General features: G+C 38.0%; 3 protein-coding genes and 1 pseudogene across 3 annotated transcripts; 2 read left to right on the top strand and 2 right to left on the bottom strand.

The window, feature by feature from the left end:
• Nucleotides 1-42,878: 42,878 nt before the first annotated feature.
• LOC149832503 (eukaryotic translation initiation factor 3 subunit A-like) lies at nucleotides 42,879-59,706 on the bottom strand. Its single transcript, XM_090014539.1, has 14 exons — nucleotides 59,655-59,706; nucleotides 58,207-58,365; nucleotides 57,330-57,811; nucleotides 51,043-51,258; nucleotides 50,587-50,955; nucleotides 50,450-50,479; nucleotides 49,448-49,675; nucleotides 49,195-49,356; nucleotides 48,150-48,371; nucleotides 47,835-48,041; nucleotides 46,341-46,547; nucleotides 46,142-46,222; nucleotides 45,605-45,806; nucleotides 42,879-43,659 (listed from the first exon to the last, which is right to left on the bottom strand). Exons 2-14 carry the CDS (start codon nucleotides 58,250-58,252, stop codon nucleotides 43,259-43,261), a joined length of 2,853 nt encoding a protein of 950 aa, XP_089870665.1. The 5' UTR covers nucleotides 58,253-58,365; nucleotides 59,655-59,706; the 3' UTR covers nucleotides 42,879-43,258.
• Nucleotides 59,707-79,481: 19,775 nt separating this feature from the next.
• On the top strand, nucleotides 79,482-97,449 carry LOC149832502 (NADPH-dependent aldo-keto reductase, chloroplastic-like). Its single transcript, XM_090014538.1, has 3 exons — nucleotides 79,482-81,011; nucleotides 82,441-82,695; nucleotides 96,992-97,449. Exons 1-3 carry the CDS (start codon nucleotides 80,418-80,420, stop codon nucleotides 97,256-97,258), a joined length of 1,116 nt encoding a protein of 371 aa, XP_089870664.1. The 5' UTR covers nucleotides 79,482-80,417; the 3' UTR covers nucleotides 97,259-97,449.
• An 8,031-nt stretch (nucleotides 97,450-105,480) lies between these two features.
• LOC149832501 (phytosulfokine receptor 1-like) lies at nucleotides 105,481-117,389 on the bottom strand (annotated as a pseudogene).
• Nucleotides 117,390-126,814: 9,425 nt separating this feature from the next.
• On the top strand, nucleotides 126,815-140,923 carry LOC149832500 (uncharacterized). Its single transcript, XM_090014537.1, has 6 exons — nucleotides 126,815-128,338; nucleotides 137,608-137,663; nucleotides 139,208-139,438; nucleotides 139,682-139,973; nucleotides 140,079-140,275; nucleotides 140,553-140,923. Exons 1-6 carry the CDS (start codon nucleotides 126,956-126,958, stop codon nucleotides 140,704-140,706), a joined length of 2,313 nt encoding a protein of 770 aa, XP_089870663.1. The 5' UTR covers nucleotides 126,815-126,955; the 3' UTR covers nucleotides 140,707-140,923.
• The last annotated feature ends 3,256 nt before the right edge of the window (nucleotides 140,924-144,179 follow it).

Here is a 144,179-nt window from a genome sequence, read left to right as displayed (position 1 = left end):
TAAGCAAGATAAGTAGTAGTTTAAATATTGTCATACGTTCATCAGTTAATGTAATGAGCAGCATATGATATTCTTTTTGTTTAGTCTTAACGTCAATCATGCACCAAGTGATTGACCTTAATTAAGGTCTGTAGGTATAGCTTAAGTAGTTTAAATATTAGCAGAAGTTAATAGTGTATTTGATTCAGCCATTTACATTTTTTTGTGAATTAGGTTGCTTTGCTGGTTTTAGTTAGTTAATAATATTCACATGCAGCATTGTGATTTAATGAGTTAGTGGGCATAATTACTTTTTAACATCCTTGTGTTCAATGCATGTTTAGTTAGATTGTGAGTTAGTATTATTCAGTTAGTTCTTGTTACATAGTTGTTTCACAAGTAGTTAGTGTGTTTCACTATTTTGTCTTCTAATGTCTTAGTTAGTTGTTTAGTTCTTGTTTAAATTCTGTTTTGCTGAATTTTTATTCCACTAGATTTTTGTCTAGATTTGTTTTGTTTTTGTTTTGTTTAGCATTTGTGTTTTTGCAGGGAGCGATCGAACGTGTGGTAGAGCCCTTTTCGTACCTCGAAAGAGCCCTCTAAGGTCCCCTCAAGCCCTCAGAAGTGTCTCTTAAGGAGCCCTAAGTCAAAACTCTCCCTCTGATTTATCAAACCAAACATAAAGGGAAGGGTAAAGAGAATCAAATCAATCAAGAAGGGACAAAAAGACTCGAGCACTGAAGACCTTTTCCTTTACTTTTAGATTAGGCTTTTATTTTATTTTTACTTCAATTATTTGGGTTTGTAATAAGGCCATTAATTATTGTTTAAAGTCCTTCGCAGAGGGCTGCACTCTCTTCCCTTATTAATTCAATTAATTGTTTTTTATTTTTTAGCAATAAAGAGTAGTTAGATTGTGTGTTGAATACAAAGTATTTCCCGTTCCCTGAGATCGACCTGAACTCCACCACTCGTGCGAGCCGTTTTTTATTAATTTTGGTGTCTGACTTTTACACTTGTTTTCATAAAAAAAATATATTGTTTTAAAAATCATTTTCCAAAACTCATACCATATTTTGCAATGTTGCCTCCTTTGTTGCCATCACATCTGCAGCATTTTGCCCCTGAGTAGCACCAGTTGTGCCAAAGCTAGGACCGACTGCAAGGTGCAACGGCCCACTCTGGGCCTTAAATGAGGTCTGGGGAGCAAGCATAGTTGTTGGCTTCTCATCAAACATGATAAGCCCATTTTCAGTCAGGCCTGCATCAAGGGTGTGGCCTGACAAGGTGCTACAACTCTGCATGAGAGCCTCTAACATGCTCAAAGCCTCCCAACAGAGAGTGCTTTCAACTAGTTGAGACATAATCACATATACCTGCAGGCTCCGCACAACATCCATGGGTGTGTGCTGCAGAAGTGTCTGTAGTGTGAGCAAGATCACACGCTGATACTCAACCGACCCCTTCTCAAGCAGCCTTAGCAAGTACCCGAACGCCAGTGCAAAGTGCTTTGGAAACCACTTAGCACACAAGAGCGGCGATATACTAGCCAAAAGGTTGTCAATGCTTGTGATTTCACCTCTGGAATAGGCAGTGAAATAGTAGCGAGTGCTTCCAAGATTTTTGCATGGCACCAAATCTAGCCAGAAGGTTGTCAATGCTTGTGTTTGCAGCAACTGTGCATGCCTTCTTATACTGATTTTGGAGTGGTGATACCAAACCCAGCAATGTGTCCTGAGCCATTTGTACATCAAGCCAAGGCAGTAATCCAACTATGTCCATGAGTAACCGCATTTCAGAGTCTCTTAATATAGAGTCACAAGAATGAAGAGTGATCCGAGATAGAACTTGGATAGCAGATCCATGACTGACAGTTGACATGAGCCCCTTGAGCACAAGTGTGACGCCCGAGAATCCCGACTTGGGAAATCCTTTAGATTTTCAGGGTAATTTTTTTTTTAAAATACATTGTGTGAAGCGGAAAAACCGAAAGGGAAAACAAGTGGAAAGCTCTGGGCAGATCACAGGGTGAACAACAAGGATATGAAACATCTTTTATTACTACATTTTACAAAACAATACAATCCTTCCCTTTTTACAAAAACCAACTCCCAAGATCTTTGATGTTCTAGAAGTGTGGGTTCATGTCTTCTGCCGCACATCGAGCTCCATCGCACACCTATAAGCAAACACCTGCACCCTCATAAAACGAGGTCAGTACTCTTGCGAGCTGGTGAGAAATCAACCACGATAATCCACTATGCAGTTCATACCATTTATAACATGATATGCATCACAGAACATAATCAACCAACGTAACAACACAAGAGAATATATCATGTAGAACAAATAAAGTATTGTGAACCGTGCATAGGTACAAGTAGCATATTTGTGCATGTTGTGACAAGTATGAGAACTAGTAATGAACAGTACAAAACAATGTGCATCAGGATGAGACAGTTAGAAATATTTTGCCAAGGTAAAATAACTCAAACAGTGTATGCATACATGTATGTGCATTGTAGTGATACAGTTTAGTTTATTTAAAGAGAGGAACCATGCGTAACTGTGATAGCCTTTAACTACAATAAGGAGCACTTCGTCAACTGATTATCTAAGGCAAGGCCTCTCTAGAACATACATCGCACGAGGTGTACTTAGCAAGAAAAGTGTGAATAACATTACGTTGTTATCTTTAATGAGCTCGTCTCACGAGGTGGGTCTTTCACCCAAGATAACTCGCCAAGGAGTTCTATGACATGGTTACACAAATTATTGACATGTCTAACACAGACTGAATCATAGTCACATGCCTTTTCCCAAAGCTATCTTTCAAATTCGAGAATCATCATAACCCACACAAACAAAGGTTATGTGCATCGAGAAAACGTGTAAGTGTCAAGTGGCATAGACACCTAATGGGAAACATAGTGTCTGAATTGTCGAACCAATGCATTCAATTAATTCTGAATTAAGTGCGAGGGCATTGTGCCAGTGGTTTCCTTGCTATTCTTTGCATCGTTACATTGCATAAAAATCTTTTTCCTGCTTCATGTATGTTGCCAACCACATAATTGCGGGGAATGCCAACTATGTTGCATGCAAGTGGCTTCTTTACCGTTCATTGTAACATAACATATATATTAATATGGCATAAGTATTTTATAAGTCACTCCATAGCGTAAAAATAATAAGTTGACGATAACGCACGTCGGTGACCTAAAGTGCAAGTGGAGAGTTATCATACGTATGAGAAATATTTATTTTTTTCATACGTCCATGGTAACAAGGGGGAAACACGTGCCAAAAGGTGATGCGGCAAAGGTGGTCACGCTTGTCTTGCAAAACCCACCTCAAACGGCCATTGGGGCCACGACATGGGGGAGTCCAAAATATGACAATGACAGAGATCGGTAGCCTGCTGCCTCCAACAGCTGCAACAACCTCATACCCAGGGTTGCACCAAGGCCCCACTACGGCAGCGAAACCGAAAACTTCACCACCATGGCTGCTGACAATTTGCCGCAACCGCACAACCAGGCATATCTCGAGAATGATGCCTCCCAACCCACGTAGGGTGCTGCTGACACACGGGTCATAGCAGCCCACTGGTCTGGACAAAGGTCCAGACCCACGCAGCTGGACCATGGGGTCCCTAGCAATTCGGTAGCAAGTCTGGACATTTGGTCCAGACTTGCTCAAACACGCGTCCGCAAAGCATCACCTGAACCAGGCTTGGTTCAGGCGCTATAACGACTGGTTCAGGTCTGGCACAGACCTGAACCTATGCTCAGGCCCTGAGCACTGGTCTGGACCGAGATGTCCAGACCCGTCATGGGTGCAGGTCGCACCAACGCGAAGGGGCAGGGCGCTACAGTCCAGCGCCTGCCACAAGGGCGCCAACGCCCAAAGCCATCCTTTCGGGTAAAGGGCTGGCCGACAAGATCAAAACGCACCCAGGTCTGCCCCGAGCGGACAGGGACCCCCAGAGGTATGGGGTTCTGAGCAGACCCAAGGGGGGGGGGATGGGCTATACCAGACCAAGCCAAGGCTGCACCCAACTCAACCTAGCCGAGTGGGTGCACCGGACAAGGAATGGCGCCCAAGCAACGCACACCAGTCAACAGAAAAGATGCTAGGTCTGGTCCGAATGGACCAGACCGAAAAGCTAGGTGTACCTAGTTAACAAACCAGGTCTGAAACACGAGTTCAGACCCGAGTCAGGGCTATCACACAACCACACAAGAGAAACCAAAAAGATGAAATATGTGCAGCCAAATGTCTTGAACACATAGAAAATTTTGGAAACATGCATGGGTGTGTGTGTGTGCGCATGATACATGTCACATAATGAAACATGGAATAAAGCATGAGTCTAATCCACCGAATCCATCATGCAACACAAAATATATGTGTGGTGGAATGTCGGTTTCATGGTTGAAAGGAAACACACATCGTCAATACTCAAATCGCCACTCTTTTTTTTTTAAAACAAAAGAAAATAGTAATGGAAAGTGGGAGAATTCTCACCTCCGAAGGCTTTCAACTAGCGTAGAGGAAGCTATGGTTGAGAGGTTTGGACGCTTCAACGCGAATGGTGCTTGGCACCCACACTCACACACCCACAGTTTGGGAGAAGGAGAGGGAGTGAAGGAGAGACAGGGGAGAGCAAGAGAGGAGAGAGAAAGGAAAATCGCCCATTAGGGCTCTGCTTCTTTCTCTAAGGATTAAGTAGGTAGGGTTTTTAATTGAACAACTAAAATTAGCCTAGGAAAGATGGAGGGATGGGGTGCTCCACGCCCCCCCCCCCCATAGCCGCCCACTCCACCTATCAAAAACCTCTTTTCAAAACTTTCAAAAGGACTTTCAAAAATGCCACTCCTTGAGGTTTTAAAATGCCATAAAAGTTTTGGCAAAATTATAGGGGGAGCCCCAAGGTTGCCGCCCCTTACAACCAATGCATGTGCACCCTTTTGGCTGCACTAAAATCCTTTCAAAATTGCCATGGATTGCCGCCCGCTTGTCCAACCCACGGCTAGGATTCAAATGAAAGTTGGGGTTTTTACACCCTGCCATCGCCCAGCTAGTCAACCATTGACCAGCTGGTCCTCATGGCCACAAACATCCACTAGAGGGGCACCATATGGGCTTGGGTCGTCCCATGGTTCTGGGCCATCTCCAGATCCAAAGACGATAATTAAATATTATAAAAGAAAATGCTCATTTAATGCTTTTAAAAAATAAAAATTGTCTTCATCACATAATATTTTCATTTTCAAATTCCCAATCACCATATAATTTTTCAAATCTTTATAGAGAAATTTTCCATCATTTGCGAGAAATGCTGTCGTTACGATTCACGTACTATCGATATGCAATTCCAGTATTTACATGCACTGACAGAGTTTTTTCGTCGTATAGGTCCCAAATTCGAGGACAAACTAAATACATATATTATGAACTTACCCTTAAATTTTTAGAAGTTAATTCATCCAGAATTGGGCTTTTCTAACTCATATATTGTACTTATGCGATTTTGGGTCTCGCTCATTATGAACCAAAATTCAAAGCATAATTCAATTCATATTTAATTATGCATGCTTCAACCTCATAAACATACGAAAGTATACACCTCAACTTTACGCAAACAGAGAATTTCTTAGAAAAAATTGCGGGTCTTACATCCTACCCTCCTTAAAGAGGATTTCGTTCGCGAAATCACAAAACATCAAACAACGACAAAAATGGTCAGACCTCCTCTGATAGTGCCTAATCGGCAACAACTAAGTCTCTAGTAGACTTCCTCGCACAAAACTTGGCAATATGCCCTAGTTGTCCACACTTGAAACACTTGCCATTGTAGCGAGGGCAAGCTCCGAAAAAAAATGATTTTCGTTGCATCGTCGACACTTTCACTGGACATTCGGTCGTTGGGATTGCCTTTGCTGGTGGTTCTGATGTACTTTCTGACGCTTTCGCTTTCTAGTAGGTAGCGAGGACTCCTTTCTACTGGGAATCTTCTCACTCGCAATCGCAAAAACCTTGGTTTGCTGCTCGACTTGGTCTTCTTCCAATAGAGTAGCTACCTCAATAGCCTCATCGAATGACTTTGGCCCACTAGTGAACACTTTGGTTCTCAGAGTAGGCCTCAAACCACGAGCAAACTTCATTGCTCGTTCTTTTTTCGCAACGTAAACATTTGGACAATATCGTTCCAAACAACGAAACTTAGTAATATAGTCAGACAGGGTCGTCATCCTCTGTTGCAGGTCTAGGAATTCTTGCATCTTCTTACTTTGTTCATGCTTAGGAAAATATGTCGAGTTAAAAACTTCAACAAATTCATCCCACGTAACATTTTTGTCATTGAATTTAACCAATGAGATCGTGTCCCACCACTTCTTAGCGTAGTCTTTCAAATTATAGGCACCAAAGTTCACTTTCAGTTCCTCTGGGACATTCAAAACATGAAAAATACGTTCTATCTCAAGTATCCATGATTCTGCAGCTTCAGAGTCTGTCTTATCCTCAAAAGCAGGAGGATCCAACTCCATGAAACGCTTATAGGTAATCGTACTTATGTTCTGCCCACCTTGGGCTAAGCATTGAAGGTCTGCACCCATCTGTTGCACAACCTCTGCAAGGTTGCTCATAGTGCCCATAATATCATTGCATCTGGTCTTCCAAGTCATCTATCATGACAAAAAGACAGTAATTAATTGATAGGTTTGACAACCATGCTCGCTAAACGATAATCGCCACAATCATAAAAAAAATCATCGGGCGCACTACACATAATTCAAGCAAAATACACCACAACTTAATCATGCAGCAACATGTCATATAAACACGTTCCATGAACAACCTCAAGCGACACCATACAAGGCCGCTATCGCTAGAAAGTCACCATTCTAGATGACCAACGTTAGAGAATCACCACTCTAACACAAAAAATCGTTAACCATATGACATCGTTAGGGAATCACTACCGTAGCGGCATCGTTAGAGGACCACCACTCTAACGGCATTGTTGAAGAGTCACCACTTCAACAACATCATTAGAGAATCACCACCCTAATGGCATCATCAGATAATCACCACCCTGACAGCATCGTTAGAGAATCACCACTCTAATGACATTGTTGAAGAGTCATAACTTCAACAGCATTATTAGGGAATCACCACCCCAATGACATCATCAGAGAATCATCACCCTGATGGCATTACTGAAGAATCATCACCCCAGTAGCATTATTAGAGCATCATCACCCTAATGGCATTATCAGAGAATCACTACTCTGACGGCATCGCTGAAGCGTCACCACTCCAACGGTGTCACTGAAGAATCACCACCCCAATGACCTTCATTAGAGAATCACCACTCTAATGGCATCGCTAGAGAATCACCACCCGAGCGGCATTACTGGAGAATCACCACTCTAGTAGCATCATTAGAGAATCATCACCCTAATGGCATCGCTAGAGAATCACCACTCTAGCGGCATTACTAGAGAATCACCACCCCAGCAGCATCATTAGAGCATCATCACCCTAATGGCATCATCAGATAATCACCATCCTGATGGCATCGTTAGAGAATCACCACTCTAACGGCATCGCTGAAGCGTTATCACTCCAATGGCAAAATTGGCACTACCAGGAATCACCACCTGAGCCAACTCACCATAATAATCCTGACAGTGGTTGGAAAACAAAAGTTCCTGCAACGCTCTCTTAAGAGCAACAACACCCCGAAGATCGGTGTTATGCTATCCCCAAATACGACCCTCTCAGGAGTCAAATGCCATCATCGGCAACACAAAATCAACATGCTAAGGGCAAAACATCGTGTGTGTTCTCATCACTAAGAACAACGGGGATCTACAGCATCCTCTGACAATATACACAAGGGCTCAACTGGCACAGACAAGGCTTTAGCCTTCTGTCCAAAAAGGTCATATCTGAAAAGATACCCTTCGTCAAAGACATGGTCACGAATCATTCCAACAAGTTGGAAAAGAGGGAAAACACTCACTTGGAGCCTCACACGACGATTCCTATCAAACTTCATCACCTTTGTCACGATTAGGATAAAAGTTTCGATCGTCGCTACGATTCTTTATTCGTCTTTATCAACACAATGTGGAACGAGAAGGGCAAACTACGCAAGTAGTTCCCTATGTCTCGATCAAGAACTTCAACCCTCGCAGGAGTTGACACATACTAACTTGGGAAACTATCTCCACAAGTGTAAATGAACCCCTAGGTTCCGACATTTGATACCTTAAGCCAAAAATACAAGGCTTAAACATGAAATTGTGTCTCGCATCGGACGACACCCGCAAAACACATAAATTTATCTAAACATGCAGAAAAAGCAATAAAGCAACAAAAACACAGTTCTACCAAATTAAGCATACTTACAGTGCGATGGTCGATGCGTGCAGAGACTTGAACCACACTTCTAAAACACTTCTTTGATATCAAGACTTGTGACGCCCCAGAATCTCGACTTGGGAAATCCATTACATTTTCAGGGTAAATTTTTTTTTGAAATACATTATGCGAAGAAGAAAAACTGAAAGCAAAAACAAGTGGAAAGCTCTGGGTGGATCACAGGGTGAACAACAAGGATATGAAACATCTTTTATTACTACATTTTACAAAATGATACAATCCTTCCCTTTTTACAAAAATCAACTCCCAAGATCTTTGATGTTCGAGAAGTGTGGGTTCATGTCTTTCGCCGCACATCAAGCTCCATCGCACACCTATAAGCAAACACCTGCACCCCCATAAAAGGGGGTCAGTACTCTTGCGAGCTGTTGAGAAATCAACCACGATAATCCATTATGCAGTTCATAGCATTTATAACATGATTTGCATCATAGAACATAATCAACCAACGTAACAACACAAGAGAATATATCATGCAGAACAAATAAAGTATTGTGAACCGTGCATAGGTACAAGTAGCATATTTGTGCATGTTGTGACAAGTATGAGAACTAGTAATGAACAGTACAAAACAATGTGCATCAGGATGAGACAGTTAGAAATATTTTGCCAAGGTAAAATAACTCAAACAATGTATGCATACATGTATGTGCATTGTAGTGATACAGTTTAGTTTATTTAAAGAGAGGAACCATGCGTAACTGTGATAGCCTTTAACTACAATAAGGAGCACTTCGTCAACTGATTATCTAAGGCAAGGCCTCTCTAGAACATACATCGCACGAGGTGCACTTAGCAAGAAAAGTGTGAATAACATTACGTTGTTATCTTTAATGAGCTCGTCTCACGAGGTGGGTCTTTCGCCCAAGATAACTCGCCAAGGAGTTCTATGACATGGTTACACAAATTATTGACATGTCTAACACAGACTCAATCATAGTCACATGCCTTTTCCCAAAGCTATCTTTCAAATTCGAGAATCATCATAACCCATACAAACAAAGGTTATGTGCATCGAGAAAACGTGTAAGTGTCAAGTGGCATAGACACCTAATGGGAAACATAGTGTCTGAATTGTCGAACCAATGCATTCAATTAATTCTGAATTAAGTGCGAGGGCATTGTGTCAGTGGTTTCCTTGCTATTCTTTGCATCGTTACATTGCATAAAAATCTTTTTCCTGCTTCATGTATGTTGCCAACCACATAATTGCGGGGAATGCCAACTATGTTGCATGCAAGTGGCTTCTTTACCGTTCATTGTAACATAACATATATATTAATATGGCATAAGTATTTTATAAGTCACTCCATAGCGTAAAAATAATAAGTTGACGATAACGCACGTCGGTGACCTAAAGTGCAAGTGGAGAGTTATCATACATATGAGAAATATTTACTTTTTTCATACGTCCATGGTAACAAGGGGGAAACACGTGCCAAAAGGTGGTCACGCTTGTCTTGCGAAACCCACCTCAAACGGCCATTGGGGCCACGACAAGGGGGAGTCCAAAATATGACAGTGACAGAGGTCGGCAGCCTGCTGCCTCCAACAACTGCAGCAACCTCATACCCAGGGTTGCACCAAGGCCCCACTACAGCAGCGAAACCGAAAACCTCACCGCCATGGCTGCTGACAATTTGCCGCAACCGCACAACCAGGCATAGCTCGAGAACGATGCCTCCCAACCCACGTAGGGTGCTGCTGACACGAGGGTCATAGCAGCCCACTGGTCTGGACAAAGGTCCAGACCCACGTAGTTGGACCATGGGGTCCCCAGCAATTCGGCAGCAAGTCTGGACATTCGGTCCAGACTTGCCCGAACACGCGTCCACAAAGCGTCAACTGAACAGGGCTTGGTTCAGGCGCTATAACGACTGGTTAGATCTTGTACAGACCTGAACCTAAGCTCGGGCCCTGATCACTGGTCTGGACCGGGATGTCCAGACCCGCCATGGGTGCAGGTCGCACCAACGCGAAGGGGCAGAGCGCTATAGTCCAGCGCCTGCCACAAGGGCGCCAACGCCCAAAGCCATCCTTTCGGGTAGCGGGCTGGCCGACAAGATCAAAACACACCCAGGTCTGCCCTGAGCAGACAGGGACCCCCAGAGGTATGGGGTTCTTAGCAGACCCAGGGGGCGCTGGGCTATACCTCACCTAGCCAAGATTGCACCCAACTCAACCTAGCCGAGTGGGTGCGCCGGACCAGGAATGGCGCCCAAGCAACGCACACCTGTCAACAGAAAAGATGCTAGGTCTGGTCTGAATGGACCAGACCGAAAATCTAGGTGTACCTAGTTAACAAACCAAGTCTGAAACACGAGTTCAGACTCGGGTCAAAGCTATCATACAGCCACATAAGAGAAACCAAAAAGACGAAATATGTGCAGCCGAATGTCTTGAACACATAGAAAATTTTGAAAACATGCATGGGTATGTGTGTGTGTGCACATGATACATGTCACATAATGAAACATAGAATAAAGCATGAGTCTAATCCACCGAATCCATCATGCAACGCAAAATATATGCGTGGTGGAATGTCGGTTTCATGGTTGAAAGGAAACACACATCGTCAATACTCAAATCGCCACTCTTTTTTAAAAAAAAAAATAAAAGGAAATACTAATGAAAAGTGGGAGAATTCTCACCTCTGAAGGCTTTCAACTAGTGTAGAGGAAGCTCCAGTTGAGAGGTTGGGGAGCTTCAACGCGAATGGTGCTTGGCACCCACACTCACACACCCACGGTTTGGGAGAGTTAGAGGAGAAGGAGAGGGAGTGAAGGAGAGAGAGGGGAGAGAAAGGAAAATCGCCCACTAGGGCTCTCCTCCTTTCTCTAAGGATTAAGTAGGTAGGGTTTTTAATTGAACGGCTAAAATTAGCCTAGGAAAGATGGAGGGCAAAGGTGCTTCACGCCCCCCTCCCTAGCCGCCCACTCCACCTATCAAAAGCCTCTTTTCAAAACTTTCAAAAGGACTTTCAAAAACGCCACTCCTTGAGGTTTTAAAATGCCATAAAAGTTTTGGCAAAATTATAGGGGGAGCCCCAAGGCTGCCGCCCTTTACAACCAATGCATGTGCACCCTTTTGGCTGCACTAAAATCCTTTCAAAATTGCCATGGGTTGTCGCCCACTTGGCCAACCCACGGTTGGGATTCAAATGAAAGTTGGGGTTTTTACACCCCTGCCATCGCCCAGCTGGTCAACCATTAACTAGCTGGTCCTCATGGCCACAAACATCCACCAGAGGGGCGCCATATGGGTCTGGGTTGTCCCATGGGTCTAGGCCATCTCCAGATTCAAAAATGATAATTAAATATTATAAAAGAAAATGCTCATTGAATGCTTTTAAAAAATAAAAATTGTCTTCGTCACATAATATTTTCATTTTCAAATTCCCAATCACCATATAATTTTTCAAATCTTTATAGAGAAATTTTCCATCGTTTGCGAGAAATGTTGTCGTTACGATTCACGTACTACCAATATGCAATTCCAGTAATTTACATGCACTGACGGAGTTTTTTCGTCGTATAGGTCCCAAATTCGGGGACAAACTAAATACATATATTATGAACTTACCCTTAAATTTTTAGAAGTTAATTCATCCAGAATTGGGCTTTTCTAACTCATATATTGTACTTATGCGATTTTGGGTCTCGCTCATTATGAACCAAAATTCAAAGCATAATTCAATTCATATTTAATTATGCATGCTTCAACCTCATAAACATACGAAAGTATACACCTCAACTTTACGCAAACAGAGAATTTCTTAGAAAAAATCGCGGATCTTATAACAAGTGGATGCACACCAAATGTTGGGACCCTGCCTTGAGGCTCACCATCCCCTCATGTACGACCATCACAATTTGTTGACTCCAGATGCCGTAGTTATGCAGTTTTATTATCTGTATCAAGCTCATCTCTAGGCATGCTTGAGAGCAGCACATTCTCCGTTGTCCGGTCACGAAAAGAGAGTCGGTCGATCACACATGCATACAACTAGAGGACCTGGTAATATACATGTATGAAATCTATGTGCATCATTGCAACACAGCCCCAAAAGAGCTGAGGGTACAAGATAACCTCCTTAGGCTCCATATTCTCCACCATCACCTGTAAGGTTAGAAGAATCTCCATAATAAAGCCAAGCACAGGAGGCACCGGGTTGCCAAGGCAACGATGCAGAGATCTGAGAAGTGACACAAGTATCACTTGTCACACTTAGGCCGTAAAGCACGGTATATCTGGTGAGAACGGCATGCCAGGTGCCGGGATGTGCACTCCATGGCCCACTTGAGGGCCTCTGCAGCCCAACGTTCTCGAAGGTCTCCTTGGAAGATGATGGCATCAGCCATGCTCTGCACAAGTAAAGACAGAAGCGCAGCACTAGGTAGTTCTGTTCTCACCACTGTCACGTCTTCATTCTCCCACATACTCCCACGCTTGGATTGGACATACTTGATCAAACTCACCACCTGCTCCTTATACTCCCTATCACAGTTCTCTACATCATAAAGTTCTAAATGTCGACCAACCAAAGAGTACAGCAGGTTGACAAGCAAGCACTGACAGTGTTTAAGCACAATGTCTTCAGAGCTATCCATTGACATGAAAATGACATGAAACAACATGGGGAGATTTTCCCAAAAATCCTCATCATTCTCATAGGCTATGTCAGCCAACAAAATCAGAGCAATGTCTGCACGTGACAACCAATGTTGGTGGCCTTGCAAGGCAAAATGAAGCTGTCCAGCATTTACTACAGAGCCATAAGGCTGCAGGACATCCTCAACTGAAGTTCGTGTCTTAATGAAGTAGTCGCTGCTGTCTCTAGACACATGATGACTCTGAAGGCTCCCAGTGGTGCTGCGTACACCTATTAATGGTCCTGACATGTTCATCATAGGTCCTAATCCTGTGAAGAGTTGGCCAGAATGACCAGTCACTGCTGCACTCACCTCTGACATGTTAAAAGGATCAGAGACACTTCGGCCAATAACTGTCGTTATCCAACTCAAATTTCCACTAGCATTACGCATTGGCCCCTAGAGTGATCCTCGTACCAGAAGCGGCAAAATATGAGCTTGAGTATCCAAAACTTGAATCTGCGTTGTGTGAGATTTCTTCCTGTACAACACAGACAAGAAAAAGAAGAAACTCACAAGACAGAAAGCTATGAAAGATGGCAGGACGTCTTACCCTAATTGGGTGACACGTCTTTATATATATATATATATATATATATATATATATATATATATATATATATATATATATATATATATATATATATATATATATATATATATATATATATATCTTTACAATAATTATAATAATGCCATATACATATTGGGTCAGGATATGGATCCAAAACCCATGAATATCAATATCATTCTAACACTAGTCTGCCACGCCGCCTCAAACTGGGCGTGGTCGATGACTATGAACATTCCAATGATGGCAAACTGTAAGAAACTTAGTGAAAAGATCAGCCACTTAGTCTTCTTATTGAATAAAGATAGACTGAATTTCTTTGGCTTCAACCTTTTTTCGAACAAAATATTGATCAATCTCGACATGTTTTATCTTACCATGTTGAACTGGATTAGTAGAGATAGCAACTGAGCTCCTATTATCACAATAGAGTAGTGTGCTCGATACATGCTGATGCAAGTTGAATAATACTTGCTTAACCCATGCAACTTCTATAGTAACAACTTTCATAGCCCAATATTCTGCCTTTGTACTAGAGTGGGCAATAGTTTTCTGCTTTCGACTAGCCCAAGAGACGAGGTACCTGTGATCATCGCAAAAATTTTCCTCTCTTGGTATTTCTCTCTCTTCCTTCTCTTTTCCTTTTCTAACCTCTATTTCCTCCTTTTTGAAAGGAGAAAATAAAAGAAAGAAAAGAAGAGAGAAGAGAGAAGAAAAGAAGAGAAAAGAGAAAGAGGAGCTCTTTTTGCGAGGTCTCACTTGACCTTAATTTGAAGATATTTAAGAAACTAACTCGCCTCTGTTTTGAAATATTTGCGGGAAAACTGGGAGACGGGATTCGCTCATCGGTACGAGGTTCGACCGTTCCTGGCGCCTATACCAGAGGTAATCAAACCAAGGGTCGAATTAATGCCTTTTTGCTTTGCTAAAAGATTATCTAAGGATTTATTCTAAGTCTACATGCACAAAGAATCATGCTTGTGCAATGCAAAGATGTATGCTCTTTTTTTTGAAAAAATGATTTGGAAATCTCTCAGTGCTTCTAAGATGGATCTGATAATAGAGTGAAGAAATGGTTTTAGAACTTAAGATTTAAAGTTCTAAGTTTTTGGAATAATCAGAGCTTGGGGAAATGAATCTGAACTTCAAAAAGAATGGTTTTGAAGTTGGGATGAAAGGAGAAGAAAGGAAAATTCAAAGTCATAAATAGACTTTTGAATTAGGATTTTGAATCAGGATAGAGATGGAAATGTTATTTGAATTTCAGTTTTTAAAGTTTGAAATCAGGGTAAGTTTTGAGAAATCCGAGTAGAATTGAGAGATGGCATTGGTTTTGAGGAATTTTTGGGAATCAAAACTTGGATTTTGAAATATGGGGTGAAAATGGAATTGGATTTAAGAATTGGAATTGAGAATGGAAGTTGATTTGAAATCTAAAATTTAAGATGGAATTTAAATCTAAAGTTTGGATTCTAAATAGAGTTGAGATTCAAAATTGAACTCTGGATTTAGAATCCTAAATGGGAATTGGATCTGAGTTTTTGGAATGGAGTTCGGATCTGAAGTCTGAGACCCGTGGTAGAAGTGAATTCTGGATCCTATACTGGATTTTGGATCCGAAGTTTGAGATCCAAGGTGGAATTGGATTATGGATCCTATACTGGGTTTTGGATCTGAAGTCTAAGATCCAAAGTGCAATTGGATTATGGATCCTAAAAATGGATTTTGGATCTGAAGTCTAAGATCCAAGATGAGGTTGAATTTTGGATCTGAAGTCTGAGATTCAAGATGGAATTGGATTCTGGATCTGGAACCCTAAATGGGAATTGGATCTGAAGTCTGAGATCCAAAAGGGGAGATTGTATTTGGAAATCTGGATCCAAATTGGGATTGGGATCTAGCTTTGGATTTGGATTTTGAAAGTCCAAATGGGACTTTTGAAGATGGGTCTGGGTTTTGAAAACCCAGATTGAATTTAAAATTTAGGAAGAGTCAAACGTTGAGGTTTTAGAATCAATTTCAAAATTTGATTCTGAATTTAAAGATGAGAAAGTAGACTTGATTTTGAAGCAAGAGATTACTTCAAAGTTAAATCGAACTTTGAAGTTTGGATTTTGTCTTGAAAATTGAAATTTGAATATAACATGAATTGGAAATTTCAAAGTCAATTTGGACTTTGAATCTTGAAAATGGGAGAGAATTGAATTTGAATCTATGATTTGATCTGAGAAGTGAAAAAAAGAATCACTTGGAATTTTGAAAAGGGAATTTTGAAAATATGATGCAATTCTATCCCAAATGATGAATGAAAAAGAATTTTGAAATTGGATTTGAAAATCATATTTCATTCTTTAAATGAATGTAAATAAGATTGAGGATATAATATATCTCTGACTATGGTCATTGGATATATTATATAATAATCATATTTAAATTCAGGTGAAGAATAAAACATTTTTTTGGTGCTTTCATAGAGTTTAGAACGAAATTAATTCTCAATATATCCTGACTATGGTCATTGATATATGTATTGAATCAATTTTAGACTAAACTCTGATAAAAGAGGAATTTTTTTAAAGAAAACATGATGAATTTTGAAAAGAACCCAACGTGGATCCAGTGTTATTTTATAAAAGATAAAAATACTAAGTTTTGTTTACATCCTCACTATAGCCATTGATGTAAATCATCAACTTAAGATTAATTACCTCTTACGAAATGGTGTACGTGCCATTCGTGTTTCACCATTTTGAGATTTTGAGAAATAAAGGCAAAAAGCATGAAAATAAGCAATTTATGATATTTACAATGCTCATTCATTCTATCTAAAACAGGAAATATAAATTCTCATTTAAGATCTAACTATTACAACGCTTTTGAATTTACAACTCCAAGTAATGATATTTTTCCACATATTCCCTTGCAAAATACTTGATTAGTGTCAGAAGAGAAGAAAAATTGCACATATCATGTAGAGGTCAATGGTAAAATGCTTATATGCCAAGATATACATGATGAAAAAGATGGGAAATGATATATATATATATATATATATATATATATATTTATTTATATCCATATATGCATGCATATATATATAGAGAGAGAGAGAGATATGTGTGATCATATATATATATATATATATATATATATATATATATATTACACATGATGTACAGGCAGCATAGGTGTTGATGAAGTGATGTACTTATGAGTGAGAAAGTATAAACAGTAGATAAACTTGTTGAGAGTGAAATGCAAAATATCACCGGTGGAGTGCCAATGACAGGTAGTATACAGCTATTCCAAGTCTTCAAGTCACAATAGACTAATGCAATATTTTCCAGTCACAAGAAAGTTCATCGATGTTCAGCTGAATAAAGGTAAAAGGCATTTCCTGAACATTATCCTTACACCTGAGCTATTGATTCTGAGGTTGCATCAAGGCAGATAATGCAGCATCATGGTGGCTTCCAAGTAATTTGAGCAACAACTAGTGAGATGGTGTTTATAATAACAAAGAAGTCACTGCACCATACGCATATACTCTATTAATGAAACTGCAGTTCAAACCATGTTCCAAAAATCGCCTGTATTCTCTTTTCCAGTCCAGCTTAATTACATGATTGAATATTTGTGACTAATGAATCCAGCCTATGTCCTTCAGGCCCATCGTCTCCCAACAATTGCTTCTACAGTATATACAACCATTCTTCAGATATACCTTGAGTAGCCTATTCAGTCGTGGAGCTGAAAGCTTCTGTAATACAGGTAACCTAATGTGTAGGAAGATGTGGATGGATGTTATGGGGAGGTGTTGTGAAAAGTAAAGACACAGGTAGTGAAGATAGTGGAATATGCAGTGTAGGGTGACAGTTGTGCATAATAAGGGTTTCAGCAATGCTAAACACTGCTCAAAATGCAAAGATGGAGGCCACAACAGTGGTTGTCACTGCTATGAGTGCTAAAATGAAAGCCACAGCCAGCACTGTTGTAGCCTGTGGAGGTGTGGGTAGTGTTGGAGTATGCGAATGTGAAGGCTACAACAGGAACTAGGATTGACTGAAGTGTTGCAGGTACGGACAACAGGGATGGCGATGCTGGGCACTGGAAGCCAAATTAATAAAAGTGACCTGGTATATGTACATATAGTGAAGATAATGCAATGCAGTATGCTGACACTGCGTGGAGGCCAAGAATGCAACTGTGCTGTGAAGTGATGTACAGGAATGATTGAAGATGGATGCCAAACGCCTATATGTTGTTTAAAGCATAGAGTATATGGATGGGGTAAATGGAATATAAATGCCAATGTATATTTAGACTAACACCCGAATTTTGACATAATAATCAGATGATATACAAGTTTTTGCAGAAGATATACGCAGTAATCTGGCTTTGTGGATTCATTTCCAAACACAGTTTTTTTGCAAATGCCTCACCTTCCATTAATGCCACTCAATTGCATCATTGCCTGTCATTTTCACACCAACTTCCTCCCGGCCCAAGTTATTTGTATTTGGTCTTCTACCAGTGGCAAACATGACATGTGAGAAACCATCGCAAGTGCCCTTGTTTATTTTTTAGTGCTAGTGAACCATCTGTCAATTTCGTAATGGCTTGTGGGGACTCCTTAGTGTGAAACTCAATTCCTCTTACAGACATTTGTTCTACCACAAACTCCCTAATCTCCTTATCAAAACCTCTTAAAACCTTTTTCTGACGAATGAAGATATGAACTTCACTTTTTACTCCATTGAAAAATGCCTGCAAACTCCAAAGCAATATATATCCACAACCTATTATTGCAATTTTTCCTGGTTTTAATGGCAAAACCAGAGCAGCATCTGAATCAACAACGTGTTCCATTCTCAGAATGGAAGGTCGTCCACCAAATGAAATAAGTATATGCTTTGTAGTGTATAATTTTCCATTTCTATCACAGTATGCAGATCTATAACCTTTTCATGACCTTCAAAGAGTGTTTCATTAGCATTTTTTTTTAGAATATTCTGGTACACCTGTAAGGCGTTTCAGCTCAGCATTCTTGTTAGCTATAATCATGCACAGGATCAGATCTAGTGAGTGGTTATGGGCAGGCAAATGGTTTTTTTTTTAGCAAATTCAACCTATTTTCATTCTAGATTGGGAAACATATTCTCAGTAGACTGGATGAGAAGTCCCATTCCTTGAATTAATAAACCCAGATGCTATATGAGAGCTATCAGTGATGCAAATAAATATAATTCAATGCTAAAAAAAAAGGTATATATTAACAGCTGAAAATCAGAAATACATTGAGCTACTGAAGCTAGCAGGTATTCAGAAAAAAAAAGTAGAAGAACCTAAAATCCAAAAATAATAGGAATATGAACAGGAAATTGATAACATAATGAGAGAAAGGAAAACAAATACAATTCAGTCACAGATGGGGAATCCAAACTTCGTAATACAAATCGAGATATAAACAAGGAAATCTAAAGTTAACCAGAAATTTAAAAGGGGAGAGGTTTAATGTTAAACAAGATACCAATGAAATGTGAAGTGTGGGATGACAGAGATGCAACGATACTATGGGAGGGTATTTTTTTTTATGGATATTCAATTTTGTTAAAAGTAACACATGCAGTAAGAAAAAAAAAGTACAACTAATGCTAGTGATAGATCTAAAGAAATGGATTACACAGTAAACAAAATCATGGAGAAGATCAAAATTCAGATAAAAAAATGAACACGTTGCAAGGAGATATCGATGGTGAATGCCAATCAGAGACCAATACAATCTATACGCTGCTATGCAGAATATGAATTGATTTCTTCTAGTCGAGATGACCTCCACTTGGTATCCAACAGATCCAATCTGCTGAATCGTATGTCCAAAAGGGCATAGAATCGTGAAGACTCAATGAAACAAAGGACAATTATAACAATCTTAACACACAATTAGAGGATGCTTGTTAAGAGTTAGGTAGAAAGCAGGAAAAAATACGAAATCTAAAAGAAAATCAGGACTAAGGAAGAGGGAATAGGGTTTAGATATAAGGAAAATATAACATACGCAAGAGGAACCAAGAAAATGCAGAATTAAGTAATATAAAGAAAATGTGGGAGTCGGATTGCTCCCTCGATGCAGCAACAAATAGGTTGATCCTGCTATATGCAGGATCGACCCTACCCTTGATGCGAAAAGTAAAAAAAAATGAATCGGAACATTGTTAAGAAATGCAGTAAAACAGAAAGTTGAAAAAGAAAAGGAGCGAAATGCTTACTATGGATTGATGATGGCTGAGAAAAGAGAGATTTTCCTTCCCCCTTTTTTTTTGCTATTGCTGCAAGATCGGGTTTCTTGTTTGCTATTATGACCCTTCCAAGCTTGAAGCAGGAGAAAGCAGACGGGGATTTGATCGTGCCTTCGTTACAGAAGAATGCTAAAGGGGAATTTGCTGTATGAGGATAGAAAGTTGAGAAGCAAAGAATGGATGGAAGTCGATAGAAATGGGTCGAAAGGGGAAGGTTGAAGATGGATTAGCAGAAAAACTCCTCGATCAAATGGGAAATGGATGTCGGCAATGGATTCTTCAGAGAAAACCTTGGTCAGAAGAAATATCAATGGAAAATTCGGATGAAGTTGATGGATGCCTTCGAGAAGCGGTGGAAGCTCCTTCTTAAAGGGAAGTGGAGAGTTCGAGAGGAAAATTTGTTGAGGATCAATGGAGGGGAACAAAGGGGGTTGTTTGAGATCAACGATAGAGAGAGGAGAGGGAAATGCGCGGGAGGAGTCTGTTACCTTTTTTGTGATATTTCCCAAAAGAGGCTCCCTTTTAAAGAAGCTTTTTGTAAAAATGCTTTTTCAAGTGAGGTTTTCAGTAAAAATAGTTTAAAAAAACTTGAAATCATTTGTTTTTCTCATAGTTTTTCCAATTTTTTTGTTTTTTGTGTTATTTTTCAAAAAAAAAATTGTATTTTTTTGGAATAAAATCCTAAAGTTTCACGAGAAGACAAAGATTAAAACTAATTTTTTTGGTATTTTTGCAAAATATTTACAAAAGGGATTTTTTCTAAGAACTCAAGGCGTTTTTGGGAAAATTTCTTCAAAAAATGGGTTTATATTCGGTTTTTTAGGAAATATTCAAGGTTTACAACCTCGAACTGAGAAATATAGGGTTGGGGATCCAAGAGGATGCCGGATAAACTGCCTGAGCCATTCAAAACCATTTTTTGGTATTTTTGTAATCTTAATTTAAAAATTGGACAACGAGGCTTAGATTTGGATTTAAAACACTGGGTTTGGACCCATAATTGAATTTGAATATATCAATATGGAATTTAATCCAGAAAATCTGAAGAATAACTAAATTTTAGTTTTGATTTTCTCAGAAGATGGAGCCAGGGGCAAAAAGGTCCTTTTTACAAACCTTTAAAAATTTTGGGGTGTTCACAATGCTTCCCAAATAAACACCATAACCAGTCACCAAACGCCTTGTGAGAGGATCATGGGCCCAATCTGCATCAGAATAGGCAACAACCTTGATGGAGACATGAGGAGTCACCGAAAAGGTCAAAGATATATAAGACCATCTAAAAGAGTGCATTTAATATATCTAAGAATCCTCTTTACCGCTTTCATATGACGCATCTGAGGTTTATACATAAATTGAGATACTTGATTCATTGAGAAAGATAAATTTGGATGTGTTAAGGTAAGGCAACAATGCTTCAATATTTATCAGGTTCAGGAAAATCAATATTATCCGAAGAACTATAACCCAATTGAGTTGGAATAGCCATAGGAGTGAAAACAGGTTTGCATGCCAGCATTTCACTGTGATGTATTATGTCTCTAGCATACTTTTGTTGTAAAAGAATAAGACGATCTAATTATTGATCCACTTGCACACTCAAGAAGAATCGAAGAGGGCCCAAATCCTTCATGTGAAATTGATTATAAAGAATAGACTTCAAGTGACTAATCTTAGCATGACCGCTACCTGTGATGACTTTATCATCCACATAAACCAAGATGATTGTGATCGCAGATTTGTCATGATGCACAAATAGGGAGTAATCACAATGACTGCGCTCAAAATCAAATGAATAAACATTATTGAATGTATCAAACCATGCTCGTGAAGCCTATTTTTTACCATATATAGCCTTTTTTATTATGAGAACAGTGATGTGAGCATCTCCCTCACGATACTCAGGAGGATGCTTCATATATACTTCTTCACACAAATCACCATGAAAGAATGCATTATTAACATCTAACTGGAATAAATCTCATTCATTAGATACGGCTAGAGACAAAACAATATGAATCCTTCCCATGTGAACAATTGGACTGAAGGTTTCATCAAAATTGAGTTCATGTCTCTGAGTAGAACCTTTAGCTACTAAACTAGATTTAAAGCATTTAATGTTATCATCATATTTGCGTTTAATTTTATACACCCAACAACAACCTACCACGTTTCTATTTGTTGGTCAAAAAACTATTTCCCATATATTGCACTCATGAAGGGTTGCGATTTTTTTATTCATAGCATCAGTTCATCGTGAATGACAATTGGCTTCAACAAAAGATCGGAGCTCTGTCAACCAATGAGGGAGGTTCTATAATCTGATCAGCAGTGGGAGTAGTGGGCTGAAATGGTTCGGCAGTTGATTTGCTATATTTTTTATATTGTTGTCTACTTTGTCTGCTATAGACCTTTTTAAAAAAATGAAAATAAGGTTGTTGTACTTGTGCTAACTGAGTATTATTAGCAGCAACTTTATCAGAAAAAATATGTTGGATTTGTGGTGTAGATGATGGCCAAAATGAATACAATGAACTATTAATGATTTCACATGAGACAGACCCACAAACGTCTTCATTAAAAACAACATGACGAGAGATAAGAACCTTATTGGCAGCATGATCAAAGCATCTATATCCCATGTATTCTTTGTCATACCCTGTGAATTCACACATGATGGCTTTGGGAGATAATTTGTTTCGCATCGTGCCATCAATATGGATAAAGCGTCGACATCCATATGCATGTAACCAAGAATAATTAGGGTATGATCCATGCAACAAAGAATAGGATGACTAACCTCCAAGGTTTGATAGAGGCATTCTGTTTATCAAATAAACGGTTGTGTGAAAGGCCTTCGACCAAAGGTAAGACTTAAGATCAGCATCGTGCATCATAGTCAAGGCGGTCTCCACAATATGGCGATGTTTTCGTTTAGCCACACCATTTTGTTGGGAGGTCATTGGACAACTCAACTCACGTTCAATGTCATTATCAAGTAAAAATTGTGTGAATTGAGTGAACATGTACTCACCACCACCATCACTCCGTAAGGTTAAGATTTTTCGAAAAAATTGAGTTTCAACATACCATTTGAATCTACAAAAAACATTTAGGACTTGGCCAAGTGAAACGAGTAAAATCATCTACTAAAATTGCATAATACTTGGATTTGGATAAAGACATGATCGAGGAAGGTCCTTAAATATCAAAGTGAATCAATTTAAAAGGGAAAGAAGCTCCTTTATTAGATCTTGAGAATTGAAGTTATGACTTTTATAAATATGACAACTAACACAAGAAGAAGAATTTCTTCTTCAAGCATCAATCAAACCTTTATTACATAAAATATCAAGAAAACTTGAATTGCAATGACCTAATCTATGATGCCAAACATTAACTTGTAGATGGACTCCTGGACTTGGCGATATATAGAATGAATGACTAGCTAACGACGAAACTCTTCAGTGAGTGTCTAATTTGTATGAATTCTCTTTACAAAAATAGAATACGCAGAAAAAAAATATAAGAATTAGTATCATGACAAAGTTGAGACACAGATATAAGATTTTTTTGAGTGTTAGGCACAAGAAAATTATTGGACAAGAGAAGAGACCCTTTACTAGTAGGGACGACAATGATACCTATGTGAGTAATATGGTGATACTTTTCATCTGATGTAATCACACTCTCATTACCATGATTTGGCTCAACATGAGAGAGTTTACCTGAATCTTTTGTTGCGTTGTGTGCAGCCCCTGAGTCCATAATCCAGCCTTATAAGGGAGTGCCTGAAGAAAGTTCAGCTGGAGGTTGAAAGTGCATGTTGGCAACCCATGGATTCCCAACAGAATTATGGTTATGTTGAAAGTTCAACTAACCAAAACTAGCAGTAAGTGCATCTAAATCATGAGAACTTGCGACTAAAGAAGGATAAGTACTGAGAAGAAAGGAGCTTGAACAAAATTCATTGGAGCACGTGAACCTGATCACGATGGTGGAAATGTTGGGGCAGCAGCTGCGAGAGTCCTAAAGCGAGCAAGAATTGGCATCGTGGGTGGCCAATAAGTAGGAACATATCACCAATAACAGTTAAAACACGTATGACCCCTTCTTTCATACATCTGACATACCAAATTCGCTTGATTAGTAGAGAAAGGCGGTATAAGAAGTATACCACGATCACCAAAATTGTGTCAATGGCCACATCCTCTTCCTCGAAAGGTATTGAAAGAATGTGTTGTAATCATTACATCATGACTCACTTCATCCTTTGAAGATCCAGATGATATGTTAAACATCGCTTCGTGTTCGAGCAATATAGTGCACACTCGATCAAAAGAAGGTTGAGGAACTGTACTAGTATAAATTGTAATAAACATATTATATTCCTGCCCAATGCCTCTAACAGTTTTTGAACATATATCCTCATCTGACAATGCATAGTCTATCCGATGACTGCAAGCTGATCCACCAAAACCTTGATCTTGTTGAGACATTCAACAATATGTGAATCTCTCCTTTTTAGATCTGCGAATTATGCCTTCAACTAGTAAATCCTAGGAGTAGAAATGTCTTCATACCATTTATGCAAAGTAGTATCCCATAACTTCTTTGCTGGAACTCCAGATGGAATGTAAAAAAGAACTTCACGAGAAAGAGTGCTTGTGATGAAAGCTACGACTGACTTATCATTTCTGTGCCACATGATAAAATCTAGATTTTTTACCATGTCTTTGGAGGTTTTCCCTGCACTTTTATCTTATTTTGATATTGTTTTGAAAACAAACTCAAAGGGTACCGAGATTGACCCATCAAGGTGCTCCATCAGATCATGATTGCTGAGGAAAGGAATGATTTGTTTCTTTTAGGTAATGAAATTGAAAGAATCAAGTTTCTTAGTGACTAGGCGACTAAGAAAAGAAGCATTGATTGCGGCCATTGGAAGAATGAAAGAAAAAAAAGAAATGAGTAACAAATAGAATAAACGATTGACTATTAAAACAGATAGTTTGCACTTTGCATGACAAAAATTTTGATCTCCCTTTTTCCTTTCTTTTTTTCTTTTTTTTTTTTGAGATGATAAATTAGAAAGAAATTAGAGAATGGTCTCTGGTAATATTAATGTGCAGAAGAGTCCAATAACTGATGACATATACATATAAGAATAAAGACTATATGTATATTTTAAGTATATCAACCCTTTTTTTTAGGAAGGATACACGTAAGAGTTGATCTGACATTATGGTGAAAACTAGAATCACATTAGAACTGATCTGACATGAGATATAGAGGTCGACCATCAGATCTGACGTGAGATATAGAGGGCGACAACCAGATCTGACATGATGATGAAAACCAGAATCACATCAGATCTGGTTTGGTCAGAAAAATGAGAAAAGATGCAAAGAAAAGAAAAAATGATTTTAGAATCAAGAAACAAAAAAAGAAGAAGGAGAAAATAAGTCTAATTAGTTAGAAAAGAAGTAGAACTTTGTAAGGGGATGAAATTAGATCTGCCATGATCTGACAGAAAATCAGATCTAACAGAAAAACATATCTAAAGTGATCTGACAAAAATCTTTCTTCCTTTTTTTTTTGGGGGGGGGGGGGGGGGGAGGGGGGATTTGACAAAGAAGAATATGAAAGAAGATTTCAAATTGATTTTTTTAGATCAATTTGATTGATGTCAAATCTAGCAAAAAAAATTTAATTTGAAATATTGAATCTGATTGATAGCAAATCTGATAAAAAGAAAGGAAAAAGATTTGCAGATCTGATAAAAAAAATAAGACATCAGAAAAAGATGAGAGATCTGCAGTTCGGATCAATGAGGGTTACCTCTTATGGCTACTTTGATACCATGTGAGATTTCTTGGCGATCTGTTCCTGCACAACACAGACAAGAAAGAAAAGAAAAGCACATGAGAGAAAGCAATAAAACATGGCATGACGTCTCACCCTAACTCGGTGACGTCTTTATATATATATATATATATATATATATATATATATATATATATATATATATATATATATATATATATATATATATATATATATATATTGCTCTTTACAATAATTAAAATAATGCCATATATATATAGTGTACATAGGTATGCATACATGCATGCATGTATGTGCATATGAATGTGTGCTTACAAAGAGACTACAAATCGATAGGATCACCTAGTCCCAATTTTAATTTTGATTCGTTGTCAACTATGTTTCAAGCTTGTGTTGCTAAAAGAGGGCCTTATAATGGCATCCATCCACTGGAATGGTTCTTTGAGACTGATTGGTGTTCTCTTCACTAAAATATGTGATTATAACTTCTCTTTTTCTCCATCCATCATAACATCTTCTTTGCAATCTTCTATTTTCAATTCCCTTTTTCAAATAATATGTCAACAAGTGAGCATGGTACCAAAGCATCAAGAGTCTAAGATGACTCCTCAAGTACTGAATTAGATATGAACACACAATTCTACATAATATATTTTGTGGTGCAGAGTCTACAAATGAACACCACTCAACATTTATTTGAGGGAAAATATGTGGTAAATATAGATGCAACTATGCAGAAGCTCTTCACACTATAAGATGAGCAACTAGTTAGTTCCTATCCTTGGATAAAAAGGACTAACATAGATTGCTCAAAGCATACGATTGCAAAACATCATGAGAAAGTAAAAGAAATCGCAACAAATTTTTAAGATATTTCTCACCATAAACTTAGTAGGAAAAGGAGAGAGGCAAAGCACAATATTACTAATGTAAATCCATGTCCTTAAAATCATCATGAGAGGTACAGATTCTCACATGCGCTTGAGTTGTATCAATGCATCGCCTCGCAAGAGGCAAAAACCTTTAGAGAAGTGCATCTACAATCAACTTCGCAGCAGTTCCTAGCCTCATGTCTCTGACAAGCTCTCACACAAAATCAAATTTTACTGCCTTGATTGTTTCAACCTGTGAATTTTCACAAACGTTATACAATTGACATTCAAAACTTCCTCGTGATTATGTTGATGGAGAAGAAGCTCGGATTTTGCACTTAAGTATTCCAAAATTTAGCTGAGTTTGTAATTCATTCAAGAATCAATATGCACAAACTTGCCATAGTTGACATTTTGGTTGACAAATGAAAAAATGTGATTAAGTCCAGGAAACCCAATGGCAATTCAGTAAAGTTCTTCCAAATTTGTGAATAAACAAAAAAATTATGGACTTTTCTAAATATGCATATGCATTGCCTGTGGCGCCCCAAACCCCGACTTTGGAAAAACTTAGAATTTTCTGTGAATTTTTTTTTTTTGAAAACGTTTAACCAGAGAACAACGGAAAACACAGTGTACGTAAAACCACAAAGCTGCAAGTCTAGGCGGCCACCACAGGTGAGTGCATCAAGAAACAACAGTAAGGAAACAACTTTTATTAAATACATCATTTTCAATTAATACAACCCAAATCTCTTTTTACAAAACCAACAACTGCCAAGATCCAACAAGTATCAGAAGTGTGGGTTCAGAGTCCGCTGCAGCACATCGAGCTCCATCGCACGCTTGCAAACACTTGTTTTCTCATAAAACGGGGTATATACTCTTTCGAGCTGGTGAGACAAACCAAACACAATATACCAATGTGTGGAAATCGAAAGCAAGCTATCCAAGACATACATAGCATGCACATTTACAATAGTTAAGCAGTTACAGCATGAGCAAGAGTACAGAACTACTCATGGAGCAATAAGTAGGAATAAATAACATGAATTTCTGAGCAATAACTATGCTAATTCATTTCACAATCTATATCAATTAGTAAAGTATGCATCAAGGAGCATAATAAACAAGGTGTTGTGAACTCTGTCAGGTAAGTGCGAAAGGGATAAGTACAAGTCAACTGAAAGGTAACAAGCTGTAGTAACTGTAACAAGTGCTGGAAACGAGCAAGTAACTAAGGTAACCGTACAACAAGTAACTAAACAGCAAACTGAACTGTAACAAGTACTAAGCAGCAAGCAGCTATGGTAACAACTGAAGTAACTGTCGAACAGGCATACAAAGTAGTAACCGACTATATCAAGTACTGAACAACAGAATAACCAAAGTAACAACTGAGCAAGAAAGGTAACTGAGGTAACGGTTGAACAAGTACAGTAACTGAAACACAGACTACAGAACAAGTAAAGTAGCAACTACAGTAACTCAGTTGATTGGTTAGTCTTTAAGTTCTTCTGATTACTCCTTCTGGTACGCGAAGGAACCTCTCATTCTATGAGACATGCACCCGACGTCTGTTATTTAATTCTAGTGTGATAACCGGGGAAGCTACATATCGAGTCAACCTCATGCGAGCAGCACACAACTGGGAGAAAATACTTGCATAGCCAAGGATTGTAATCCATACTACTGCAGTAGTGAGGTCCTAAAAAGGAAACCTCGACCTCCCTGACTCTGAGTGACTGGAGGCCAAAGGACGCTACAGCTCTTGTCAAAACACGTGTCGTAGTAACGACAAATCACTCAGGGTTGTACCATCCACCCTCTCCCAAGGTGAACCGTTTTGTGAATGGGGCGAAGCAGGTTTATCTTTCTTAGGCTCATGTTCATTCATACCTCACAACGAGGAATTTGCCTCATGGTCCCCGCGAGGTACGCAAAATGAGGACTTGGCCTGCTCATTCACGTGCTCAGCCTCACACGGCCAACAGAGCACACTGCTCGTGAAAGCAGTCATAACACCATATTATTTATTTCTGTTTCAGGGTATATCACAAAAGAGTCCATTCACAACACAAGGGTCACTGCCCGAGGACCCCAACGGAGCCCACAACAAGCCATTTACATTCATATTCTATGGTCTTATATTTTTAGTTTTTTCATTCTTGAAGTAAGTGCACCTAGTGCGCTTACAAATGCCTCAAGCAATGTACCTTCTCAGGGTACGCACTACTCAGTAACCGTGTCAGGATGTGCCAAGTGCAAAGTATAGAAGTATCACATGATTACTAACATTTGCACAAATATAAGTACATAGGCATTAAATATATTATTTCTGAGAGACAATTAAGTGTACAAGCAAATACACACGCATATCATATTTCATCAGAATTTCACTATATAAAGCATTATCTCTAAAACATTATATTGGTACTATGCATAATCTTGCAATAATTTTCACAGTCAAGTTGTACCATTTTGCATACTTCAATGTTAAGATTGCTTTTAGCAATATTCTCATACGTGGTTCAACACACTTACGTGTCTATGGTAAAATCTGGGATATTCCCATCTTATGGGAATAACATTAGCTATTTTCACGGTATGGGTACCGCGCCTGCAGTCCCGAAACAACACTTGTAATTCGACGTGTCTCACGATGAGATAGTTAGAAACATTCTGGTACGATAGGGCAACTCTAACATGTATCTTTAACATAAGCGAGCTCGTCTCTCAAAGTGGGTCTACAGCCCGAAACTCGCCAAGGAATTCTACGACATGGATACACAAGGTATTGTCGTACATACACTTAAATTGTGTGAATCCCATAATTATACAATGAGGGACATGCACATCGAAAAGTGTGCAAATGCCAAGTGTCATGAACACTTTGGTGGAGACAAAGTGTTCGAATCATCGAACCAAAGCTTTCGAATAAATTAATCTCGTGCAACCCAATAGGCACACGGTTTCAGTGAACCGTACCATTTCAAGCTTTACGTCGCCTTACATATTTGTGAATCCTCAATGTGCATAGAGTGCTAAACTCCAATGCATTTAACATGCCATTGAACGTGTGATCAAAACATATTTCTCTAACATATTTAATTATATACTTTCACTATCATGACAGCGACAAGGACATTTGTTTGCGAAAAGTTGCAACCATGTTGTGCAATTGGAATGTGAGGCTTAGTCAACTAGTTATTTAGATATATTGATCTCGTGCAATTGGGGTGTGCGGCTAGCCAACTAGCTAACGACGCGAAGAGGTTTCGAAACCACAAAGGCGGGGCCTGCACGCTTGCTGCCCCAAAACCGCAGCAGCAACAACCCAATCGGGTTATAACTAAGGTCAAGCTTTGGCCCAAAACCCGCAGCACCACCCAACTAGAATGCAGCTAAAGTGCTGCAGCCACACAACTCGAGAATGAAGCTTCCAAAACACCATAAAGGTGCTACTGTCTTGCGAGTTCACGTGGCCTTCTAGTCTGGACAACGGTACAGACCTAGGTAGCTGGTCCATTGGGACGTGTATCGTAGGCACTAATGTAGTCCCATAGGCTGCAGTCTGGAGCTCTCTATCGAAGTGAAGAGCAAGACCAAAGGGAGGAATATCCAACAGTTGTGTTGGAATAGTTTCCAAAAAGGCTGACAACCTTACCAACCACACTGGTGAAAAAAAACACCAAGCGCACACAAGCAAGCCCGGTTTGGGCTGTGCTACCGAACTGCGGCAGCACCCACGACGAGGTGATGGCAAACCATAAGGATCCAACTAAAGAAAAAGATGAAGATGGATAGCAATGTGTACTGTCCTGCAACCCGCATATTGCTGGGATTGAATCCCTTGGACCAAGTGGGTTTGGCTCAGGAAGAACCACCAATGATGGTCACGGCAACAAGAAGAGGTATACAACCCGGAACATAAAATTATTGATGTAACATCATGAACTGTGTACAGATACGAGTGGACATGTATGTGCATCGTGTCATAAGTGCAAGAACTAGTCAAGTGACAATACAAACATTGCACGTTATGATGAGACAGTTAAAAGCATTTTGCCACGGTAAAGCATGACTCACAAGCTGTGCCAATGTTCTTAAACCATGTATCACAACCATAAGCGAGCTCATCTCGCTAAGTGGGTCCATCGCCCACAAACAACTCGCCAAGGAGTTCTAATTGTTGTATAAGTCTCACAAGACTGCGATATCCAACATGAATCTCGAGAATTACTACGTACTTAGGGAAATACATATAATTTGCCAACGTAATTATACATTCAAGTTTCATGAGCAACAACATGTAATTATATTCATTGTACAATTGCTTTTGTGCTAAAGCGTTTGTGGTCGTGTTCACACCGTTCAAACACCAACAAAATGTCACGCCACAAAATATATTGACGCTCTTTAATATAACTTATGCATTGCCTTGTAAGACGAGGGAAAAGCCATATGCATTCATTACAAATGACCTACGCCATAGATGCCTCGATTATGCCAAAACCTCATTTTACTTAAAAGCACTCTATAGGGTGTAACACCTTATTTTTATAAAAAGACATTTAACGAGGTATCTTATGAGAGCATTTCGAACATTTTGCGTTCTTACTAAGGTGGCCATACCCATAATGAGGAAAAATCCATATTATTCTAATTGGCGGTCTTTGCCAAATCTTTGTGCATACGTAACCATTTTTTTTCGTAGCTCGCATTGTATATAGCACACTCGCAGTACGACTCGTAACTAGTCAAACATTTTAATGAGTTCATTGGGACATTGGGACATTGGATCCTGCGGAATATGTTTACTCGCAGCCCCAAAGGCTGCAGTCCAGAGACTTGCTAAACAGCCCACAACGCGCGGTAAAGCGGAGGGAAAACCAGTTGTTGAGCTGGTAATGTCCAAAAACGGGCTCACCGACTTAACAGCCACCTCGGTGCCATGGGGCACCACGCGCATGCAGCAGACCCGATTTGGGCAGTGCTGCAACCCGAAAAGAGGACAGCAACTATGTTGTCATACGGCGCCAATGGCCCTGCTGCAAGGGCCGAAACACTCGGGCTGGGTGTGCTGGGTTCGGGGAAAGAACCCGCACACCCACACACAGACGGTTGCAGCCAAAGAAAGGAACCCAGGTCTGGACCGACTGGTCCAGACCTCACTTGAGGCTTGGCTACCACCAAAACGCAAAGGGTGCAGGCTTTGCAGCTTGCACCCGAAGGTGACCCACCTGCTGCAACTTGGTTGCATCAGGCTCACCAACACGGTCCAGGTTTGGACCGACTGGTCCAGACCCAAGTTGGCTTCAGCCAACAGCCAAAGAAGGGGTGCAGGCCCTGCAGCCTGCACCCGGTTGCAACCCAAATGTTGGAACCACCACAGCAGGTCCAAGCCCAAGCTAGAGGGCGCGAAAAGGGCTGACGCCCAGACACAGCAGAGCTGCAGCAAAACCGAACCCAAACCGAAAGTGTGAATGGGATGTCGCCCAAAGAACAAACATGGGATGGCCTTTGACAGGTCTGGGCCATTTCGGTCCAGACTATGTCAGGCCTAAAAGGGGTGACCGAACCCCACGAACCCACAGTGGGTTCGGCTCAAGGGTGTCACCAACAACCGGGAGGGGAAAAGGGCGCCCAGGCTGACCCGTTGGTGGTCGGCCTGGGGTCTCCCAAAGGCAAACGTGCGTCCAGAAATTTCTGGACGCCCAAACAGAAAGCAAAGGATGGAAGAAGCGAATGGGGTTCAGCCCGACCTACCCCGGGCTGACCCAGCTGCCATCGACCTGAGTCACACATGCTGGAACGTCCAGCCAACTGAAACAAAGCAAAGGGGTCATGGCGTCAATCAGAAACGTAATACTGAAAATGGGGAAAACCAAATGTGCATTCTATCATGGCTCGACCTGTTTGGCCAAAGCCAGCAACACCCACAAGGGGGCTCACCCGAATGAGCAGGGTTGCTGGACTCGTGCCAACTGTGGCCTTCTTGCCAACTGAATCGACACTTGGAAAAATCTTTGGCGGACACGAATAAACCAAAATCAACAATATGCGTTGCAGCCACTTAGTTAACAAATGAAAAACGGGTTTGTGATGGCATGCTCAACCTAAAACCTTATTTATAATGCATGCAAGCTTGCTCAAAACAAACGACAATATGAAGCCAAGACGAAAGCCAGATTACAATGCAAGCAAACACACTTGTTAGATCCACAAAACTGAAAATAAAACTTGTGATAGTAGCTCATGAAACCCGCAAGAATCATATAGGGACTTAATCAATCGAAACCACACATGGTAGGTGAAAAGGTGTCTCACCTTCGAGGCTTTGGAATGAAGGAAGAGGTACCACGGCTGGAGCTGGAACAAGGTGCTCACGGTGGAGAGAAAGGGTGTAGAAAGAGGTGAGAGGGGAGAGCAAGAGAGAGAAGAGAGAGAAGGCTCCAAGAAAAATTGCCCCTTTCTCTCTCTTAGGTCTTTAAATAGGTAGGGTTTTCAAGTTAGACGGCTGAGATTAACCCAGCTAAGATGGAGGGATGGGGTGCTCCACCCCCCCTTCCTAGATGTCCACTCCCAATGCATGTTGATCTTTTGAAAATTTTCAAAAATCTTTCAAAAACGCCATTGAAAAGTGCCTTTAAAACTTAAAGAAATTACAAAGGGGCGCCCTTGGCTGCCACCCAACTCACCCAATCGACCTTAGTCATTTGAAAACTTTCAAATTTTTTTCAAAAATTCCATGGGGCGCCAGCCCCATGCCTCTCTTTGTTGGAATGTGCCCCTCATGATGCTTCATCATGAGTCTTTTTTAAAAGATCAAGGGCCAATCATGGCCTTCTTTTAGAAACCCATGCAAATCTTTTCAAAATCGCCACCCAGTTGGTCAAACCTTGACCAGCTGGTAAACCCTAGACAAATTCATCCTCTAGAGAGGACACCCAATGGGTTTGGGTCCTCTTCTAGTGATCCGAATCCAAATCCAAAAATTGCCATGCATTATGTTCAAAACAATGCTTAAATAATGCATAAAAATACTAAATTAATTCCAATAAATCATTTAGTGCTTTTTAAAACCTCAGTTAATATGGAATGCTCAATGTCTTTCAATAAAATTACCTTTCGTTTGCAAGAATTAAGCGTATTATGATTCAGGTCCAAACTTGGAGCAAAATTCGTAATTCGCATGCACTGACGAGGTTTTTATGTCGTATAGGTCCCAAATTTGGGGACAAACTATAAAAATACATTATAAATAAACCCTTAAAATTTCAAAGATTAATTCATCCAGAATTAGGCACTTCGTACTTACACAATATATTTTATGTGATTTTTGGGTCGCGCGCACAAGGCCAAAATACAAAGCATCATCAAATTACATCAAAATGCATGCTATAATCTCATATACACACGAAAGCATACATTACAACTCAATTCAAACAGTAAAGCCCTCAAAAAAATTTGTGGGTCTTACATTGCCTACTCTCCCTCCCTCCCTTCCTCCTCTACCCACACCCACTTGTTTTCATCTTATATTCTCAAATAGTATATTGAGACCTATTACAAGAATCATACATTTTATTGAATTAATTGAGAAAATCAAAAATAAATTCATAATGGTAAAGTTGAACATCCAAATTCACCATGTATATCCTCAAAAAACATAAAAAAATACCTTATAGGCAGATGCAAAGTAAACTATAAATTAGACCATAAAGATGAGCGGTAAAGCCTACTGAAAACAAAAGATACAAATTTATAGCGCCCTAAATTCAACAAAGAACACAAAACTTGCTTGTTCACAAAAGTAATCCCCTTAAATGTTCATAACTACATTAAAATAAACCTAAGAAAGTCACTATAAAAAAATTAAATAAACAATGCAAGCCCGAAAATAGGGAATCACAGAAATCATGAGTTAGACTTAAAAGCAAGCTGAAGAAACAAAGTTCAAGCATAGAGTTTGCCAAGAACCTTTAAATAGACAAATAAATTAGAAAATATAATCGTACAATAAAACTGATTGCGCAAATATTCATAAATTATGCATTAAAAATGCAGAAAAAAGCCTCTAAATATCATAACAATTATCTAGACTAAAAGGGAAAGGATTCTAAATCACAGAAGATCACGACAATCGTGAACTAAAATGAAAATCCCTAAATATCAAGTATAAAGTCATTTTGAAACTAAAAACATGAAAACAAAACTAAGAAAAGAATGAATCATAGTCGGATTGTGCATCGCCAAGCCTGGAGCTTATTTAACAAAAAAGAAATGACCAAATTCTAGAAGATTCTTCCGCCATTAATCATCCCCAGCCAAATTTTTCACGTCTAAAACAAAGAAGAAGAAAGATAACGAGAAAAAGAGGAAGAGTGCAGAGAAGAAGAAGAATATTTAGGGTTTCGATTGATTGCTTACTCGTCGAGGAGGATGGATCTCAAGCGCTGGTATTTTGTAATTCCAACAATACTCGAAGGCATCTTTGGAAATGTTGGAGCCACAAAAAGGGGCACCCTCCGGCCAGCAGAGCGAGCGATATAAGCTAAATTGATGCTCCTAAAGGAAGATTACCAAAATAACCCTAATATTGCACCATTGATGTTGTGAAATAACGTATTTTTATGTCCTTTGACTTTAAATTGTGTTGGCATTCAACATTTACCCTTTGTTTCTTATATTTCTTAATCATCTTTGCGCTAAAGGTTGTAAACAAACCTAACGAATTGGACTTGGGCCGGACCCAGGATCCTGGTTACAGAGTTTGGGCCATCTAGGGATGTGAACGGGACAGGTCTTGACTTAACAGTCACGATCCTTACTTGATAGTATTAAGGTATGAACCTACTAAAGTGAGTCAGATTAGATAATCAGGTTGGACCCAAATCATAAAAGATGTGCATGGTTCATGGTCTCATTCAAAGTTTATGAATCTGACCCATTCCAACACAAATCCGATTAAGGTCCAAGAAATTCTGCAAAAAAAATAGTGGGTTTTTTGGATTTGGTTCTTACAATGCAGATCTAGACCTTTGGTCTTGCTTAAGTTAGGAAGATTGGACCTTGAATTGAACTGGTATAGCGCTACAAAGTTGGAATCTGATCCAGATAAGTCCAGTCATGTGTGACTGTTGAAAGCGCTAAATTATACCTTGAGAAACATTTCTATATTCTAGTTATGGCTGGTTCCCAGTTTCATATACACAAGAAGATGGATCCAACAGTAAATAGGGATGTCATTGGTTTGGATTCAAGATGTGCGGATATCTGATAAATCAAAAATCATTTAATAAGATGCCATAACATAAGTATTGTGACACCCAAAAGTTGACTAAATTTGCAAAAAAATAATTCTTTAAAAATGATTTGAAAGAAAACACAACGGAGGGAAACTGGGTTTATGAAAACTAATACATAAGAAGACATTCTAAATACTAGATTGAACTCAATATTCAAATCTAACTAATCATTTTCATTTCATTTAGTACATAATTCAGTTACAGAATATCAAAATCTCATAACATGTAGAAGTCCCAAAAAGTCAAGGTCTCATAAATAGAAGGGGTTCATGATCCAGCTTCAAAGATATTTGATTCACTACATTCATCACCACCAAAGCATGATTTACCTGTGAGTACCTGAAAAATAAAAAGTAAGCAGGGGTAAGACCAATCATTGTCTTAGTAAGTAATTTGATCTTGCATCTTGTGATAGCAAACACGGCTAGGTCTACAAGCAATAAGACCTTCAAAGGGTCCATAACACAACTACGAGTCATACATTGATCTCTCTATGGGATGATTGAATACTTCCTCAACTTTAGAAGAAACACCCACAATAGGTCACATAGACCAAGACATGCACAATACTATAGAAATGCATATATCTTAATTACTTTCTCCATTTAAGTTTTTATCTTTCACTTTCTATATATTACAAATACAAATTACTTGTATCGATATTAATTATTGTTTTCACAAGCGCACCACTCTCTCGGTCCATAATAGGCTCATTGGTCTACGTTAGGGTATATTTTCAAACACTGATATTTCACATCTTTTATTAACCTCAAAAGCACTTGATTACACCCGCACCAAGGTCTAGAACCCTGCGTAAAGTTGTTTCTTTTCCTAAACAAGGACGTAATGCACTATCGCTAGCATAAAGACCTCCAACACAAAGAGTCGTTTTTCCTTAAGCCATCGTTGTTGGGGACTGATCCACCCTAGTGATCAAGATATAGCCCACAACAACACGCCATTGTCGCTGATAAAGAATTTGTCATCAACTCAGCATAATCCTCAGGGTTGGTGTAAACTCGCTCATAAGATGAGTACAAAGTCATTCAAGGTGACAGGTTATCCCATCTTTTAGGGCGTAATCACATATCTTTACGTAACTTGTTTCACTTTTCTTTAGTTTATGTGTATCAATGCAAATTATCTAGATACTCGCGCCAGTACCTTGGGCCCTTGCCCAATAAGCTACACATTGCAAATTAATTAGGAAACACATGTTATTTATACACAATTCTCATTGCACACCTGAGGTCGCACTTGTACCCCAATCGGCATCATGTCATGCATTCAATTATATATTGCACATTCTTGCAATACAAAACAGAATTTTGTATCCACATCAACACTACAACTTCGTATTGTCACACTTGAAAATATGAATAACAATCAAACAAGATCATGCATGCTTAAACTACGCAATGTCACATTTGCATTGACATAACAACAACCTTTCATCTGCAATACTAAATGGAAAGAGCATGAACACATTCATATGCATCATCTCATGCTTGCATACTTGCATGTTTGAACATCTCAACTGAAGCCAATTCCAAGTCCTTCCTAGGACCACCAAGTGCATCACAATCCAAAGATACAGTCAGAAATTCCAACATGTTCCCAGTGTGATTTACTTGAATCTCAGGTTTAATAGCCTTTACTTGAACTCAAAACATCATAATATGAAATAGAAGAGTCAACCCTATTGAACACAGGAGTCAACCCTTAGGACAAACAGAACTTTAACATCTTCCAGGAGTCGACTTTCACACTTCAGATGTCGACTCTTGGGTCAAACTATTCATAATCATCTCACAAGAGTCAACTCTTTTGATTCAAGAGCCGACCCTTCCACAGCAGGGGTCGACTCTCCAGAAAAACCGAGTTAACTCTTTTGAACCTAGTCAACTCTTTTAAAAACAGGGATCAACTCTTGTTGAAAGGAGTCGACTATTCAAAATAAGAGTCAAGCCTTTTTAAAAGTAGGGGTCAACCCTGTCCAAAGAGAAGAGTCGACCCCTATGAAGCATGGGTCGACCCTTGGGTCCTTCCAGCCTCTACAAAGTAGCAGAGGTCCACTCATGTTCAGCAGGGGTCGAATCCAATGCCTTGCAGATTTAGGAAGCTTCATCAAAACACCATTTTGGGATACAATATTCCATCGAATGGTGGTTCTACCCCCATCAAACTCCACTCCAACATGCTAGGGGTTAAAATGAGCAATCACAACATACATGATTCATAAAAATCTCATGCTTAGAATAATTTAAGCAATCATGTCAAGAATATAAACTTGGACTATATAAGCTAGAGCATAATTCATTTATGCAACTCAAAATTCATCTTTTCCAAGTTCTCAACACAGATTTTATTCTTAACTTAACAATTCCAACTTAAATATACCAAAGAGTTAAACACTAACATAGTTGAAAGTATGTAAATTCATGAAACATGTTACATCATATATTTTGCACATGAAATTTGTTATACATACAATTTCTGAAATGCCATATTTTTAAACATGATTTTTTCTAAAAATTAACAATTTAGATTCAAAAGGAACCCTAGTAGAAATACCCACATGCTAAAAAAGAATTTTAGTTTGTATAACAAGTACCGAAATTAGATTTTAAACACACTTTGTAAGGTGAAAGAACTATAGGATTTCAATTCATGTGACATGTACATAATTCAAAATTTTAAACACTTTTGTAATAGGAAAGTACTACAAAAAATTTAATTCATTTAACAAGTACAAAAGATCTGATTTTAAACACCTTTGTAGGGATAAAGAACTATGGAAGTTTGAGTTCATATATCATGTAAAAAAATCAGCTTGTGAATGCTCTTTGTAATAGAAACTAATATTGATTTGCATATGCATGATTTACAAAGGCAACAAAAACACAATTTTGTTTTTGAAACTTATCTTGAGCAAAGATACGAGAAAAAACACACGGTTCAGTTGAAAATTTATGAAAAACATGAGTACATATCAAAAGATACAATAACCATAGATCCAACCGACCTATGCATGATTGTTGCAGGCTAGTTTCACTAAATCCCAAGCTAAACAGTCCACAATTGCATCAAAATCTATTATATACCTCATATAACCTACTAAGAAGTCAACTCTTGAGCTAACTAGACAAAGACAATACACAAGAGTCGACTCTTATACTATAGGAGTCTGCTTCTGAAGTGAAGGAGTCAACTATTGCACTACAAGGGACAACTCTTGGATCCCACGAGTTGACTCTTCTGCTGCACACAACACTAAATAGAAGAAAACAAGGAGTCAAACCCTGTTCTACAAGAGTCGACCCTCGTGCCAACCAGAACTTAAAAATGCATAGTAGTCGACTATGGATGGCAATGGATAGGAGCGGAGGTGGGGGACAAGGTCTCCACCCTCACCCCATCTCAAGATCTTTTCCTCTATCCCCAGTCCATCCCCATCTCAAAATCTTTATCCCTATCCTCATATTCGTCCTCTTCTTGATCTCCCCCACCCCCCTCTCCATCTTTGTCTCAAAATAACTCTATTCATAATTTAAAAGGATTAAGAAGTAAATAAGGAGAGAAAGGGTTTACAATTAATTTTATATATATATATATATATATATATATATATATATATTATAAGAATATATTGATAATTTTATTGATGGGGACGAGACGGGGCAGGATGGGATGGGGGAAAGAGTAAGTCCATCCCCGCCTTTATCCCCGTACGGGTTTTCATTTTCACCTTCATCCCCAGTTTATAACTCATTTTATGTCCATTCTTGGGTTCGAATGAATCATCATTTCTCTATAGTCCACTGCCATCCCTAGAGTCAACCTGAGAATTGCAATAGTTGACCCCTGAGACATTCTAGTTCGATTCCACACTTCTGAAACACCAAAATCTTGGGGTTTGAAGCAACCAACTTGAATAAAACTCAACCCAACACATCTAGGGGTGGTCTAAATCGATTATACATATCAACCATCACAAAGAATAAAATCTTTCAACATATTTAGAGCATTCTAAACATGATATTTTACAAACATCACAATACAACTACATCTAGTCCTAGCATGCTCATTATCTATGAGAAAAAGAAATTGAGCACCTACCTTGCAATGATATTTTTGACAGAACTAGTGCCATAAAGAGCACAACACGAACCACCAATGCTCCATCTGCAGATTCCACACATGTGAGCTCGTGTTGTCCCAACAACAACACTCAAACGAGGAAAAATGTCTACACCAAGCAGTGCCCTCATGCGGGTTGGAATACCTTCAAAGGCCTTTTTCTTAGCTAGACCCACCAAAAACAAGTAAATATAAGTAGAAATCTGTTCGACAAAAGGATCTTACCTTTTTCTTAGTTGGATCAGTATCCTGCTGGGTCCTTTTGGACTTTGGATCCAGACACGATGACACCAAATCTTTGGATAGGACAGACACTTATAAGGGCGCATAGCGGCGAAAACCGGTCAGGCGACCAACTCGGCTCCTGGAGTGGTCTCATGCTCGGGCTGGGTCTGCACCAATTATACCCAGTAAGAACCGGGCCCAAACCCCGTGCTATGTTTTTCAGGTCAGGTCCAGCAGGCCATCCCAATTCCCAAATAAGAAACTTCATCAGTTCGGGCTCCGTTTTGGGCAGCCTGTAGGCCAACAATTTCGTGGACCCTGTCAAGTTTGGATCACTCCAAGAACCAATATGCCATACTTCTCTGGATCTGAGCTTATACGAGCTTGGATGGATGTCCAACTGAACCAAACCCATTTAGTCAGGTCTGGTAATGCATTTCAGAGTACAAATTGTTAAACCAGCAAGTTTTTGTCTCACGTTCAAAATCCCTTCCCTGACCCCAACTAGGGCAAGTAAACCAGCCTAACGAACCAAACATGAGGTGTTCAAGCTTATGATTAGGGATGTAAATGGATCGGATCTAGGCATTATCAAGTCCAACTTAATTGAGTTTTGCCTAACTGAATTCAGGGTCAGATTCGAATTTGGATGAAAAAAAGATAAAACCAAACCTAGATCCAACTAGCTTAAAACCCAGTATTTACACTTATTCGGGTCAGCTTTTTAGTCGGATTTGGGTTTGGATTTGAATGCAAAAATTAATACCAAACCCAGACCCAATTATTAATTGGATACAGATTTGGCTACCAAACCGTCTTAATGGACTCGGATTTGGGTCAGGTACCCGGTTGCACCAGAACCGTTTACATCCCTACTCATGATGAGTTCGAGCTAAACAAGCTAAGCACGAGCTGGACTCGTTTGCAACAAAATATATTGTTTCAAAGATGGAAGTAAATAGCATTTGAACACTCTAAACATATTGAGCCAAAATTTACATGAAAAATGCATTGTTTCAACATTGGAAGCAATAGAAATTGAACTCCAAGGCCTGTTTGGATGGCAAAATTAGGTTTATGAGAAACCTGGTTTTGCCTGAAAACCTGGTTTTTGGCAAACCTGGTTTGCCAAAAAAACCTACATTAGGAAGTGTTTGGTTGACAAAAACTATTTTTTGTCTCAAAAATGATAAAAAAAAAGGTAAATGAAACAAAAAAGAGGTCAGCCAGCTACTGGATGGAAATGGCTGGGCTGGTGTTACTTTCGTTGGCGACACCAGCCTGGCCATTTTGTGGCCGGTGGCTGGCCTAAAAATGGCTGGCTATATAAAAAACGTTAAAAACAAAAAAAAAAATGCTAGCCAGGCATTCCCGGCTGGTGGCTAGCCAAAAAATAACCGTCCAACCCGGAAAAAAATGCTAAAAAAATCGTTGTTTTTAGTAGCTGACTAGAAAATGACCGGCCATTCTTTTATTTTCAAAAAAACGTTAGAAAACAGATGTTTTTCGACTGGACACCAATGGAAAATGGCTGGACTGGTAATGCCCAGCGAGAACAGTACCAGTCCGACTAGTCTATTTCCCAGCCAGAAATGGCCGAACTCATGTGAGGGTAGGCGCGGATGTCCCCTCCAATAAGCCAGGTTGAAAAAACAGGGAGGACCACTTTTGCAAAACCAGGTTGGCCCAAACCTGGTTTGGTGACATCTAAATAGACACTAAATTAGGTTTTGTGGCATAAACCTAGTTTGGCAACCTAGTTCGGTGTTTACCTAAACCTATAACTTGCAAGCCAAATGTTTTTTATTTTTTATTTTATACTACATTGTGTATGACAAAATATATAAAGAATGTAGTTAATACATGTCAACAACCCTGTACAAATTGAGTCGGACCGAATACCTATTTTAATTAAGCTGGACAAGTCTATTTTTATGAGTTCAAGCAAGTTCTTTATCAGCCAAGCATGGCTAAACCATAAGCAACTCCTCTCATTTTCCAGCACTACACATATACATAATACTCAAATAAGTTGTATACACCCAATATATTCGATTCTGACAAGGAAAACATGCAATTGAATTCACGTTTGGTAAAAGTTGTGTTTCATTTGTCTAACTGGAAGCCCACTTGAACTAAATCAAATAATTCAAATTTAATAATTTAGTGATCCTCAATAGCTCATTTAATGAAAAACATTTCCTACACTATAAATATTCTATCTTTTGATCGGTTCTTTTAAAGAATTTGAAGTCAAAAGGTACGTATTGTACCAAATATCTGCAATAAAAGATTGAACACTCAGTGAAATAGCTCAATCCGAAGAATGTTTTCTATTAAAAAGCCAAAACAAAATACATCCACAAGCAGAAATTAAGCAAAAACAAGAACGGCAAAAAAATACAGTTATGACTTGTTGAAATGGCCCATATTGTTTAACTACCAAAAATACGTTGCACAACTAATTTTAAAAAATTAACAATTAAATAAAGGAAAAAAACAGAAGAAATGCACTCCTCAAAGAATTGAGACAAGGTCATTTCTTTTCCAGAGTCATCATGCATTATAGCCCCTTGGATGCCATAGTGCAACACGGCATCAGGAAGAAAATATAGATTCTGTTATTCTAAAACAGTACAAATTTGGATCCAAATGGGAACTATCTGGTCGTTGCTAAATACAAAAAAAAAACTGGATCAACATAAATAGAGTATCCTACAGAAAAACCATGATAAAGGGTTCATCCAAGGAGCTACTAATGAATACAATACTTCTCAACGGTTCCCTCAGCAAGACAAAAACGACCATGCAGCCAAAACCAAAATCCAGGCAGCCAATCAGTACCCACTGTAGAATAGCATCAAATTTTCAAACACCAGTGATTGGTCACAGTAAGCTGGCTGTTCTAGTATCGCCTGGATGAGGACCATGAAGATGAAGACCGCGAGTTGTAGCTGGAGAATGAGGGCTTCCGGTCATCTGTACGGGGTGGCCGGTCATCAGAGCGGCCCCACCTGTCTGGTTCTGGCGGTGGTGTTGCACCAGCACCGTCAGCTTGTTGTCTTCTGAATTTGGGGACATACTTGCCTGAACTTGGAGCAGCAGCTGGTGCAGCAGGTTCTGCTGGTTTTGCTGCAGTTGGCTCTGGTGGCGTCTGCCTAGCCTCATCCGTTGACCTTCCAAGTAGTGCCTCCCTTCGCAACCTTTCTTTCTCCTCGAGTTCCTTCTCTCGTTGCCTTTGTTTCTCAGCAATTTCATCGAGTTTTGCCCGACGTTCAGCTTCTTCATGCCGTTTTCTTTCCACCTCTGAGAAAACAAAATGTCAATTTATCAATAGAATGGGTGCAGAACTCCAGAAAGTGACTACCTAGTACCATAATTGAGGCACACATGCTACCAGTCTAACCAATCGAGCAAGTCAATTTAGACAAAATAGTACACAGATGGTTAAGATATATATGCACAGTTGACTGGAGAAGCACCAAGAAAGCAGTGCACCCAGCCTTTATCACCACAGAAGCCTGACACAGAGACAATCCATGGACCAGCATCAATTCAATGTTTCTGGATTAGTTGTAGATTCAGTCAGCACAAAAACAGGCAACGAAGGCAAGGTTGGTATGGTCATATATAACACAGGAAAATGATAGCCTGAGCAAGGTGGAGAAAAGTTGCAACGTTCTTTGTTGCCACCTGTGAAGTTGTGTAGTTCTTAAAACAGGTGTTTTATGCAGTCATCTGAAAGCTCTTACAAAGGAAAAAGACACCAGACTCGAGTACAATTTGGAAACATGATGGCCTATTATACAAAGAACATGGATCAGACCATGGGCTTCAAAATTCTATCAAGTTCAGTGATACCAACAAATGTGACCCAATATGTTCACAAATGCTAATAAGGATAAAACAATGGAGGGATGGAAGAAAAAAGCTAAACTATCATGGAATAAATGAAAGAAGAAAACAAAACATCAAAAGATTGTAGATTGTAGACAGCTCAGTACAGAGCCTGGGCTTCAAGCCAATTCTTCAAAAACTCATCAGTATAACTTGGGCTCCTGTTAGACAATGTAGATTTACTCATGCAAGATCGTATCACCCGTCAATAAAGCTACACTTGAAAAACTAAGGGCACATCACTCAGCGAACAGGTAGATCATAACTCGTAAGTAAATGAAAAATGAAGACGCTTCAAGTAAAAACAAATAAATGGATGCTCTGATTCCAGACAAGAAAAAAGGATCAGAATGTAGCCACACAAATAGATGGGAAACCTCTGTCATGTTATTGGACGTTTGAGATAACTAATGTAGGTGTAGCTTTTGGAACCACCATCATTTGAAGATGACATAAACTGATTCTTCTTGAATTAGTAAATGGCAAGCACAAAGAGAAGCCAGCATGATCCATCCAGACAGCCAGATCAAACAAAGTCATGTATTAAGGTTTGGTACAATGTTAACGGATTGCCTATAATAAACCAAAGGTCACGCAATGAATATGGCATGACCATAAAATTAGGTCAAAACCAAGGTTGCCAGACTAGGAAGCGATACGAGAAGCGGAAGCGAGAAGCGATGCATTTTAAAATATACAGGAAGCGGGAAGCAAAAAAATAAAAAAAAGAAATATAAGAATTGAATGAGAATCAAAATAAAACACAAATAAAAACTAAAATAAAAGTGACCAATATTAAATTTCATGATTTTTTAGTGTAAGAATTAAATTTTTAAACAAAATCTAAAAATGATGACTACCAAGTAGCAATTTAGTGAAAGCACATGGAAGTGAATGAGAAGAGTCAGATAAAACACATAAAAAGCATAAAAAGTTAACAGAACGTATAATAAGAATAAATGAAGCATGTGAAAAGCATAGGAGAAGCATGGGGGAATCAAGGTTCTCATCAAGTTTTGGAAGTGAGTATCGCGCTTCCGAAGCAAGTTTCCGGGAAGCGGGCTTCCCACCTATCTAAGAAGCTTCCGGTAACTCTGGTCAAAACTCCATTCTTAACCTAAGGATGATGGGCTTTCCTGTTGCACATGGTTTAGATTTTCACTAACTTACCTACTCGCACCACATTGAAGAAATTAATGCTTAAAACAATAAAATGACTAAATCCAGATCCAAAAAGAACTCAGAATCCACAAAGAGCATAAATAACCATGCAGGCAGAGTAGCACAAAGAAACAACCACTTGTTTACAGCAACACAAAAAGCACCCTTTCAAGATAGGAGGCTCAAAAGTTACCTTCATGCTTCCGGGCTTCCTCCTCTTCCCTCAACCTGGTGAGTCTTGCTGCTTCTTCTCGCCTATAAAATGCAATCTTCCTTTGTCTCAACCTTTCCTGTCTCCGTTCAGCTAAGATCATAGCAATACGCTCATTTCTCTCTCTCTTCAACCTCTCAAATTCATCTCTTCTGTGCGCAATGAGTTCTTGCTCAAAAAATTTCTGCAATAATGTCACAAACTGTCATATGAAGACAGACCAACTGGCAAACTAAATGGTCAGATCAACAGTTAAAAATCACAAAGATGCACACTATTCATCCAGAGTCCAGACACTGGATTAAGAAAATAAAAATGTAGAGATTCCTATTTTTCCTAAAGATATCATAGGAGATTTTATTCTTCTCATCATGAAGTGGACAAAAACTGTTTAGGGTCCTTTTAAGTTTTTAACAACGGCTCAAAGATGCTAATGAGTAATGACAGAAAGTAGCTTCAAAATAATGATGTCATTTTCGCCTGCTAAAAAGTATCACATACAAGATTCAAAGTAAGTACCTTGTTTTCCGTCATTCTGGATAATCTACTTTTTTCTTGAAGGTCTCCTGAATGCTGCTGCCTGCTCTGCTCTATAGCTTGCTGTCAAGGAGCAAAATTCCAAGAGTTAGAAATGATGTTAAGCAGTAAACTACATGAGCACGGGCATTACATATTGGACTAAATGAATCCAAATTGTAGTCATGGATTATAAAGCAACCCTTTGTTGGCGTTCAAAGAAGATCTCGTCATCTTTTAGACGCTGTTTATATGCTTCCTCAATCAAAGTTGCCTCCTCTTCCCTTTTTGCTCTCTCCAAATAGTCCATTGTTTTGGCTAGTTTTTGCAGCTTTCTTTCCATCTCATGTCGCTCTTTGAGCTGCTCACTCAAAGCCAACTCAAGAAGCGCTTGTTTGGTCAGTTTTTCCTGCAAATACAAGAAAATGATTGTGTTTAAAACTATAGGCTTAACTTTGTTGTTCTTATGTTTGCACTAGAACAAAAACTCAGAATAATGACATCTCAAGCAATGGGTCGTCAGTGTGGCCAGCGGGGTGGTTGTGAGGGTGCTGAGATGAAGTCATCGGATCAAACCCCACTGGCGCACGGGTGTGCCCATAGTTTTCCTGGCTTCAGTGAGGGTTCCTCATCATAAAAAAAAGATAACTAAATTGGCCGACTCATCATGGTTAGAAACTGAGACTCAAGTGAAATCACATGGTCTAGAAGATTTGACATCAGTTTTTCAATGCAGTAGCTTCTAGAACAACAAAAAGTCGAAAGCTCGCACCGAGGACATCACAAGCAAGCCAATAACTAAATTGGGCCGTTCATCATGGTTAGCAACTAAGATTCAAGCAAGCCAATAAACAAATTGGGTCATTCATCATGGTTAACAACTGTGATCCACACAAGTGAATAACTAAACTGGGCCACTCATCATGGTTAGTTAGCAACTGGCAAGCCAATGACTAACTTGGGGTGAAATCACCTTGTCTAGGAGATTCTACATCAGTTTTTCAAACCAGTAGCCAAGTTTTAAGTTTTAACAACTGTAGATCAACTTACTGCAATTTATCATGGCCAGATCAGCACTCAACTTTACATGGTCATAAAGTTATTCAAAAGTAATCAAATTACATGTCTTCAAATATCAAGGACAAAGAACTACATGTTCAACCAGAAAAGACCACACATCATATTCCATAGTTTGGCAATGACCACACTGTGACTAGGATAATTAAGGGAACTGAACTTCCAACAACAATGATGGCAGACTAAAAACAACAGCAGCACTTATGTCTGCATCCAAAATTCATAACAATTTGTCCAGGAACATTCCTTCATCAATGATGAATATAAACAAAATAAGTACGATGAAGGATAAGCAAGCATGCGAACCGTCCAATTTTGATGGTTCTCGACAGTGAAGACGTATAGCAACATCAGAAATATACCAGCAAAACCAAAGGAAAGAGTTTACTCAATTAGAGATTACAAGTTTTATGGAAACTTCTATACAATAGTTGAAAAGAATACTCTTCCCAAAGTTAAAATTAACTCAAACTGTTCTCACAGCAAGCACATGACAACAAAACCAGGTTGGATAACTTTCTCAACCAAATCACAAGAACAAAAAGATCAAGATCACTATACATGACATGATGTGAGCGAATGAAACAATTTATCAACAAAGTAGAATCACATAACATACCCCTTCAATGGCAGGCTTCTTCCCCTTCTTTCCCTTTCGCCTTTCAGCATCCTGAAGCAAAGCCTGAGCTTCTTCAAGTTCTCTCTCCTCTATTTCTCTACGAATCCGCTGCTCCTCCCTTCTTGAATACTCAGAAGCAAGCCTCTTCTGCTCAGCTTCCTCACTTATTTTCTGAAGTTTTAATCTCTTTGATTCTTCTTCTCGTTCCTTCAAGAAAAATCATAAATATGAGAAAAGATTAACAAATATAAACTTCTCTGTCATAAGCAGCACATGCAACTGGAGTATATTATGCAAGAGGATAAAATTCGATACCATCTCTAACATGTGGCGTTCCTGCTCTTCCTTACGCTTTTCAATAATAGACTTCCTGGCCAGAAGCCTCTTGTGTTCCTTGTCTATAACTTCAATCAAAGCAGGCAAGGAGTCACTCAATCTGGACGGCTTCTTTGCTGAAGGATAAATCAGGCTCATAGCTTTATTTAAACGTTTTGCTAGGGCAGTTAGATGATTCCGAAGCCTATCTGATTCAAGATCCTGAAAACGATAATTTTCAATTAGCACAAAGACATTATAGTTAATTTGAAAAAGAAACAGACTAATTCACCAGTGCACAGTATATACATTTGGTTTGTAAAAACATAGTTGATCACTGACATCTGGAACATTCAAGGAAAGCTTACCCGCCACACATAAACCAGCTAACTGAGATGAAGACACTGCAGGTTCACAAGTATTGGAATCACCAATGATCGAATGGAACATAAAGGGGGGAAGACCTCTAGACGTGTGCGAGGTACAAATGCATGTTTAATGTTTTGCATTTGAGGATTTAAAGAACTGCTATAAAACCAAGTATCACTATAACCACTACCAAGGAAAAACAGAAGCAATATAAGGCTCAAGAAGCAATTTTGGAGACGGGTAAACATCAGATGATTCTGGGGTGACATAGGAATAAATTCGCATTTACCCTAAGGAAAATTGATTCCCTTGAACATGGAAGATCAGAATTGGTATCCCAAGTAACAACTCGAGCCATCTTCATGCCCCATTAGCCACAAAAACACCTAAAATACTAATTGATGTATGTGCTTTTCTCTGAATTATGCATATAACATTCCTTTTTATGTCATATTTTGCAAAGAATGTGTATTAGCAACATTTTCACTAAGCACACGCATGTCAGACATATAACCTCATAACACAAACAGATGCTTATCAACCAACTCCTTAGCAGAAAGCATGAATATTTGTACAGGAAACTGCAGGGGACCAACCCAGTGCACTTATATATCAAATGATTAACTGCATATTCTACACACATGGACATTCAAGTTTATACACTCCATGCTCTTACCATGCTACCAAACAGGATGAAACCCTTCAGATGGTCAACCTTCATTGCCACAAAATTGTATTTCATGGCATCAACCGCAATTTTTTCCACAACTGAGAAACCAAAAAAGGGGATCATCTTTGACAGAACCCCAATTTTCACCGTTTGATACACCTGAGAAACCTGAAAGATTCCAAGGAAACCTAGTTATCATATGGAAAAAAATTGACTGACACTGAAAGAATATAAACAGATAAAGATTTTATGAGAAAACCTGCTGCAGCACTCTTAATGTAGCAAGCTTCTCCAATGAGGGAATATACTGTGATAGCTGCACCTCAGGAATTGGAGAAGCTGAAGAAAGCTTATCGCCAAGCTTGGAAAGCTTGGCTAACAGTGGTTCAACTTTCGATGCAAGGTCTAGGGGAAGAAATTCATTTTCTAAAAGATGGTAGAGTTCTTTGAGTTCCTGCGGGACATACGTCATCACACCTTTGGATGCCTGAACACAAAAAGAAAATCTGAGTTATTAATCAAGGTGACAACCCTTAAATCTAACTCTAACATGAAAGATTCATAAGAGGCTCAAAACAACGTAATAACAAGAAAAATCAGACAAACCCTCAATACCTCTAATTAGGAAAACAAAGAAATGAAAAATAAGAAAATAAAAAGAATATCCAGGTAGCCACATATAAAAAAGTTTATTTAGACAGGCTGAAAATCTGCCATTCTCCAGTTTTTACAAGGCTTAAAGCAAAGCAAGCATTCTGATAAGAAGGTTGAGTATGCGCTCACCAGCACTTATTTTTTCCCACTTTTCTTCCTAACTTCCTAATTTCCTCCCCAGCACTTAATTTTTTCCCATTTACTTCATAACTTCCTATTTTTCTTTACATATGTTTCTGGATACAAACAAAATATTGCTCAATCACTATCTCCATTTATTGGCTGCTTTTTTTATTTCACAGTTTTCCCTGCCAGGCATGTCATGTCTTCCTTTCACAATTAAGTGTCAGCACAAGTGAATAAGCAAATTCTGCACTAAAATATCACACCTGCCAGGCATGTCATGTCTTCCTTTCACAATTAAGTGTCAGCACAAGTGAATAAGCAAATTCTGCACTAAAATATCACAAAATATGCAGTCATGTATGTTTTCAACAGCTTTTGTACTTTATAAATGTGCGCAAAATAAGAGCCATCAGTTCACTAAATTCCGGATAATCAAACAGGAAATGTGATGCCCAAAAAACAAGTCAAGAAGCCCACTTACCAACTCAGCCAAAAGTGTTGACCTTGAAAGCTGTAAAAGAAAAGGCCAAATGTTAGAACTGGAAAACAAGGTAAAGGAAACCAAGTGAATATTAACAAATAAACATGATCCCACAAGGAAAAAAGAAAAGTGATTACCACTTCTCGGGTATCACGTTTCGGATCAAGACTAAAGCTCAGGAGGCTAGAAATCCTCAAAGTGCGTTCTTTCTCATTTTCAAGTTCAAAATGAGCTGCACCATGCTTGTGATCATAGGGGGTAACTGAAAGTGCAGCCAGCAATACTGATGATGCCATTAGTTGCAAATCCTTCTGGGTTAGGTTCTTATTAAAGCTTTTTTGAAGGGAATAAAGCTTGTACCAAGCATAGGCATGATAAAGATGGCTCTCTGAGACCCAGAAGATTTCAGTCAACTTGGCATAATAAACAGCCATCAATGATGACTTTGGCGTTTTCTTGACCATGCACATCAAGCCATGAATGTCTTCGACAGAACGAAAAGCTTCCTGTAAGCATCAATAAATGCATCAATTAACTAATGCAAAACTCAGGTTCCAGCAAATGCATGCCTACACAACGGCAACTTCACTAACCTGCCAGAGTTCAAGTTCAGTTGCAACTTTTAACTGCTCAAACCTGGTGTCTTGATAAAGATGTAAGCTCTCCGGAGCTGACAAATCAGGTCTATCCCTTTGATCTCTGTACTTGTTTAGGTTTGCCAAATGATTTCTTATAATTTCACATAGCCGACGAAACTCAGTGGTTCGCTTGTATTGCTTACAGAATTGGAAAGCCCGGTGTGCTGTCATCTGTAAAACAAGAGAAAAAGTACGTGAATTTGTAAGTTCTGAACCCCTAAGCCATCATCACCTCAAAATGATAACTAAATACAGCACATGAGAAAGCATGATGAAATACAAATTCATAACTGAAAAAAAGTGCACAAACAAATCTAGACTTCAATAACTCGTTAATAACACATCAAAAATATTCTACTAATGCACCATAGGGTGACAAGTTCTGAAGGGCCCAGTTATCAAGACATGAGATCCAGAGAATAGAAAATGTGCTAATCTTACTGTATCATACATAACAGATTATATAATAGAAATATCAAAACTTTTAACAAAACCAACCAAACTATCACAATCAGTGTTATTAAAAACGCGCCTCAAGGCGCAAAAAGCGCACCTCGCCTCAAGGCGAGGGGCTTTATGCCTTGAGGTGCATGTACAAAGTGCAACAGCCCCGAGGCGTGCGCCTCATACGCCTTGAGGCGCATGCCTCGAGGCGAGGCACACCTCAAGCCGAGGTGTACACGCCTTGAATTTTTTAGTCAAATGAGGATCAAAGCCCTTATTTGACCAAAAAATTAGGGTTTTTTATGCAGTTTTAACTAAGCTGCTAGTAAAAAAGGCATTTACTACAAGGCAAGGGCAGATAATTTGAGAATCTTAACTGAAACTCCGATCAGACCAGGTTTGGTATAAAATTTTATAAACCATACCCAACCCATATAATAATCGGACCTCATGGGTCCAACCTGAATAATTAATTAGAATCCCTTCTTTACAACCAAACCCTGGCCCTATAAGATCCAATATGTGTCAGGATCGGGTCATACCCAATCCAATGACACCCTTAGTAGCAGGTTCACCAATTTGCAGTCTAATAGACACTCAAAGCAACCACGTTAATGAAGTCATTGAGATTAGTTGCTTCGTTTCACAGAAAATTAATATCATCATGTCAACTTGTTCAATGTATTCAATTTCGTAGGAGCAATAATCTCTTCTAGAATGTGACGTTAAACCCTTTTAGTGGCAAAATCAAGTAATGCAATTACATGCAGTCACAATGTAAATATGTATATATATATATATATTAACATTTGGTTGTTAATGCTATTATGCATTTTCTAATTATGACATGATATTGTTAATGCTAATATGCATTTCGTTGTTAATGTTATTTTTTTATTTAATGAATGCTCATGTTTTATTTCTTAGATACTTACATAGATCAAGTTGTTGCATTAATGTTATTTTTACATGTTAATCTCATATTTTTTCAGTATTTATTTGAGATTTTTTTTCTTGTTGGTTGTTGCTTCATCAATAAAGATTTTTTATTTATTTATAATTTTAAATATTTTTTATAGTTTTCTTAAGTTTTAAAAAAAAACTTTGAGGCTTACGCTTTACACCTCGCCTCAGATTTGGTGGAGCACCTCGCTACGCCTCGACGTTTTTCACAACACTGATCACAATTAAGGGTCTTTCCAACTAGAGAACCTACCTCTTTGTAAATCTGATCATCGGCAGGCCTTTGCTATTATATTTAGTTTGCAATCATCATTTGCACTTCCCAAGTGTTGAAAGTTGAAACAAATCACTAATCAGTTCCATACATAGTCAACTGTATCCTATGTCACATGGGTGCGGGTGCGACACGGGTGCAGTGTGATTTTAAAATTTTTGGACACGGGAATATATATATATATATATATATATATATATATATATATATATATATATATATAAGTGCAAAGACATCCACAGTTACAGTCTGTGACTGTGCACAGCACAGTCTGTGACTGTGCACAGCACAGTCTGTGACTGTGCCCCCCCCCCCAAGAATTTTTTTAAAATTTTGTAGCCCAGAAATTTTTAAAAAAAAAATCCAAAAAATAGACCAAAATGACCCTGGGTGCGTTGACCGCACCCAGGGTCGGGTTGACCGAGTCCGAGCTGCACCCGTGTTGATGCGTGTCGACACGGGTGCGTCAACCTTGGAGCCGAGTCTGTGTGACATAGATTGTATCCTTAAAAGGTAATTTCTTGGCGAGGGTTTCTCAGAGATTTTCAAAAGTTAATAAATCTTGGGAGTTTAAAGAATTGAAAAAAGTTAAGAAAATAATAAGTTTGCATTATTTTTCTTTCAAAAATATAAAGCAACATGTTTTAAAGCTATGTCCCAGGGATTCGGCCAACCAAGTCCCGCACTCGCGTCAAGGCGATGCGATACGGGTGTGTATGCGGCACCCGATGCGGTCAACCCGACCATGGGTGCGATCAACCCGACCATGGGTCATTTTGGTCCAGTTTTTAGATTTTAAAAAAAATCTACCCAATGAAATGGGCTGCAGAGGAGAGAATTAGGGCAAAAAAAATTTGCCCTAATCCTCCCTTCATCTCCTCTCTGACTCCCTCTGCTCTTCGCCGCCGATGTCGACCGCTCCGTCGGACCTCTTCAGGTATGCCCCCGACTCCCTTTGCTCTCTGACTCTCCTCTCTGACTTCCTCTTCTCTTCTGCGGAATTGCCAGACTTCCTCTTCTCTTCTGCTGATCACCTTAGCAGATGTCGCTTTTAGCCTCCACCTTCGCACAACCCACCACCACTGCCACCATACAAACTGTCGAAGTCTCTTGCTCTCTGCCTCTTACATGAGTGTAACCTGCACCGCCTCCATCCAAATAGCTTGTGTCTCCCCCACAGCTGGTCGCCTCGAAAAAGGGATCCCCTACGTTGCCGAAGAAGAAACAACCGCAGAAGTCCGTTCTTGATGTCACTACATTGGAGTCTCTGCCACTAAGGTCGCCCATGTGTTGTCGTTGAAGAAGTAACGCTTTTTTCTCTATATATATAGAAGCATGGGACTCTCATAACATATTATGAGGATTTTTTTCTATTTTGGGGTTTCAGAAAAAATTAAGGGCTTTATTGTGTTGGGATTCTAGAAAAAAAAATGGGGCTTTCATTGATATGAGGTTCCAGAAAATCCATAGGATTTTTATTTATGCAGAGACCCTAATGGGCGTGCATTACTGTGTGGGAAGAAGGCCCTAGCTTAAAACCCCTAATTCTTTTTGGAGTTTTTTTACGGGTTTATTGTTTGGGGCTGGCCAATATCACATTATTATCAGTATATTATCTTATTTTATTTATATTTTTTTGTTTTAATATTATCTTGTTTTTTAAATTGTGTATTTTTTATTGTTTTCCTTGTACTTTTAGGGGTTTACTATTTTTTTAGGGGTTGATTGTTTTAATAATTGTGGTGTTGGTTTTTATGATGTAGAATAGAATTGTAGATTGTTAATTTGATTTATTGCATGCATGATGATGAATTGATTTGATGATATTGTGATAATCATTTTTTATTTCATTAGTGTTAATGTTGTTAACTGTTAAAACTTAAAAATTATATATATATATATATATATTTGTCGCACCCCCGCACCCAAGTTTTTTGAAAGTGCCGCACCCCGGCACCCGCACTCGCACCCATGTGACATAGTTTTAAAGCTTTTAAAATATAAAAGAAACAAAAAAAAGGAAATGCAAACTTAAAATAAAATAAAATAAAATAAAAAGATTTTTCTCAAAAATATCACAATAATATTGAAAAAATTTGTTTTTTGGCAATATTTTGAAAATATCAAGAAATATTCCCTATATTATTGGCTACCTTGAAATATGTGATAATATCACGATATTTTCAAAATATCAACGATATCGGTGACAGTGGTCAGTTCAAATTTTACCAGTGGCACATATCATAACTCTAGCTAATTGTTTAAACTTCCTAACATTTGTTACTTACCACTCCCGAGAAGAGTCATATTTTTGAAGTTGTTGACCTTTGATGAGTTTTTCTTGTATTTGTGCTCATAGAGGTTTAGCAATTGTCTTATAAATGCAGCCATTGCTACATTAAAATAAATAAATAAATAAATAAAATACACGCACACACAAAGGTACAAGCTTGCATATGCCTTACCAACCACCTTCCAGAGCATCTCTCACCACCAGTTTCTCAAGGCACTAAAATTAGAAAGAAACTGCAGCAACATGTCAAATTATCCCGAAAAAAAAAAGTATAAAAGATCACAAGAAATTCCATGTATGTATGATTGCTATTCCTGAAAGAAAAAAAATTTGCTGATACTGTGCCTCCAATCAAGAGGCTAACTTCATCAATATGTTATAATGAGTGGCAGAAGCAACCCTTATAGTCAAGCAACAGCTTCCTACCTTGGGCTTTTTTATTAAGTGGCATGAATAGCTCAATACTTTTTTCATGGTTCACAAGATTCCTAGTAAAATAACCTCTATACCACCCTTAAGCAGATTAAGCCAAAAACTTATCGCCTTTTTCTTAAAAGCACTTCCGTTCTTCCAGGTAAGGCAGAAGGTATTGCGCACATTCAGAAATCCTCTTTCCAATAGCAATTCCAATCTATATTCTTCCAATGCCATAGACATGCAGCTGTTAAGCTTATCTTGACTTTCGAAAATAAAAAGAAACACCTTCCCGGCTATGTAACATGGACACTTCTAAAAGGGCAATGCAAGTATTAGGAGCGGTCAACTGCACTGGGGTTTATTTCTGTTCAAAACTGGACTTGGTTAACCCTAACCAAGTCCAGTTTCGTCTATATTATATACATAAATATATACATATGTACACACATAGACACAAATATATATAGGTGATATTTTGTAAATATAGCGATAATATAGCTGTAAATTCATAAAACGATAATAAAGTCAAAATATCATGATATTTCAAAAATATTAGAAATGTATAATGTGATAATATTATTGCAAAAATAACACAATATTATGAGTTATATTTTACTTTTTTTACTTTTCTATATCTTAACTACGTTTTTCTTCTTGATTTTATATTTTCTACTTATTTCTTTTATTATGTGTATTTTAATATCTAAACATGTTGTTCTTATTACTTATTTTTATATTTTTAAAAAAATTTAAGCACCAAATTTTTTCCAAGAATTATCAACTAAACCAATATTATTGTGAGGATTTGACTAGTCGACATATAGCCAAGACCGATATTTGTGACTATATATCTTATATGGTTATATACGCAGCCCCACACCCAAGTTTTCTGAAATTTTCATGTTGCACCGGCATCTGTATCTGCACCTATGTGACAGCTTTCCAGCATCTCAATATATAACACAATTAATCAAGTAGTGTAGTGAAAACCATCTATAGGAATTACAAATTTCCAAAATTTTCTTTTGTAGACATTGGTGAAATGAAAACACCCTGACATACCTATGGGTATAGGGGTGAACATCGGAATGGCCCCAGCCTGACACAGCCCTTTACGGCCTGATCCAAACTCGAGCACGGCCCTTGTTGACTTTGGGCAAGAGTCGGGTCTTACCAAGCCGGGCTCCAAGTGGGTTGGACTGGGCAATTTAAACCCAACTAATAAGCGGGATGGGCTGGGACTATCTCCATTGAATTGTTGTCCTAACCCTTCAAAAACCCTGCCCATTTACTAGTCAGCAAAGGTTGTGGTTGACACTTAGAAGGCTGGCAGCCCAAACCCAGCTGATCTCAGGTCAGGTACCTGACCTGATGTCCACCCCTGTATATGTATATGAGGGTGCTTATCATGAAAGCAGAATTGACATTTTTGCCTCTTTTTCGCTCCTTAACTTCTGACAATTTCAAGTTGAAAACACTAAATTTATTTTGACACTGTGACAGTAGTTCGAGCCCTGGGAAGATCAGCTTATACCATACCACCTTATAAAAAATATGAGTAAATAAAATGCAGACAATATTTCTTGGTGACAGAAATAAATATACTAAGAAATGTTCAAGTAGAAGAGTGAATATCTTTAATAAGTACAAGAAGAATCTTCAAGGTTATACTTAATAACTGAAATTGTGCATTACGTATCGACAATAACATCATCGTCAAAAGAAGAAAAAAATCAAACAGAGATAAAACTTAACCTATAGCCGCAGTTCATACAAGTGGTAGCATTCAATTGCACAAGCATTTTAAACTTCAACAAAAAAATAAAACTGAAGAAAACTGAGATCACTTACTGCATAGAGATTTTCCATTTTCGAGTTGTTTCTCAATATCTCAAGCACAGTTCTGTAAGTTTCCCACAAGAATTTAAACCATGGAGTTACCAGCTCACGGTCAGACCTGTTTTTTCCTTTCTCTCCACTGACATAACTCATCATCAAGTCTTCTGGCCTCCTGTCTGCTTCCAAGTCATCAACATCCAGAGCAACCTCCAGTGCCTGGGCCTGGCTTTGGGCTTGCTCTGCTCGCTCAGTGGCAAGTTGCATAAAATATTTGATGACCTCCTCCAAGGAACCAACATTCACTTGTTGACATATGATACGATACTGAATTAAACCATCTTTTGCAAATCTCCCTCTTCTCATTTCAACACAGAGCTCTATGTACTTGAACATGATCCTCTCAAGTGTCTTTTGCCATGCCCGATACCTCTTTGAAGTAATAAGACCATGGAGAGCCTGCAGTGCTGATTGCTTTTGACCAACATTTATGAGCTCTGCATTCATGCACAATGTATCATCAATCAAAAGTTTGGGATGATAAACCATATTCAATGTCAGGCAGGCAGGTAAGCACTTGAAGGACAGTATATGAAACAGATGCAGCCAAATAAAATGTAAATAATACAATTCCAGAGTCCCACTCAAGAATAATTACCGAAATAACCAGTTTAGACATTTATTTTTTCTTGAAAACTATTTGAATTTAAAATAGCATCTCAGCAAACAACTAGAGAGGCGTCAGAACAACACATACACGCGAGAAATAATCTTTTTCAGATGACAATTTTCCGCTACAAGTTCTTAGGTTACAATATATTGAAAATTTGGCTGCAACCAAGCTTCTCATGACAGGAATGGACATTTATAAAAAGAAAGGAACAAAATTCACCTTCAGCACGCTTGAGAGCATTTTCAGGTTTTGCAAAGGTCGCCATGATTGCAACGATCTAGAAGAGAAGATATTGACTATGGTGCTCTCTACCAGCTCAAGAGAAAGCTCTGGGCATTTGAGAAGATAAAAGAAACGGAAACTCTACCGCAAAGGCACCTGCGCAGTCATAAGTTCATAAATACATTGTCAACCAAATTTTAATTCTAAACGTACCGGCCAGAAAATTTAATGAAGATACAACCACGATTGACATAAACCTATCCAATCCGGAAGAAACCTAACCATACCAAAAATTGCTTGCAATGTTGAAAATATCTTTTCATAATGAATTTTATGCAAGGAAAGTCACACAAAAGAACCAGTGAAAGAAAAAGAAAAAATCACAAAAGAGGTGCCAAGAGGCGTAACCCACTTGTAGTAATAAGACAAGTGCTTCTCCTACAAGATGAGACTAGTCATAAAACACAGTTGCTTGCATGGTATTCACCTGACTATACCACTCACCAATTTACAAGGAAGTAATAAGTCGTAATTCAGCTTTATCATACGCCAGTTCAAAACAGACTCCAAATCAAGGTATATGGTGCATCAAATGAAATCTGTATAGATACATCCATCTCGGCCAAAATACATTCCATTTCAATACCAATACATTTATTCTGACTTGACATATCAATCCAAATTAATGTGTCAATTTCAGCCACAGGATGTTCATACCAACACAACTATCCGGTTAATGCAACAATTCACCAACTGCACCAGCTTCACACCAACAAAACCAACGATATTTTAACGATGCATTCCCTATGTGAATCAATTTGGTACTATACCAGTACCTCAACCTTACACTATTTAGACCATAAACAAAATCCCACGGTTGGCGGGCAGATTATTAATCAACACGGCATCAACTATGTTGGAAAAAAAAAGTGAACTCGTCGGAGAAAAAAATTGTTGACAGTAGCGTTCCTGCAATTCATGGGCACACAGATAAATCCAAGGAGGTCACGTTATTGCTGCAACAGATCAAATCATAACAAGGAATTGCACCACTGGTATGGAAATATTGATGAACAAAACAAGGAGTGGGGGAAAATCCCTTGCAAAAAAAATATCAAAATAAAAGGTGTTGCCACCGATAACAGAGATATTAACCTAAAACCAATAAATCCTGTTGTGACTCGAAAAAGAAAAAAACTCAAAGAAAAGATAGAGAGAGAGAGAGGAGGAATTACGAATCCCTCAAATGATGGGGCAATCCGACTGAAACAACGTGTTGCAATAGCAAGAAAAGGGTTTCAAATCTCGTAAGAAGACAAGGGCTAAAGAGATCTACACCCACACGCAGAGAGAGAGTATGGAGAGGAAGAAGAAGAAAAATCTGTGCATACCATCTGTATATATATATATATATATAGAGAGAGAGAGAGAGAGAGAGAGAGAACCTGGGCTTGCCGTCGCCTGCGGGAAGGATTCGCGGATGTGCGAGTAAAATGGGAAAAGGGTCGTGCTAGGGTTTTTAAAGAGAGAGAGAGAGACAGAGAGAGTCGGGACTCCTCCTCCAAAATCCAGAGTCCCGCTCCAGTTCAAAGTTGGCCCACTTCTTTAGGCGGCAGAGATTGATGATATCCGGACCCTGGTCTGAACTGAATCCAGACCCGGTAAGATGTTCAAGTCCGGGTTGGATTTACAACGATAAGGTGGTTTGTTTGGATCTGGATCAGAATCCAATAGATAAGGTCATCAGGTTCAGGTTAGAATAAGAATTTATCTATCGCGTTTGAACTTTTTTACATAAAAATAAATAGACCAAGCCTACTATCAGCAAGTCCAACACCTTGAAGGCTCCACTCGTTTGGTAGGAGAGACTTGTAAACATCACTAAGTTGACAGGACATCACCCGTTTGAAACTCAGAAGTGTGCATCTTTTGCCACAAAGTGAAAGGTAAGTGCACTCTTTGCCGGTCAGAGGAACTTAGGCCTTAGGGTTTTACCCTCTTAAACTTGGTGATCAAGCTGGTTTTTCTTCGATTGTCAACAATTAAAAAATAAGAGTAAACTTTCTCAAAATTTAATCGACGGAACCAAGGGGGTGAGGCTACGTAACGCCTCAAAATTTATAACTTATGGTATTCAAGAAAAAAATAAAATTTTGTATTCAAACATTTTTCAAAGTTAAAACGATAATTTTAGCAGACAGTTCGAAAAGTCCAAAAAGTCCAAGTTAGAGAATCTTGGGCAGGTTACAGGAGAAATTTATAGCAAATAGATTGAGTCCTCAAATGTCTGAGATTTAAGCTTGCATTTTCAGACAATCATTTGAAACCATACATATTCAAACAATGATTTGAATATAAATAGTTTTATACAAAAGTCTTTATATAAAATGTCAAAATATATTCAAGAGCGAACAACAAAGATAATGGATTGTTGATATTGTCACGTCATCATGCTATCACCTGCAACAAAAATCTACTTGTTACCTAGATCTCATAAAATGGGTCAGAGTCATGAAAACTTAGTAGGTACAACAATGTTAAATAATTGTGCAAGACTAATACAAGTATTTATCATGGTTCAAAACAATGTATCGCATGCAATTAAACAAACTGTGAATTTGTATAAGCGGAGTATCTTTTACATTTTGAATAAGTAGTGTGTGCATCATATATTTGTTTCGATAATTATTTATATGTGGGTACTCACATGATGAAATCGTAAAAATAATTGAAACTGTGCAAATATTTATTATTTTAACTTGAATGATTAGCTGAATCGATTCCAAAGGAGATGGTATAGTAACTGACATTGAATTTTCCAGAGGCAAGAATAAACATAGCATGCATCTTAACTTCTGCAAAAGTTAGGGGATCTACCACCTAGGATAATAAATGGTAGTCATCGATGCTCTTTCACCACGAGCAGAGGCTCCTACCTGCTTCAAGTGGCGCAATAGGGTGTTGGAAACCAAAGCTCAGCTTAGGTTAACCCCGAGCGGCTACAACCACTGGGGTGACCAAAAAACACAAAGCAAGGGAGGAAAGAGTGTTTCCCTTCCTCTCAAATGGGGCAGTGGTTGGCAACAGCAACTCCGGTTGTTGCAATGACTGCCATGGGTAGCCAAAAAAAATAGAGGAAGAGGAGAGTGATGATCGAGAGTGCCATTAGCCATCCTGTAACATTCAAAAAAATTTAATGTTTCATAAATTATGAAAATCAAGACATTATGAATTTTGAACTAGTTTGGATATGATTTGAAGTCTAAAAATCCTGATTTAAGTAATTATTATATCCAAACACTAATCTGAACTCATATTCAAATTTTTGATGGATCTAAACAGAGAGTTGTTCAAAATCTACAATTCAAGGACATATTTATAAATAATTAAATTATCAATAAGAAAATGGTAATTTGCCACTCTAATGGCATATTCAGGTAAATTCTTTAACTATATAAGGGTAAAAAGGTATTTTTTATGTTAGGGATATTTTTTGAAAATTAATAAAAATATCAAGGGTAAAATGGTAATTTGTCATCCTAGTGGCAAGTTCAGGTAAATTTCTAAATCACTTAAGGGTAAAATAGTATTTTTCTATACCGAATGACATTTTCATTATATGGGATCTGAATAAGGGTAATTTAGGTATAAAATTGGATATTAAAATATGATTTCAAGTTTTATTATTATTTTAATAGATAATCCATGGTTTTCAAAAAACCATGTGCCCAAAAACCATGAGAGAATATTTTTTTTCAATACCATGTTCTTTGGGTGTCTTTGTATTAGAGAGAGGGTGACACACTCACTCACTCTCTTGTTGACACATGACAAGGGAGAGGTTGAGTCACCCCCTCCCTTCTCAGAAATTTGACACCCAAGGGAGGGTGTGGGCTCTATAAGGGGGGTGCCACCTCCTCTGGAGACTATAAATAGCCTCCCACACCTTTCTCTCTATATAATAGTTCTCACTTCTATTTTCTCTCTCTATCTCTATCTCCATCTCTCTCTCCTAAATCATTTGTTTCTCTCTCTGACCCAACCGCTTCTCTTTAGAATTTTGAACCCAATTCAGTATAAATTTTAAAATTCTACCGCGAAAGAGCTGCTCAAGTTTTTATAAATAAGGTTAGTGCTCCTATTTTTCATATAAACCCTAGTATGTGCTTGTAGGACCTCTTATTCCTTCCTTCAACTTTTAGGATTTTTTTTAGAATTAAATTTAGGTAATTTTGCCAAAATTTAATCCAACTCTGACTCTACACAGGGAAGGTTTTGTTAAAAAAATTATAAATATTTTTAAGCATTCAAAACTATTATAGCAGTAGTTCTGGCAAAAAAATTCTAAAGATTTTTGAAAAATATAACTATTGTAGCAATAATTATGGCAAAAAAAATCTAAAGATTTCTGAGAATTTGAACTATTATAGCAGTAGTTGTGGCAAAAAAAATCTAAGGATTTTTGAGAAATAAACCTATTATAGCAGTAGTTCTGGCAAAATTTATATAAATATTTTTGAACTTTCAAATTATTATAACCACAGTTTTGACAAAAATTTTACACATATTTCAGAAATTTCAAATTATTTTAGTACGAATTATGTCAAAAATTTTGTAAATATTTCAAAACATTTGAATTTCTATAAAGGAAATTCTGTCAAAAAAGTTCAAAATCCTTTTTAAATATTCGAATCATTTTTTTTTAAACCTTGATTAAAATTTTTATGATGCAAAGTCATGTCAAAATTTTTACAAATCGAATTCAAGTTCAAAACATCTTTCGAATATTTGAGTTATTACAGAGGAAACTCTATAAAACTTTTATACAAAAACTTTAAGATCATTTTAAATAACTTTTAGATTTTTTTTGAAGTTCTTAAAAAGAACCTTCTTTAGTTTTTATAGGGTAGGTACTGTCTGAAATTTAGTAGAAAACTACAATCTAATATAATGAAAATTTTACTAGAATAAATAAAAGAACACAGTGGTCCTTTTGTTCTACTCTAATATACCAGTTACTGCATAGAAATCAAAGTAAGTTTTTCTATCAAAGACTTGTAATTTTTATATTAGACATATTTTTTATGTCTACATAATTATTTAAAATTTTATTCATGCCCATAAACAAATTTTAGCATCTACATAAATAAATAAATGCATGTTTAAAAGATAAGACTAAGGGCGAGTCGAACCAAGTAGGTTTTAAACTAAAACATCCAAAATTTTTGTAAAATGTTAAGGCCAAGTTGTGGCCAAAGTTCAAATTATTTTCAAATGTCGTTGAACAAAGCAATTGTTGAGTACCATATTATTTATTGAAATTTTTTTTATACAGATTTTCTAAACCCAAAAGCTACAAATAGAGCACCAAGTTGTTTCATGAGTCATGTCTACACACAAACTTATATAGTCCGGCCTTCACAGGCAAATGCTCATTTTTTACAAAGCAACATTGAATGGGTCGAGTACATATGACTTTAGTGTTTACCTTGAACAGGTATTTGAGCTATTGAGCTCTGGTTTTGCCTACATATATGAGGCTCATAAAATGTTAGGTTTTATAAAAGAACCCTTTGATCCCATTCAGGAATATATCTACATTAGATGAGGTGGACTATATATATATATATATATATAAACATATATCTCATAAATATTATATATGCATGTAGGCCTTTGCAAGTTTGAGTAATGGTCCTTATCTTTGGATCCAAGTCTAGACCCATAGAGTTCGTCAATATGGATCTCCTTCGAATTCAACTTATTTTTTGAGAGTCGGTCTAGTCATGTGTTTTAAGAGTTTTGAGTGATCCAGGTATCTTCAGAGATTCAGCTATAACTTATTCTAAACCTGGATCGGGTCCATTAAATGGACATGAGTCTTTGTTATGATGTTTTAGGAATTCGTATCATACCCTAGATCCAATCTTGTTTACTTAGGGGATTCAATGGATTATGCACATGTTAAATATATGGCTGGAACTAGGATGAATGGGGTCAATCCTCATGGATCTCTCATCGAGATCCAGATCCATAAGGTGTTGTATAAGCTAAATATCCTTATAAACATCCAAAAATTAATCGATTATTAACAGCCTATGAAATTCTCATAAAAATATTATGAATAGTCCCTTATTATTTCTGAAAAATCCCAAAAAATTACAGACTTTACAGGTTGGGCCAACCCCCAACAACTCCCCCCCCCCCCAAGGTGGTAGCTGCTAACCACCTTTCTAGCTATTTTTTGTGCTAACCAGACTTTTAAAGGTTTTTCCCATGTATTACTTAAATCTGACCATACATATGTGTTTGGCACAATCAATTTACTATAAAACAACACTTGGATTATGTTTTTTTTTTATAAAAAACATGAATTTTATATACTTGAATATTTAGAAAAATCTTAGTCCATCGATTTTGTATACCTTATAAAAACCTATATATGTATTAAAATAGGATGATCCAAGAATGAATTCTAATCACTCATGTAGAACTCATTTATATGGTCATGTATAAAGAAAACATGAAAACCCTTTTTGAATGCCCAGTTAGCACGGTGGTTAGCAACTATCACCTTCTCTTTATCTTATATATATATATATATATATATATGTGTGTGTGTGTGTGTGTGTGTGTGTGTGTGTGTGTGTGTGTGTGTGTGTTGTGGTGGGGGTGGGGTGGGGTGGGGGGTAAGATTTGCCACATGTGATTGTAAGTGCAATTGACATACCAAATGGATTATACCCCCCCCTATGTTGTTTGTTATTTTCTCTCACACTTAACACCACATGTGTGATCTACATGTTTTGCTGTGGAAGTTGGTTTTTGAATCGATGGAATCCAACATGTATACACATTTTTTTCAATGATAAAAAATCAACGTCTATGAAGACATTGATTTTTTTATGATTCAAAAACATGCTTTTCGTCAGAAAACATGATCCAATAGTCGATTCCTACTAAATTGATCATGTTAAACACATGTATGAGGTTAGATTGTGTCAAAATAACTTGCATAGTTAGATTCAAAGTGGATTGTAGGCACAATCAATTATACCAAATATAAACCATATATATGGCTTGGATGCTAATATAGTAAAATTGTAACGACCCCAATTCATACCTTTTAAAAATATGAAATATATTATATATATATATATATAATAGTTGCAAAAAACTTCCCAGAGACCTAGGGTCATCACAGTTACAATTCCAACTGGATAGCCCAAACACCATAAACGAACATGCAACCATCATCCATAAGAACCAAAATAATTTATTTATTTATGAGTAAGAGTAAATTGTTGAGGCAATGTTTTATTCGACTGAAAGTAAAGTAACAACTGAAAAAGCAAGAAGGATTGAAGAAAGAGTCACTATGTACCCTGCTGAAGCTGACAAGCTCAAGTATGACTTTCATCTATTTCCAGTAGTTAGTCCAACCTCACTGTTCACTATATCCTGTGAAAAACAACAAGTAGGGTGTCAGAACCAAAATTCTGAGCACAGCTACTTCTAAAGAAACCAGGTGAGACAAAGAACATGGATAAGATTTCATGTAATGATTTGAGTGAGTGCAGATATAAGATTTGCAGAATCTAAATAACCATTCATGCAACCAGTTACATATGCTAAGCAGAAAGAAATAGTAAAGCATGAGCATAGACAAAAACTAAGTAATAAGATCTTTCAGCATGCTTTTTCGGAAGTAAATAATATTCACTCACCATTCTACCATGAATTAGAAAAAAATTTCATTATGCATGCTGTAGTGCATAGCAGAAAAATGCATGATTCATTTTTGTTATTTTTCATTTAAGTTTTATCTTTCCATATGCATGCCCTATTAAATGCACACAGCTTTAAGTTTCTCTTTTTAATTACCGTTGCCCGCGGATACACCAAACAGGTACAATTCTCGAGGTCAAGTAAGTTTCCAGGGTAGCTTAATACACAATTTATATTTTTTTACTGGGTTTCAACTTAGCCCTCGACTGAATCACCTTCGGAATATTAAACCTCCAGATCTAATGTCGAGGACACAAGGGACACCCCACGCCCACAAGTGTCACTTCCTTGGTACCATAAACAACAGTTGTGTCAAACACACCACTCCCGGGTAAAGTGGCGGACTCTCCCTAAAACCGTGACATGGAGAAAGAACCTCAATATCGGGTTCATGGGACAAAATTACAACACACAAAGTTTTTGTATCCTCACAGTCTCTCCAAGACCAGGTCTCTAAGATTCTCATACTCCAGATGAGATATCCCAGAATGTATATTACATTATTCTTATTATATTTTTATTAAAGTTAACTCTTTAAGTTTGCAACACCATATGCAAAAGTAAAGTGAAAACCTGCATTCTCCCTTGCGGGGACCCATTCGGGACTCCAGTCCGTATAGACCACTAGAACAGTGTAGTAATGTGCCAAACCATTTTATGTGGTTCAAGTGATGCAGTTAAAAACATAAGTGAAAGGAAAACATACTCACGACTCTCCAGGCCAAGGATGGTCCATTTAGGCCATCGGTGCATCACATAATAAAACAAAGTAGTGTTTACTCATTACACTATGCCAATGGTACTAAAAGCATGTGCGCTCATGCTATCATAAACCCAAACATATGCATGTCATTACTCATTCATATGCATTTTCACTGTGTGTGTTACCTACATCACATACGGATATTAACCAATCCATGGTTTCTTTGAGTGTGTGAGTGCACATGTACCATTTCACATAATAAATCAAGCATTCATGCCCAAGAAGAATTACCAATAACTAAATCATGCTCACACTCATGAGTACCACAATCATAACAATAACAGTTACATAACCTTCTTTGAAATAACATTTCAACCTGTTCTTAACACATATATATAGGTGTGTATATGTTCCAAGATTTCCCTTTATTCATATCAAGACTTATATCATACACAGTATTTATTAAAATCTGGAACATATTTCCATTAAACCTGATTCATAACAGCCAAGTGAAAACATAAACCTCCATGGCAACCAACATATCAGCCTTTAAATCACTCATAGAATTCTAAACACGAATAAAATGTTGAGCTAAAGACAACAAAGCAAGACACATTACATATAAAATTTCAGTTTTATGTGTCCATCCTCCCTAAACATAGTAAAATGAACACTATTATACACAACTGAAAATTTCAGATTATGTTTCAATGATCTTATGCTGCATCTTACAAATATGTGCTTAAGCCACACCCAAGAACCAGCTCGAGATACTTTAAAGCAAATTCGTGTGTATAGGCATTGTGTACTGAAATGACAGTGGGTGCTTATGCAAGCAGCAATAGTAAAGACAATTAGTAAAAAATTTTTGCTTCTTTTAGGACATGCACTCATCACGCGGATTTCACCCAAATTTCAAGATCATACAATAAGTCCCAGAATACCCTATCCTTTCCCTAATGGAAATAACAACTTGAACGAGAATCAGAAATCACGTTTTCCATAGTAAAATACAATAATTTCCATGCAGTTACAAAACAAACTTTTGAAATCAACATTTCTGCTTGGCTGTATTCATTGGGGAGCAACATACATTGCTAAACATCAAAGGTCCAACTATTCAGCATGCATACAACAAGAAATCTTTAAAGAAAAACAAAACAACGATCACTCTACCCTTCATTTTAGAGTCTTTCACTCCTATCCTGAGCATGATTGTAAAAAAAAAAAAAAAAAAAACTATCAGATTCAAGTCCTCCTTTATTTTCTCCATTTTTTTTCTTAAGCATATACCTCGATTCCCAATCAAGAAAACCCCAAATCGGGTTGATTTGGGAACTCAGCAGGTTAGGGTTATATAAAAAAATATCATTTAAGAACCTCCATATTCAGATTCTCCTTTTTTTTTCAAATAGATGTAATCGTCCAACATATATTAAAACATGTAACCAACAATAGGAATCGAAAACTCTCAATTTTTTTTTTTGATCATGGCAGTCGAATCCTCCAAATTCGATTGACTTGGGGTTTCCATCAACCCTCATAACCTTCTCCCACTCCTTTATCCATGACAACCGAAACACCCAAATCAAAGATTTGGGGTTTTCCGATGTCGGATTCACCAAAATCCCTAACTACAGAGTTCTCGTGGAACCTCCCCTTAAACCCACACATGGAATCAAACCCCTGTTTAATCCCTCACCCCGATTCCAAGAAGATCCGTACCTTTCTTCAACGAGTTTTTCAGCGATCGGAGGCTGGAGACGCGAAGGCAGGGTCGACTGAAGTTGCCCCTCACTGCTGTCGTGACAGGTAGACTCGACTGCTATTTGCCGCAGGTTTTTCGACGATCGGAACCCCTTCCTCCAGCGTGCGCACACAGACAAAGAGAGAGACCGAGTGAAAGAAAGAGAGAGAGACTGAGTGAAGAGGGCAAGACCCCCCTCTCAACTTCCCCTTTATCGGCTACCCCCCCTCCCCTCTTGCCGAGAGGCGCGGGGTCGGTTATGCCCTGCGTAACCCCCCTGCCCCTTTCTGTTTCCGATTCTTGAAAACAAGAATCGTGCCCTAGGCACGATTCCTATTTTAACGCCCCCCTCTTTTAAAATTGGACTCGGGTCCGGGTCCGAGCCCGTGACCCACGACGCTGGGTCCATTGTTAAAATGGACCCGATTTGCCTGTGAATGACGAATCCTCAATTGGATCCGTTTGGATCCACTTGTGGGTCCGACCCTATGCACCAAAATTTATTTATTTATTTTCTTATAAATACTATTAATTGTTTATTTTAATTAAAAATTAATATTATAAGTATAATTTAACACACCATTGTGGGTTATTTACAGATTCTTTTATGGATCCGGTAACGGTAACGGATCTGAGGCCCAAATTGCATATTTTGTAATATAAACGAAATTTATTAGCAAAAATTTTTGGTTTTTACAAAAATAGAAAAGAAAAGGGGGACAATACTAATTCTCTAATATTTGCCAAAGTTATTCTTTCACTTGTTGAGTGTCATACTCTCTATAACAAAGATTATAATAAAAACAAAGATGGGTTGATATAATCTTAAACTAGTTGTGTTTGAGATTAGATGGATTCAATCTTATAAAAATAACTAAAACACAAAACACACTTAAAATAATGACATTTAAAAAAAATGCAAGGTTAATTTTTTAGGTCAATAAGGTAACTTTGATAACTTCATAAAGTTACTTATTTGAAAAAGGTGTTTGACTATTCAATTTTCTCCATGTTAAAAAGACCTATAATGACCAAAAAAGTATCCATGCATTTAAAAATATATAATTCTTTCAAGAGTATTTTAGTTATTTTAATATGTTTGAATCCATGACAAACACAACTAGTTTAACGTAAGATTAGCCTAATAAATATTATTATTTCAATAATATCATATTTAAATTGATAGATTTGTCTTTAAGTTTCTTATTTCTACCAAAATCAAATCAACGTCACCTAATTTGCCCATTATATTATTATAATTTCTTAATAAACCTATGATCGTCTACCTTTTATTCGTAGCTTTGTTCTAAGGTTGACCTTTAAAATATCTCTACCCCCTTGCTTTCATTTTCCTCTTCTACTACCATGGGCTCTATAAAAATGATTGTTTTTCTTTATATCCATGGCCCTTGCACCATTTTATCATGATGCCATGAATGACCACACATATTTCATTCATGGAGTTTTTTTATGTAAACCTTTTGACTAGGAGGCATTTATTGGTAGTGTTTTTATCCATTGATTTCTGTTTATACACTTTAGTTGAATAACGATAACAAATTTGATGATCTGCTAAATCACTTTACGTGTAACACCTGTGGTTTTGTTTTGGTTTTAAATTTTAAATTTAGGTTAAAACTAGTTTTATATTTAGGCAAAATTCGAGAGTCTAAGTTGATCGACCTGTATTTTTGAATCAAACCAGGTACTATGAAAAGCTCAGAGGGGTCACGTCCAGCCCAGTGGGGTGCCAGGTACAGTCAATGTGACCCATAGGAGTTCAGGGTTGACTTGGGATTTTGGATCTTAGATAAGTTAGGTTCGAATCTAAACATGAGTTTGGATTCAATATATATTTGGATCTAATCTCATTGGATTGGACCCATAGGATCAGATGCTTTGAATAACATCATTATTTTTTTTGACAAAATTTTTGGTTAATCGGTGTCTCACCTATTATATTGAAGTTGACCTTAACATTCCTCATTTCGAAAGCATTGAAATCGACTATCTACACATCCAAATTTAAGCATTTTATCATCGATCAAAGTTCATGCCTAATTGTAGGTAAAAAATTAACAAATTTTGACATTTACTAAATTTTATTGTCAATCCGTGTGCATACAATTAAATCTAAGATCACCATGATGACCTATATTTCGAATGCTATCGAATTAACTATTTAAATGTTAACGTTTAATGAGTCGTTGTGTTTGTAGGCCTCCTGTAAGGTTACCATGTCACTAAAACCCAAGTCAGAGTAAAAAGTCCCTACCTTTCTACTCTAGCTTAATTGATTTTGAAATTTAATGAATTATGACCCATAATTTATTTTCTCATTTGATTAATAAAAAAGATTAATAGATATTGACATCTTATATTAGAGATGAGACTCTTGCCTAAACTCATCTATAAATAGAGGTCTTCATATAGAGGATTACCAAGATTAGTTCTTCCTTCATCTCTCATTCTCATTAGAATTCTTATTCTTTTTTTTAGAGCTTTTTCAACAACCATTAAAGTTTCTTCAAGGTGTTAAGATGAGAGACAAAGGTATTGGTGGTTTCGAAAACATGTTTTAAGTAAGCTTCATCCTATGCGTAGTATAGATCATATGCAAATGCATAAACCATGCATCTTGTTGATTCTATGAGCTAATCCATGGTAGATTAGATCTGAAATGTGTTTAAAAAGAGTTTTAAAAGAGTTTTTAATTCAATATCATGCTTTTAAACAAATTTACAAAATCATTTTGGGTAAATCTATGCCCGGACGGCTAAACCGAAAAATTGAGTAATGCAAAACACATAGTTTTGTATTATTACATAATTTTAGATGGTAATATCTTTGTTTCTAGTATGATTGGATATAAATTTGTTTTCTTTCATGTGTTTATAATATGAATCATGTTTCTGCAAATTTATTTAATGCGTTTTATGGTGTTTTTGCATGCTTGCATCTTAAACTAGTTATTCTGTGCAAAAATCATGATTTATTTTGATAGTTTTGATTTCAAAGAATGTGTTATAATCATATGACATCTCTTTATGACTGTAGATAATGTTTAGATATTGTTCATGTGTTGATGCATGATTAAAAATAGATATTTCACGTTTATGCTTAAGTTTTCTTGTTTTTATTATGTTTTATATTGTATTATTCTTGCTATCTTGTTTTTTCTTGACCGACGCATTATGGTAAAATAAATATACCTTTTAAATCGGATCACCAATGGCCAAACCATTTTATGAAAATATTATAAACATGTGAGAAACTCTACCTGTGTATAACTGTTTAGTTATACACTGTCGGTCCCAAGCCTAGATAAAGAAGGAGGGTTGCGGTAAGCCAGTGACAACCAACATAAAAACTTAGTCATACCCTATGAATATGAACCAATATGAGAATTCCGTTGGGGCGTTTCCTACTGAGCGACGCGTTGTACTCTATAGGCTCAGAGGCAGTGATAAATATGCAAGGGTTGCTAGGTCGTCGCCGAGAAGCGACACGTCACACCAGCGACCGAGTGTGGTGTCAAATAGGCAAGGGTTCCCTCACTTTGTTTGACGGGTGGGGGTAAAGAAGTTAGTACAAGACCATAAAATTAGGTTAGCCACTTGGAACATAGGGTCTTTAACTGGTAAGTTGGTAGAGTTAGTAGATGTTATATATAGGAGAAAGATTGATATTTTATGTTTACAAAAGACCAAATGGGTAGGTGAGAAAGCAAAAGTGATAGAACCTTGGGGATATAAGATTTGATATACAGGAATAAATAGGAATAAGAATGGAGTAGGGATTGTTATGAGTCATGAGTTTATAGATAATGTAGTTGAGGTCCGTAGGAAGGGTGATAGGATTTTACTTATTAAATTAGTAATAGGTACAAATATTATTAATATTATTAGTGTTTATGCACCTCAAGTAGGTTTAGATGATTCCATTAAGCGTCAATTTTGGAAAGATTCAGATGAAGTAGTACAAGGGATATCTTATGGAGAAAAGCTTTTCATCGGCGGTGACCTTAATGGACACATAGGCATTAGTAGAGATGGATTTGAGAATATCCATGGAGACTATGATATAGGAGAAACAAACAAAAGTGAAGAAAGGATTTTAGATTTTGGTTTGTCCTATGATATGATCTTAGCAAATACTTGGTTTAGGAAGATGGACTGTCACCTAGTAACATTTAAAAGTGAGGTTAATATGAGTCAGATAGATTTTTTCCTACTTAGAAAGAGATATAGGGGTTATTGCATCGATTGCAAGGTTATACCGGGAGAAAGTGTAGCTACACAACATAGAGTCTTAATTTTAGATCTTAGAATTAGACAATGCCACAAAAGAAATAGACATAGAATAGATCTTAGAATTAAGTGGTGGGCACTAAAAGGAGCTAAACAAGGAATGTTTGTAGAACAGGTAGTTAAGAAAGCTGATTGGTGTCTCGAGAAGGATTCAGAATCAATGTGGAATAAGATAGCGGGTGGCATGAGAAAGGTGGCTAAGAAGGTATTAGGTGAGTCTAAAGGCGGTGCACCGCTAGGTAATTATACATCATGGCAGAACGAGGATGTCAAATTAACTATTAAGGTTAAAAGAGAGTGTTATAGAAATCTAAGTAAGAGTCGTGATAATGAGAATTTGGAGAAGTATATGATAGCAAAGAAGGAAGCTAAAAAAGTAGTTCGAAACGCGAGGGATAAGATATATTAGGAGGTTTATGACAAGTTGGATACCAAAGAGGGCGAGAAGGATATTTATAGGCATGCAAAGATGAGAGATAGGAAATCGAGGGATCTAGGTATGGTTAGATGTATCAAAGATGAAACCCAAAGGATTTTAGTCAAAGATGAGAAGATTAAAGAGAGATGGAAAGATTATTTTGATAAGCTATTTAATGGAAGTCATGCTCAGGATCTTGGAGACTTCTCCATTCATTTTCATGAGATGAATTATGACTTCATGCGCAAGATTCAAAAGAAAGAAATTGCAGAGCCTTTGAAGAAAATGAAATCAAGAAGGGCAGTTGGCCCAGATGGTATAACTATCGAGGCTTGGAAATGCTTGGGAGAGAAAGATTTAGAATGGTTGATAAATCTTTTTAACAAGATTTGGCGGACAAATAATATGCCTAATGAGTAGAGGAAGAGTACTTTGGTGCCTCTATATAAGAATAAGGGCGATATACAAGATTGCACAAATTATCGTGGTATAAAACTCATGAGTCATACTGTGAAACTTTGGGAGAGGGTGATTGAGTCTAGGTTGAGGAAGGTTGTCATGATATCGGAGAATTAATTTGGTTTTATGCCTGGAAGATCAACTATGGAAGCTATACATCTTCTTAGACAACTTATTGAGAGAAATAGAGAGTGGAACAAAGATTTGCATATGGTTTTTATTGATTTGGAGAAGGCATACGATAGAGTACCTAGGGACGTTCTCTGGTGGATAATGATGAAGAAATGTGTGTCTCTCAAGTACATTAGTATAATTAAGAATATGTATGAAGGAGTAGTAACCAATGTCCGCACTTGTAGAGGGGTGACAACCAATTTTCCTATAACGGTTGGGTTACATCAAGGATCTGCTTTAAGCCCTTTTCTATTTGCTAAAGTGATGGATGAGCTTACGAGATCAATTCAAGAAAATGTGCTGTGGTGTATGTTGTTTGCTGATGATATTGTTTTGATTAATGAGTCTAGAGCTGAGGTTAATGCTAAGTTAGAATTATGGAGACAGACATTGGAAGCAAGAGGTTTTAAGTTGAGTAAGAGTAAGACAGAATACATGGAATGTCGGTTTAGTAAGCAACAAAGTAGTGATTGGAGTGTAGTGAAGCTTGGTGAGCAAGAAATACCGGTGGATAATTGTTTCAAATATTTGGGATCTATCATTCAAAAGTATGGAGAAATTGATGGAGATGTAAATCATAGGATAAAGGTTGGGTGGGTGAAATGGAAAAGTGCAACTAGAGTGTTGTGCGATCGTAGAATGCCATTACGGTTGAAGGGAAAGTTTTATAGGACGACTATTAGGCCCGCTTTACTATATGGTACAAAATGTTGGGCTGCCAAGAGACATCATATTCAAAAAATGAGTGTAGCTGAGATGCGCATGCTTAGATGGATGTGTGGAAATACAATAAAAGATAAGATTCAGAACGAGGAGATACGTAAGAAGGTAGGCATTGCACCTATTGAAAACAAGATGAGAGAGAATCGTTTACGGTGGTTTGGACATATTTGGCGAAGGCCTAATGATGCTCCAGTTAGAAGGATGGAGAAATGAGAAAATATATTAGCTAAAAGAGGTCAGGGTAGGCCTAGGAAGACATGGATGAAGATGATAGGAAAGGATATGAATGCTTTGAACCTCACTGAGGACATGGCATTAGATAGAAATGATTGGAGAAGAAGGATTCATGTGGAAGACCCAAAATGATTTTCTTTTTTGGTTCATATCGCCGACTCCAATTGTTTTGGGATGAAGGCGTAGTTGTTGTTGTTGTATTATAAACATGTGAGAGATATCTCAAAATAAAAATGGGCCTTATTTATTGTATGAAAGTGAGGGTTATGTTTGTTGCAACCCAAGATAGAAATTTTGTCATGTGTGTAAAGTGATTCTTGATAGTATGTTTTGTAGAAATTTAATAAATCAATGGTTTTGAGTTTATGTCTGGTTTTTTAATATGTTATTCACATTATATGAATAGATCCAAGAAAAATAAAAAAAATGTTTCATTTTCTGTGAATCTGGGGGTTTCACACAGGTCATGTGAAATTCAAGTTTTTGTAGAAATTTTGGATCTGGAACTATCACATACAGGGTCTGCTTCAGAAAAATATAAAAATTTCATATGATGATTTTTTTTAGATGATTCTAAGAGCTAACAAGTGTACATTTCACCAGAAAATTTGGGAGAACAAAATCCCTCTCAGATTGAGTTTGGTGACTGCTTGTTTGGGAAGCAAGATTCTAGCTGATTCTGTCAAAATAGAAATTTAGTCTTGGGTCAGTGAATTTCTATGGGCAAACAAAATTATTTTTTTAAGATTTATCACTTAGATTTGAAAGTTAATAACTTCTGATATTATTATGAAGTTTTATAGAGGTATCTATTCATTTTGATGGTTTGTGAGAGCCGTTAACAACATGCAAATTTTGATGTTATACATTTTTTTATTTTAGATAATATCTTGACTTATGAATTTATTTTTCTAAAATCATGTGCTTGATTATGATATTAGATATTATCATGTATATGTTGATGTGGGATTTACCATGAATATGTAGTTTGTATGCATGTGGATTACTTGTGCATATTGACATATGAGACTTCCTGTTAAACATGAGAATTAAGCATGGTAATTAGGCCAAGTGGTATGCATATGTTATTCTATAAAGTTTATGGTTCATGCTAAATTAAAACGAGTCTCATGCATCATGGAGTATTGTATGTGGTATGCGTTATATTGTAAGTCATGTGTGACATGCATACATGGGGCTCAAATGTGAGTCAGGTTTGGTGGAACCAATGGGGTACTTGTGAGTACCTGGTTTGAGTTTGTTAAACATACTCATATACACACACACTTTAACTAGACTAATGAGTGCACCTTACTAGAGAACATGTACCTTGAGTTGGGTTCAAATGAGCTATTTTAGGATACCTCAGTGACTGTAGGGTGTGTAGGTTATTGCCTTGTAAGGCTGTGGTTTGTGTTGCTCATAATGGAACTTGTGGTTATTGAGCCTGGTGCAGAATGCACCTAGTGTTCAGTTGAACCTATTATAGATAACACATAATAGCTCATTTGTTCTAATTGTCTACTTTAGAGAAGGTAGGAGGTACACTTGCCAACTGATATGTTTTAACGACTTTGATATCTCTTCCCCCCCCCCCCAGTCGTCAATGTAGGGTATTGGGGCTGTCAATTTATCATAGGTAGGTTATATGTTTTGCAAAATAAAAAAGGATTTCTTGGACCACAGTTAAGTTTCTCTTTCGGTTAAAAATTACTTTAATGGATGTTTGACCTGACTCTTTGAATCAATGAATTAATTAAAATATATAGCATAATAAATCCTCATTTGATTATTGAGTTAGGATTAGGTATTGAGTGTGTACCCTTCAAAAAAAGGGAAAAAAATAATGCATTAGCTTAGGTTCACCAATGATTAAATGATTTATTTAATATTGACATGAATTTTTATGCATGTCATGTATAAATTTTAATTCATGCATATCTTAGCATACATGGATTTAATAATGAATTATGGTGTAATTCTATATGATTAAATTATTATTATTGTGATATTTAACTATGTTGAGTTTATAGGCTATAACATGTTATAATTTGGTTGCATTGAGAAATATGTATGTTTTGTGTATTTGTCTTCTTTTTCATACTTATGTGTAGGGTGTTTTTCTACTGGGGTTGTGACTCATGCCCCTATATTTTAATATTTCAGGTAACGAATAATTTAAAGGGCAATGACAGGAGATTCGAGGTGGCATCAAGAGAGTCATAGTCCTTTAGTCTATTGGATGAACTAAATTATTTTATTTGCTTCATTATTTTTTTCTTTACTCTTGTAAACTCTGATATTTGGAAGACTAGTATTTAATTTATTACAATTCAAATGATGGTTTGAATAAATTATTCTAGTCTTACATGTGTGAGTTGTAAACTGTAACCCACCCAAGACTTGAACCGTATTTAAAAAGAGTTTCAGTTGTTTTCTTAAAATCATGAAAAAGAGTTTCGAAAAAAAAAATCTCCCTACAATTTTTGGTTTAAAAAATTGGGGCGTTACATTATGCTGTGTTTGGGAGGAGGGTGTCAAAGGATATGAGATGGTGTCAAAGACAATTATTTGAGTTAGACTATGCCAACAAAAAATTAAAGAATGTTTAGGAGAAGAAATGCAAGAAATCGTGAATTTTGGTTGAGATTTAGGAGGTTACAAATCCTCACTTTTACCATCTTCATCTCCTTTCATAGCGAGGAGGTATTTACAACCATAGTTTAAAAACTCATCGGGTTGATCCAGTGACTCGATTGAGTCAGCCTGAATCGCCCAGTCATCGGGGAAAAAAATAGGCGTAACTCAACTTTAACAAAACTCGATCGAGTCTTGAGCGAGTCATTCGAGTCATGCATATATAATATATTTTATAATATAAATATTATATTATATTATATATATATATGATTATATATGTATTAATACATTTATACAATATTAAATATATTATAAAAATATCATATAATGTATATTATATATAATATATTGGTAAAATACTATAATATATATATGATATATACATATATTTATATATTTTATATAAAATATAACGTTAACATCACCCGGACAAGTGATCGAGTTGACCCGACCAAGTCACGAGTCACTTAAGGATGAGTCGAGTGACGAGTCATCGGGTTTTAAAACCTAGTTTACAACTCCTTTGAAGTAATTTCATATTAATTTTGATCTGGGTAACCTAAATCCCACACAATGGTCAGACACTAGATTTGGATCAGAAACAATATTGACTCCATAACATTGATGCATCCTGTTTGAATTTGGAGTCATATCTAGACCTAGAATCTCTATATAAAATTTATATTTAGGTTGAATATCAATTAGATATATTTTTTGTCAAATATAACTTAATTGACTCATATTCAATTGGATAGCTAACTCATATATAAATTCTTTGGCAATCAGAAATTTTTTGGGTCAAATCTAACTGAATGGACTCATATTGTATATCTGACCCATATCTAAATTCTTTGGTGTTTAAGAATAAGGTAAAAAATGTATTGGATTTGTTCAAATCTTTACCCTGAAGCTAAGCTTTGTTTATGATATCAATTTAGATTTACATATTCAAAGTGTTTTCGATTAAAATCACTCTTTGGAATTAGATATATGGTTGGATTTGAATCTAATTCAATTCATCAATAGCTTGTAGATATAGGTTTTTTGGTCACACTATTATTAGGAAGCTTGAGGTTGATACTTGGGTGGGCCTAACAAATTAGATAGTTGACTGAAATGATAAAAAATCTCCTATTTTATTTTTTGAAGACACTTATACTTTTAGTTTGCATTTTTTAATTAGTTTACTTTTATTAAAATGGAATGCATGTTATTGGATAAAACTTAGTAGCTTTAAAAGTATACCTATTTTTGTGTGCACGAGATTCAATCCAATTGTAATTTATATTATATATATGATTTTTTTCACATAAGACAACAATTTAAATATTATTTGTTTGTCAGGAAAATTTAAACCTAAACCCGGTCTGAACTCAAACCTGACTACAAGTAAAGGGTCATGTATCCTACCCCACTAACAACCCTAAAAAGTGACCAGTCTGGATCTTGTTAGGTCATATTCCATTATTTAGTACTTGGTTATTTAAACGACAGATCCGAACCCGACCCTTTCACGTACTTTTCTCCAGTGAACAAGTTCTCCCGCTGATTTCCACGGAATTAGATTTTTGAGTAATCCAAACAGTAGAATTCATCTTTCTTTTGGTAGTTCAGAAAGGAGGCCTTTTGTCGTGGCGCACAGATTGAGAAAGAGATAAGAATTCGCATAATGGTATTTTGAATATTTTATATAATTCTTCGAACAAACAAGTAATTTCACAAATTAAAAAAAAATTCTTTCCTGCGCCCTTCCTGCTTGATTAACTGCGACGTCGATTAGAAAACAAAAAGAAATCCAAAATAAAACAAGTTTTACCAAAATACCCATTGTCAAAGGGGCGTCGTTCCAGCGTCTACGAATTGTCGAAAATATTCTCAATAATACATTGAAGTCCCCAAAAATAAATCCCTCGCCCAGTCAACCAAACTTCTCTTTTTCCGTTTTTTGAATTCATTAATTTTTTGAATTTAGTTTTTTACTGAGTTTGATTTTCCCGTGCTTTTCCCGGAATTTCTAGGAATTTAGGTAATTTGCTGGCTTTTGTTGATTGGATAAATTGAAAAGTTTCTTCAATTCGGGGGGGAAAAAGGGTGGGCGAAGAAGAAGATGTGATTATATTGCAAAAGATGGGAGATTGGTGCAGTTGATGGCAGAATCGAGAGTGGGTGTTGAATTTAGGGTTCTTTTCTTGATTTGGGGATTAGCAGAAGCTGCAAATGTGGGAAATAGAAGATGTGTGGAATTAGGGTTTTTGGTAATCTGATGAAGTGGGAATCAGGGTTTTTGTGGGGGTTGGGGAGAATTGGGAGTGGGTGGGATTAGCACAACCTCTAGAATGGAAACAGAGTTTTTTTTGTTCAGTGTGGTGATTTGTGATTGGGTTTTCCTTCCTAGGAAGATTGATTCTATGCTTCTTTGGAGAAGGTGGTGAGTTTTTTGGCTTTCTTCTTTGCTAAGGATTGGGGAAATATCCAGGAATTTGGGAAAGTTTTTGTTTTTCATCTTCCTTTTCCGGTGGTCTAATCTGGAATATAGGGTCCTTTTCTGGTGTAGAAGATTGATTCTGGGATTTGTTGGGAAATGAAGAGAAGGTGGTGAGTTTTAACGTTTTCTTCTTCTTGGTAAAGAGTTGTCACAATATCTGGAAATTTGGGGAAAATGGTTTTATGTTTCTGGGTAGTTTCATAATTTGGGAATCAAGGGATTTTCTGAGATCTTTGGGATTCCTGAGATATTGGGTTTCTTTTCAAGCTTTCGGCGAGAGAGGATGAGATCAGGGTTTGCTCTGTGGGAATCTGAAGTCTAGGGTTTCTTTTCAAGCTTTGGGAATTGAAGTTTCCAGGAAATAGAGAGAAAGTGAGTTTTGCGTGTTCCGAAATCTAGGTTTTAGAGTCAAATCTGAAGATCTCAGGAAATAGAGAGAGGGCAATACTAGGGTTTTGTTTTGAACTGGTAGTTATCAATTGTTCTCTTCGATTGTGAATTTTAATTCTCGGGGTTTACGGTTTTCAATGTGGAGGATCAAGGCAAAGATCTCTGGTTCAGGTGGTGAGGCCACCCCAAAGTCCTTCGTCCTGAACAGTGGAGCTCGGATTCCGGCGGTCGGCCTTGGAACATGGCAGACAGGCGGCGATCTCTGTGTCGATGCCGTCCGGACGGCATTGAAGTTTGGCTACCGCCATTTCGACTGTGCCCACCTCTACGGTAACGAGATGGAGGTTGGCGGTGCACTGGCGGAGGCGTTCACCAGTGGCCGGGTCGCCCGCGAGGACGTCTTCGTGACCTCCAAGCTCTACTGCACCACGAATTCACAGCGGAGGATCGAAAACTCCGTCCGAGTCTCCCTTAAGAATCTTGGGATCTCGTACCTTGACCTCTACCTTGTGCATTGGCCGGAGAATTCTTCATTTGGCGATGCTACCGATCCTCCTGGCAAGGGAATGATCGAGTTCCGGCAGCCAGTTCACCGGCTAGAGCGTCTGTGGAGGGCCATGGAGGGTTTGGTGGAGAAGGGTCTCGTCCGGGCTATTGGCGTCAGTAATTTCACTGTACAGCAGATCAAAGATTTGTTGCAGTTTGCTAAAATTGTCCCTGCCGTGAATCAGGTTAGCTTAAGATGTGTCGTGTTTTTAATTTACTGTGAATTTCTGGTTTCATGTGGGTTCTTGATGTGGATTTTGCTGGTTAATGAGTTAATCCTTGTGTTGTATATGTCGCTTCTGTTTGCTAATATGGTGAAACCCAGATGGCTAGTGCTGATTTTGCCAAACCAAATTTATGAACTGCAAGTTCTCCCAAGGATGAAACATCTAATATCAACTGATTAGTGAGTTAATCCTTGTCCTCTTAATTAGAGACAATCCATGTAGATCTATAATTAATTTGTGAAGTTTGAGTATTGTCAGTGAGTTAATCCTTGCGATGTTAAGTTCTCTGATTAATATTCTTGTGAGTCTGAGATCGTCCATGTAGATTTACGGGAAATTTGTAAAATGCGAGTACTGTCAAGAAGATCTCGTTCACTGATCCCTAGGCTAGTTCATATATCATTCACTCACTTCAGATAATGGATTCTCTCATCTTTGTGGCAGAACTTATTGCCATGTAGTTAGTGGACTTGTTACATTTTGGCAGCAATAGATGTTCTCTATTTGATACCAACTGGGGAATCTTCAGCCATTATTAGCTTTTGGTTCAAATCTTGCATTATTAGTCAATGAAGGGGAAGGTGGACAGTTGGAGTATGTAGCTGTGTTTTGTTTCTCCAGAGTTGGCAGTTTCTTGTCATCAAGTCCAGCAGGAGTATGTCAGTTTGGTTTTCTTTGTTTTTCTAAGAAAACAGTATTTCAGCCTCTCTGATCGGAGGTTCTGGTTGTCTTTGCAATGTGTTCTTGAGACTAACTGCCAGCAAGCTGATATGGTTTAGGGGCCTTCTACAGGTGAGGGGATCAATATCACCTAGGAGTGTCAAAAGTTTGGACCTTCACTGGACCCAGGTGGACTCAGACCTGGCTCCGACTGAGGTACTGGTACCGGGTCTGGACATGGTTATCATTCCCAGATCCTTTAAGAATTATATAAACCAGACTGATGGAAATATAAATCATATGCACATCCATTTCAAAATTGTCACTAACTCCAAAGGATCTAGAGAAAATGTCTTGGAAGTGAGCTTCCTGCATACAATATTGACTCTCTTCTGAATATGTCTTAGGCCAGGTGCTGCAGTATGCAGCTGGAAACTAGCATAATCCATGACAAATTTCACCGAACTATGCAACAGATGTCGGTAAAACTATTTTTTGCAATGTTTGTAGAGAACTTTTATTCATTATTTTTTAGCACAATTCGTACCACTTTGACCCAACCTGTTTCGCCTTTTCTATTTTGCTGCATCTTAAGTTACTAAGGCTTGTGGTACTTAAGATCAAATATTAGATTGACTAGGCCCTCTGTCTTTATGTGAATGAGAATTTTTCAGATGACTTTTAACTCTTAGTTGTAGTTAAGTGAAGAATAATTGGCTTCTTGTAGGTTGAGTTGCACCCTTTCTGGAGGCAAGATGAGCTTGTAAAATACTGCCAGTCAAAAGGTATTCATGTTTCTGCTCATACTCCTTTAGGAGTGCCAACAACCAATGCTGGAGTATATGAGAGTGGATCTGGAAGTGAAGAAGAATGTGTTACACCTAGAATAACATTCACTAGATCAAGGTCGGTGCATGGACCAATGATGAAAGTGTCTGTTGTTGCAGAAATTGCAAAACGCCATAAAAAGACACCTGAGCAGGTAAGCGTTTAATAGTTTACTGAAACTATGTACTTCCATTTTTTTCCATTTACATATTGAAGTTGATTTACAAACTCTTTTTCTCTTGCTATTGAGCGGTTACTATGATGGATGAGTGTTAAAACAAGATTCTTGTCTGGCTCTCACTTTGTTGAAATTCAGGGTTGTGGGATAGTAGGACTAGGGTTGTATTTTATACCTTATGCCTGATTTTTTGTGCTTGTATGCTTCATATATCCTTCTTTAACCATGCAAGTGTTTATACATAGGATATATTTGTAATGAAGAGGGGCGGAAGCACCAATAAAGCAAACCACTCTTTAAGAGTGATCACAAGAGCCAAGAACACAAACACTAAAAGTGTATACAAAAAACCCACAAAAGGAGAAATGACTTAAAGTCATAAGTTGGATATTATTGAAGAAAGAAAGAAGAGGGTGAAAAACCCCATACTCATACAAGGGAAAGCCTCCTCTATTTATAGAGGAGGAAGCCCAGAAGAAGGGACCACAAGGGGACTCCCGTTTAGTCGTTGGGAGCCCCAACGGTCATAAATATGACTGTTGGGGCCCCAACGACAAGAAGGGTGGGGCCCCTTGTGGTCTTACAAAAATAAAAATAAAAAAGTAAAAAGGGAGAGAAAAAGGAAAGGGGAGAGTTTACATGGGGATTTACCAAAATACCCCTATTGGGTATTTGGAGAATAAGAAAACAAAAAAGAAATATGTATATATATACATATATGTATATATATACTTATATATATACACATATGTATATATATATATGTATATAAGTATATGTATATGTATATGTATATATTTATATATACATAATTTAACATGCCCCCTCAAACTTTACGGGGAGAAGACCAAAAGTTTGCTAAGAAGAAACATAAATCGTGGAGTTGGGAGCGCTTTGGTGAAGAAGTCAGCCAGTTGATATTCTGAAGTAACATATGGTAATGTGATAGTTCCTCTGAGGTATTCGTATCGAACATAATGACAATTCATTTCGATATGCTTGGTCCGCTCGTGAAAAGTATGATTGCTTGCAATGTATATCACACTTTTGTTATCACAACAGAGCTTGGTGGAAGAAGAAATGAGGACGCCCATGTCACCAAGGAGACTTCTGAGCCATACGATTTTCATAGTTGTCATTGCCATGGCTCGATATTCAGCTTCAGTGGATGATAGTGAGACATTCTGTTGCTTCTTGCATCTCCACAAAATGAGAGATTCACCTAAAAAAATGCAAAGACCAGTAGTTGAGATACGATCATTGGGATTTCCCCCAGTCAGCATCAGTAAAAATAATTAATTCAAGAGATGAGGAAGATGATAAGAAGAGTCCCTTGGAGATGGTATTTTTGATGTATCACACAATTCTCATTACGGCCGCCATATGAACTGAAGTAGGTGCATGCTGAAACTGGCTTGCAGCATGAACCGCATGGGCTATATCTGGACGTGTGATGGATAAATAGGTGAGAGATCCAATTAATTGACGGTAGGGGGTTGGATCCTCAAAAAGAACACCATCCTCAAGTCTCAGTTTTGCATTGATAACTTCGGGAGTCTCAACTTTCTTTTCATCAGATATTCCTGACTTGGTACAAATGTCTGCTGCTAATTTCATTTGAGATAGGATGTATCCTCGCGAGGAGTAAGCCACTTCAATTCCTAAAAAATATCTCAAGAATCCAAGGTCAGACATATCAAAAGTTTCTTTTAACATAGACTTCACATCATTTACCCCCTTTTTGTCACTCCCAGTAATGATCATATCATCAACATACAACAAAAGAATAATAATGAAATCACCTGTCTTCTTAACAAAAAGAGCAGTGTCAGTATAGCAAGAAGTAAATCCTAAATTGATTAATACATTACTAAACTTGTCATACCAAGCTTTAGGAGCTTGCTTAAATCCATATAAGGCCTTTTTTAATTTTAAATTTTTTTTATTTAAATTCATACCCGGAGGTGGTTCCATATAAACTTCTTCATTTAAATTTCCATTTAAAAAGGCATTTTTGACATCAAGTTGAAAAATTGGCCATTTTTTAATAGAGGCTATTACAATAACAACTCGAATACTAGTCATTCGAGCAACTGGGGCAAAAGTTTCATCATAATCTACCCCATACTCTTGGGCATATCCTTTGACCACTAACCTAGCCTATCTTTCTAATGAGCCATCACTCTTAGTTTTTACTTTAAAAACCCATCTACATCCAATGAGTTTCTTGCCATTGGGTGGATCAATGATTTCCCAAGTTTGTGCCCTTTTAAGTGCATTAAGTTCCAGTTCCATTGCTTCATTCCAATGAACATATTGTTTAGCATCATTATAATGAGATGATTCATAAAATAAGTGAAGAGCTAACAGACATGCTCGAAAATTTGGAGAAAAAAAATCATAAGATACAAATTTATTTGGTAGTTTAGAAATACGATTTGATCTTCTTTGAGAGGATTCTTCAATTGACTCATTTTGAGAGAATTTTTCAAGGGAACAAGGTGGATTACTTTCATTCATTCTAGAGTAGACTTGTGTTTGCCTTGGTACATTTTCTTCTTAAGTTTGGTCATCATTTGGAGGTTCAAAATGATCTTCTATGAGAGATTCACTAGATTCAACATGACCATCTATGACGTTTTCTTGAGGTAACAAGTCAAATAAAAAAGAATAATCAATATTTTCATTTGGTTTATGCGAAAATCCATTTTCTTCTTCTAAGAATGTGACATCTTTTGAGATATAAAGTTTGTTTTTGAATATGTCAAAACATCGATAACCTTTTTGTTTTTCGCCATATCTTAAGAGAATACATTCAATTGCCCTAGGAGAAAGTTTATCATTTTTGTGAGTTAGAACAAAGCATTTACATCCGAAAATTCTTAGTCTTTTATAATCGGGAGACATATTGTAAAGTTTTTCAAATGGAGAAAGATTTTTCAAAGAAGATGAAGGGGTTCTATTGATAAGATATGTTGAGGTTAGAATCGCTTTGGCCCAAAAGGATTTTGGAATATTTTTTGAAATTAATAAAGTTCTTGTGGTTTCTATTATGTGTCTATGCTTTCTTTCCGCAAGCTCATTTTGTTGCGGAGTGTTTGGACAAGAACGTTGATGGCAAATTCCATTTTCTTTCAAATAGATTTGAAATTCATTGGACATGTATTCGCCTCTCGAATCAGATCTAAGAATTGATAGATTTCCTAAAAATTGATTTTTAACCATTGCATGAAGTTCTTTAAAGAAGGAGAAAACTTTGGATTTGCGACTTAAGAAGTAAATCCATGTAAATCGAGTGAAGTCATCAATAAAGACCACATAGTACGAAAATCCTCCTTTGGATAAAATAAGGGAAGGTCCCCATACATCGGAATGAACAAGTTCAAAAGGTCGAGTGGTGAAATAATTTCTTTGAGGGAATGGAATAGCTTTAGATTTCCAAAAAATGCAATCTTTACAAGTCATGTATTTGTCTTTACAAGTATTATTCAAAAAAGGAAAAAGAGACATCTTTACAAAATTTGGATGACCAAGTCTCTTATGCCAAATTCCAATACTTTTGTCCTTTATAAGATTACAAAATGACTTTGGTGGAAGAGTAAAAAAAGTCCATAAAATAAAGATCACCCCTTCTATGGCTTTGCCCAATCAGCTTCCCTGACTGGAGATCCTGCACGGTGCAATCTTTAGGTGAGAAAGAGACTTGGCATCCATGATCGGTGATTTGGAAAACGAAAAAAAGATTTAGATTAATTTTTGGAGCGACTCTTACTTTAGGAACGAAAAAGTTTTGAGAAGTTTTAAAATCATGTGTTCCAATACTTTCAATTTTTAAAGATGTCCCATCGGCCGTTGAAACATAAGAAGATACGAGTTCAGAAAAAACATTAGAAAGAGAGTTTTTATGAGATGTCATATGAAAAGAAGCACCGGAGTCTAGTATCCACATACCTGGAGGTGATGAAGAATAGGCGATGGCGGCTCCGGATGTTGAAGATGAAAAAGTCTTGAGAAAATGTTGGAGAACTTCGGAGATATGATTAAGAGTTTCTTTGATATCTCCCTCTTTGGCACTTTCTTCTTTCTTCTTTGGAGAATTTTCTCCAACCGCGGCTACTTTTCCCTTAAGCTTTCGGCAAACCGGTCTAATATGTCCCGGTTCATTACAATAGTGACAAATCACTCCCTTTCTAGATCCATTATTTTTGTTAAAGTGGGGAGGTCTATATGCTTTTACATTTGATTCGGGCCTAGTAACGACCAAAACTTCATCACTCTTAATACTTAGGCCAAGTCGAGTTTCTTGGCATACTTCGGCAAGGGCGTCCTCAAATGGGTAAGACTTTACTTCTATGGAGAAGGGATGCCCTAACTTGTTCAAATTCCGGTCGAAGACCATGGAAAAATTGAAAAAAATGCTCTTTTTCAATTTGTTCCCTTATCAATTCAATATCTTTCGGAGTTACCCATTTGGGCTCAAGAAGAACAAACTCATCCCAAAGAGGGGTTAAAGAGCTAAAGTAATCACATACACTCATATCCGTTTGTCTAGTGAAACAGATTTTTTCTTGACAAAAAAATTGTCTAGCTAGATCCTTTTGGGTATACATACTCTTAAGAAAGAACCATGCCTCATTGGCTCTTCTAAATTTAGCAATGTTGACACAATTTTTTAGGTCCACATTGTTCATAAACCATGCCAAAATTTTGACATGGTTACTTTCCCAATCCTCAATTTTGGATTGATGGTCATTGATAGCTTTGATGCGCTCATCGCCATCTAAAGCTTTTTTAACCTCATTTTCAATTTTAGTGAGAACAAGAGAGGGTTCAGGAGTAGTTCCCATAACAAAACCCCAAAGTTTCTTACCTCTTAGATGATTTTCCATAGCGAAGGCCCACATAGGGTAATTGGATCCATTGAGCTTAAAAGAAAGCTCAACTTTAGAATCACGTTCCATAGGTACCGAATATTCTTCCTTTCTTCAAAAGCTTGAGAGGCACACGTCCCAAGATAACAAAAAAGAGAAGCCCGATCACCAACCTTGCACTGATACCATGTAATGAAGAGGGGCAGAAGCACCAATAAAGCAAACCACTCTTTAAGAGTGATCACAAGAGCCAAGAACACAAACACTAAAAGTGTATAAAAAAACCCTCAAAAGGAGAAATGACTTAAAGTCATAAGTTGAATATTATTGAAGAAAGAAAGAAGAGGGTGAAAAACCCCATACTCATACAAGGGAAAGCCTCCTCTATTTATAGAGGAGGAAGCCAAGAAGAAGGGACCACAAGGGGGCTCCCATCTAGTCATTGGGAGCCCCAACGGTCATAAATATGACTGTTGGGGCCCCAACGACAAGAAGGGTGGGGCCCCTTGTAGTCTTACAAAAAGCAAAAAAAAAAAAAGAAAAAGAAAAAGTAAAAAGGGAGAGAAAAAGGAAATGGGAGAGTTTACATGGGGATTTACCAAAATACCCCTATTGGGTATTTGGAGAATAAGAAAACAAAAAAGAAATATGTATATATATGCATATATGTATATATATACTTATATATATATACACGTATGTATATATATATATAAGTATATGTATATGTATATATTTATATATACATAATTTAACAATATTATATAACAATCAGTGTTGCTAAAAACGTGCCTCAAGGCGCAAAAAGCGCGCCTCGCCTCGAGGCGAGACCCTTTTCTCCTTGAGGCGCACTTAAAAAGCGCAACAGCCTCAAGGCGTACGCCTCATGCGCCTTGAGGCGAGGCGCGCCTCAAAGTGAGGCCCGCATTAAAAATCGGATGGTCCGGACCCGAGTTCGACCTGGATCCGGGCCCGTATTCTCGAAAGATCGAGAACCTGTGTCTTTAAAAAAGACACAGGCGCTTCGGGGCGAGGGAAAGCCCTCGCCCCTTCTCTCTCCACTCCATCCCCTCTCGTCCACCGCCACTGCTATCGCCGGCCACCACTCGCCGCCGGCCACCACCCGTCGCCGATCATCGCATCTTCCACCTTCTTCTTTCCTCTGCTGAGAAGGCATCGACGACCCACAACCACCGCCGTGCGACCACTCGCCGCCGCCACTGTTGTCGCCGACCACCACTCGCCACCGGCCACCGGCCACCACCTCTTCCACCTTCTTCTTTCCTCTGCTGAGAAGGCATCGACGACCCACAACCACCGCCATGCGACCACTCGCCGCCGCCACTGCTGTCGCCGACAACCACTCCCCGCCGGCCACCACTCCCCGCCGGCCACCACCTCTTCCACCTTCTTCTTTCCTCTGCTGAGAAGGCATCGGCGACTCACAACCACCGTCGTGCGACCACTCGCCGCCGCCACTATTGTCGTCGGCCACCACTCGCCGCCGCCACTACTGTCGCCGGCCACCACTCGCCGCCGACGACCTCTGCGTTTTCCGGTGACAGGTAAAGTTCTCTGTTTTTTGACAGGTAAAGTTCCGGTGAAGGTAACGATTTTCTGGGTTTTCTTCTACCATTTTTGTTTTTTATTTTGTTTCTCTGTCTTTCTTTCTAGTTGCTTTTCGTGATTTATACGTAGATGTGTTTGTTTCTGAACAATATGTTCCTTTGTTTTTATGTTATTTTGCATCTAAATATGAATGAAATGATACCACTTTTATCTTTAAATGTAATTGGTATGTTTTCTTTCCCTGTTGACTGATTTCGTTCATTAGAATTAGTGGGTTCCTCTTTTTATTAAGTTTCATCTTTTTTTTTTGGTGTTGATTTGTGTGAACTCATCTGATTCAGATATTTGAAGTTTCATTAAAATATGTATTTTTTATCCCTGTCGAATTGTTGGAATCAAAATATCTCAGTCCTCTGATTTGGAATTTTCCATATATTCCCCCTTTCTTATGTTTTCTTTCCCCTCTTGACTGATTTCGTTCATTAGAATTAGTGGGTTCCTCTTTTTATTAAGTTTCATCTTTTTTTTTTGGTGTTGATTTGTGTGAACTCATCTGAATCAGATATTTTAAGTTTCATTAAAATATGTATTTTTTATCCCTGTCGAGTTGCTGGAATCAAAAGATCTCAGTCCTCTGATTGGGAAATTTCCATATATTTTCCCCCTTTCTTATGTTAAGCATATGAAATATTCGAACATAATGGTGACCTCTGTTTAGCATATTCAATATATGTTTTTTTTCGGCATTTTCACAATTTCTTGGGGTTGATCTCCGGAGAAGTTCTTGATATACCTTCTTGTTGAATTCTAGGGATGGTTATTTTGTGGGTTTAACATGCTCTTCTTTCTTCGAAAAAAAGGAAGACACATTTCGTTGGTGTTTTATTTGTGTTTTTAAGGATATTTTTTGTCTTTTGTTGGTGCTTTTTTGTGATGGTATTCATTTCAATCGATGCAAAATTTGTTTGGAGTGCCTTGGAGTTGGTTGGTGTTTTCTTTTTGTTTTTGAGAAGAAATCTGGGATCCAAACCACCTCCACTCTATCTCTACTATGTGTGTGTATTATTGAATGAACTTTGAGACCCAATTAAAAAACTGACCTAATTATATTTATTATTTTTTTCTCGTCAATTATGTTTTTTTCTAGGATTCGTATATAGCTTATACACCAAGATTGTCTATTTTGCATTTGTTTTCATGTAATGTGGCCAGCAGAATGCATGATGTTAATATATATTTTGTGTTATGTATTTTTGCAGTTGAACAATGGCAAAAGATGTAGGATGGGATCATGGAGTTAAAGTTCCAAATCCTACTAAAGATCTCAAACTCGTAGGACATGTAATTTGCAATTACTGTCATAAACAGACTACAGGAGGCATCTATAGGCTAAAACATCACTTAGCTGGCACAAAGCATGGTGTAAACATGTGCGAAGCGGTTCCACCTGACGTGAAAAGATTTTTTCAGAACCATCTAAAGGATCAGAGGCTAAAGAAAGAAGAGTTAGAACAAAACAAGTTGGATATCGGAAGAAGTGTTTATTTTGGATCATCAACCGGCGATAATGTGAATAAAGAAGCTAGTGGATCAGGTAGTGATGCAAAAACAAGTGCAGCTGGTCCTATGGACCTTTTTGTGAACAAAGAAACACGACAAACCACAATAAACACTGCTTTCAAAAGGGATGAAAGAAAAAATGTATGTCGTGCCATTGGTAGATTTTTTTATGCAAATGCCTTATCATTTAATCTTTGCAACAGTCCATATTTTGGTGCAATGGTAGAAGCTATTGCAAATTATGGGCGAGGGTTCAAACCACCTTCTTATCATGAGATTAAAACGTGGATTTTGAAGGACGAGGTAGATTGTACTCATGAAACATCACTTAGTTGACACAAAGCATGGTGTAAGCATGTGCGAAACGGTTCCACCTGACGTGAAAAGATTTTTTCAGAATCATCTAAAGGATCAAAGGCTAAAGAAAGAAGAGTTAGAACAAAACAAGTTGGATATCGGAAGAAGTGTTTATTTTGGATCATCAACCGACGATAATGTGAATAAAGAAGCTAGTGGATCAGGTAGTGATGCAAAAACAAGTGCAGTTGGTCCTATGGACCTTTTTGTGAACAAAGAAGCACGACAAACCACAATAAACACTGCTTTCAAAATGGATGAAAGAAAAAATGTATGTCGTGCCATTGGTAGATTTTTTTATGCAAATGCCTTATCATTTAATCTTTGCAACAATCCATATTTTGGTGCAATGGTAGAAGCTATTGCAAATTATGGGCGAGGGTTCAAACCACCTTCTTATCATGAGATTAGAACGTGGATTTTGAAGGACGAGGTAGATTGTACTCATGAAATTTTGAAAGAGTTCAAAAAAGAGTGGCCAAAGGTTGGTTGCAGTATTATGGCAGATGGTTGGACAGATGGGAAATGAAGAAACTTAATTAATTTTCTTGTGAACAGCTCATCTGGGACAGTATTTTTGAAGTCCGTTAACATCAGCGACATGGAAAAAACTGGTGCAAATTTGTGTCAGTTGTTTGAAGAAGTTGGTGAAAGTAATGTGGTGCAATTCATTACAGATAATGCACCAAATTATGTGGCAGCTGAAAATATGTTAACAGCAGGAAAAGCATGTTTTTGGACAGCATGTGCAACCCACTGCTTGGATCTTATGTTAAAAGATATTGGAAAGATATCAATTTTTAAAGCTACAGTGAAAAAGGCAAAAAAAATTACAAGATACATTTATAGTCATGCATGGGTATTAAATTTAATGAGAAAATTCACAAAGAAGAAATAACTTCTGCGTCCAGCCGTCACTCGTTTTGCCACAACATATCTTACACTTCATAGTATTGGATGTTATAAGAAAGAGTTAAAGTCGATGTTCTTATCTTCAAATTTTAAAACATCTAATTACTATAAGAAATCTAATACTAAGAACATTTATTGTATTGTTCTTAATGATCATAAGTTTTGGGCTGCCATATCGTATGCAATTAAAGCTACACTACCTCTCGTCAAAGTGTTGCGACTCGTTGATGCAGACGAACCTGCTATGGGATTTTTGTATGAGGCGATGGATAGAGCGAAGGAGAAAATTGCTTCAAACCTTGACAATGTCCAAAGAAAATATAAACCTATTTGGGATATCATTGATAGACGATGGGACTTGCAACTTCATAAGCCTTTGCATGCAGCTGCCTATTATTTAAATCTACATTTTCATTACGTTGACAACTTCAACCCTGATGGAGAAGTTATGGGTGGCTTTTATGATTGTGTTGAAAAATTAGTTTCTGATGCAAATATTCGGTTGAAAATTACAACACAAATCGATGCATTTAAAAAGGCAAAGGGCTTGTTTGGCAGAGAGGCAGCTGTTACAACAAGAAAATTAAAAAGTCCTGGTAAGTTTGCAATTATGTTGTTATTTGTCAATATTTTTTTATGTTTTTGTTAATTATGATATTCTTAATGTTTTTATCAATTTTTTATTATTTTATTTGAATGCAGCTGATTGGTGGAGTTCATTTGGGCAGGAAAATCCTGAGTTGATGAATTTTGCAATTCGAATTTTAAGTTTGACATGCAGTGCATCGGGCTGTGAGAGGAATTGGAGTATTTTCTCATTGGTTTGTGACTTTGTATTTTATTTTTGAAATACATTTTTATATGTTTAATTATCTTATATTTGATTATCAATGATTTGAAATTATAGGTGCATACAAAACAAAGGAATAAACTTGAACAAGAGAAGATGAATGCATTGGTTTTTATAATGTACAATATGAAATTAAGAGAGAGAAATATGAAGAGGAGGGCTACCAAACACCCTATATGTCTAGATCATATAGACTCAGACGATGAGTGGATTATGGAGAAGGAAGATCCAGTGTTGCCAAGTGATTCCAATTGGTTGGAGGATTCATGGTTGGATCCGAATTTCGACATAAATGCCATTGAATATGTGCCTATTGAAAAAGTTACTTCACCTCATGTTTCACAAAGTGGTTCTAGGCAAGACATGTCTTCAAGAGATCGAGGTAAAGTTATATTCCTTTACATGATTTTTTATTGAAGGAAAAAGAAAAGCAAAAGAAGTAATTGAGGACGTGGATGAAGAAAGTGTAGATGATGAAGAGTCAGAGAATGAAGATGAAGAAGAACCTATTTATATGGATTCTTCAGATGATGATATTGAAGACTTAAATATTGATGATGACGAGACACAACAAGAGCCTAGGCCCTAATTCATATCATAGAGCTATTGGCCATTTATATGTTTTTTGGGACTTTCAGTTGTAATTGTGAATGTTAACACTCTGATTTTGAACAATTCTGGACAAATACATTAACATTTGGTTGTTAATGTTAACATGCATTTTTTAATTATGACATGATGTTGTTAGTGCTAATATGCATTTTGTTGTTAATGTTAGTTTTTTATTGAATGAATGCTCATATTTATGCAATTAGATACTTATATAGATAAAGTTGTTGCATTAATGTTACTTTTACATGTTAATCTCATATTTTTTTCGTATTTATTTGAGATTTTTTATTTCGTGTTGGTTGGCGCTTCATCAATAAAGCATTTCTTATTTATTTATAATTTTAGATCATTTTTATAGTTTTTTTTAAGTTTATTTTTTTTTGAGGCTTACGCTTTGCGCCTCAAGGCTTACGCCTCGCCTCAGATTTTGGTGGAGCGCCTCGCTACGCCTCAACGCTTTTCACAACACTGATAACAATATTTGCCCACTGGGGTCTGACATGCAACTTGTGGCCTGAATAACCACATAAAATGTGTTTTATGTACGAGTGCTTGTCTTTAGGATGATTCTCTTCTGCATACTGGATCTTTGAGACCCGACAACCCATGTCTTGATGATCCAGACCTGCAACCAGATGTGGTTTCCTGAAAACTGAAAGGATATAATATTGAAATTTCATTTGCTAGGATCACTTTTGTGCTGCTTATAAATAACATTTTGTATATTCCCTGGTTCAGTCTTATACATTGGCATCTTGCTAATTACTACTATTTTGCCCCTCTCTCTTCTATTTATGTGCATGCTATTTGATATAATTTGGTGACTGTGTCTAATGAAAAAAGAAGAGAAAAAATGATGGTTGTGAAGTTAAGTTATATGTATAACTTCATATATAGTTATATATATATATTCAAGATATATGTAACTATAATGAATAATGTAATTTAGATTGCCCACCAGAGGCATTTTCGTCATTTTGTACAAATTAGAAATTATATTTTTCTTTATTCTTCTTTTTATTTATTTGTATAAGGGCATTATTGTAATATGCCTCCAGATAGTCGTTGGGAGTACTCTCAACAGTCATAAATATGACCGTTGGAAGCCTCCCAACGACTATTTTGGAGGCTCCGTCTTGGCCTCTTCTTGTCTATAAATAAGGGTTTAAGGCCCCTTATATTTGTAAGCTTCTTTGAAGCTCCTTGATGAATAAATTCATTATTTTTAAGTGTTCTCTCTTTTGATATTGTATATACTCTTGTGTTTGTGTAAGCCTTAGTGCTTTTTGGATTGTCCCATAGTGGACTTGTGCATGTGCACTTTGTGATTGCGTTCTTCATAAGCCCTTAGTGGTTTTTGTGCTTTGGACGATTTGTGTGTGTGATTTGTGCCTCTTGAGTGCGGTGTGCGAAGACTCCTTGTTTCATTACAGCTGTCACTCTCACCAACTTTTTATTTATACGCGCTTAAGGTAATCTAGTTTTCATACATACCAGATAAGATCTGATGGTTTAATCCTTTTCATTTATTATGATAATGTTGCAACTTTCTGGCTTTCTTATTCATTAAGTTAATGCAATGGCAGCAATTAAGTATCATCTTATCATTGGTTATATCTTTCCATTGTTTGTCATTGTATGATGCATCATGCATTTTTTCTTTCAAGTCTTTCTACACAGATAGTAGAGTACCCAGCCTAAGACGCATTCCATTTTGACAATGTCCCAGCATCCTTGTTTCTGTTTCTACTCTCTATTAAGCATGTCGTAAGATTTACTCCTCACAAAATGTGAGATCTGCCTCCAAAAATGTCTTAATGGGCAAAGGCTGCAAGGCTTTAATTGGAGATTGGTGTTCACGAGTTATGACCCTCTTGTGTTTCCTCTTTTGTTGAAAGCATGTTCTGCCATTTTCTTTTAACACAATTTAGTGGTGATTATATGTTTTCCTTAACCCATGATGCACATATGTACCTTCTTTTGTGGAACAGAAAGCAGATGGATAAGTTTATGGCTTGTCCAACTAATGCATTGATACTACAAAACATATGTTGGATTGCAATAACCAAATTCATCTGCCAGAAGCAAGTTGCAGATAAGAAGCTTCAAAACTTTGGAATCATCATAAACTAGGATACAGTGATTATTCAGACATTAAAAAAAATGTAAGTGATTAGTAGAAGAAGAAGCTCAATGTACAGATTTTTTCTAGAACAATGTAATCAGAGTAAATCCAATGCTGTACCACAAGTGGCTCCAATGATTCCATGGCTGCATTTTGAATCTTCTGAAAACAATGTCAGTCTTATGGATTCCCAATGAAAAAGTGCTGTTTATTTGCATTTATTTATACACACTAGTGATGGTTCAGTCATTTGAAGTGTATACAACCAATTGCAATTTTTTGCAATAAAAGATAAGATTCGGAACGAGGAGATACGTAAGAAGGTAGGTGTTGCACCCATTGAAAATAAGATGCGAGAGAATCGTTTACGGTGGTTTGGACATATTCGGCGAAGGCCTAATGATGCTCCAATTAGAAGGTTGGAGAAATGGGAAAATATATTAGTTAAAAGAGGTCGGGGTAGGCCTAGGAAGACTTGGATGGAGATGATAGGAAAGGATATGAATGCTTTGAACCTCACCGAGGACATGGCATTGGATAGAAATGATTGGAGGAAAAGGATTCATGTGGAAGACCCAAAATGAATTTCTTTTTTGGTTCATATCGCTGACCCCAATTGTTTTGGGATGAAGGCGTAGTTGTTGTTGTTGTATGCTTCTTGCAAACACTGAGAACACATCAGTGCAAACTACTGATTCTATCAAGATTTCATTTGAAGACAGTTCTCAGCCTTTTCATGAACAACATTGACTTTTCATGAACAACATTGACGAAAGGCATTAACTCGATAACCAGAACTCCCAGAGATTCATCCACATTCATGTGGTTTGAGGCTTCTAGCATGTAGAGTGTGGATAGGATTAGGTGCTTAGATCTTGTCATTGACCCTGTATTTATACAAACTTTCTGGTTGATGCTTTGTTTAAACAAGTACAACATTCAATGTAAATTGGTTAATTTATTCTTCTTAGTATCATAAGTCACCGAAGCTTGTCTTAATATTAATATGAGATCCACCATTCTAGAGAAAAAAAGTGAAGGGAATCATCAACCATCTTCTGCGCTTCCTTCTCGTCACATATGAACCTGTACCATTGATCATAGAAAGATCCTGCAAGCCTAATCAAAAATGCTTTTCAGTCTGAGCTTGTTTAAAGCCATTTGTTTCGTGCTTCTTTGGCCATCAGCAGCTTAAGTGTCAAAGTTATGTCAGGAATTGTAATGTCATTATGTATCATTGTAGCACAGATCCGACAATTTTTTGCTATAAATTTTGCAAGATATTTAAAAAAAAAATCAGGCTCATGTCCATTGCTCAAATTGACAATGCACAATGTGTTTTTATACTGTGTCAACATTCAAAGGAATGATAACCGACAAGGTTGTGTGATTACATTGCTATGATTATGTTTTCAGGTGATCTTGCGGTGGGGATTGCAACGAGGTACCAGTGTCTTGCCTTGCAGCCTAAATCCAGAGCGAATTAGAAGAAACATAGACATATTCAATTGGTCGCTCTCAGACGAAGAATGGACGCAGCTGAACAGGATAGAGCCCCAGCTATGCCTATTTACTAATGGGCCTGTGGATCCATTTGCAAGCATATTCTTGACTGATAACGGGCCGCTTCAAGCTGTACTTGAGACAGATGATGACAGTATTACTGATGACCAAATCGTTTAGTGTATCATTAGTTATGCATTTGTTTCTCCCGTAATGTATATTGTTTTGATCTTATGTGCTCGTAGTTTGTTGTTTCCTTATCTGTAGCTTGGAGATGTCTGTTACCTGTGACAAACAGGGAGCATGCTTGCAGCAACTCCTTAATTTTCTTAAGAGGAATTATTCTCATGCTTTAAGAAAATCAAAATTGTGAGTGTCCTAGCAGAATTTTTCTGATCTTGAACAATGCATTTTGGTTGCTTTTTGGAAGGCAATGGCTAGCAGGAGCTAATGACCTGCAACCATGTTCTCCCTTATCATGCAATAGCAAAACCTAGGTGTGGTTTGATAATCATGACTTGACTGCATCAGTGTTATTTTCTCTGAATTCAGGAACTTCATTGGGATCGTCCTTTGTTGTTAATGAAAAGTGTCAACATTGTTTTTACTGCCACAAAGCCATTGACCTAACCGTAAAGGATAGAACGCTCATCGAATGAAGTACAAAACCTGCTGTGTGAGTTGCAACATCCCCCATCGGCACACAACCATACCGAGTCGATCTTTGCTATACTTGTCTTTGGTTAGTAGGGCTGTCAATGGGTCAGGTGTATCCAAACATACCCAAATAAGAAGCACTTGGGTTTGGGCTGTGTTGGGTCGAGAAAAATAGAATCCCATACCTGATTCATATAATTGAGATGAAATTAGTTTTTTTTGTTTGTGTGGTGGGGGTGGGATGGGGTTCCGGGGGGTGCAGACAAAGGAGAACCCCCTTTTTTGAAAAGGACCAATATATAAAAATCTTATAAAAACTATCTGCCTGTTGGAATCTAATGATTGAAAAAACCCTTCAAAAGCCTAGTGGGCTGGTACCACCTCAGCCAAGTCAACCTGTAATTCATTCAAGTCTTGTGGGCAGACCCAGCGAATGGCCTATCACGGTGGACTCAGCCTATCACGGTGGACTCAGGAAGTCACCCAGGAGTTTCTTAATTTGACGTGTTTTTCTAAAAAAATTATAATTTTTTTTATATTCCCTTCATGCTCAAAATCACAAATATCTAGATTTAAAAATACCTTTTTACTTATCGCACATGCAAACTTCTTTCTATATGAGAACTTTTTTCCAAATAAGTAATTATTTTTTGTAGAATCGTCTTTGTTTTCAGATTTATATTTCTCTGATCCAGTAAAAAACTTGTGTATTTATAATCATTGGAAAGTTAAGACACAGGCTTATAATTTTTATATTTTGAGTCAGAACTGAAAACTCTTTTAGGGTTTTTGTTTATGACTTCCAAAATTGAAATAAAAATATGCTTTGCAGACTTGAAGAACCGAATAATCTATTTGATGAGCGATTGGAGAGAAAAGTCATCTTAAATCCTAAACATACAAACATATTAAACATCTATATGGCATCAAAGAGCTACATATCGAAGGACAATCAATCTTGATAGACATCCCTAGAAGAAGTGAAAAAAAAACTTCAAAGATGATGCTAGAAGATGCTGCCCTTTTGTTTTTGGGACAAGGAGAAACCAATGTTATGGGCCAAGAGGTACCACGTTGACTGTGACCCTAATTCAGTGTTTGCGGTGTAGAACACGAGTACTCCCCCTCCCCACCGGGAATGGTGTTCTATTGGCTTCAACCTTGTGGCAAGAGATGCATACTACATCTATCGAACTCGTGAAGTCCTTCAACTTGAACATCTTAAGCTGATCCACTTAGCCTGGTCAGCGGAGCCTTGGTAGGCCAGGAAAATTCAGTCCTTCATGAATTATCCTTAACAGATCTCCCTGAGAGACATGATCAGTGGCAAAGAATGTTCTGCAGGCAAGAGACACTATCCAATGACAGACCCATTTGTTATCTTCTCAAAAATGTCAGTGACTACAAAAATATTCAAAATATCCACTTCAAGGCACATGAATACATGTCTACTGGTCTTGGACACGAGCACCGTAGTGTTCATAGAACTTACAAATGTGCAAAAGTCCAATTAAAATGCTTTTGCACATAGATCATTTGAAGGTTGTGCAGCCGTTTATCTAGTCAGTCTCGGGTGAATGCTACTAGTTCACTCTTTTCATTATTCTTTTTTGATAAGCGACCTGGGCGATAATCCTTGATAATTTCAAGATGGAGGCCTTGGTTAACATCTTCTTACTGAATCCATGATCTCATAAGATTTTTGACTTATTATTTCATCCATTAATCCCAGCACATTGTCAATATTTATTTAGATGCGCTGCTATACTATAAAATTTTCAGTATGCTATTGATTTATCAAACTGCAGCATATGATAACATTTATCCAGTAGAAATATTAAGGCATGCTTAGGCTAATTATTGTATGGCAGTTATAATTCATGCTACCAAGAATAGGGGTTTTCTGATGATCTGGATTCTTTTAAAACTCACAAAAGGTTTCAATTTTCCCCCAAGAGTTTGAAGGGCATTTTGCAGTTTTTCTTTATATTTTCTTTAGCATGTTCATCCATATGTAGTGTATCCCTCATTCATTATTCAACAGTTCATGGCGGCAGCATAATAAATTCAATTTGTGTAAGTCGACGAGATTACTAGCTTGAGAGATATCTTCTTGTAATGCAGAAAGGAAAATAGTTTAATTACCAAATCTGCCATCCATCCCCAAGTTGGGCCAGACTCAAAAAGTATAAAGTTTTTATTCACCTTGGTGTCTGATGGATAGATGTCTGGTTTAAGGATGCAAACCTTTTTCATCATCATCATCATGACAAGAGGAAACTGATAAAAAACAAATACAGATATAACAAAAGCTAATATTATGAAATAACATAATTATCCTAGTAAGCTAAAATGATTCAGGGAACATTCAAAGTGCATCCGAAATTTCATCAGAAAAGGCCCTTAAATTGATGAAGAAAACAATTGCATTAATAACAAGTCCCTCCTCCATGCCTTTGAGCAAAAGGAATGTAAGACATGTTTGTTCTAGTGATTCTTCGGTTTAAGCCCAAATATAAGCAAGCAAACCCATTTTGTGATATATACATAAAAGAGAGGAGTAACTCATACCTCAAAAATGGGATTTCCTCAATAGGGAAAATCATGGCTGAATCTTGAGTTCTACTTAAAATGTGTAAGACTGACTTTCTCTTCACACAAAAATATACATGCAGTTTGCCATGAAATACAAAACTAAGTCGGACTTTTTAAAGCTTTCCATGCTTTTAAATTATGTAAGCTTATCCAGATTTTTTTTGACTTGTTTAAAGAAATTATTATTACCTGGTTTTTTCAACGGGGCTTGAGTTTTTGCCCCCAAGGGATAAATTCTGCAACAAAGAGTTCTCAGAATGAATTGAATTGAGTTAAGTCATACAACTTAATAAGGAGTTAGCTTAGCTAGTCAATAGCCAAGCTCCAGTTCAGAATATTTGACTTGTGCAAGTTATTCCAAATTGCTTAGGACCAGAGAGTAAGATACACAGAGTTTATCAACACTCATTCTACTATGAAGAGCTCACCCTTTGGGTTCCATCCATTGGAAACATGTCCTTAACGCAATTAGTGGAGGAACTTCAACCACTACTCAAAGGAGCATCTTCATCTACTAGAACTGCAGTCTCCTCTGTCGACATTTCCAATCCCGGTAAATCTCTTTGTTTTCTTGATTCAGGTGCTTCTTTTCATATGACATCAAATATAGATATGTTATTCGGATGTCATAACTCAAATGGGTCAAATGTTTTTACCGTTGATGAAATATCTTTTGAAATCAAAGGAATAGGAAATTTCAAAAATATTTCTCAAAACTCAAAAAAAAAATGTATTTCACAAATTAGATATATTCCTAAACTTAACCTAAATCTTTTATCCGTCTCTCAATTATCTGACCATAGGTATAATGTTTTCTTTTCCTCTCGTGGTTGTTGAGTGCAGGATCACCAGTCAGCCGGGGCGTAGCTAGGATTCATGTGACGGGGGGGGGGGGGGGGCAAATAGGGGTGTAGCAAAAAAACAATAAATTTGGTGTGATAGTCTGGGGTTTGGGGGTAGCGCCCCCAATTATTTTTTCGAGATAAAATAAAAAATGGCTATAACTATTAATAATAATCTATTTCATATGGACAAATCAAACTATTTGCTGTAGTCAGGGCTGGGCTAGGACTGGGCTACAAAAATGGATAAAAATCTATTTCATATGGAATCAGGGATGGGCTAGGACCGAGCTTTAAAAAAAAACAATTTTTTTTTAACTGGACCGGGAGGCAGGACTGGGCTACATCCCAGTTCTGTAGCCCCCCCATCTCCGCCTATGCCAGTCAAGGAAGTTGATTGGGAAAGACCATAGAGGAGGCTTGTATTACATGAATTTTTTGGAAATACCTAAGAGTACATTATATTGTAATGTTCAGAAAATGAACTTGGATCTATGACACAAGAGACTTGACCATCCTAGTATATCTAAGATCTAGTTTTTTTAAAAGTTGATTTTTTTTGTAATTTTGAAACCTTTACATGTGAAAAATATATTTTTGGAAAAATGAAAAGATTGTCTTTTCAAGAAAGATCCTTTGTCACTTCTCGACAACTTGAGTTAGTACATTCGAATGTATGGGGACCCACACCTGTTATCTCAAAAGGTAGTTTCATGTATTATGTAATTTTTGTAAATGACTTTACATGACATACTTGGATTTATTTTTTTAAACATAAATCCGAAGTTTTCTCACATTTTCAAATATTTTATAACCTAGTCAAAAATCAATTCAAAAATAGCATTTCAATCCTTCGCACCGACTCAGAGAGAGAGTTCTTATCAAAAGACTTAAAAGATTATTTGAATCTATACGGTATTACCAGAGTTACTAGTCGAGGAAGCGAGAGCAGGAAGCGATACAGAAAGCGGGAGCGGAAAGCGAGGCACTTTCAAAAATTTAGAAAGTGGGGAAGCGTGGGACCACTTAGAAGAAAATTCCAAGCTGTCTCGGAAGCGACCTAGGAAGCGAACCGGAAGCGAGGGGGAAGCGAAAAAATAAAAAAATGGGGAAGCAAGGGGGAAGCGTGGGGGAAGCATGGGGAAACGTGGGGGGAAGCGCTTCCCATAAAAGGGAAGCACGCTTCCCAAAAAGGGGGACGCTTCCCCTCACGCTTCGGAAGCGCGATGTTTCGCGCTTCCGAAGCGCGCTTCGGGGAAACGCGCTTCCCCTTTTGCCTAGGCGCTTTCGGTAACTCTGGGTATTACACATCAAAGATCATGTCTCTACACTCCTCAACAAAACGGTTTAGCAGAAAGAAAACATAAGTATATTATAGAAACAACAAGAACTTTACTCATTACACATCAAGTATCAAAAACCTTTTGGGCCGAAGCAACTCTTACTACAGTTTATCTTATTAATATGATGCCATCTTCTTCACTAAACAATATATCTCCTATTGAAAAACATTTTAAGCAAATTTCAGATTATTCTAAATTAAGGGATTTTGGGTGTAAATATTTTGTTTTTACTGATAAAAATGCTAAACTCTCTCCTCATGCTATTCCTTGTGCCTTTTTGAGATATGCAAGTCATAAAAAAGGTTATAAATGTTTTGACCTTAAAACTAAAAAGTTGTATGTATCAAGGAATGTATCCTTCTTAGAAAAAAAAGTTTTTTTTAAAGTGAGAACTCTAAGAAAATAGATGAGCATTCTTTTCTGCTGGACTTAGTTCCAAAGATTGATGAAGGTGATATTGATGAAATTCAAGAAGATCAAAATGATATGATAAGCACAAAACCATTTAGTGCTCATCAAGATTGTATTCAATATTGTAGCCGGAATAATCTAGAAAAACCATATGCTCTCAAAAAATATACTAAAGACCAAGAACAAATATCAACTAGAAAGTAATCTATAGTATCTAAAGTTTCCAAAAAATTTGTGTCCTATGAGTCTTTTTCACCGAAGTATCAAGCCTACATTGCCTTGATATACTCCTACATAGAGCCTTCTAATAATGTTGCTGTAAATGAACAGTCGGAATGGGTCGAAGCAATGACAACAGAATTAAAAGCCTTGAAATGGAAAATACCTGACTATCCAAGATATTCCACTATGCAAAAAGCCTATAGGTTGTCGATGGATGTACAAAGTTAAAACCAAAAGTGACGACACTCTTGATAGATTTAAAGCTCGATTAGTTGCCAAAGGCTATTATCAAAAGTATGAAATAGGCTATGAAAAGACTTTTGCTCCATTTGCTAGAATGACCACAGTTAAGATCTTAATAGCCCTTGCCTCTATAAATAAATGACATATATATCAAATGGATGTTAAGAATGCATTTCTCAATAGAAGCCTAGCCAAAGAAGTGTATATGGAACCACCACCTGGCATTAACATTCCTAAAAGAAAGACTCTTCGTTTAAACAAGGCTTTGTATGAGCTTAAGCAAGCCCCAAAAGCTTGGTATGATAAATTTAGTTAAGTTATGCTTGATTTTGGTTTTCAATATTGTCTTACTAACATAACTTTGTTTGTTAAGAATTTTGATGCATGTGTTATTATTTTTCTCCTTTATATAGACGATATGATCATCACTAGAAGTGATAAACAGGGAGTTAACAACATTAAAAAATTTCTCAAAATACACTTTGAAATGAGTTATTTTGGATTTTTAAAATTCTTTCTTGACATAGAAGTCACTTATTCCTCTAGAGGTTATTTGCTAACTCAATCTAAATTTGCTCTATATATTGTTGACATGTCTGACATCTTAGATGGAAGACAGGTCGACACTCTTGAAGTTGTAAATATCAAAATGAAGATTGGCGATGGAGAACCACTTGAAAATCCAACACCTTACAGACAACTTGTTGGAGCACTATCTTATCTTTCCATTATAAGACCTGACATTGCGCATACAGTTCGCACAACAAGTCAATTTCAACATGCTCCTACCACTGTTTATATGAGAGTTGTTTTATGTATTATTAGATATATTAAAACTTTCAATTTTTGAGGACTTTTCTTATCTGCTTCTTTCTCCTTAGATCTAACTGCTTATACGGATGCAGATTGGGGAGGGGATCTTAATGATCGACATTCAACTACTGGTTTTTCTGTATTTTTAAGTGAATCATTGATTTTTTGGAGGTGCAAGAAGCAACAAAAAGTCACTCTCGTCAACTAAAGCCGAGTACAGAGCTATGACTACAACCACTATGAAAATAATCTGGCTAAGGCACTTGCTTCATGACATGGGTGTTGAGTGTACAGGGGCATCACGACTATGCTGCGATAATAAAAGTTCGATTTACATTGCCAGCAACTAGACATTCCACAAACACACCAAGCATATCGAGATGGATTGTCTACGTACGAGAGAAATTTTTACACGACACCATTGATCTTTCCTATGTCTCCTCAGAATATCAACTGACAGATTTCTTTACCAAACTTTTCGCTGCTCCTCGCTTTCACTTTTTTTTTAACAAACTTTCGGTTATTCAACCGTAAGTTTGAAGATGAGTGTTAAATAATATGTAATATCCTAGTCTAACTAGAAAATGTTCCTTTCTTTTTAGTCTAACTAGAATAGGATTTTTTCTTTTTTCTTTTTCACATTTTTAGCCTTTTTGACCAAGTCAAAACTTGACTAGTCAAAAAGTGAAAGTCATAGGGCTCCCAACGGCTCTAAATAGAGCCATTGGGAGCCCAATGACTCTCCCTTCCCCCTCTCTCAATGTGTTATAAATAAGGGGTTGTCCCCCTCTTGCAAGGGATGAATTCAAGTGGTGTTTTCCCATTTAAATAATTTTTTCTCTTATTTTTTATACCTTTTTTTGGGTATTGTGTATGAAGTATGAACCTTTGTGGTTCTTGTGAATGATCTTTTTCGGTATTTTGGTTGGAGCTACTTGAAGCTTCGTTTGGTGATAATCCAAGAACTCATCTTCTTTCAAGGGACATTCAATAATTTACAAATATAGTTCAAAGAAGGGGGGTCACTGAACTCTTAAAGCTTCCAAGAAAATTATTTTAACTTTTAGTATCTGCCTCTCAGTTGGATTCACTCAGGATCTCCAACCATTCATCTTCAGAGCATATAAATACCAGTACAATTCACCTGAAGAAAAAAGCCTCAGAAGTTAATGTTGTATATTTACAGTCTTCATTCAAATGAAATGGAATTTAGGTAACAGAAAACAAAAGGATCATATGTAGAAGCTGACCATGAAACATTGACAAGATCCTTATTTCATGGTGTGTCAAAAACATTCACAGTTTTCATTGGAAGCTTTCCTTTATGATCTGCTGAAAGCTCTGTCAAGTTAATCTGCTGGCTGCCAAGCCTAACGCTACCCAACCATGAAACTACCTGTTGGATGTGAGGTCTTGCTTTAGGACACTCATTTACACAAAGCCATGCAACTTCAAGTACTTGTAGCATCTGTTTAATGTTGCATTTCTCTGAAATTAACAGATCAAAGATATCTTCTTCTCTCCTCTCCTTCTTTATCTGCTTCACCCAAGACACCAAATCCCTGCAAACCTTTGGTTTGCACACATCCACAGCCCTCCTACCAGTAAGGAGCTCCAAAAGAACAATCCCAAAACTGTAAACATCTCCCATAGGAGTTGCAACAGAAGATTGTGCATATTCTGGTGGAATATATCCTAGAATTTCAACTAAATCAGTAGTCACGTGTATTGTGAGGATTCATTAGCCTTGCAAGCCCAAAATCTGATAGATGAGCTTCAAATTCTTGATCAAGTAGTATATTGCTTGACTTGATGTCTCGATGCAGAATGCTGGGATGGCATTCTGCGTGTAAAAAAGATAATCCTCTAGCTGCTCCTTGAGTTATATGCATTCTAGTCTCCCAGTCCAATGCTGGTCCACCACCAACTCTCTCATGCAACCAAAAATCCAAGCTTCCATTCTCCATGCATGAATAAATCAATAACTGATCTTTCCCGTAGCGACAATAACCTTGTAGTGGGACAAGATTTGCATGTCAAGCTCTAGAGAGGATTTCAATTTCTGCTCGAAATTCTCTCTCCATTTGCCCACATTCATCTGAAAGTCGCTTAATTGCAACTCTTTGGCCATCAGACAGTGTTGCTCTCTGTAAACCAGACCAAAGCCTCCACATCCAATGATATTGGATTGGTCAAAATTGCTAGTGGCTTTCAAAATATTGTCAGTAGTCAGTTCTTTTTTTCCTGGTTTTGAAACAGACATACCATTTCAGAACTGGAAGATCCCAAAGGTTCGTTTTGATCAATGCTAGCTGAACTGCTATCTTGACGCTTTCTAAGATATCCACACATAATGAAGAGCACAAATGAGACACCAAAAACTATTACAGAGACCACCAACGACAATAATAATACTGACGCGGGGTCGCACTTTCTTCAAGTTCATGATAGAAGGTGGTGAAGAGGGGCAAGAATGAAATGGTTCTCCACAAAGACCAGGATTCCATTCGTAGCTTGATGCCGAGAATGTTGAAAATTGTGAACCGGTGGGGATTGGCCCCCACAGATGGTTATATGCCACACTGAATCTAGACAAAAAGTTGAGCTTTCTCATTAAAGATGGTATTGTTCCAGAGAGATTATTGAATGACAAATCCAGTCCTTCCAAGCTCCACATGTATGATATGCTCTCAGGAATCGTTCCTGAGATGTTATTCATGCTAAGGTCCAGGGTGTTTAGGTACTTCAGATTTCCAAACTCTGGCCATATTATTCCAGTAAGCCGGTTGTAGCTGAGAATCAGAGATGGCGGGATGATAGATAACTGATTATAATGCAACCCTACCGCACTAATATTTTGCTTGAAGAACAATGGAATATCCATTGGACTTGATGAGATATTGCCGGAAATAACAGATTTTAATACTGTCAAGGTTCTGGAAATTTCACCACTAAGTGAATTGTTAGACAAATCCAAGTAAAAGAGAAGGTCAAGAGTGCCGAGCCAAGAAGGGATGCCTCTGGTAAGATGATTGCACGATAAATCTAGCACCTGCAAATTTTTACATCTCTCCAACCACAGCGGGATCGAACCTGAAAGAGCAGAATTTGGGATCACTAGGACCGTCAAGTTGTCAAAACTATTGATGCTGTTCAATGGCATCTCTTCACCATGAAAGTTTCTGGTAAGAACCAAAGCAGTAAGATTTCTGCACCGTTGTAGAACCCCCAGTGTCCTTGAAATGTTGGTGAAACTATTGTTCGACAACGACAAGAAAGTTAGTGCTCGCAAGTTTTGGAAGTTATCAAGGATGTGACCAACAAGTTTGTTCCTTGCAAAGTTTATGTTTTTCAGCTGCTTGCATGATGAGAGAATTTCTGGGATATTACCACTGATCCCATTTGAAGCAATATCTATAGAACTGAGACTAGTCATTCCAGTAAAATTGAGATCAATAGTTTCACTCAACGAATTGTTCCTCAAATTAAGCAGGCGAAGCTTCAAACATGAAGCGAGCAAAGCAGGCAACCAGCCTACAAACCGATTGGAGTGAGCACAGAGATGCTCTAAATTATGAAGACTTCCAAAAACATCTGGGATAGTTCCCGAAAATTCATTTGCTGAAATTTCTAACTTAACAATGTTTGAAAGATTACCAATGCGATCACTCAATTGCCCAGAAAGTGAGTTCTGCAAGGCAGAGAAACGCTTCAGTGACTTCAAACCGAACAAGTCATCCTGAAAACCTCCTGACAAGTTGTTAAAACCAAGATACAGTCCTCATAGCGACCGACAATTACCAAATCCGGCCGGTAGGTCCCTGGAAAACCAGTTCATGGAAAAATCCAATTCTTCAACCTGGGGGACATTTTGCATATCTCGGCACTGATAGAACCATATTGAAAATAGTCAAGTTGAGTGCGCCATGAAGAATTGGCAGATCACCACTGAAGGAATTGTTGGGATTTTCTGGTTCCGGTGGTGGATTTCTGGCGAAGCCTCAATTGGCACCCTTGAGCAGCGGTGGCCCTGCGTAAAAACAAAAATAACACAGAGCACGCGTACCTGATGCCGCCATTGGTGGAGCTGCTGTGCTCGTCGAAGATGGTCGCCAGCTTTTCTCTGCTCAACCAGGCTGCTGCCCTCCACGAGCCTAGGCTTCCGGATGCAGCCAGTGAGTAGACCTTCTTTTTCACTTCTGTTACATTCCGTATCAGGGTCACTCATGATACCCTGTTTTTATAAGCATAGGGTGAGAACGGTTTGCGTAACCATTCCCCCTTATCTTATGCTGATTTATCGGCAGGATCATCCCTTATCGGGGATGTATCCACATTGTGGATAACCACCACGTTAATCGTGGTGGTTAATCCAATATTCTCTCACTTGATCCGACGATAAATCTTTTTAACCAGAAAACCTTATGGAAATAACTTGATAAATATATTGGCCTTTATAATCTATTCTAAAGGTCCTTAGTTGAATCTCTAATCCTTAGGAGATTGACAACAACCATAATGAGAATAAAAAACTGAAAGTGATCACTTTATTTATATGCATATGTCAAAAAGAGTTTAACAATCCCATTTTCATTACATGTTCGAAATATAATCCCGGTGCTAGCCCTTTATTAAGATGATCAACGATCATCTCTTTGGTACCAATATTAACAATATGCACTAAATGATTCTCCGTCCTTTCTTTAACAACAAAAAACTTCAATTCCATATGCTTACATGACGTAGTACTTTTGTTGTTGTTCGAAAAGGACACCGCAACTTTATTATCACAGTAGACCTTCAGTGGCTTCCCAATGGAATCGACCACCTTTAACTGTGATATGAAGTTCTTTAACCATATAGCCTACGAAGTAGTCTCGTACAATGCAATAAATTCTGCTTCCATGGTGTGGGCAACAATAGTCGTCTGCTTCCCACTCCTCCAAGAGATTGCGCCCCCAGCAAGTAAGAAGACGTACCCAGTAATAGACTTTCTACTATCACGACATCCTCTTAAATCCGCATCTGAGTAGCAAATGACCTCGAGGTGATCAACTTTATGATACATTAACATATAGTCATTTGTCCCTTGCAAGTACCGCAAGACTTACTTGGCAGCCTTCCAATGGGGTAAATATGGGTTAGACTGAAATCTGCCAAGTACCCCTACTGCAAAAGAAATATCTGGTCGAGAATATGTCTGCGCGTACTGCAAGCTGCCAACAACTGATGCATATGGATAAGCACTTATCTGTGCTTTGTCAATATCGTTATGTGGACAATCCTTTAGACTCAGCTTATCACTTTTTGATATGGGTGTAGAATTAAGAGAACAATTCTCCATCCCATATCGCTTTAACACCTTTTCTATATAGGATCTTTGGGAGAGGCCTAGAAAACCTTTTGCTCGGTCTCAGCGAATCTCAATGCCAAGAACGTAAGCAGCCTCACCCATATCTTTCATATCAAAATGTGATGCAAGAAACTGTTTTGTCTCTTAAAGCAACTTTATATCGTTGGTTGCAAGTAAGGTATATACAACATCAATATAATGAACTTACTCCCACTTTCCTTAAGGTATATACATTGATCGATAATGTTTTCTGTAAACCCGAAAGTCACAATGACTTGAAAAAATTTAATATACCACTGTCGGGAGGCCTGTTTAAGTCCATATATTGATTTGTTAAGCTCGCATATCAAACGATCATCTTCAGAGAAACCAAGAGGTTGTTCCATGCATACCTCTTCATTCAGATCCCCGTTGAGGAACGTTGTTTTCACATCCATCTGATGTAGCTTTAAGTCATAATGAGGTACAAGGGCCAAAATTATCCTCATTGACTCCTTAGTTGAGACAGGAGAAAATGTCTCATTATAGTCAATGCCCTCCATCTGAGTGAATCCTTTAGCAACCAATCTTGCTTTATGTCTCTCTATGTTACCATTGGAGTCCTTCTTGGTCTTAAAGACCCATTTACACCCTACGGGCTTTACTCCTTTAGGTAACGTGACAAGATCCCATACTTGATTTTTAGCCATAGAGTCTAACTCTTCTTTCATGGCTTCTATCCAGTGCGAAGATTGTTTGCTTTCATCAGCTTCCATAAAAGTCAATGGGTCATCATCCATATCTATGAAATCACCAGGCTCCTGAAGGTACACCACATAATCAGGATGTATGGCAGATCTCTTAATCCTTGTGGATCTCCAAACATGTTGTTCCTCAGATTCAGATTGAACCTGATCATCCTATTCGTGCTCTTTCGCATTGTCCACAATAGGTTCACTTTGGATTTATGCATTAACAATCGAATGATCGACCACACCATCATTAGGAATAACAATGTGGTATCTTTCGATGTTTTCCTTAACATGTGACGAAACTGGATCCTGTACTTCCTCAAAACCAAGGCTTTGAAGTGCACTCAATCCTACTGAACCATCTTCTAGGAATTTTGCCTTATCCGTTTCAACAATCTATGGTGAGTGAGATGAGCAATAAAACTTGTACCCTTTTGATCTTTCTGGATAACCAATGAAATATCCACTGGTTGTTCTTAGATCAAAGGCTTTAATGTGGGGGTTATACAGTTTAGCCTCTGCAGGACATCCCCATATGTGCATATAAGACAGTGATGGTTTCCTACCTGTCCACAACTCGTAAGGAGTTTTAGGCACAGATTTCGTAGGAACCTTATTCAAAATATGCACAACAGTCCTTAAGGTTTCACCCCACAACTTTATGGGAAATGTTGAATAATTCAACATAGCTCTAACCATTTCCTTAAGCGTACGATTTCTCCTTTCAGCTACACCATTCTGATAGACACTACCAGGCATTATATATTGAGACACAATGCCTTCCTCTTTGAGAAATCACGCTAATAGTCCTTCTCTTTGCCCCATCTCAGTAAATCTACCATAATATTCGCCACCTCTATCAGACCTGACTATCTTAATAACCTTATTAATTTGTTTCTCTACTTCTTTCTTAAATTTCTTAAACATCTGAAAAACATAAGTTTTTTCAAAGATCAAGTAGAGATACATATACCGAGAATAATCATCAATAAAGGTGATAAAATATTTTTTGCCTGTATAACAAGGGGAAAATGGTCCACATATATCCGTATGGACTATCTCCAATATCTCACTGCTGCGTTTGACACCCTCTTTATATGTGTTTGTATGTTTAGCCTTTATGCAATCAACACATAGGTCATTGTAGGTAAAATCTAGAGATTTCAAGATCCCTTCATTTACGAGTCTCTTTATTCTCTTTTCAGAGATATGACCCAGCCTTCGATGCCAAAGCATGTAAGATTTATCATTTATCAAGCTACGTTTATTTCCAACCAATGCGTATTCAAAAGTCAGAGACTCCTGAGTTTGGATCTTCACATTCAATCTATATAAACCGTCATAAACTGATGCAGAACCAATTTCAATTAAATTTCTGAATATGAACAATTTGGAATTTTCAAACTTAAAACAATATCCAAATTTATCTAACTTTGAAATTGAAAATAAGTTTCTACTATACGATGAAATATAAAAGACATCATGAAGATCTAAAACTACGCCTGTATCTAGAGTAATCCTGCAGGTTCCAACACCCTTCACATGTGAACGCATCTTGTTTCCCGAATAGATGCATTTCTCATGCATTGTTGGTTCCCTTTTGCTCAGGAACAACTATAGACAGTTGGAAATATGAACAGTAGCACTAGAATCAATCCACCAACTATTTTCAGGAATTTATAATAAATTACATTAATGAGAAACAAATGACAAATTACCTTTATTTTTCAACCACTTCTTGTACTTTATGCAATCTGCCTTTATGTGTCCCTTCTTTTTGCAAAAGAAGCACTTTATGGGAGCAGAGTTTGATTGCTTGTCTTGGATGACTTATTCCCAGTTGGCTTCTTCCTAACATTTCTCTTAAATGCATTCTTCTTTGGTCCTACCTTGGATGTATAAGAAGCCATATGTGCACTCTGCACCTTCTCCCCTTTCAACCTTTCTTCTTCTTCAACACACTTGGACATAAGTTCATTGAACGTCCATTCATCATTATATGCGTTGTAAGAGATTTTGAAAGGTCCGTATTCCAAAGGTAAGAACGTTAGAACTAAATGCACTAGGAAAGAACCAGAGATGGTGAGTTTCATGTCATTTAGCTGAGACGCTATGTTTCTCATCTCCAAAATGTGCTGACGAATGTTTTCCCCTCTAGTATATTTCATAGATATGAGTTTTGACATCAGAGTACTGGCTCTGGCCTTATTTGAACTCACAAACTGTGCCTCAATGACATTCATGAATTGCCTCACTATTCTGCATTGTGGGATAACACTACGAATATTCTTATCTACTTTAGATTGCAAAAGCAATAAGCTAAGCCTATTTGAGCGCTTCCACTTCTCAAAAGTAATCTTTTGATCAGCAATGTTATGATCAGTGAGGGTAGCGGGTTCATCTATCCTTAGGGCCAGATCTAAATCCATATACCTTAATGTAAAAAAAATAGTTTATTTCCAATCACTAAAATTAGATCCATCAAGAAAATGTATATAGCTAGAGTCATCTAAAATCATAAAACTAGAAACTGCATGACAAAAGACACGTATCAAGAAGCATTCATACAAAACTAAACTTTAATAGAAAAAGCAAAAGAATAAAGACCCTTAATATGCTTATTTCCTGGCGAGTGAAGGGTGTCATCGGAGTCCTACTTTGGTAAGAGCTCCGACACACGAAACCACTTCGCCTACCGACCATATTCGGTAAAATTAAGGTTCTTGTGAAGTTAGACATCAACACAAGGTACCTTTGGATACACATGTGTGATGTATCTCAACACATTTACCTTATTTTACCCTACTTAAATTTCAAACACGATAAAACTACCTTTAAATCTTTTATCGTTTCATGAATATAAGTACAATAGTAATATTGGCTAAAACCATATGATAGTATAACATTTTGACAACATACGTGTATTCAGTCACTTTGGTGACATGAATACACTAAGTTATCTAACTATCCTTGATGCCAATATTATATACACATTTATACATGCATAATTACAAATAAATGCATGAGTAATAACCCAAGTCAAACTTAAATGGGTAAAACCTTGGGTCCTCAAGCAGAAACTGGCTTGAAAGCACTTTGAACCAGTCATCCAAGAGTCTGAACCGGTTCTGAACCTTATGAACCGGGTCAAGTATGAATAAAAGTTCACAAAACCCCTATAATTGTATGCCAAAATCCCTGTATTATCTTATATTTAAGAAAACAGGGTCTTAGCATCTTGGAACTGGTGAGAAACTGGAAGGAACCAGTCAAAAACGGCTCTGAACCGGTCCCGAAAGGGAACCGAATCAGTCCTTGATCCGGTTCAGGCTAAATAGTGCATGAACCCTACTGGATCCGGGTCAAAACCCGACTATAACCGGATCCGGGTCAAACCTGAAATAATCTAGATTCGAGTTGGACCCGGTAGTATCTGGATCCGGGTCGAACTCGGTAAGAACCGGATTTGGGTCAGACCCGGTAATATCTGGATCTGGGTCAGACCCGGTAAGAACCGGATCCGGGTCGGACCCAGTAATATCTAGACTCGGGTCGGACCCAGTAATATCTAGACTCGGGTCAGACCCGGTAAGAACCGGACCCGGATCGGACCCAATAATATCTGGATTCGGGCCAGATCCGGTAACAACCGAATCCGGGTCAGACCCAATATTATATGGATCCGGGTCGAAACCCGAGATTAACCGGATCCGGACCATATCCGAGTCTGACCTAATAAAAGAAAAACGAAAAGGGTAGAAAACCCCGATCTTTTAGAAAAAAGGGGTTTTCCCCATTTTCATTGCCAGCAACCAATGTTGCCGGTCGGCGACCCACGTTGCCTGCCAGCGAAACCTGAAAAGCAGAGCTTCAACGATTCCACAGTCGCCCGAAGACTACTCCGGCAGTTCAGCAGCACCTAGAAAAAAGGTGATACTGCGCGGCAGTCTCCGGCGACGGCGAAAGAACCAGCGGCCTAATGGCCTCAGGTAAGAACCCTGAAAACCCCTTAAATTTTATTTGTTGTCTGTCGACCAATGGCGACAGTCGCCGACTGCCGTCGACTGGCTGCACAATCGCCCCACGACAATCTGCCATGCCGGACAGCCAGAGCACACCCCGCAGCGGAAGCGGGGTGTGGGCCCATAACCCAAAGTTGGGATTTCTGGTTCCGGTGGTGGATTTCCGGCGAAGCCTCAATCGGCACCCCTGAGCAGCGGTGGCCCTGCGTAAAAACAGAAATAACACAGAGCACACGTACCTGATGCCACCATTGGTGGAGCTGCTGTGCTCGTTGGAGATGGTCGCCAGCGTTTCTCTGCTCAATCGGGCTGCTGCCTTCCATGAGCCCAGGCTTCCGGATGCAGTCGGTGAGTAGACCTTCTTTCTCACTTCTGTTACATTCCGTATCAGGGTCGCTCATGATACCCTGTTTTTATAAGCATAGGGAGGAAATAGTTTGCGTAACTGTTTCCCTTTATCTTATGCTGATTTATCGGCAGGATCATCCCTTATCGGGGATGATAACCACCACGGTGGTTAATCCAACAGGAATTGCTCGAGATATTAAAAACTCTAATCGACGGCATGTTCGTTGTGTTCGGGATCCATCCCGAGAAGTTGTTAGAGCTCAAGTCTAAGACCTCAAGCTTCTGCAGGTCGAACAGTTGGTGTGGCAGCAGGCCTGCAAGTCTGTTCATTGAGAGATTGAGGCACCTGAGATGAGACAGTGAGTCAAGAGAACCAGGAGATAGAACACCACTCAATCCTTTGTCCCCAAGAGCCAAACAAACCACCCTTTTCACCAAATTTGATGATTCCCAAAACCCTTCACAAGTCACACCAGCCCAGCTACAAAAATCTGAATTGTTCTGCCAACCAGCAATCCCTCCATCTAAGCCCTTCAAAAACCCTCTTAGTGCATGCAACTCAGTTGAATCAGAACTCAGTGCTTCCTGAAAATGAAAGCCCAAGCCCACCAAGAAGAGCCAAAAGAGCTGCACCCTGACATTGACACCCATCTGCTCAAAACTAATCAACCAACATCAGGTACACCAAAATTCAGGTGCACAATCTATAGCACTCAGCAAAACCCAATAAAACAGAAAGAAAGGAGATGAAGTGATTGGGGGTTCTAGCATACCAATTAGCATAAAAAAATCAACCTTGATCATGAAAACCAAAAACCCACCAAGAAAATCTCATGAAACCCGACCTCATGTTCGCATCTGTCATGACTAAGAAGCCAAGGATCATGATCAAAAGATTGGGTTTTCTTTGCTTTTCTTGATGACCAAGTAATGCAAACTCAAGGATAGGTACAATATTTGTCGTCGTTTAAGTGAGAAAACAAAAAATGGGGAGGTGAAAAGAGGAAAGAATACAAATGAAATTTGGAGAGAGAGAGAGAGATCATGAATGGAGGGGGACTGAATGCCTCTTGGGGGAGGTTCGTTGGTCGTTTTCGTCCGCCTCGAGGGAGTCGAACCGTTAAAATTGTGGGAGAGGGATCCACGGTGACCGTTGATCTTGCTCGACTTTGTTATTAAAAAAAAAACGAAAAAAAACGAACAGATTCGACACTTGAGCTATACGATTCTTTAAGACACACCTGTGTGGAAGCAGATCAGGTGATGCTGAACATGAGCGTTTGACATCATGGCCATCCGATTTGTATTTTAAAAAGCTTAAAAGTCAACAAAACCACGTGGCATTCATAAAAAATGCAAACAGACGGCCATGATGTCGGCATGAGAAAAAACGCTCATGTTCAGCATGACCTGATCTGCTTCCCACCTATGTGTGGACGGACCCATTCTTGCCTGGGAGCTGTCTCGCGTTTGATACACAGGGCATACCATGTTCATGACAGCGCAAAAAGACACCCAGGACAAATACCACACTGGTTTTCACAGGTGGAGTTTGTGCTGCCATGCAAACATGACTTAAGGGTATATTTGATGGCTTCTCCAGGGTTGGACGAAATGAACAAAAAAGACAGAATAAACCATTGGTTATGTTCATTCCGTAACAACTGTTCTAAATCTAATGTTTGTTTGAACCATGCTTAAATGCTATATTCTAAATATTCATTGTTTGATGATAATGTGCGAACTTTGGACAGTCATGGATAATGGGTCGAATTACTTCATTTTGGATTGGATGACCCAATCCATTCACCATTTTACATGTTTTAATAAGTTTATTATTATTTTTTAACTAAAAAAGGAGGAGGCATGAGAAGGTATTGAGCTCGGTCAAGGTTTGAACCAAGCTGGACTCAGTTAGAGTTTTAACTGAGTTGATACTTTGATAGCTTCTTTACGGCGATAACTTCTTCGCCCAACATGGAAGACTAGAATACGGTGCCCACCGAACCCATTCCGACAATGTTCTCGCCAGAATTCAGGCACCGAAGCAAGGCATCCACCGTGAAATTCAATTTCTAGAAAGTCGTCATCGTCCAGGGGCCCATCTTTACCTCCCGCTTATAGTTCTGACCAATTTCGTATACGACGAAACTCCGACGAAGCACCCAGCCACCGCCGACCAGCACGAACATCCTGGCGGCAAAAGTCACAACGAGAGTCCACACCAACGGCCCAACCCAGCGGCAGGAGGGATTCTTCGATGGGACCTCCTCGATCGGCTCCGGGCATAGCCGAAGGAGGACGCCGCCGCACAGGCCCAGATTTCCAGCGAACGACGACGGGTGGAGTTCCTGGAAGATCAGCGTCGACGAGGGATCATGCCGGAGAGCGAGTTCTGCAAGAGATCGATCTGGGTGATCGTCAAAAGCGTGGGTAGCTCCTGTGGGATTCGATCAGAGAGTGAGTTCTTGCTGAACTAAACGGTCACCAACTTCTCACAGTTTTCGATGTCTTCCAATAGGCACAGAGGCCGGCGTCGGGTGGGGAAGAGAGACCCGTCGATGTTTTTTTTATCGTTCCACCCGTCTCTGTTATTTTTGTAATATGTAGAACAAAAAGGACAGTATATAATGAACGCGGTGAAAAACATTTTACACGTCCACCGCGTCCCATGTTTGTTAAAAAATGTGTTTTTTATCCCCTGCAACGCCTGGGACTTACCGTCAAACATACCCTAAAGAAACAGTTAGGAATATGACATAAACGGCTCTCCCACAGTGAGACCAGTGACCAATGTTGTCAAAATGGGTTCACTAGGTGAATCGGTTTCTTAAAAAGAGAAAAAAATAAAAATGGAATCAATCTTTGAATCATATCTTTCTTACTGACACGTGGCATTAAAAAATAAAAAATGTTATATAATGTTAACAATATTTTTTTTAGCCCCCTTCATAATATTAAAAAAATGAATTGAATCGATCTTGGGTTGATTGTATATGAATGGACTGATTCAGACCGATTTTGACAACATGGACAGTGAGAAATCTCAGAAAAATATCAGCATATGTTAAAACCACCAAAATATAAATTATATGAAAAACTATAAAAGTATTTTATATCATGTTAGTACATGACAGAAACAAGACATTTACAAAATATGTGATACTTTCAAAATATCAGTAATTTATGTGAATTTATTGCTTTGGAAAATATCATGCTAAAAAACATGACACATCAAAATAGGGTGCTTTTTATCGTGGCATTGAACCACCATAATTTATAGTTATAGTGGTATAAGTAACAAAAAAGATATGATTTCCAAAAGCAAAAGCTAGCCAAACCTTGAATCATGTTTATCATATTTCATTTATTATTTTCATGTGTTAAAATCGACTCCAACATGATATTTAAACCAATTTTAAATCATTTTTTTATTTTCATACTCAGAAAAATCACCCAGGCACAAAGACCTAGTCGCGCTGGTTCAGCCTGCTGTCCGCACGATCGCTGTCCTGTCAACGTAAAACTCCGATGGATTACCCCTCGACCGCCGGAGTCGCCGAGCTTCGGCTTAAGCAGTCGTGACCCCATGGGATTTGAACCTAGACTGCCCGTCAAACAGCCTAAGCCCATCAAATGGACAATCTAGAAAATGGCCAGTAACATTCCGCAATAAAGAAAAAAAAAAACTGAGTCATCGTTTTGTTTTCTGACTCAGATGAGAGCGTCCCGGACCAGGTTTTTAAGACAATTCGGGTGGATCGAGTTTAGGAGAAAAAAGATGGATACCGGGGGACCCTGAAAAAGGGTCGGGTCCAAGTAGAGATGGGTACGGGACTGTAGAGGTTAGTACTACTATTGGATAATTTAACAGGGACGTGTCATGAGTCTGGATCCGGATCCATTGTATCCACTCCTTTCGTATTCATATAATCAAATCTGTCATGGTCTGGTTTTTGTGTCGGAATATATTTCTTTTCTGGACCCAGGTCTGATCTCTATTTGAATATTCAAACTCAGGCATTGTAAAAAAGTGAGTCTGATCGGGTTGGAGGCATCAGTAGCAATCATGTCGCATGTGCTCGAAATCAGGCTTGGTCAGCCAAATTAATCTTTACATAGGTCCAAAGTCATGAGTCGACCTGCTTAGCCCATTGGCTCGATCAGACCCACCTTTAGCACTACAAGCAGGTCGACCCTTAAATCGTACAGTCAATGTGTCAAATTGGCTCGTGCGAAGTCTATTAAAAAAGGGTGAGTTTGGAATACTAAGGAATTGCAGAAAATAACTAGAAATTGCAAGAAATTAATAGAAAACAGAAAAGTAACTTAAATAAAGAAAATCAACATTCTTAATGCAGCTCAACTATGATTTGACTCTCACCCTTCTTATCTATAAAAAGATGCCAATTCTAGTGCTAACAAAATAAAAACTGCTAATTAATATGATAACCCTATTTATGATAAGTTTTTTTGATGAGTTTCCTAATTAAATATGGATCTAATATAAATCCGATATCCAAATACAAGCTAAAAAATAAAAATAAAAGAAATCAAAAGTGAACTTCACATGACTTTGGTTCACGTGCTTCGCTCCTGCATCCTAATGGGGCTGAAAACTACACTTATATGCGAGAAACTTATTTCTTGAGAAATCATTTATGAAACTGGAAACCTAGTGTTTCTGAAACTTGTCAAAAACTTCTACAAATGCATTAGAAATAAGTTACACATCGCAGGGGAAACTTACTTTGTATAGGAAACTCTTTTCCCTCATTTGGGAAACATGTTTTGCATGTATTTCTTGCAAGTTTTCATTAAATTAATTTTTGTAATAAAAAGTTTAGATATATGTGTTATTTAAAGTTTAATTACTTATTTAAAATAAATTTGAATATATTTATATTTTTAACATTAAAAAATATAATGTTTTTTTAACAACGAGGAATCCTCACTGAGAATCATGTTACTTAATGGGCCCAGCCCCTGCAGGGTAAACCTCAAGTGGCATCCCCGACCACTCAGTCATACGTGGCCCAATTGCAAAAGCTACAAACACACCTGTGCGCCAGCCGTGCTCGATGCTCGATCTGACAACATCTCAACCCACTCTGCTGACAAGGCGGGCGACCCATGGTGGTAAAAGAATGTAATGTTTTGGATGAAATTGAGAATTTCAAGCTTTTATATAACTAAATTATTTTTTTCTTTTTCTAGGGAAGAGTGAAGATTTTATTCGTTATGGTTGCTAAGAAATCACCCAGGAGAGAGAGAGAAAGTACAGAAAAAAAACTGAGAATGATTATACACTAATCATAAAAATATATATATATATATATATATATATTATTAGTAAAAAAAGTAAAGGTTACGTAGGTTTAAAATATCTTCATGCATAGTGTCAATATTTACACTTTAAATATATATATATATACTACAACAACAACTACGCCTTCATCCAAAAACAATTGGGGTCGGCGATATGAACCAAAAAAGAAAATCATTCTGGGTCTTCCACATGAATCCTTCTCCTCCAATCATTTCTATTCAATGCCATGTCCTCGGTGATGTTCAAAGCATTCATATTCTTTCCTATCACCTCCACCCATGTCTTCCTAAGCCTACCCCGACCTCTTTTAACTAATATATTTTTCAATTTCTTCATCCTTTTAACTGGAGCATCATTAGGCCTTCGCCAAATATGTCCAACCCACCGTAAACGATTCTCTCTCATCTTATTTTCAATGGGTGCAACGCCTACTTTCTTACATATTTCCTCGTTCTGAATCTTATTTTTTATTGTATTTTCACACATTCATCTCAGCATGCGCATCTCAACTACACTCATTTTTTTAATATGATGTCTCTTGGCAGCCCAACATTCCGTACCATATAGTAAAGCGGGCCTAATAGTCGTCCTATAAAACTTTTCCTTCAACCGCAATGGCATTCTACGATCGCACACCACTCCAGTTGCACTTTTTCATTTCATCCACCCAACCTTTATCCTATGATCCAGTTGCACTTTTCCATTTCATCCACCCAACCTTTATCCTATGATTTACATCTCCATCAATTTCTCCATACTTTTGAATGATAGATCCCAAATATTTGAAACAATTATCCACCGGTATTTCTTGCTCACCAAGCTTCACTACACTCCCATCACTACTTTGTTGCTTACTAAACCGACATTCCATGTATTCTGTCTTACTCTTACTCAACTTAAAACCTCTTGCTTCCAATGTCTGTCTCCATAATTCTAACTTAGCATTAACCCCAACTCTAGACTCATCAATCAAAACAATATCATCAGCAAACAACATACACCATGACACATTTTCTTGAATTGATCTCGTAAGCTCATCCATCACTTTAGCAAATAGAAAAGGGCTTAAAGCAGATCCTTGATGTAACCCAACCGTTATAGGAAAATTGGTTGTCACCCCTTCACAAGTGCGGACATTGGTTACTACTCCTTCATACATATTCTTAATTATACTAATGTACTTGAGAGACACACCTTTCTTCATCATTGTCCACCAGAGAACATCCCTAGGTACTCTATCGTATGTCTTCTCCAAATCAATAAAAACCATATGCAAATCTTTGTTCCTCTCTCTATTTCTCTCAATAAGTTGTCTAAGAAGATGTATAGCTTCCATAGTTGATCTTCCAGGCATAAAACCAAATTGATTCTCCGATATCATGACAACCTTCCTCAACCTAAACTCAATCACCCTCTTCCAAAGTTTCATAGTATGACTCATGAGTTTTATACCATGATAGTTTGTGCAATCTTGTATATCACCCTTATTCTTATATAGAGGCACCAAAGTACTCTTCCTCCACTCATTAGGCATCTTATTTGTCCGCCAAATCTTGTTAAAAAGATTTGTCAACCATTCTAAACCTTTCTCTCTCAATAATTTTCAAGCCTCGATAGGCATACCATCTGGGCCAACTGCCCTTCTTGATTTCATTTTCTTCAAAGCCTCTGCAATTTCTTTCTTTTGAATCTTGCGCATAAAATCACGATTCATCTCATGAAAAGGAATAGAGAAGTCTCCAAGATATATATATATATTGGTAATGCTGTCGTTCTGCCCTGTTAAGCCCATTCAAAGTGTAGTTTTTGGTTTTTTGTCACATCCAACACCGTAAGTATGATCTGCATGATTTGTTTGGTGGGAAATGGCTTTTGAATCACCAGATTTTGACTTGTATACAGGTTTTTTCGGTGATCCAAAATCAATGGTTATGAAGACATCAATTTTTTTATGGCTCATAAAAATACATTTTTTTCAACGAAAAACATGATCCAAGAGATTCTCACTAAACCAAGCATGCCAAACACATCTAACGGTTCAAATCTATTATAAAACACTTCAAACTATGCGGCCTAATAAAACCTAACCAGAAAAGATGGCTTAATATGTTCAATTCTATATATATATATATATATATATATATATATATATGTGGTATAGGTATATTATTACCAGATCCACAGACTAATAATATGCACTGGAATTTGGTCTGACAGCATTCTAATCTGTTCTGACTTTACATTTAAAAAAGGAGGCCGGTCTTGATTGGATTAGGAAATTTTTGGGATTAGAACATGAAAATCATAAGTGAAAATGGATCCAATCCAGAAACCACATTGATCCAAACCATTTGCAGCCTAATTAGGCTGAGTATTGACTTAGCATACAAGCTGACCTTTAACTTTGAACAAATTGACACAATAACATTTGACTTTTTTGGATCCAGGACATGCTTGTAGCCTGGTACTGACACTTCATCCAGTACAGTGGACTGGGGACTGACTGAGATACTAAGGAAGCCGCAGATCTACCTGAAGATCATGGTGGAACCGGACCAAGTCATGGGCAGGGACCGGAAAGTCGAAGGGACAGACATCCCTATGCTCACCTACCAAAAGTTCATGGTCGAACTGGACCAAGTTTGAATGGGACTTCCCATTGGAGACTAACCGACATGACTGAGAAGGTCAGTATTACGCTTCAGAAGGCCAAGTCACTGGTGGGTGTCCCTAAACCGCCCGCGCCAAACTTTATTGAGGGGAAGAACTTTGACTAAGCTCGGGGTTCTCCAACCAGGCGGGCTACTGGCCAGGCTTGGGGCTTGCCAGTTAAAATTGGGGTAGATATATGGTCTGTACTTTGTGATGGCTAAGTTTTCTTTTGTTAGTCAAGATGGAGTGGTTAAGTTGTTTTGGAACGTCAGCCAGCAATGAAGATTTTATATCGCAATATGATTTTCCATTTGCACAGTTGACTATTAGCATAATGACTACATTAACAGCAATATATATATATATATATATATATATATAGAGAGAGAGAGAGAGAGAGAGAGAGAGAGAGAGAGGTGTATTTTTCAAATCATTTTACTCACGACCATTACAGAAAACATACTTGCATGTATTTTTTGTTTAATACAACTCTAAAGATGTGATCGCTATGCCTTATTTAATAGAAAACATGTATTAGTTTAGTCATTTTTTATGTTTATATATTTTTTTAGCTCAAGAAAAAAACAACGGTATATTTTGCATAAAAAATTTGATTAACTACAATTCAAATTTTTTTGGTAAATTGATTTGATTCAAAGCATGCTTCTTAGTAAAGATAAAGCTATGCGCTTACTTCCTTAGTTGTCAGTTTTTTGTCTTCATTCCTGCAATTAACATTCATCTGTTCATGGTCCCTAACTGACTCATTTAATGCCATGAGGGGGCATTCATTCCAACAAATAATATTTTATTTGTTTTTTCTACAAAAATTTAATATTTCAGTTTTTATCAGACAATTGATGTCACCACTTGTTTATTGCATGTCTTGAGAAGATCAACGGAAATGGAAACTGTAAAAATGTGGAAGCAGATCAGGTACTGCTGAACATGAGCGCTGAGCATCGTGGCCATCCGATTTGCATTTTAAAAAGCTCAAAAGTCAAACAAAACCACGTGGCATTCATCCAAAATGCAAACAGACGGTCAGGATGTCGGCATGAGCAAAAAGGCTCATGTTCAGCATGACCTTATCTGCTTCCTTAAAATGTCCTTTGTTGGGGTCTACTCTCTCTTTGGAATGGATCCCATCGTACGGCATATGATGGGATCTTATCTTATCCATCCAACCAATGGTTAGGATTAGTCCACATTCTCACCTTACCTTGAATGCAGAACCGTTGGGTTAAGTGATATCAATCACTTATCTTTTCTTTATTTAAGAAAGTATTTTTTTTTCTTTATTTAAAGGTATTTTGGTAAAGAAAAAAAAAAGTTGGTCTTGTGAGGGTTTAGTGTAATCTTTTTCTCATTGCAAAAGTTGATAATAGAAGGGGGTTTTCTTTTAAAAACTTCTTACATAAGTACCTTATGACCTAAAGGTGTTTTTGAAGGTATTTGCCATCACGAATCTCACTCGATTGCCTATGCGGTAATGTGTATCTTTTGTTGGGGTTTGTTGGTTGTGAGTGTTCATTTGGTTGGTAAGATAAAGTTGTTGATCACTAAACCTATACTATTCTTGTGATCTCTTTATTGATAGTAGAGTCTTGCTTGCCGGCTTTGCCTATGAATGTGACCTAGGGGTTGTCAATGGGTCAGGTCAGGGTTGACCTAGACCAACAAAAAATATAACTAATAATTGGGGTCTAACCAAAATAGAATCTCAAACCTAGACCTACAAAATTGTAGGAATTTATTTTTATTAAAACTGAATATAAAATACTTGAGTTGACACTTTCCATGTAATTCGAGTTCGGGTCGGGTCGGGTACCCGATACAAATTGGACCTGTTGACAACCCTAATGTAGACCCTGGAGGGTGAACCACATAAATCTTGTTGTTGTGGTTTGTGTTCTTTTGGTTTTTTATCGTTTTATAGATTTTGTGTGTATGTATTTTCAGAGGTTTTAGTGGGTTATTTAAATTGATTTGGTGTTGTTAGAAATTTAGAATGGAATTAAGCAATCAAATTAGTGACGGTTAAACCACCACATGGAAAATCTTAGCGATCCAGACACATCAATTGGACAATTAGATATAGGATCATACAACATCATATGTCATATGAAAAAATCTTGTTCCTCTCTCTCTCTCTCTCTCTCTCTCTTCACGGGCATGAGTGAGAATTCAAGTTCAATACAATTACGATGGCTTCCATTGCATAGTCTAGGCTTTCTTAGTGGAATTTAATCTGTATTCTGTTTTAACTATAGTAACAAATATTGTCAATATTTTTAGATTATCATGATTTTTATTAGGAAAGAAATTATCATGGTATTTTTCAGAAAAAAAAACTGATATCTTGATAGAATCCTGATATTTTCAGGAAAACTTTTATTTTGAAATTATTGCATTTTCTATTATGATATGAGTTTTTTAAATATTGTAACATTATTTTTTATTTTAATGTGATTTATTATTTTCTTAACTGTATATTTTCAAAGTTTTATCCTTGCTAATTAAGAAAATCCCCATACCGACATTCAATCAGTGTCATTTTAAAGAGTCAGATGAACTTGTCAAAATTACTTATTTAGCCTTAACTATACGACTACAAACAATGACATTTAATCATTTGAAACGAAAAAAAAAATAGTTAAAATGTCATTTGAACAAGTCAAAAGGAGTTAAATGATTAAAAAGTAATCTCAAGACGTCATATGAGCAATATTCTAAAACCTCAGGCACCCATTGGAAAAGTTTTGAAAGACAAGTTATTAAACGCTAATTGTGTTATAAGTTAGGCGGTTAAAGGTCTTAAAAAAGCAGTTAAAAAAAAAGAATTTTCACTATCAGAAAAATAAGGGTTTTGTGCCAACACATACTTCTTCTTTTTTATTCCGAGAAACCTAAGGGTACTTAGGCTGTTGTTCATATATCCATCCTCGAATGGTTTTTCAAACGACTCAGGTGAATTGGGGGAGCTAAATCCAACAGAATTGGCCAACTTTTACAAGAACACAACGTATTACAAAATATTAAAATAATATTTAAAAAAATGTTATCCTTAATTTTTTAAAAATAAATACAGTATCGATTTATACAATACGAATTGACCTGTTTGCATCAATACCGACAACATTGATCTAAACCATGCCAAACACGCCCATAATGTTTGAATAAGTAAAATAGAGCTTGCACACACAATTGCTCCAAAAACAGTATGGTACTAACGACCTAACCAAATATTATCCCTGCACGAACTTATTGAACCCTTAAATATGATGTTATAAAGAGTTCGAATTCGGTCCATTTGACAAAAACAAGATTAATTTTAAGTTTATGCTTAGTTTGTTTAGAAAATAAACAAACCCGGTTTGTTGTTGGATGATTGTTGACGATACCCGGGTTGCCCCAGTGGTAGCGGGCCTGGAGAGAAGGTGCTGACCACTTCATCCCAGGTTCAACTCTCACCGGGTGTGTACGTGCCTTTAACCGGTAAGCTTTATAAGGGCTTGGGTGTCAGTGATCCCATAAGCCACCCGGTTACGGGGAGAGGGTTCTTCGTCAATCAGATACGCAAATGTCATGGAAGGAGAAGAATTAGCCAAATCACTTGCAGATAAATAATCTCTGACTTGTTCCGAGCCTTCAGATTTCAAAAATATTTGGTAGGATCCGGGTATTTTGGGTAGAGATCCGAACCAAAAACCAGTAAATTCCGGACTCAAACTGCATCTAAACGACCCGTTAGTCGTTTTGTGGGACCGCAACCACTCTGCTCCGATTCTACTTCAGGTGATTCTTTCTCACATATGAGGGCATGACTGTAATATTTTGCAGAACGAAAGGTATTGTAAGCAGACCCGGTCGAACCCGAACAGAATGGGGAGGAGTCGTTAGGCGTCACGCTGAACCGACCACGCCCGCCCGTTTTTTAGAGAGAGAGAGAGAGAGAGTCAAATATAACGTTCTTCTCCTTGGACTCCCTCACTCTCTCTCTCTCTCTCTGTTTTGGAAGAAACTCTCTCTCTCCCTCTCTCTCTTTTGGAAGAAACTCTCTCTCCCTCTCTCTCTCTTGGTTCGTTATTTCACTCGTCTTCCTCTCTCTTTTCCTTATTAAAGTCCCAAAATCTTTCCACCATAAATCTCTCTGCCTTCTTCGATGGGTCACCATTCCAAATTTTATCATTTTCTTCGCTCCCCTTCTCTCTCTCTGTGAGAACGATTCGTTAATGAAGCAAAAGGCTTGTTTTTATCGTTCTCGCCTTTCATAGCGAGTTGTTGCAGGTCATTGCCAGGAATCTGAAGGAGAGATGGAGAGCGTTGGCGTGGAGAGGCAGAGTGCCCATCTTTCTGTTGTTAACGGACGGGAGTTTTTAGGGAGCACGATCGAGGAGAAGAAAGATAGAGCGATAAACGGCTACGAAGCAAAGATTCAGGCCGGTAATCGTATTCCGGTTGAAGCTAACGGCATAAGTTACGCTGAAGCGGGAAAGAGAGCACTGGAAAATGGAACGGAGAGGGGGGTCTCCGAGCTCGGTATCGGGATAGCTGAAAGTAACGGAATGAAAGAATCTACAGAGTCGGAACGCTCAGAAAAGATGAACGGAGGAAAAAAATCGCAGGAACTCTGCTCAGAAGATGGATTTTCCGGCGAAGATCACGGGACTGCAGGGTTGCCGAGCGGCGAGAACGTTTGTGAGGACGTGCTTCTCGTCGGGGATAAAGTAGAAGAGGAAAACAAGGCCGGTGAAAACTCGTCGGAAAACGGCACTCCCTCCTGTGATCGGTCTTCCGGCGGCAACGAGAGAGCGTCACAACTCTTGCCGGAGGAGGGCGGCAGAAACAGCAACTTCACCATTGACGGGATTCCGAACGGCGAGAGATCGCTGGAAAACGGTATTCGGACGGGAGACCGTGGCACCGGTGAGATCGAGAGGGAGGAAGAGCTCGTCGTCGTCCCTCACTCGCTGCTTCCCAGGCCGGAGCCACCTCAAGGGTCCGCCAATCCGGCGGACCACCTCCATTTCGAGCGGTCTCGGTCGGAGCCATCCGACTCGGCGTCGATCGGGCGGTTCTTCAGGGAACGCTCCTCGGCGATCTTGAAGCGGTTCTCGTCGTCGAACGACAGCTCCGGCAAGGTGATCGACGGCTTCAACCAGTTCCACATCCCGGGGCTCAAGGTGACCGTCCATCTTAAGGAGGGCCCAGATCTCCGTGGGCGGGTCTCCTTCTTCTCGAGGTCGGGGTGCCGCGACTGCACCGCCGTTAGGGCTTTCTTCCGGGAGAAGCGACTCAAGTACGTCGAGATAAACGTCAACGTGTTCCCGGCGAGGGAGGCGGAGCTTGTCCGGCGGACGGGGAGCAGCGTCGTGCCGGCGATCTTCTTCAACGAGAAGCTGCTCGGCGGGCTCGTTACGCTCAACTCGCTCAGGAACAGCGGGCAGTTCGACCGGAGTCTCGCCGAGATGACCGCCGGCCGGTGCCCGGACGCCGCTCCGGCTGCTCCTGTGTACGGGTTCGACGACGACGACGAAGCGGAGCGGCTGGACGAGCTCGCCGGGATCGTCAGGGTTCTCAGGCACCGGCTTCCGATTCAGGACCGGCTGGTCAGGATGAAGATCTTCAGGAATTGCTTCTCCGGGAGCGAGGCCGTCGAGGCGCTGATCCAGCAACTGGACTGCGGCAGGAAGAAGGTATCCCTTCCCTTCTCTCTCTCTCTCTCTTGCTTTCTTTTCTCGATTTGGTCCAACATGGTTTCCCGATTTTCTCACTACGTTTTGAAAATATCACGATTTTATTGTGATCTTTTTTCATAAGCAGAAATTTATCTTCCAAGATCGCGATATCATGTCGTGAAAGTGATAAAAAACGTAGTTTTTGTTTGGTGCTCCATATGCTTTTATGGTTTTATATTTCGTTGGTGTTTCCTTCATGAAAGAAAAACGCTTTAATTTATCGCGATATTTTCCCTACACACATATTTGTGACGTTGCTTAGGACCCCTGGACCCAGGTTATCCCAGACCAACCCTTTGAGAGGGGAGCGCTGGTTTCGATCACATGGTGCCCACTTGGTTGGGTTGGCCCAGCGAGTGGGGGCAAGAATCAGGTGTATTTTTGTGAACCTCGTTGGCCCATTGACTCGTGTTGCACTTTGGCCAAGTCTTGGACGACGGGTTAGTCTGGGACTCCGACTCAACTCTTGGTACACTTCGAGGGTCGTGATCCCTAGAGAGCAGATCCTGTCAAACGCTAGGAGAGATTCACAAACCCCCCCACCCCTCTTTACTTTAGCTCAGTACTCCTTAAACCCACAAAGGAGTGGGGTTTGTGGTTGTAAACGCGTTTGACAGGATCGGCTTTCTATCCCTATGGCTAAGCGGGATACTTAGTTCTGACACATAGATATTTTTTCTTTTTTTTTTTATCATGAAATTGCAAAACAAATTGGTTCATAAAGCAAGTGGTAAAGCTCACGGAGTTTTACGCTGTCGAGACAGTGATTCTAAGTATGGCAGGCAGAGCCCGGCCCGGCTAGGCCTCAGATCTTGGGGGTGGGTTTTTTTTATTTAAATATCAAAAAATAATATTTTTTGTCCATTTAATGCATATTATCATGGGTAAATAAATGTCTTTAGTTACCCTTTTACCTTCTCTTTTACTATTTTACGACCCTTTCCTTCGTCATTTTGTGTTTTAAAAATGGTAGATAGCTAATTAATAGCCCGAAGTAACAATGAACCCTCCGGTCAGTGAAGCTTGTGAGGTCATCCGGAGAGATCAAAAGTCCAGGCTTTATCTCTTTGGAAATTTTGGGGTTTCGTTCGTCACCATCTTGAATTTCCAAATGGGACCCACAAGTGTCTGGTCAAGCACGAAAACCTACTCTGTTGACTCTACCGCTTGGTTGGAGAGCAGATCAAGTGATATGCTAAATCACTATTTAGAAAAGTGCTTTGGCATCCTCACCGTCCACAATGTACACAAGGACAATGTGGTATGAAGCAATGGACGGTGAAGATGTCAAATCACTTTCTTAAAGTGATTTGACAAGATCTGCTCTCGCTTGGTTGGATAGATCAGATTGGACCGGACCCAGATCCTGCCTAATACAATAGATGACTTTAGTAGGGTTGGGTTTGGGGGGGGCATTCCACTACTTGATTCAAATGGACGTCATCGCCACTATCCAGGTCGGTATACATCTGACTCGATTATCACCCCTATAGGTAAACCTTTCTCTGCAAATTGGGATTCAACTAGGTGAGTCTGTGCCAACAGCCAACCATTCCATACCATGGATTTGGAAGGTCTTGCTTAGTCTTTGGAGCAGGTTTGGGTTTGAATCGTTTGATAGGCTTGTGGGTTGTTGTTTGTTGTTTTGTTTATTTATCTTGATATATGATAATTGTGTTATGCATTTTATTTTTTCTATTGTTGTTTTCTCCCCCAACACTTGTACTAATTTTATGGTAGGATAACATTTGCTTAATTTAATGTACCATACTTTTTAGCAGAAAGTCATAGATTTGAGCTTTATTTGATCAATTTGAGCCCCTTGATGTGTTATATATATATATATATATATATATATATATATATATATATATATATATATATATATATATATATATATATATATATATATATATATATGCATGATTGATTTGATAGGAATTGCTCATCAGATTGGGGCATTTAGAGCTGAAAAAAATATGATTTTTCTTTTTAATCACGAATACTAACTTTTAACCCGTTTTTCTTACTGTAAGACATTTATCATGCCTAAATTAGACAATTGATCACACCCGGATGTAACACAATTTAGAAATCAGATTTAGCCAAACTCCCAAGTTGTGGTTTAGAAGCGGCATTTGTTTAAACCCCAATTCCAGCCCATGTGCATCCCTGCCAACCATGTTCTGGGTTTGTAACCTTTTTTTAGTAACAAAAGTGGCTTGTCTCTCTCAAGCTTTGGGCGATCCATACTGGCCCACTGGTATGTCTGTGGGCTCCAAACCCAAGCAAGCAGTGTGATGTTGTAGCTTTCAAAATGAGAGGGTGGTGTATGTTTGCCCCCTATGATTCACTGAATCCCACGTCTGTGTTCGGGGCTTTGAATGAGCACCACGTATACAAGCACATGGGGCTCGTATTCCCATGTATGTTGACATAACTTTGCATCGGACTCTGGTGTTGTTGCAAAGACTTAAATACCCTTTCTTGCTATTCTTCTCATAAAGTGATGGTTTGAGAAAATGACAAAAATGCCCTTCATTCAAAAAAGAAAAAACAAACAGTTCAAAAAAAGGACAAACATGTCCTCCATCTAGAAAGTCGAGGATGATGTTGACTCTTCAAAGTCTTCTTCTTTTTCTGTTCAAAAAAAGTACAAACATGTCTTCTTCTTCTTTCTCTGTAAAACACTGTAAAACCCCCTCTCTCTCTAGAGAAGAAATCAAGGGAAACAAAGAGTTCTTCCTGGAGAAGGCTATGAACAACAACCCTCTCACTCTCTTCTCTCTCTACTTCTGTGCACATCCAACAGACGATCCTACATTGCTCCATCGTCATCTTCTTCTTCTTCCTTGTTCGTCAAAAACACTGTAAAACCCTCTCTCTCTCTAGAGAAGAAATCAAGGGAGGTAAAGGGTTCCTCCTGGAGAAGGCCATGAACACCAACCCTCTCACTCTCTCTCCCTTCTCTCTCTACTTATGTGCCTGATTTAGAGTTTTTGCCCTTACAGGAGGGGGGTCATCCCAGCGTGGGTAGCATCATTCAACTTGATGAGTTGTGGAACCTGATTTAGAGTTTTTGCCCTTACAGGAGGGGGGTTTGGGGGCTCCTCCCAGCGTGGGTAGCATCATTCAACTTGAAGAGTTGTGGAGTCTGATTCAAAGTTTTTATCCATTTATATTTTAAGGCATTAGATCTCATTTTTGAACATCCACGCATGTGCAGTTTGCTTTCATCATGTTCAGTTGTTTTCTAGATTATACTTTGAATTCTTGTGCATTTTAGATCTATCGATTTGTATGCAACCAGAGCTCATTTTAACTTGAATTTTTTACTGCAACTTCATGCATATGTCTTCATGCTCTCCACCAAAAATCAGATCATTCTGAGTTTGTTTGACTCACTTTAAAAATCGAGATTCAAAACTTGTTATTTTGCACCGTCAGGATTTTAGCAGAATCAGGACTAACTTGCGGAAGTGATTTCTCCCTAACCAGAGATGATCTTTCCGATCCGTAAAAAGGGTTGTTTTCTAAATTTAATCTAGTTTGTTCATACCAAATTTCAGCGATTTATATGGTGTTTTCGTACCAGTTTCGGGTCAAAAACCATAACCCTGTCACCCTGTGTCATTTTAACGGCTCAGATTTTGATCCATTTTGTTTGAATTTTATTTTCCTAATGGAAGATCATTTTTCAATTCTGTAAAACAGGTTCTCTTTGTTTATGTGTCTAGTTCATCCCTGTAAATTTTCAGAATTTTTCATGGTCAATTATTATTTTATTTTGATTAAATACCAGAACCTTGTATCAAGATTTTATAAATGTTCTGATTTTGGCCCCCATATCATGACTGTTGTAGCACTTCTTCAACAAATCGTTATTTGATTGGCAATATTCTTCAGCAAATTATTGTTATGATTTTTTTGAGTCTCTAATATGATTTGTAGTATTTTTGGGTCTCCAACGAGCCTCACAATGATTTATAGTGTTGTTCGATCTTTTAACTATGATTTATAGTGCTTTGGGGTCTCCAACGAGCCCCACAACGATTTGTAGTGTTTTTCGGTCTTTTAACTATGATTTATAGTGTTTTCGGGTCTCTAACGAGACCCACAGCGATTTATAGTGTTGTTGAACCTCGCTATAGCGATTTGTATTGTTTCTCGCTAAACACTACAGCGATTTGTGATACAAATCGCTATCCGAATCATGACCAACTTGTCAGGGTCATATCTCCCTAACCAGAGATCGGATTTCAAATCCGTAAAAAGTGGTGTCTTCGTTATGAAGTCTAGTTTATTCCTGTAAATTTTCAGCGATTTCTATGGTCATTTGATACCCCATTTGGATCTAAAACCAGACCCCTATCAGTCTGCCTTATTTGAGTGACAGGTTTTTATTTCATTTTGTAAGAGTCATATCTCCCCAACGGAAGATCATTTTTCAAATCCGTAAAAAGGGTTTTCTTCCTCTATGTGTCTAGTTTATATCTGGAAAGTTTTATAACTTTTTATGCTCATTTGATATTTCGAACCTGTTAAAAACCGAGACATGTTATAAAATGTTATAAAACTTAAAAAGTTTGAAACTTCCTCTATGTGTCTCGATTTTTAACAGGTTTGAAATATCAAATGAGCATAAAAAGTTATAAAACTTTCAAGATATAAACTAGACACATAGATGAAGAAAACCCTTTTTACGGATTTGGAAAATGATCTTCCGTTGGGGAGATATGACTCTTACAAAATGAAATAAAAACCTATGTCACTCAAATAAGACAGACTGATAGGGTTCTGGTTTTAGATTCAAATGGGGTATCAAATGACCATAAAAATCGCTGAAAATTTACAGGAATAAACTAGACTTTATAACAAAGATACCACTTTTTACGGATTTGAAATTTGATCTCTGGTTAGGGAGATATGGCCCTGACAAGTTGGTCCTGATTTGGATAACGCTGTAGTGTTTAGCGATTTGTAGTGTTTCTCGCTAAACACTACAGCGATTTGTTATACAAATCGCTATCCGAATCAGGACTAACTTGTCAGGGTCATATCTCCCTAACCAGAGATCGGATTTCAAATCCGTAAAAAGTGGTGTCTTCGTTATGAAGTCTAGTTTATTCCTGTAAATTTTCAGCGATTTCTATGGTCATTTGATACCCCATTTGGATCTAAAACTAGACCCCTATCAGTCTGTCTTATTTGAGTGACATAGGTTTTTATTTCATTTTGTAAGAGTCATATCTCCCCAACGGAAGATCATTTTCCAAATTCGTAAAAAGGGTTTTCTTCCTCTATGTGTCTAGTTTATATCTGGAAAGTTTTATAACTTTTTATGCTCATTTGATATTTCAAACCTGTTAAAAATCGAGACACATAAAGGAAGTTTCAAACTTTTTAAGTTTTATAACATGTCTCGGTTTTTAACATGTTCGAAATATCAAATGAGCATAAAAAGTTATAAAACTTTCCAGATATAAACTAGACACATAGAGGAAGAAAACCTTTTTTACGGATTTGAAAAATGATCTTCCGTTGGGGAGATATGACTCTTACAAAATGAAATAAAAACCTATGTCACTCAAATAAGGCAGACTGATAGGGGTCTGGTTTTAGATCCAAATGAGGTATCAAATGACCATAGAAATCGCTGAAAATTTACAGGAATAAACTAGACTTCATAACGAAGACACCATTTTTTACGGATTTGAAATCCGATCTCTGGTTAGGGAGATATGACCCTGACAAGTTGGTCATGATTCGGATAGCGATTTGTATCACAAATCGCTGTAGTGTTTAGCCAAAAAGCACTACAAATCGTTATAGCGAGGTCCAACAACACTATAAATCGCTGTGGGTCTCGTTAGAGACCCGAAAACACTATAAATCATAGTTAAAAGACCGAAAAACGTTACAAATCGTTGTGGGGCTCGTTGGAGACCCCAAAGCACTATAAATCATAGTTAAAAGACCGAAAAACACTACAAATCGTTGTGGGGCTCGTTGGAGACCCCAAAGCACTATAAATCATAGTTAAAAGATCGAACAACACTATAAATCATTGTGAGGCTCGTTGGAGACCCAAAAATACTACAAATCATAGTAGAGACTCAAAAAAATCATAACAATAATTTGCTGAAGAATATTGCCAATCAAATAACGATTTGTTGAAGAAGTGCTACAACAGTCATGATATGGGGGCCAAAATCAGAACATTTATAAAATCTTGATACAAGGTTCTGGTATTTAATCAAAATAAAATAATAATTGACCATGAAAAATTCTGAAAATTTACAGGGATGAACTAGACACATAAACAAAGAGAACCTGTTTTACAGAATTGAAAAATGATCTTCCATTAGGAAAATAAAATTCAAACAAAATGGATCAAAATCTGAGCCGTTAAAATGACACAGGGTGACAGGGTTATGGTTTTTGACCCGAAACTGGTACGAAAACACCATATAAATCGCTGAAATTTGGTATGAACAAACTAGATTAAATTTAGAAAACAACCCTTTTTACGGATCGGAAAGATCATCTCTGGTTAGGGAGAAATCACTTCCGCAAGTTGGTCCTGATTCTGCTAAAATCCTGACGGTGCAAAATAACAAGTTTTGAATCTCGATTTTTAAAGTGGGTCAAACAAACTCAGAATGATCTGATTTTTGGTGGAGAGCATGAAGACATATGCATGAAGTTGCAGTAAAAAATTCAAGTTAAAATGAGCTCTGGTTGCATACAAATCGATAGATCTAAAATGCACAAGAATTCAAAGTATAATTTAGAAAGCAACTGAACATGATGAAAGCAAACTGCACATGCGTGGATGTTCAAAAATGAGATCTAATGCCTTAAAATATAAATGGATAAAAACTTTGAATCAGACTCCACAACTCTTCAAGTTGAATGATGCTACCCACGTTGGGAGGAGCCCCCAAACCCCCCTCCTGTAAGGGCAAAAACTCTAAATCAGGTTCCACAACTCATCAAGTTGAACGATGCTACAGTTAGTGTGCAGGTCAGTCGGTGTTTGATGGAGAAATGTTGGATCGTTTGTTGGATGTGCACAGAAGTAGAGAGAGAAGGATGAGAGAGTGAGATGAGGTTTTACCCCTCTCTTGTAAGGGTAAAAACTCTGAATCAGGATCTACAACTCATTTAGTTGAATGATGATACCCACGCTGGGAGGAGCCCCCAAACCCGCCTCCTGTAAGGGTAAAAACTCTGAATCAGGCTTCACAAGAGTCAATGTATAGGTCAGTCGGTGCTTGATGGAGCAATATATGATCTTCTAATGGATGTGCACAGAAGCAGAAATAGAAGGGAGAGAGAGAGTGAGAGGGTTGATGTTCATGGCCTCCTCCAGGGGAGATTTCTTTCTCGGATAATCCTGCAGTGCAGAGACTGGGTCTTAAATAATCATCTTCGGGGCACTTAAGTCTTTACAACCACTCCTTTTCAAGAACCGTCATTTTTTTGCACCAATGGAGGAGAGGGTACTTAAGTCTTTGCAATCTTATCAAACTCCAACGCTAATTAATGCTGACAAACATGGGGATACGAGATGCACATGCTTACATACGTGGTGCTCTTTGGGACCCCCGATCATGAGATGTAGCTAACTGCCCTGTTCGGGGGGGGAACATATTGTTAAAATGTAAAACTGTATATATATGTATATATAATAATATTATATTATTATATATATATATATAAATACATTTTTAATTTCTTTCTTTTCTGTATTTTTTTCCTTTATTTTTATTTTTTGTTTTTATGTCATCTAGTTCAGTTTGAACTAGAATGACTGTTGCTAGTCAAGTCCTGTCCAGACTTGACTAGCAATAGAGCTGTTGGACTGACACAGTCCAACAGCTCTTAATAGAGCTGTTGGACTGACACATTCCAACAGCTCTAAATAGAGCTGTTGGACTGTGCCCAACAGCTCTATTGAGTCCTCTTTCAGCTGTGTATATAAAGGGGTGCAGCCCCTCTTGTATTTTACTCCAATGCTTCTTAAGCAATTGGTTTTTCATATCAATAAAGAATACATTTTTTATTTTGTTTCCAGTTATACCCTTTTTAAGGGTTATGCTTTAGTGTCATTCTTGACACTTGCTCTTGTTAATCAAAGCTCGTGTTTCGAAGATCCCCATTTCATTTCACATATAACCTGCTTTGTTTCAAAATGCTCTTTCCAGCATCTTCACGGGAAAAATGTAGTCTATGACCCTTTCCACGTTTTTTGGGCGTTTAACCCGAAAGCAAAAATAGGACTGAGCATTATTTCCCTTTTCTGTATGTTTTGAGCCTGAAAGCTGCACAAAATGCTGCACTTTCTGTGATAACAGGCGCACTCTGAGGACACGTTTGTTTTCGACGAAGGAGAAGACAGCCCTTTCTTGAGAAACATGTCCTTTCCTGTAAGAAAACACTTCCCCAGCCTCCTTTTGAGGAAATATTTTCATACGGAAATGCACGTCCTGCAGGAAAAAACAGGAGGTCCACCGCAGAGCACCGTTTTCCCACGAGGTGCTTTTAAATGCTTGCTGGAACTCATTGGTTCTGGTTTATATATCTTTGGACATTCATTAAGGTTGAAGTTTGGGTAGACAACGATAATATTATTATACAACAACAACAACGCCTTCATCCCAAACAATTGGGGTCGGCGATATGAACCAAAAAGAAAACCATTGTAGGTCCTCCACATGAATCCTTCTCCTTCAATCATTTCTATCCAATGTCATGTCCTCCGTGAGGTTCAAAGCATTCATATTCAAGTCTTCTTAGGCCTACCCTGACCTCTTTTAGCTAATATATTTTTCCATTTTTCCATCTTTCTAACCGGAGCATCATTAGGCCTTATCCGAATATGCCCAAACCATCGTAAACTATTCTCACTCATCTTCTTATTTTCAATGGATGCAATGCCTACCTTCTTATCTTTTAATGTATATCCACACATCCATTGAAGCATACACTCATTTTTTTGAAAATGATGTCTCTTGGCAGCGATAATATTATTATATGATGAGAAAAAGGAACCTATTTTTTTTTTTTGAGGAAACAGAAAACTATTAATTGGAAACATATATTTCTTGAAGAACGTATATTGAACATTCCTTAATTTTCTGAAGATTTAAATTGAAACTGCAAATTTGGGGGTGCTGGTTCAGAAATTCTTTTGTTAATAACGGGGCCTTGTTGTGTTGCAGGCAATCGAGGTGGCAAGAGAGCTTGCGAGGAAGCATTTCTTCCACCACGTATTTCAGTAAGCAATCTCTCTCTCTCTCCGATGTTTTTAATTTTATCGTGATAATATCCAAAAACAATAAAATCCTGAATAATATCTCATAACAAGAACATATCACGATTTTAACAAATTGAATATATCCCATAATATTCTGAACATATCACGGTTTTATCATGATATTATCACGATAATTCACAAATCTTTAAGATTCTATTTATGTTTGGTGTATTTTTTCTTAAATTTTTTAAATCTCATGTGTATTGATATTTATCTGAGATTACCTGAAAAAACAAGAACTTTTTTGTCATGTTCCTTGCCTAGAAAATCCCAAAACCGAGATTTGTGACATTTGCCTTCACACAGTGGGTAGTGTTGGGTCTGAGGTTGGGCTGGGATCCAGGTGGCCCTTTCAGGGCTAACAAGACCTGGGCCCGTATCTGTTTGGGTCTATCATTCTGGAGTCTGGTCGTGAATGTAATCTAAGTTCCACCAACCAGGTTGAATAAAATAATGGGTTCCATTTAGGCCAGATTCCGATCCATGCCCACTTCATGTAACCCTGTTTTGTAGGGATACTTATTTTGTACGGTCGACTGTACATAATATCGAGTTCCAAAATCATAGGTGCAAGCTGTACGTACTAACTCGATTCCACCCACAAGTGTGTTTAGCATATTTGTTGGGAATCATAGCTTAGATTGTGTTTTCCAACATAAAAATACTCTTTTTTTTTTTGGATAATCCAAGGAAAAAAAAACCCTCCTCCCAAATCACGGACCGCACATTAGCTGGCCTCTGGTTGGTAAAACCCTCGAGCCTCCCCCAAGACCACCGGGAGAACATCCAGCTTTGACCTTGTGGCAATGGATGCCATCTGTGGGTTTCCAACATGTGAAGTCCGGTCAACTTGGTGACATTCACAAATCACCCCTACCAGATGAGCTGAGCCCTTGTGGGCAATTCAACATAAAATAAATATGATCTTTATAAAATTTTAGTACATTGAGGATTGTTGATTTTTTAAGATCTTTAAAATCTTGCACAAAACACAAACTCATGATCCAAAAAAAGCTTTCTACTAGACATTTTTTTTATTTTAGATTATCTATCTTTACTAAACAATTAATGTAGATTATATCTGCAGTTCAGATCTGAAGTAAGAGAATAAGCTAAAGAAGCAGAGTTAGAAGGCCCTTGCCTTGCTATTAGTGGGAAGGGAATGAAATTCTTATTTTTTTTCAAAATAGTCTTAAGGCAGAGGGTTCCACTGGATAAGAATCTGAAGAAGATACCCTTCGATCTCCATTGGTTGGTTTAGGAAGGAAGAGGGCAAAGGAATTGACTTCACTTCAGTACATGTACCTCTTTCTTGTAAGATTAAGGATCCTGAAAAAAGCTAAAAAATGTGAAAAAAGAGCGTTTCCAATTAGATAGTATGTGTAATCGACTGTAAACAATACATCTCTCTTCGTAGCTTTTGGTGCGAAACCGCCCTTTATGACTAGTGGGTGAACAATTGGCATACAGGGGCTTGTCTCACACATTGGTTTGGATAACTGCAGGGAGAACGATTTCGAGGATGGTAACCACTTCTATCGGTTCCTGGAGCATGAGCAATTCATACCCAAATGCTTCAACTTCCGGGGATCCACCAACGACGAGGAGCCGAAGCCGGCGATCCAAGTGGGTCAGAGGCTTACCAAGATCATGCTCGCCATACTCGAGAGCTATGCATCCGACGACCGGCATCACGTTGACTATGCTCGCATTGGCATGAGCGAAGAATTCCGAAGGTCGATGTCCCCCTTGCTTGGTTCCTTCTTTCAAACAGATCAGATTGATACCAACCAAATTTGATTTCTCAAATTCTAAGAAACAATCCCAAATTCAAACCCGGATGTGAGAAATATCCAATTATGTAGATCAGCATTTACACGACTCATAAGATGATGGATACCAGTAGCACAAATGACAGATTGAATTATAGAGCATAACTATTGGACAAAGATGCTTAACCAAAATCTTTGCTTTTGCAGGTATGTAAATCTTGTTCAAGATCTACAACGGGTAGATATGTCAGCTCTATCTATAGATGAGAGGCTGGCCTTCTTCCTGAACATATACAATGCCATGGTGATCCATGCACTCATAAAGATGGGACGGCCGGAGGGAGTGATGGATTGGGGAGCGCTCTTCGGCGAGTTTCAGTACATCATCGGCGGCCAACCATACTCGCTCTCAGCCATAAAGAATGGCATCCTTCGGTGCAACAGACGGCAACCGTATTCACTCGCTAAACCATTTGGCACTGCAGACAAACGCCAACAGGTACTTGTGAGAAACAAGTTTTAGCATCTGCAGTGTATGATCGGTTGTTCTTTGTCATACTGTCTTTGCACACATGACTGACCCAATGTTCATGTTTCCTTTCAGTTCGTGCTCCCAAAGCCTAACCCATTGATCCATTTTGGACTCTGCGATGGCACAAAGTCTAGCCCAAGGATTTGGTTTTTCTCGGCCGAGAGCATAGAGGCGGAGTTAAGATTTGCTACCAGGGAATTCTTCCGCGAAGATGGCCTAAACGTGGATTTGGAGAAGAGGACTGTGTCTCTAAACAAAATCATCAAGTGGTAAGCTTCGGACCAGCTCAAACGGACCTACTTTGAGCTGGGTGACTCGGACCATGTTTGAACGCATATAGGAATGGGTCAAACTTGATCCTAGTCATGTACTAATCAATCCAGTCTAGGTCTGCTGATTTAAGTCATTTTAAGTATAGATCAAGTCTTGGTTTAGGCTAGATTATCCTTCAAACACTTCATAGAGTCAACTGTTTATTGACATTGGAGTTCATGAACTTGGTAACCAAAAACACGGCCTTAATCTGATGTTACTTCTTATTCTCAGGTACAGTGCAGATTTTGGCCAAGAAAAAGACTTCCTAAATTGGGTCCTCAACCACTTGGATGCAACAAAGGCTGGTCTTTTGACTCACATACTTAGTGATGGTGCACCTTTCAATATCGTCTACAAGAATTATGATTGGTCATTAAATGTGTGAGATACCTAAACATCCCAAAGAAGAATATATTAGGAAAAAAATCAGATAGAAAATTTGTGAGATGGTAGTAGTCTGTGTGAATTGATGGTAGGCACTTCACACGTATAGAAGTAAATGAGATTTGAAATCCTTAGAAATGTTGTATATAATAATTTGGTTTTGGTAGCTTTGGCTCATATAGTATCTCAGTTCAGGTGTAAGGTGTGAATCAATGATCTTTAGAAATTTTTTATTGTGCTTATCTTGTAATGGGAGGTGATTGGCAAGTCACAGTTTTTCACTTTCTGAACACCACGTTTGGCTACATAAATTTTCCATTTTAGGCCCCCTCTCTCTCTCTCATCCAGGGATTCAAAAGCCCTTTAAGCTCTGTTTGGGAACCCGTGTTGGAGGAAGTTATAAGGAGTTGGGGGAAGGGGAAGTGGATTTCAAGGAAAATGAATTTAGGAGGAGCTGTGGACTCCCTCTTTTGTTTGGAAGCATTACTCATTAAAAGATTCAGGCATTCAACTACTACTGTTTCCTCACCATGTTTGGGAACCCATAGCATGGTATTTGAGTAGATAAACAACCGAGGTAGGAGGCATAGTAAATAGAGAATTTACTGTAGTAAAATTTTTGAAACATCCAATGTTTACGATACTCACCGGAATCTATTGCAAATACCTCCTCTTTCTATGGGGAGTTCAAATGTGCATTAGGGTAGGCTGATTTTCAGCGCAAAATATCGCCTCCCTCCAACTCCTCCCAAACGTCAGCCAAATGCTTATCTTGCCACGTCAAATAACGGTCTCCTGTTACATCGCAACTCCTTCGGTAACCTACTCCCAAACAGAGTCACTCACTCAATAGGTACGCTAGCTTGATCTATAGCTGAATCACGAGATTAAGAATTCAGAACTCCACCTTCACCCATCTCGATGGATATCCTAAAAGTGACAATGCAACGAACTCCTGTACTAATGCGGATTAATTACCTACTAAATACTCATTTGTGAAGTGCAGTTGGATTTATGGTTGCACAGTGAAATTTAGATAATGACAATTAGTTGTGTCATCATCATTATCGCCCACCATATCATGAGAAATGTCAATGACAAGTAGGTAGATCATTATTGTTTCCCTCTCTCTCTCTCTCTCTCTCTCTCTCTCCCTCTCACGCGCGCACACACACACACACAGACAGAGAAATCATTGTCAGATAGGGAGACTGACCCCACCGGAAAATCCTGCTAAACTATGGCCGCCACACTCGATGCCGCCAAATAGCTCCCACGTTTTAAGATCCTTGCTTCCAGAACTGACCCCCCACCACGCCTCCCACGTTTTAAGATGCTTGAATTTCAAATCCAAGGATCTCCATAATGAAATCCAGGGTTATCAAACACTACCCCCCTAAGGTGATGGATACAAAACCAGTTATATTTCAAGTGCCTAACGATTGATGCATCTCACTTGTAGAACTAGTTGGATTGATCAGTGTGTCAATCATCCATACTTTTTTTGGTTTATGCATTTGATCAATAACTGAAAAAGATCAACAATGCTAACATAATAAACATAGGAGCTGAATTACGTACAGCAATTTCTGTGAGCCACAATGCACACTTCGCAACAAGCTTGGACAAAGAAGAAAGGATAAAACATAAATTTAATTCTGGATATAGGTAAGCAACAACATTCCGAAAACATCAGTCCATCAAGAGCAGTGCATCGTCGAAGTCCTGGACTACAAAGGGTTGCAGATATAGGAAATCCAGTTGCTTCTGAGTCTGGTCATCAAACAAAGCAAATGGCAGATTCAACTGATAAACCTTCAGTTCAAGAATGTTTCCAGGAGCTTTAATGGTTTCCTAATTTAAATTAAAGTGACAAAGTGAATGCAACATTCAAATTATATCAATGACATGCTGAAGATCTTCATCATGCATGGTCGTTGGAGATGCTGAAAAATACGATGCTATAGTACTATATACTAAGGAATAATGAATTTAACTACTTGAAAATACACTTACACCATCAGCATTTTGGATTTATTGTAATAGTCTCATTCAAGTGCAGGACAAATCATATCTTTGACTCCTTAATGCTTACAGACTCACTATCTGTATGAATCACTGAAACTTTTATTAGACCAAAACCCATTTTTTATTTTTGTGAAAAAGTTACAATCTAATACCGTAGCATCCCCTTATGTACCAAGGCAACCTTAGGGTATAATCCCATTTGCAATTTCATAGAACGGTTTCTCTCTATCTCTTATTTGCATGAATATGTTATAAATCTGATAAATCTTTATAGCTTACCGCCTGTTACTGTTAGTGTTTTCAATTGCAAAAATAAGTAAATACAATTTATATGCAATCATGATGATATACCTCATTTATTGGCATTTTCTTCCTTCAATATGGTACCCTGTTGGTTTATTGGCATTTTCTTCAAAAGGATATGCCTTCAACCAGATTTAGAAACTCTGGGCAGCAGTTTCCTGTACCTGAAGTAAAAATCACAAAATAAACCCATGGAAAAAAAAAACTGAAGTATACATTAAGGCATGAAAGTATTACCATGTAATGTGATGCTAAACTATACTGTAAGCTGAGGTTAGGTGTACTAAACAAATAAGTTGTTGACTTACACACAACAAAGAGCCTCGTTCTAGTGACCTAACACCATCTATTGACAAGTTCTTATGCAGAAAAAAAAATCAAATAAATTGGTTAGAAATTTTAAGGGATAACACGATGAAATGAAAATTGAAACGACACATACCCAGGAATGGACATCATGAAAATGAGGGATGGCATTGATGATCTTAGATGCCAAAACAACCACATGCTCTGGTTACTCTTCCCTTCGACATCTAGTCAATTGATGGTTTCCTTCCACCACAACCAATTTGCTCACTTTTACGCAGAGAACAAATTAATACAGAATTTTATTCCGTCTGATAGATCACACATAACCCTAGTTAAAAGCACGGCTCCATGGAGAAGGGAGTCCTTACCTTCCGCTAAATACTTGAAAGAATAGACTTCAACCTTGACAAGGTAAAGTGGCACTTTAATTTTTTCCACCCTTGTGACAAAAAATTCGCCAGATGGAAAATGAAGAAGATTATCCAACATCTTCCCAGTTATCGAGGTCATCATTCTTCTCTGACAGAAAGTTTGTTATGGTTCCTTGACCCCAACCTTCTTCTACCCGTTTGAACACCTTCAGTGCAATTGGACTTCCATCATCCCTGCACAGTGAAAGATTCATCTGAGACTCCAAACCAGTTGAGCAAACTATCTTAACTGAAAATCATAAATAGATAGCATTGGACTGCTAGAAAAGTTATAGAAACAAATAGTATAGAATAAGTCACTTTCTATCTATTATTGGATAAAAACCAATTGTAGGAAACTCCGCCAACTCCTAACATAAGGAGAAGAAAATGATAACAAGCTAATAGCTATCGGTGCCAAAAG

The sequence above is a fragment of the Nuphar pumila genome, chromosome 7 (genome assembly GCF_984573655.1).
Source record: "Nuphar pumila chromosome 7, dmNupPumi1.hap1.1, whole genome shotgun sequence".
NCBI lineage: Eukaryota > Viridiplantae > Streptophyta > Magnoliopsida > Nymphaeales > Nymphaeaceae > Nuphar > Nuphar pumila.
This window is presented reverse-complemented; position numbering and strand designations above follow the sequence as displayed.

Bases quoted from the DNA above. Each gene is read 5' to 3' on its own strand.
- LOC149832502 (XM_090014538.1), top strand. From the start codon at position 80,418: ATGTGGAGGATCAAGGCAAAGATCTCTGGTTCAGGTGGTGAGGCCACC. The intron at 81,012-82,440 runs GTTAGCTTAAGA...GGCTTCTTGTAG, and splicing joins TTGTCCCTGCCGTGAATCAG to GTTGAGTTGCACCCTTTCTG. The intron at 82,696-96,991 runs GTAAGCGTTTAA...TTATGTTTTCAG, and splicing joins ATAAAAAGACACCTGAGCAG to GTGATCTTGCGGTGGGGATT.
- LOC149832500 (XM_090014537.1), top strand. From the start codon at position 126,956: ATGGAGAGCGTTGGCGTGGAGAGGCAGAGTGCCCATCTTTCTGTTGTT. The intron at 137,664-139,207 runs GTAAGCAATCTC...GGATAACTGCAG, and splicing joins TTCTTCCACCACGTATTTCA to GGAGAACGATTTCGAGGATG. The intron at 139,439-139,681 runs GTCGATGTCCCC...TTGCTTTTGCAG, and splicing joins ATGAGCGAAGAATTCCGAAG to GTATGTAAATCTTGTTCAAG.
- LOC149832503 (XM_090014539.1), bottom strand. From the start codon at position 58,252: ATGGCGACCTTTGCAAAACCTGAAAATGCTCTCAAGCGTGCTGAAG. The intron at 57,812-58,206 runs GTGAATTTTGTT...GCATGAATGCAG, and splicing joins TGCTCTCAAGCGTGCTGAAG to AGCTCATAAATGTTGGTCAA. The intron at 45,807-46,141 runs GTACTTACTTTG...ACATTATTGCAG, and splicing joins CCAGAATGACGGAAAACAAG to AAATTTTTTGAGCAAGAACT.